The sequence below is a fragment of the Tachypleus tridentatus genome, chromosome 13 (genome assembly GCF_004210375.1).
Source record: "Tachypleus tridentatus isolate NWPU-2018 chromosome 13, ASM421037v1, whole genome shotgun sequence".
NCBI classification, from domain to species: Eukaryota; Metazoa; Arthropoda; class Merostomata; order Xiphosura; family Limulidae; genus Tachypleus; species Tachypleus tridentatus.
In genome coordinates, this window is record NC_134837.1 from 26142199 (window position 1) to 26264094 (window position 121896).

General features: G+C 35.2%; 2 protein-coding genes and 1 pseudogene across 5 annotated transcripts in view; all 3 read right to left on the bottom strand.

The window, feature by feature from the left end:
• The window catches only part of LOC143240714 (uncharacterized), a 13594-nt gene extending 11020 nt beyond the window's left edge, over window positions 1-2574 (bottom strand). For 2 of the 3 annotated variants that reach the window (XM_076483622.1, XM_076483623.1), the window contains exon 1: window positions 2424-2559. Coding sequence is in view for 1 of the 3 variants with exons in the window: in XM_076483621.1 (XP_076339736.1) it covers window positions 2424-2493 (70 nt within the window). In the remaining 2 variants the exon portion in view is untranslated. Of the gene's footprint in view, window positions 1-2423 lie in introns of all 3 variants that reach the window. The other variant, XM_076483621.1, reaches the window with a different exon arrangement.
• Window positions 2575-25015: 22441 nt separating this feature from the next.
• LOC143240716 (aquaporin-9-like) lies at window positions 25016-51797 on the bottom strand. The gene is made up of 7 exons (XM_076483627.1): window positions 51573-51797; window positions 32937-33063; window positions 32413-32550; window positions 31138-31256; window positions 29961-30178; window positions 28244-28413; window positions 25016-26822 (listed from the first exon to the last, which is right to left on the bottom strand). Exons 1-7 carry the CDS (start codon window positions 51669-51671, stop codon window positions 26797-26799), a joined length of 897 nt encoding a protein of 298 aa, XP_076339742.1. The 5' UTR covers window positions 51672-51797; the 3' UTR covers window positions 25016-26796.
• Window positions 51798-60488: 8691 nt separating this feature from the next.
• Window positions 60489-121644, bottom strand: LOC143238080 (solute carrier family 12 member 2-like; annotated as a pseudogene). Its single transcript, XR_013020398.1, has 24 exons — window positions 121128-121644; window positions 110765-110845; window positions 109097-109172; window positions 108080-108175; window positions 107352-107491; window positions 104833-104951; window positions 104412-104523; window positions 103142-103266; window positions 102165-102359; window positions 97838-97945; window positions 95335-95458; window positions 92288-92389; window positions 91563-91718; window positions 82906-83005; window positions 80327-80438; window positions 79752-79886; window positions 77313-77419; window positions 76299-76456; window positions 74838-75083; window positions 68190-68304; window positions 67766-67852; window positions 67529-67634; window positions 64780-64847; window positions 60489-61873 (listed from the first exon to the last, which is right to left on the bottom strand). The product of XR_013020398.1 is annotated as a solute carrier family 12 member 2-like (transcript).
• Window positions 121645-121896: the final 252 nt, after the last annotated feature.

The following is a 121896-nucleotide window of genomic DNA, read 5'->3' on the forward strand; positions in this document are numbered from 1 at the left end:
ACCAACGAATAGTGGGATTGACCGTCACATTATACACCCCACGGCTGGGAGGGCGAGCATGTTTAGCGCGACGCAGGCGCGAACCCGCGACCCTCGGATTACGAGTCGCACGCCTTACGCGCTAGGCCATGCCGGGCCACAATTTTTGTAACACTGACAATAACAATTCATTGAAGGTAAAAATAACAAATTACAAGCAGGTGTGTTGATAATGAATATAATTATTCACCAAATATGGTATGGGGTTCATTGGAAAAAACGCACATTTTCAGTTTTGCGGACGGCCGGGCATGGCTAAGCGTGTTAAGGCGTGCGACTCGTAATCGAAGGGTCGCGGGTTCGCACCCCCGTCGCGCCAAACATACTCGCCCTTCCAGCCGTGGAGGCGTTATAATGTGACAATCAATCCCACTATTCGTTGGTAAAATAGTAGTCCAAGAGTTGGCGGTGGGTGGTGATGACTACTAGCTGCCTTCCTTCTAGTCTTACACTGCTAAATTAGGGACGGCTAGCACAGATAGTTCTCAAGTAGCTTTGTGCGAAAAACAAAAACAAACATTTTGCGGTTCATATGGGCGTTTTTGCGCTTTTTATCACTACCTCACCTCTTGTGGATGGATCTTCACCAAATGTGGTATGGAGATTTATCAATTCTTCAGAGAAGTACATACAAAATTTCAGTTTGCTAGTTTCTATGGGTGTTTTCGCATTTTTTACTATTAAGTTACTCCCTTTGACGGATTTTCAGTAGGTTTGTTGGGTTCATGAAGAGATACATATAAATTTTAAATTTTCGTTGTTTACCTTTCCATGTAAGCAAAGCTACTTTTCATGTCTTAAGGTAACCTTTTATTCATCACGAATTTACATAACTACCGTCCAGGAAACGGCTACTCCAGCTAGCTATTAATAGATTATGTGGTACAGTTAGTATGTCAGCAGCTCGTTGCAGTTTTTAGTGCTAATATACAACGTAACACTATTATTATTAATTGTTTTATTCCTTGTTGTTTTTAAAGTAATAATAATTTAAATATCAAGCAATGTTTTAGAATATTATTTCAACCTTGATCAACATCAATCAAATATGAAATAATCAGTGTTAGAATATTATTTTAATAATTTTTGTGATCAAATACTATGTATTTACTTCTTTGCGCTAAATATCCCGGCATGGCCAGGTTGTTAGGGCCCTCGGCTCGTTATCTGAGGGTCGCTGGATAGAATCCCTTTTAGCCGTCGGGGCTTTATAATGTGATGGTCAATCTCATTATTCGTTGGGTAAAGAGTAGCCCGGTAGTTGGTTGTGGGTGGTAATGACTTCCCTCTAGTCTTACACTGCTGAATTAGGGACGGCTATCGCAGATAGTCCTCGTGTTGTTTTGTCCGAAATTCAAAACAAACAAATCCAGTCTAAATAAAAGTTACTTTGTTTACTTCCTCCGTGCTAAACGACGCATGTTTACTTGATCTGTGCTAAATAAATACTACGCATGTTTATTTGCCTATGCTATATAAACGTTGTTCTGCGGTATATACGTGTTACGTTTGTTTACCTGCCCTATACTAAATAAACTAAACGCAGTGTTAGTGCTTTTGTGCTAAATAAGTGTTACATTATTTATTTGTTCTGTGGTAAATAAGTATTACGTTTGCTTACTTACTCTATGTTAAATAAACGTTGCTTACAAAAACTACATGTACCTTCTAACATTAAATAAATCACAGTAAACTTCCAAATTTCGAAGCATTGCTTACAACCAACCACTTTCTATAGATTTGTATTTTATACGAGAACACTATTTTGTGTGCTCTCACTCTAACCGAAACGATTCGCTAATATAAATCAAACCAAATGAGCGGATATTTAATTGATTTATATTAATTTAAGTTATAAGTCATTAAAGTGAAAATTTCTCTCAAACATTTAAATTACGTGTAGACATACACATAAAATATATTAACCATTTCAGAATAGTATACATTTTTATTAACTTACAGTCCCCTAGCGGCACAATGGAACGTCTGCGAACTCAAACGGCTAGAAACTGGGTTTCGATACCAGTTGTGGGCAGAGCACAGGTAGTCCATGGGATAAATAGCTTTGTGTTTAATTATCAACATAAACTTACAAGGTGTTTAAAGTGAGTGTACCTTGATTAAAAAAAAGTGACTTAAAAAATTGAACTTACCTGATGCTCGTGAAATACACGATGTAAGGAAAACTAGCTTTTGATATTATTGTTTTAATTTCAACTCCAATTCTGTGGGTTTTTTTTTTCCCCTAGTTAGAGAATTTTTATATCGAACTTTAAATTACAATAAAGGTATGCTGGTTCTACAGCGAATTTAAAGCATTAATGGTTTATACTATTTATCACTCCTTCTGTGTAATATAAAATATTTAATCTGATAAAACTCACCAAAATAGATTACAGTTCCGGCTAAAATAAGGAGAACAGCAGAAACTATCATAACTTTACATGATACCATTTCAAACAAGAAAAATACTAATAGTAAAGACAGTACTTTAATGCGGATACGAATGCACTAGGTTTTAGTTGACATACAAAGGCAGATTGCCCAGGTAGGATGAATCACGTGATATCACATTTTGTAATACAGTACAGCTTTTAACCAATGAAAGATATCTTACAGTACTGGTAAATTCTCCTTGGCCAATTAGCGCAGGCTGATTTGTCAGTAAGCTATTCTTTGCTGCCTGTTGCTAGCTGTATATAGACAACTTCATTGTTCAGTATAGAGTAAAATGAGGTTAGTAGATAACTGTTGGTTGAATTATCCAACTATCGTCAATTGTATCTAAAAAGAAATCGACTAGAAAAACTTTTATTTTTATTGTAAAAATTTACATATGTTGTTTACCATGTCTTCAGCTAAACCTTGTCCAAGAAAAGATATAAAATAAATAAAAAGAACAAGTTCATGAAATACTAGGGGGGGTATCGGTATTAGATAGAAAAAAGTTAGATAATAATATACGTAATTAAACCTGATAATCAGAAACAAAAAATAACCAAAAAGGCATTTATGGCAGAATCTAATTTCCCAAGCCAGGATATTTAACATGATAAATTATTCCAGAGTTTCAGCTAGTTTCAAAAGAAGTTATTAGAGGCACATTGCTGAAAAGTGTACACTTCATCTCTGTGACACCACATTTGATTTTATTTGCTGTGTTTACGATATGGATCGAACTCCAGGTTTTAGCATTATCTACCCGGGAAATTACTGTTTGGTAATAAATGTATATATACTTATGTGTGTGTCTGTAAAAGAGTCAGAATATCACTGTGATATTTACATAACGAACCCCATGAGTCATTTGTACTGAACCAGCAAGATTGTGTGTGAATTGTCGAAGACGCAGAAAAGTGAAACATTTAGATAATAAAATATGACAGTTGATAGTGTTTCACCAACCTCCTTTTCGTTCAATTTCTCATGTGTTATTCAAAAATGGCCAAGCGTGTTGAGGAGAGCGATTCGTAATCTGAGGGTCGCGCGTTCGCATCCCCGTCGCGCCAAACATGCTCGCCCTTTCAGCCGTGGGGGCGTTATAAATTGACAGTCAATCCCACTATTCGTTGGTAAAAGAGTAGCCCAAGAGATGGCGGTGGGTGGTGATGACTAGCTGCCTTCCCTCTAGTCTTACACTGCTAAATTAGGGACGGCTAGCACAAATAGCCCTCGAGTAGCTTTGTGCGAAATTCAAAAAACAAACAAACTGTCCCTGATTTAAAAGTGCTAGACAGCAGGCAGTTAACTACACCTACTGCCAACACTTGGGCTGCTCTTTCACTAACGAAAAGTGCGACTGACCACAACATAATAACGCTCTAATGTTGGAAAGGGCATAAACGGAATTTGAACTTGCAGCATGTAGATTGCGAGTAATGCCGTCCGTTTGTTAAACTACAAACTATACTTTTCTCATTAACTGCGCAGATTTGCATCATGTGAGTAGATATGTTTTATTTGATTCAAATTTCTAATATAATAAAACCCTCCAGGGAATGACAAGCTATTTACTTTTCCGGGTTCGAGATTAACTAATAATGTCTTTATTTTCTGAACGTAATGAACAGCTTTCTAACTAAAATGTGCGAGTTTCACCAATAAAAGTATTTATGAAATAAAATATTATTGCAATTTTAAATCAGAATGTTTAAACTCGCATGTTAGAAAACATTTTTTTGAATAAGTGATAATACTTTTGTATTAATCTAAGTCTACTTGTTTGAAAGCAGTCATATCGTGCAATCTGCTGGGTCAATAACGGAGAATCAAACCCTGGGTTTTAGTGATTTAAGCCCCTGAACATATCGCTATCCCACCGGGTGGCCGAGAACTATAAATCTAGTTTGCTTGGTTTTTGAATTTCACGCAAAGCTACACGAAAGCTATCTGCGCTAGTCATCTCTACTTTAGCAGTGTGAGACTAGAGGGAAAGCAGCTAGTCATCACCACCAACCGCCAACTCTTGGGTTACTGTTTCACCAACGAATAGTGGAATTGACAGTCGCATTATAACGCCTACACAGTTGAAAGGGCGAGCATGTTTGATACGACGGGGATTCGAACCCGTGACCAACTGACATAAAAAGGGTTAAACCTTTATTTCACTTGCGATCTTTCGAGGACATGTTAACATTCTTAAAAGACAGATTCTCGACCTCTTGTTAAACATGATTTAAATATTCATTTTTTTTTAAATATGACACATGGACAGATAAAGTTTTGATATGACGTCATTATTATCATTGGTATTTCATTGGATAATTCCATTTCATAAGGAACTTTAAAAGGCCTTTTCTTACTAAACTCACTTCTCCGTCTCAAAAATGTTTCTCGATGTTTCGCTTTCGGATTTCCGCTAAAATCAGGGGTTCGATTCCCCTCTAGGGACTCAGCAGATAGCCTAGTGTGGCTGTGCTATAAGAACACACACACACACACACACATCTCAACACTACACCTCCACGATACCTAAAGCCCCAACTGAACATTTTTCTAGCGAAGTCCCGGATGTGGCAACATGTGTTCTGCATGTATATGCGGGCAATGGTGGAGTAGGTGTGGGATAAAGTAACCGTGATTAAATAAATCGTATTCACTACGTGTAAAAACACGTCATTGTACATTAATTAATACATCGTATGAAAATATATTATTGTAAAACATCCACACAAATGTAATTCTCCCGAACTTCTTTAATTAGTGGTATTATTAGATGTATTTACGCGGGATCTGCGAAAGGGTTCTGCTGCTGTTGGTGTTGTTGGATTAAGCATAAAGCTACACAATGGGCTATCTGTGCTCTGTCCACCACGGGTATCGAAACCCGGTATTTAGCGTTGTAAGTTCTCAGACATACCGCTGAGCCACTGGGGGCCTTAAAGTTTTTGTGTGTTCGTGTGTTGTTTTTTTTATAGCAAAGCCACGTCGGGCTATCTGCTGAGCCCACCGAGGGGAATCGAACCCCTGATTTTAGCGTTATGAATCCGTAGACTTACCGCTGTACTCTGCTTCAAGAATAACATATTTTTACTTCTTGCTTTCGAAGTTCATATGCAATTATTAAGCTGTTAGCTTTCTCATATTTAGAGTTTTGCTTTAACTTCTCTCATAAATTAGTTAGCATAGATAGCTGCAAGAATGAAATGAACAATTTTCTATTTGTTTCATATAGTTTCGAACTCTGGTTTTAACGGAATCCACTCTGCATTTCTGTTCTTTCGTGTTCGATTTGGCTTCGGATATATTCTCCTGTATCATTCATAACATTTTGCTCTCACATTCTCTGGAGTATAATGTTATTTGTTTGTTTTCAAAGAATATTTTTGTTAACATTCAAGCATTTCAAAACACACGTTTAGAACAAGCGTCGTTGTTACACACATTGCATTTCAATTACCAGCTTTTCTTCCTCACCTGTTTTGTTAGTGTTAACTATTTGTATTATTTATTTCTTGCAAAGCTATTAAGACTATATGAACAGAAAAAAAGGCAACCAGTCGATAAGACCTTATCACCCAACATCCACACTGAGGAATCGACTGTCGCTCTTATAATGCATCCAAAGTTTAAAGTGCAGGAAATATTCTACGGTATTGTACAGATTCGAACCCAGCTACAACTTCCAGAACTGTAACACAAATACAACCTGTTCTGTTACGAGATTTATATTTTGGCTAGAGTAATAAATATTTCAGAGGTTCCTAATATTTCTGCAGAAATTATTTACAGTTATCAAAATTCTTATTAAAGTATTCAGTGGTGGATAAGATAAATTAATAATGTGCAGTAGTCGAACATCTAGCTTGGAAAAATTATTTGGTGTTGTTACTTTTTATAGTGAATTATTGAAACAAATCCTAGGTCCGACACAACACCATTAGTTTGTATCAGTAAATACTTAAGTTAAAACAAATAACGTCGAGTGTTGCTCAGCGGGATCTCGGCAAGTCTTTGGATTTACAATCCTAAAAAAAGGGGTTCAATTCTCCTTCGTGGACACAGTAGATGGAAAACCACATTGAAAGTAATAAATGAAGCTTTGGTACGAACTGCACTGTCGATGTGTAAGAGTGAAATGTATCATTGAAGGAGCGACAGATGTAGATACAGTTCCTTCTCTGATTCCATCACTAATTTAGGGGTAAATTAATAAACTAGTATTTTCGGAATTTGCTACGAAATGCTAAATGGAGTAACTTAGACATTTTGTATGATGGAGAGAAAAAAGAACAAACTTCACTGAACGTTTCGTTTCTACACTTTCTGGTTAAATCAATGGTTAAATCAAACAAAAACAACAAATGAAAACAAAAAATATCAAATTAATGTTTCGATTACAGATGGCCCGGCATGGCCAGGTGGTTAAGGCACTCGACTCGTAATGCGAGGTTCGCGGGTTCCAATCCCCGTCATACCAAGCATGCTCGCCCTTTCAGTCGTGGAGGGTTATAATGTTACAATCAATCCCACTATTCATTGGTAAAATAGTAGGCCAAGAGTAAATAGTAAGTGGTGACGACTAGCTGACTTCCCTTTGGTTTTTCACAGCTAAATTGAATGATATAAAATAATCAACCCATTTTAAAATATCTAAGAAATTGTGAAAAATAAATAATATTCACATATTTGATTTCTCTATATTGCACATCACGATTACTGTTCGTCAGTTTTTCATATAGCAAAACCACATCAGGCTACCTGCTGTGTCCACCAGGGGGTATCTAACCCTTAATTTTAGAGTTGTAAATCTGAAGACTTACCGCCGTCCCAGTGGGTTACTCACGATTACAAGTCCCCCAGTGGCTTAGCGGTATGTCTATGTACTTACAACGCTAAAAACAGGGTTTCGATATCCGTGGTGGGCAGAACACGGATAGACCATTGTGTAGATTTGTGCTTAATTCAAAACAACATCACGATTACATTACAAGATTTAAACTTTGTTTCAAATTCAGTGATAGAACAATCCTGTATTCCTTTCATAAGACTGGAAGGTTGTTTTTGAATTTCGCGCAAAGCTATACGAGGGCTATCTGCGCTAGTCGTCCCTAATTTTGCATGCTGGGCCCTAAGACTGGAAGAAAGAAAATTTATCCCCCAAAACATAAAAGATGTATTAAATTTCTGTATTTACAATAATGATATATATTTTTCAATAATCAATTTTTTTACGCAAGTATATGTGTGTTTTCTTATAGCAAATCCACATCTGGCTATCTGCTGAATCTACCGTAGGGAATCGAACTTCAGATTTTAGCGTTGTAAATCCGAAGACTTACTGTTGTAACAGCGGAGGACGTTAAACAGGTAATAGGAGTGACAATGAGTGCTGACTATTCTATTTGTTTTGCACATTTATATCTTTATTTTCATAAGAATAACTTTATTGAAAAACCACATAAATCCATGTATTATTTTTGTTTGTTTGTTTGTTTGTTTGTGGAATTTCGCATAAAGCTACTCGAGGGCTATCTGTGCTAGCCGTCCCTAATTTAGCAGTGTAAGACTAGAGGGAAGGCAGCTAGTCATCACCACCCACCGCCAACTCTTGGGCTACTCTTTTATCAACGAATAGTGGGATTGACCGTCACATTATAACGCCCCCACGGCTGGGAGGGCGAGCATATTTAGCACGACGCGGGCGCGAACCCGCGACCCTCGGATTACGAGTCGCACGCCTTACGCGCTTGGCCATGCCAGACCCCCATGTATTATTGCCTCAAGTAAGATATATACATGATTTAATTAGTAAAAATAAATAATGTTATTAACTTGTTGACTGCCAAGTATTTCAGGTGCTACAGTACAACTATAATGCTTCTTCATTTTGTAACTTTTTTCGTGACGCCATTTCGGATCGAAAGTGAAACAATTTGTAAGTATGTCAAATGCATGTATGGTGCTAACATCTAGCGTTGAAGTTAGGTATTATTGAGAACAAATTAACTCGTCCGTGGCACTGCGTTACCGATCGGCTTGGAGCAGTCCTAGGCAGTGTCTACGGCACTGAAGAGGTTAACACTATTTATCCGATAGAATTAAAAATTGAAAATGTTTCAATATCTAATACCGAAGCATATTATTTAGATTTAGAAATGAGAATAATCCATAAAGATATCAATATAAATATTTTTGATAAAAGAAAATATTTTGTATTTCCAATATATGGTTTATCTTCTTTTAATAGTAATGTACCATATCCTTCTGTTATAAGAATTATAACTTTGCAATTGTTCGGATATTGTAAACTTCGTAATAAATTACAATATTTCATCGGTAATGTTGAAATACTGTTACAAAAATTAATAGTTAATGGATTTAATAAAGAAACTTTAAATAAAATTATTAAACTATTCTGTAACGAATATAAGAAGGTATTAAATAAATATAAAGAAATTAAAATGAAATACATTTTACTAAAATTTTCTAATAACTATTTTTTGTTGTGAATAAGGTAATTTAACAATTTGGCACTACTTTATGTGGATGTACACCTTACTGCATATAAAAAGCTTGAAAAGAGCATGGTAGTTACAGTGGATGTAATGGGTGGTGGTTCGGAGTGATACTACTTTAATTAGTTGGCTCGATTTTTTTCACTGTGTGTAAGTGATATTAATAAGTGATTTTTTTACGTTAACACATTATTGTAGTGTTTTTTGCTTCGTTCCTTTTTCTCTGTTGTTTGCGCTGTAAAGTATAGCGTTATATTTTATTAAACCGTTGACTGAAGGGATGATCGGCATGGCTACAGCCCTCCGAACATATTCCGTCGGACCACGGTCGATCAGATTCGTGATCTCTGCAGACCTGATACCATCATCGATAATAGACGTTATATGTGATCACCCAAGAGTGAACGTCCTCGACTGTCTACAACATTTTGACAAGGTGAAATATATGGCGACGTTGTCGTCGTCGGTGACTTTACGTTTTAAAGGACAAGTGAGCCGGCCGGTCAGAATATTAAATGGGTGACCATTCGATCAAACCCTTTCGAACTGCAGGAATATGGGGCGGTGATCAAAGTGGAACACGAGCGGTATCAGGCACGCCCTAATACATGTACGGGTAACAAAGTTGTGTGTTAATGTGAAGACACCTGTTCCAAACTTCCTGAAAATTAAAGGTTTTCATGTTATGATGAACTACGCTGTCATGCAACGCATGCGTTGTCGTTGTGGCCTTCAGGGCCACCTGTCTGCAAATTGTGACACGACATAAGTGCAATAAGTGCCAAGTATATGGGCACATACGCAACACATACTTAGTGAAATGCCCCTCCCGCGATGGCAACCATCAGAGCAAGAAGATCAGGTCATCACAGCACGGCCAGTCTTCTTTGGAGCAGTCCTAGGCAGTGGTACTAGCAGAAGGGGAAAACTCGGGCCTCCTACACCCTCGGGATGTGGGTGGGGCCTCTGAGGAGGCTCAGGCCCCCTAAACAGTTCATGCCTTTTTGTTTGCTGGAGAGGAGGTTCAGTTTTCTGAGGAGTCTCAGAACTCCTTGCAGATCCAGGGGGAGGCCCAGGTCCCCTCTTTGAGGGAGGGTGGGGACTCTGCACCAGTGTAGGATGAACTGCCTTCGCTATCTTTTTTTTTATGGAGGGCATTTTCTCCTCCTCCCCACAGTATTTGGAGAATTTTCTGAGTTCGTCATCGAAAGAGTCATCTCTTTCCATTATCCAGACTGAAGTCTGGGAGAAAGCAATGTTTTAGAGTGGTTATCCCAATGGGGTAACCACCCTAATGAGAACACGCCTCATTCTTGTCTAAAGAGGGTGCATGATCCTTCACTGTCAGCTGTAACACCTGAGCAACAATGTAAGTAAGTTGCTCCCTCGAAAGGCGTTGATGGGTCTATCCTGCATCACACTGAACATCCTGGGAATATGTAGCCGCAAAAAGCAAATCTACGCATTCTCTCTTTTCAACCGTTTGAAGATTGACTTTATATTTTTTGGAGGAGACTCATTTTGCCTCTAAGATGGATCATATTTCTTTTGTAAATCTTTTCCCTGTTTGGGCTTTCTGGTCTTTTGGTTCAACTTATGCACAAGGGGTGGAAATCCTCTTTAACCCCAATTTCTTAGGAAGTATTCTTGGGTCACATAATGATGCTGAAGTACTGGTTGTATATGCTGATGTCATCACTCAGGGACGTAAGATACGACTTGTTAATGTATATGCTCTGTTCAAGGGAAGGAATTGCAAGCCTTATTTTTCTCCTCGGACAGGTTCTTGATAACACAGGCTGATATTGTCCTTGGCGGGGACTTCAACTTTGCTGGAACCCCACCTTAATAAGATTGGTCATCAGAATACACAGCCTCCGTGTTAGATGTTGTTCGACTTCAATTTCCACGACGTCTTGCGTACACTTTACGAAATTGTCTTTGTCATTACTTAGACCAGTAAAGGCGTCTCTTGTCGCCTGGACCGTTTCTATGTCCCAGCTGGCCTGAAGCAGTGCCTTGTTAGAGCTACAGTCTGTCGGGTAGGTGAAGTTTCGTTTCACGTGTCCGACCATCGAGCCTTTTTTACCGCATTCCAGGATTTTACCCCTGTTTTTGGGGTCGAGAAGTTTAGAGACTCAATGTCTCCCTCCTCGCCGAGGATGAGGTGGAAAATGAATTGATAGCCTTTGTCTGGGGCCTAATCTTCCATTGACACCATTAATGAGACCTGGTGGGTTTTAAGGAAGCATGTATCTCCGTGCTGAGGCAAGCAGGCACGAGAACTTTGTGAACTCGCCCTCTTGTCCTGTGCAGCAAGCAAGACACATTAACAGCCTTGCTTAGGGGCAGACCAATGGACCAGTGGATACTTGCAGACATCAACAGGCTAAAAAGGACATAACTTGAAGTATGCCAAATTATTCCAAGCAGTGAGCATTTTCAATCTAATGGAGTTACTAGATTCCAGAAATATTACTAGGGTTCCATTGTGTGAGGCGTGGGAGATGTCTTAAAAACAAACACATCTCCAGTCTGTTGAGGGAAGACGATCAAGTGTCCTTGGACATTACTGACATCCTCAACATGTGCCTTAACTATTACAGCTGACGATATTTGGCATCGCCAATTGTCGAGCGAATTTGGAAAGACTTTATACAGGCCTTGCCAACCTTTGATTCTTCACATGTTGGCAACCTAGTGAAACCCATTAGTCTGAGTGAATATTGGGTGGCTATTCGGTCCAAGTCTAGGACTCGGTAGTTGGGAAAGTGGGCCTCATCTGCAGCCAACCTGTTTGGTTTGGCATGGACTTCTTCCCTGGTGGAACGTTTTGGGATCCGTCTCCTTGTGGAACCAGAGTCTGCTTTGGAGGAGGTGATGCAACGTGTCAGTTAGACAGTGCACGAATATCACTACACTCCTACTGACGTATTTAGCAGGGCTGAGGAGATAAAGAGGAGGATACTTCCCTTAATATGGTATCTTTGTGCGATTCTTCCTCTGAATAAATGTAGTGTACGTGCTGGCCAGCGGCGTGTCTACACCTTCCTGTTGAGTGGTAAGATTGAGGCAGTGTTTCTCGGTTGTTTTTAATTAGTCCACCCCACAAAGGAGGACTGTGCATTCCACGCGTCCCGACCAAGTGTCATTCTCTCTTCCTGTCAACAACTATCTGTTCTCTGTCCTGGGAGGATCATCCCAGTAACTTGCTCGTTTCTTTATTAGCACAGGAATTTTGGTGTTTCATCGAGCCTGAGTAAACGAACGTATGTTGATTCTCCCAATTGGTATACTGACGCTGTTGCGGGGATTAGACGTTGTCACGCCAAGTCGCGTGACGTTTCGAGGATTCTGGTTCTCTCTACCGTCTGCTTACCTCAGAATGTACTCACAGGATAGAGCAACACTACGCTGCTCCACCGTGGGACGTTATATGGGGCTGGGTAGTGATGCTTCATCTTGATAGTTACCTTCCGGCTTTCAACTGGTTCGTCGTTTATAACATCTTACTGGTGAGAGAACATTTGTACCTCTTTGAGCATTAGTACTACCAAGTAATGTCCATTGTGTCACGCTCGTGTGGATTCTGTACTTCTGTTAGTCCTCTGCCTGACGTAAGATACGATGGGAGAAAAGGTGACTTCCCTTTCCCCCTGTTCCTTCGATTTCGGCCAATGTTATATTGTATCACGTGTCAGTCCCCGTTCGCGGTCACCTGGCCTTTACTTTCCATTATACTACATCTGTGTTTAAATACGTCATCTGGCGTACCCATAATCAATATGTTTATAAGTGAGCACCGGTGACGTACTATAAAATATTGGCAAAGGCTTGGTAGAAACTGCTGCTCCGCCTTGAGGTGGACTGTCAGTTATTGAGAGCGATGGACGTTTACCATCATTCGCGTGCAGACGTGTTACCTATGTATGCGCTTGACAGTGTTTTTAAGTTCTCATTATATTTCAATTTTTAGTAACTTTAATTTCATTTCTGGTTAATAATTCCACTTTTGTAAATAATATTCCTGTACATTTGTTTATATATTCGTTATTCTTGAATTTGTATATATCATTGTAAGTACCTTTTTTTCCTATTCTTTGTATATTTGTGAATCTTTTCTATATTTTCCATATTCCACTATTTTTCAATGTTAATTCCATTGTATATATATAATTATTGTGCCTTTATTTTGTATTTCACATCTTAAATCATTGCTATATGCATTCTTTGTTCTGTTGGTCCTATTTTCGCAGTCACCTCCAAAACTTAGAGTATATTTTATATCCCACATTACAGCTTGTACCCCGAGTTCCTTCGTATATATGTACGTATGTGAATTACGGTTACAATTGAGAGGTTGGGATTTACCTTTTCTAACGCAGCCCTACCTCGCGAGTTTCTTTACTTATGTAATTTCATTTAAATGTGTTAATTTCGTATAAAGTATTTGTACATGAGTGTTTTTGATACGCCTATAATCGCTACAGTTTGAAATTTGTTCTTCATACGCGTAACTCATTCCAAGAGTGTGTGTGTGTGTGTGTGTGTGTGTGTGTGTGTGTGTGTGTGTGTGTGATTTTTACAAGTGAAGCACGTGATGTTCAGTTATCGTTGAATTTATCGTCAACCAGTCGGACGCTTACTGTAAAAGAAACCCAAGCCCAAAAATAATGCAGCATATATTTATACCATTAAGTAGTATAAATGAAGTTTTTTTTTACTCTGAATTGGCCTGGCATGGCCTAGCGCGTTAAGGCGTGCGCTTCGTAATCTGAGGGTCGCGGGTTCGCGCCCGAATCGCCCCAAACATGCTCGCCCTTTCAGCCGTGGGGGCGTTATAATGTGACGGTCAATCCCACTTTCCGTTGGTAAAGAGTAGCCCAAGAGTTGGCGGTGGGTGGTGATGACTAGCTGCCTTCCCTCTAGTCTTACACTGCTAAATTAGGGACGGCTAGCACAGATAGCCCTCGAGTAGCTTTGTGCAAAATTCCAAAACAAACAAACAAACATTTTACTCTTGACAATCGAAGAAAAACTAATTTTAAATTTCTACAGTTGGCGCTCAACCAAAATTATACATTGGTAAAGGGCAATAAAAGTAAAAATGAATGACAACAGAAATAAGTAGTATTTTATACGTACAACTAGTAGGAACTAAAATAGTAGAGAGATTACAATTACGCTATATAATCAAGTCATGTGATTTCTACTCGGGTTTAAATGCATTGAACTATGGGAATTTGTTAAACAACAAGAAAACTAGAGAAAAGAAAGGCAACAGAAGAGACAAAATGAGAAAAAAAGAAAATAAGGAAAAAGAAATTCTGAAAATAGGAGGATGAAATAGAAACATGAAAATACTGAAAGATGAAAAAAGGGAAGCAATACTAAAAGATAGAGAATAGCAAAACTTAACCAACCACAGGAAGGACTTACGAATGACAATGGAGGGAGGGCACGAACTGAGATAGCAAAACTTAACCAACCACAGGAAGGACTTACGAATGACAATGGAGGCAGGGCACGAACTGAGGTAGCAAAATTTACCCAACCACAGGAAGGACTTACATACAGGAAGAATGACAATGGAAGCAGGGCCAGCCGATCTAAGCTGCCCAAATTTGTTTAATATAAGGATGGCACGGATGCCTTCCTGATGGAATATGAAAGATTTGACCAAAGTCAGGACTAAGATAAAGGCGACTGGATAATCCGTCCAAGATTAATTCTCACAGGAAAAGGCCGACAAGTACATGTCAGCGTAACATCAGAAGATACCATGAATTACAAGAAATTTAAATGGCTTTACAGAAAAGATATGAACTTATTGTAGTAAGTAAGGATCAAACCTGATGCTAGAAAATTTGAAATGGTCAAGTCGTGTGTTGAAATAGTGTTGAAGGACCGGCAGAGAACAGTGCATGATCACGTGCTCAACTGAAATGTCACTCTTTTTATAGGAAAGAACACCAAAATATATAAAGATGATCAGTATGACAGAACACTACATGGAAGCCCATGCAAGAAATATAACTGATAAATCCAAGAATGTCCAGTTAAATTTGAAACTAGTAGCTGACCAGAAGCAGGAGTTTACCAAAGATAACAAACGGGAGAAGAGATACTACATTTGTTATGAAATTGGAAAAAAATTACAAAGGAGTGCAAATCCATTACCGACAAACATCAAAAATCTCAACATAAAACAATTAGACCTACCTACAGAGCGAGTTCTCGTAAGAACAAGAGAAGAGTGGCTAGCACTATGGATTGACAGTGACAATTATGATGAGAACATGTAACAAGCATTAAGCGATGCCAATAAATCATGATATGTCAACATGTGAAGGATATGTTAGGAACAAGTGAAGGTCCTAAGAAGCACTAGGTGCAGTAATGCAACAGTGAGAACCACTCTAATATCCGATGATTGGATGACAGGTAAAGTACGTCTGTGTGCGCTAATTGATGGAACAGTTAGAAAGTTTCCAATAGTAAAAATAAAGGTGAATACTCGTATTATGTAAGGAATCTTTAGACTATGTGTAAGAAAGAACCAATACTTGACTTCATGATAGTAAACCTAACAGATACTAGAATTTTGGAGAAACTAGATAGGAAAACGATTGAAGCATATTTTGTTACCACGAGAGTTCTAGAAAAGAAGAGAAGATATAAAGACCATGCAAGTGTCAAAAGTTGGTATCCAGAATTTAGGCTTAAAGGAACTGAAGAAAATATGGAATAGACTCTTCACTACAGAAACTTTGCGGGAATGTCCGAGAAAGTTACTCAAATAATATAGGAATGGAAAAGATATATATACTAAATATATCAAAGCAGTTATACTAGGAAAGTTAAACAAGATACTCAACTTAACTAAACTGATAAAGCTGGTTCATCAGCCAGTTGTGGGAGGCATCTAAGAACAATGAAAATGGCATACAGAATCACCAGCAACTTTTACTGGCCACGAGTCAGATGGGAGTAGGTTCTGCAGGTTATATCACATCTGTCAAAGGACAATACTCGGACGGAAGGTAGCCAACGTGCCATTGTTGCAGATGTTTTTCATAGAAGAGCTATTCAGCAGAGTAACTATGGACTTGACTGGGCCATTAACACCCGTGTCTTATAAGGGCAACTAATATGTACTGACAGTAGTAGACTATGCGACACACTATCCGACAAACAAAGAGAGAGTAACAGAAAACCTCCTTGGGATATTTTGCAGATTAGGCTTTCTGAGAGAATACCCTAGTAACAGAGGGACCCAGTTTATTTCAGAACTGATACAGTAAATTTGTAGATGCATCAGTACTCGGCAGCACTTTACCACCGCGTACAATTCTAAATGTAATAATCTTTGCGAGAAAGTCGATGAACTTCTTAAAAGAGCATGAGTTGGACAGGTACTTGCAGACAGTATTATTCACTTATTGAGAAGTCCCACAAACAAGTACAGGATTTTCACCCTTTGAGTTATTATATAAAATAATAGTATGATGTCCATTGCAAATATTGAAAGAGCTATGAACAGAAGAAAAAAGAATTAGAAAAAACAAACACGTACTAGTATGTGTTAAACCTCAGAAACATTGAAATTCAGACATTGAAATTTGGATAGTACTCTTACAAGAACATGAAGATAAACAGTTTCCAGTAACTTGCACAAGCAAAAAGCTGTCAAATAGAGAGAACTGCTACTCAGATTCAACGTGAGTGTCTGATTATTGTACTTCCCATAGGGAAGTTCCAGAACTATCTGCACAGGAAAGTTTATCATCCATACAGACCGTCAATCGCTTGCATGCATTCAGGAGTGCAAGGCAGAGTGCGAGAATTATGTGATAAGTGTTACACCTTCAGAACTAAAAGTTCCAAATTAAAGTTAAATGGATTGTATAATAATAAAAGAAAAAGTATTGTAACAATTTATGTTGAGGGATTTATGTCATGATATAAAGGATTTTAGATATTTTGTTCATTTTGTGAATTAATGTTGTATTGTTTTTCCTTTATAAGAGTTAATGAAGACAACTGTTGGAAGCTGTTTGTAACTCATTGGTGTCGAGAATAAGATGAACAGAAAATAGCAGACAGACACGAGGAGCGCAAACGATTGGGAAGAGCTAGGCCAAAGTAAAGACAAAAGCCTAACGGTTGATATAGGCCTACTGATTAATACGTTAAGGAAAAACTAAAAAGTAGAAGAAAAAATTATAAAGTGAATTATATTTGAACTGTTCGGCTTGTGAACTTAAATACTAAAATAATTAAATAGGCCTAAATGGACTTAAGAGGAAAAGAAGTCGTAGTGTTTGATAACTTATAATTTCTACAGAGTGAAGAGCATATGTTTAACTAGTTCAGAATCTGCATGTGCATTATTTTTAAAATTAGTAGTTTGTGCTGCTCATTTACCGTTGAATTTAACGTCAACACACCATAGACACCCACCGTAGAAGAATCCCAACTACACAATATATATTTATTCTATGAAGAGGTATACGTAAGAGCCTATCTAGTCTGTCGATTGAAGAAAATAATATAATTTTTAAGTTCCGACAGTGTGCGATTCTCGTAAACTTAGAACAGGTTTAAAATTATTATGAAATTACCCATTCAATCCTCAAAACAAAAGAACTCATGTGCCAGAGTGGTTGAAAGTGGAAAATTATATTCGTTTGAAAACGGGGTACGTTTCCTATGAAACCGTAACTAGAACTGTCGAGCGGAATTTGTATTATGACTAACCCCGTGGAAAGTAGTAATAGCTTTTTTTCCCCATTCTAACAGTTGTTTATAACTTAATCTTCTTCCGATAATTGCTACAGGATTATGTCAATTTTATTCATATTGTACTTTAACGTAACACGGAATACATAGCTGTTTTCATTAGATATTTAAAGATAGTGTTTATACTTGTATTTAAGTCTTATTTATAATGGTTTCTCTTAACGTTATTTAGTAAACGCGTATAGCGTCTGTTTTAGCGTACTTTTCTTTGTATTGTGACCGTTTAACTGTTCTGTCTAACCTTCCGATCGAATACGAAAACCGACTCAATGTTAATTAGTTTTTGTAGTTCGAAAAATATGAACTAATTTCAGAGATATTAAAACTGATTATAGAATTTAAGAAAACTTCGAGACGCCCGAATTAAAAACGTTTCTTGCTATTAATGTGTTAATATAAAAGACTGTCACGTTACGCTTGATTTCTCGACACGGGAGTGATAAAAACCAAAATGTATTTATCCAAATATATTTCTGTTACTCTGACTATTAGATTTTAGTGAAGGGGTGAAAAGGGGCCGTATATTAAGTGTAATGAAGGTTTGTATGATCAGCCTGAAGTATAGGCGTAGTGTGAGATCACTCATCGAATGAAATATATTGATTCAATTTTAAACTTTAAAACATTTCTGAATTAAGCTATTTTCTGTTATATCACCCAAATTAACTTTTGAAACTAATTAATTGAGACTAAGTTAATAAATCAACATATATTTTCCATTTTTTTCTTTAGTTTTCATTTTATGATTTCGGTAAATAGACTAAGAACAATATTAAGTATACTTTTGTTGCTAAGCAACATGACGTAAAAATTGTTGGAACAGCGTTGCCAAAACTATTTTCAATGTATCAGAATTTGGTAAACATCGGTTAGATTTAACTAATTATTTCATAAGTACGCCACAAATTCATCTCGTGAATTCTTAACTTTGATTAGCTCCAAGGTTGAATTGATTATTTGGAATTAGTTGGTTGATTTAGTGTTTTAGAGCACAAAACAGCGAGGCTATCTGCGCCAAGCATCCGGTTAAAAAGTTAATTTAGTAAAATTTTTAAAAGGAAATTAAGGTAAAACAAAACAAAGTTTAACATAGTCTACAACCTTAAGAGAAAAATACAGTAATACAAGTTGTAAAGGACTTTCTGTAGCATAACTATAATTATCATAACTCGCCAGGAAGACTAACAGGTAAGTACAAAAACCACTGTCAATCACCTGACGTTGGCCTTTCCAGTCCTGGTTCTGAGTTATTTGACGTTATGGGCAGTTTCTAATTTCAAATCGAACTAGATAGACTATGACTCTTAAGAGGAAATCACATTAAAAAAAGTGTAATATATAAATTAAAAGCTTAAATGACATTAAAAGATTAATGGCCTTTAAAAACTAAGCATTACCAAGATGGGCAGTGTCACCATCATCAATAACACTGCCTAACGTGATGGACAAACCTTGGGAAAGAACATGTTTAAAATGGTGGCGTCGTTGACATTCGTAAGAACGGCAAGAGAGTAAAATGTGGCTATTCGTGATCTGAGTGTTACACAAACTACACTGGTGCGTCAGTTCCAGATAAAAGAAAATGATGAGTTAAAAAAACTGACAAATGCAAAGTCAAGTTAGAGCAACTTCTTTCCAATCCTTATGGAAGCAAGACTGCCAAAGTCCGATAGAGGGTTTTATTTGGAAAAGCTTGTTTTCAAGTTGCTCACTCCAAGTCGACTGCCAACTGGCACAGAGCTGAGTCTTGAACACAGGACAATAGTCCATGTATGAAACAGGCACAGCAGTGATAGTGCCAGAGAAGATATATTTAGCTGCAGTGTCAACAGGCTTGTTCCCATGAATACCAACATAGCCGAGTATCCAGAAAAACTGGATAGAAGTAGATGATAAAGTGCAATGGGCCAGTTGGTTTTGAATATCGGAGAGAACAGGGTGTGAACTAACATGAAGCAATTCCAGAGCCATTAGAGAACTAAGCGAGTCAGTACAAATAGTGCAATTTGAATACTGCTTAGCTTTTATGTGATCCAGTGAACACAGAAGCTGTAGAAGGGATTCTGCACACAACCACCAAACCACAACAAACCATGGCAGAGCGCACACAGTCACCTGATTTAAAACCATCTGTATAAATAGGAATGGAAGGACGGTTCGAAAGATGTTCAGCAAATAACAGGCAGCATTTCCAATCAGGAATGTCTACTTTTCTCAGGTGACTTGAAGATAGGTCACATTTGGGGACTAAGAAGCCATGGTGGGATGGGCTGGCCAGTAGATACAGCAATGTTATCAAAGGACAGATCCAATTCATCCAACTGCTTCTGGACACGAAGGCCAAAAGGAGCAATGGCAGATCGTCTGTTTTGAAAACGTTTGGCCCACCAAGGAAGGAAAACACAACTCCAGGTGGGATACTTTGGTAAGGAACAAAGTTTCGAAGCATATAGTAAAGACAGTTGCAAACGGCAGAGGTGCAAAGAAGGTTCATGAGACTATGTATAAGCTCTGAACTGAAGAAGTGTAGAAAGCCCCAGTGCAGAGCCAAAGTCCTTGATGATGAATGGAGTCCAGCATCTTTAAGGCCGAGGTCCTGGCAGAGCCATAGACCAGTGATCCATAGCAGAGTTTTGATCGAATAAGAGCACGATATATCTTTAGCATAGAACATCGATCTGCTCCCCAAATGGTGGAAGAGAGGACACGGAGGATGTTCAGTGCTCTTGTACATTTGATCCATAACTGCTTGATGTGTGATATAAAGCTTATAGTCAAAGATAAGCCCCAAGAAGTTTGTCTCTGGGACCACAGGCAGCATAACTTCAATATGGAGTTCCAGATCAGAGTAAATACCCCCTGTTGATGGCAAAAATGCATGCAAACGGTTTTAGAGAGAGAAAGTTAAAGCCATTTGCTGTGATCTACTTCAGTAAACAATTGAGGGCAGTCTTAGCTGCCGCTCAATATACTTCACGTTTGACGACTGACATGAGGTGTGAAAGTCATTGACATATAGCCCGTTTCCAATAGTGAGAGAGTTGTTCAGCGATGGGATTAATTTTTCTATTGAAAAGTGTGACACTCAAAACACAGCTCTGAGGAATTCCAAGTTCCTGTAGAAAAGAACGGGAAAGTGTCGAACCCACACGAACTTGGAATGTCCTGTCCATTAACAAATGAACAAAAATTAGCAAATGGCTACGTAACCCATATATATGGAGGTCTTGCAAAATGCTCTACCTGTATGTTGTGTCATAAGCCTTCACAGTGTTAAAGAATATTGATACAAGATGTTGTCGTTTGAGAAAGGCTCTCTAATTGAGATTATAAGTCGAAGCAGGTGGTCTATGGTGGAGTGCTGTCGTCAGAACCCACACTGGGTGGGCGAGAAGAGGTTGTTTGATTCGAGAAACTAAACAAGACGAGCATTAAGCATCCTCTCTAATGTCTTACAGTGACAGCTCGTCAAAGCAATTGGCCGGTAATTGAAAGGAATCTTGGCATCCTTCCCAGGCTTAGGAAAGGTAGGACAAAGCATGGCGCCAGGCATCAGGAAAAACATTCTCCTGCTAGATCTGGTTAAAAACAATCAGAATAACAAGAGAAGCAGGAGATAGATGGCGAAGCATGTCATAGTGTACATCAGGTCCAACCTATGTACTGCCAGACTGATGAAGGGCCATTTTGAGTTCCACCAGTGTGAAGGGACGATTACAGTCAGAAACAACTCAGCTCGAAAGGAAAGAGGTAATTGCTTTGCCTGAGTCTTGATGGCTAAGAAGGTGGAAGAAGCAGAAGTGCTAGATACCTGGCGAAAGCTTTCACGTAGAGTATCGTTCTGGGTATCACCTACTTCTTGGACATCAGAGAGCAAGATCGAGAGGGGACAATTATATTGCTCACTGACTTTTCGAATCTTGTCCCATATGACTTTGGAACTGGTGGTAGAAGACATGCTGATTGTGAAGTTAATCAAAGATTCCTTCTGGCTTTGACGTTTTACCGATCGAGCACAGGCCTGATGGAAAGTGATGCAGTGTGAGGGTGGAATACCTACAACGTATCCCAGGCCCGTTTTTGAGCCTTCCATGCCACGTGGCAGACAGGATTCCACCACAGACGAGGGTGTTGTGGAAAATGTGTCGAAATTGTAGGAATACATTGAGCAGCTGCTTGTATAATAGTTAGTTACTGCTGCCACACAGTCGTCTATCAGTGGCTTACAGACAATGGCAGGATCAAATTCTGCGAAAGCAGTCAAAGAGAGCAAGTTTGCCTGATCCAGCTTTCACTGGGGCACGCGGGTCAGGTGCTATCGACAACGGCCAGCATCTCTCAAAATTATAGGAAAATGACCACTGCCTCGTGGATTATTGTCAACCCCCATGAAAAATGGAAGAATAATGAAGGGGAGCAAACAGAGATGAGTAGCAGTAAAGGACTGACTAGGTGCATGGAAATAAGTAGAAGAGCCAGTATTGGAAAGAGAAAGGTTGTAATCAGAGCATATGCTCTACAGAGCGACCCTTCCTATCAATATCAACACTTCCTCTGAGGGGATGATATTCATTAAAGTTCCACAGGATGAAAAAGGGAGACAGCAACTGTTCAATGAAAGCATCAAGGTCTGATTGATGCTATGTCTCTCCAGGCGAAAGGTACAGAGAACAAACAGTGATGATATGGGACCCAAGGAAACACGGATGGCTATGGTCTCCAAGGCTGTGTTGAGTGACAAAGACAGGGGGATACATGCTAATCAACCAACAGTACCACCCCTCCCTGCACTCGTCCATCACACAGCCTGTCATTTTTGTACAGAGAAAAGTGCCGAAAGGTGACTCTATCGGAAGGTTTGAGAAATGTTTCCTGTAAGGAAAGACATACAGGATGTTAGGAAGCAATCAGTGTTTTGATGTCATCCAAAATAGAACGTAAACCTCGACAGTTCCATTGCATTAGGGTGGCCATTTTTATTTACGTGTAGGCGAACTGGGTGGAGAACCCTTCTGTGTACGACCACGACTTTTCTCCTCACTGTCCTTATTCAAGAGAGGTCTATTGAAATCTATGAATCCTTGCCCTCGGTCGATTGGGCAGGTCTTTGCTGTTGGAAGGTGGATTCCAGTGACTAAGGACGTTAACGAATGATTGTTTTGCATCTTGGGATGGGAGAAGATGTATTTGAGGAATTGCCTATACCTGGAACCAAAGGATGTGGATTTTGAGGTTTGTTGGAATGTATGTAGGGGACAGAAATGGGTGTTGAAGTTGATTCATAAACTTTTATAACCATGGAAGTCAAAAGACTGTTTGGAAAACGATTCTTTTGGAGGCACAGAGATCTGTCTGCACACCCACTGTTGTTGTGGAACAAATTACAGCAGCATACCTCTGAGATGAAGTGGTGGACAGCAATTTTCGAGCCTCAGGATAGTGAAGTGGTGGACAGCAATTTTCGAGCCTCAGGATAGTGAAGTGGTGGACAGCAATTTTCGAGCCTCAGGATAAGTAATGTTATGAATAGTTTTCAAACGCTGCACCTCTTACTTTAACCATTTAAGGCAAGAACGAAAGTAGGAGGGGTGAGATCCATTGCAATTGATGCAATGAGGGTCCGTTTCACACTCGTACGCATCATGGTCCTTTCCACCTCAATAAGCACACGTCAAGGAACCACGACATGACGTCTTCGAGTGACCAAACCACTGACAGTGGAAACAGAGGGTTTGGAATGTATGGCCGTACTCTGCAATTAAGATAACCTGCCTTGATGGTAGCAGGTGGATGTGGTGATGTAAATGTCAGAATGAGGACATTGGTCGGCATCATAATTCCATCTTTGCGAATGGATATACGCCTCAGTGCAGAAACTCCTTGGCTGGAGAAACCAGCGAGAATCTATGACTGATGTTCTGCAAATCCCTCTCAACAATAACTCCTCGTAATAAATGCAAATTAGCATGAGGTGTATCTTCAGTAGGTATATCCCCAATTGCCTGTGAATGCAAGAGGAGTTCACTATGCTGAGATGTGGATGTTTCCACCAATGTCACCAGATCAAAGCTTCTTTACTTACTTTAGAGAGCCAGCAAGTCCCGCTAGTCCCTTCTGAATGAAAGAGGGAGACATTTTACCGAAAGTTTTGTCTGAAAAGAGAATGTAGTATAAGAAAATGAGGTACAATAGGTGGTACAGATGGTGAGGTGGTTTGCTACTCAGAATCTTTAAGACGTGGTCGTTTACCTATAGATTGTTTTTTTTCATTATTTTAAGATTTTTAATTGGAATATCCACAATTATGGAAGGGATATTTTGGTGCCCACTGACCCCACCCACCATGGAGCCCTACGAGGGGACGCACTACAATGTCAAACAAGGACGCTGCAGCAACATCAGCGTTTCATGAGTACTATACCTAAACACCAGCATCAGATACAATGTCCACAACACCTGTTGAGAACATCCAACACTGGTACTTGATTGACCCTACCCCAAGTAGCCCAGCCGATTGACCTAAGGGGGCCACCCCAAGCCCACCCGTCTACAGGAATTCAAGGGCAAAGTGGTGTTAGGGTTGGACCCCTCAACCACCAGGATCTTCTCCCCTTCACGAGTGGCTACGTACGGCAAACACGTGAGTGGATGTTTAGATCCCAGAGTAGGTAACCGAAAGAGCAGAACCTTCCCTTGGAGGGCCCCTCACCACATACAGGAATCCACACCGAGGGGAATTTGGAATTAAGCACAAAGCTACATAATGGGCTGTCTCTACTTAGTCCATCACAGGTATCGAAACCCTGGTTATAGTGAGAGAATCTGCAAACGTATCGCAATTACACTGGGAGCTGACTCAAAGGAATTTATCAACGTCCAACTGCACTTCTACGAGTCTCTGTTGACCAAGCTCGATTTCGCAAACTTCCATTTAGCTAAAAAAAAAATGCGATATTTCAAATAAAGTTTACTTAACTTTTACTACTTGTGTTTGTTAAGTATCTTGAATGTGACAAGTAAAAAAGCAAATGAACTTTTCTGATACAAGTGAGAAGACCGATGCATGGAAATGACGTTAGCACTAACTTTCTTAAAACTATTTAGATATTTTACATTTAAATGTCATTCAAAAGATACATTTTTAAAGTACAAAAATTAGTTAATTTTGTATTTTTGCTTTTATTCGTATATTGAGTATTTGAAAATGAAACGTGAGAAATATGATAAAATATTTTATTACTAATAAAACTAATTACATCATTGAGAAATTACAGCTAGTTTAATAAATCGAAAATCCAACAGCTTGGTTATTTAATGTGATTCATAAACATGTTTACTAAAATTTAACAAACATCTGGTATAAATTCCCTATAAAAACTATAGAAATGTTATTTAAACAAAAATATTCTAATTATGCGCATTAAAACTATGATATAGCCACCCCATCTTTGTCAGATTATACTTGATGCATAACAATTACATAATAAAGCAAAACTCTCGGTATAATGCTTGGTTAAGTTCTACACAGCTCTAGCAATAAGTTAAAGCAACAATGAAATTGTAGGATATGAAAATTGTCAACAAGAAGTCGCTACAATACTTTATTTGTATATTAAAAACAATACTGAAGTTGATTATAAATCCACTATAGGTTTTTGTAACATCGTAGAGGAAACTGACTATGCTGGAGAAATTTGATAATAAATACCGAAAAGAGCATATACTAATTTCTACGATTGGCGCTTAAGGCGTTACTATAGCAACTGTTCCCTGCTGGTAACTGCACTATCCTCATTTCTGCTGGTTTTGATATGCAAGAGAATTATTGCTGTAATGCAGCAGCAGTTCTTGAACTGAAAGTTTTAACTGGGACCGAGGTTAAAGTGGTTCAAGAAAAAAAAACAAAAAACTTTATACTTGTGTTGTACAATTTCAGGATGAATGCATTAATCAAAATTGCAATAACAAGATTTCACACATTGTAATGGCGCTTTCTGGTAGCATTTCCAGAAAATAGGGGTGTGTGTTTCACGTGGTCTCTTACATGAAAGATGTTTACTATCTGATATTTAATTGTTTACTTTAAAGATTTTTCTTATAATACGTATTAAGTTTACAGCCACCTTTTATAATTAAATTTACTGGGATAATTTTAAGTTGTATTTTTTTTACTATAATTGCTTTTAATGTTATCACTAACACATTTCCCATTTTGCTAGATGTAATTAGTTGAACAAAACAGCCAAATCTCTCATAAAGGGGAATTTCATGTATGAATCAGCTGTGTAAACTTGCGACATTATACTAGTTAGAAATTTGTTGTTGTTTTTATCGTATATGCAGCACAGCTGAATTGATATAACTAGTTTTAATACAATATTTTTGCATTATTATTGGTATTAGTACCAAGAAACTTGAATCAACAATCTAATACGAACTAACGGACAGTACGTACACTTCTTTATAATCTGCTCATGCAGATAAATGGCAGCGGTAGAACTCTTGAAATAAGTTAACTTTTGTAGCGCCCTCTGTTTTACTCTTTAGAACTTGATTTTTTAATAGTTGAAGTTGTAAATATATTAATATGTAATATATTCAAATTAAAGTTATCGTTGAAATCCAGTGTATGGAATGGCAAATGTTACTGTTCTTATACTGTAAAATATCTTTAAATGTTGCACGTAGGTTAAATATTCTTCGTAGACAAGCATTATTTGGTTGGTATAATAATCCTACTTTAGACTTGTTGGTTGGAAATAAAGTATTAACTGGATGCTAAATAAAACATCTACGAGATGCAAGTTGTGTGTTGCAAGCTTTTAAAAACATTTATAATTTTACTACCTGTAAACAAATCTTCCATATCAAAATTATGGTCTATTTACTTGTGTATCAAAAGTTGTACCAACAAGAATACACAATATTTTAGTAATTCAGAACATGCAAAATTCTGCTGTCCCTTTTGTATGCCTTTAAGTCGGTTATGACTATGTCGTTAAACAGCAGTCTTCTCTTTTTTTTCTAGAATAGAAAAATAAACAAAGTCATATCAGAACATGACTAAAAGAAATTAGTTACAAATAGGTCAAGATAAATTACCTTTATTTTAAAGTTCATTTCACAGCTGACAATAACCGTTGTCTCAAATAAACTATTATAATTTACAGTTTTTTGTTTTTTACATTAAAGTTTCAAGTACTGAAAATAAAATGTGGTAACAAATTACGAGGTAAAAATGCAAGTCATCTTGATATAGGTAAAAGATGTTATTCCGGATATGTTTTGGTGCTGTTTCAGTTAAACAAAACAAAGACGTTTGACATTTTTTAGGTGTAGGTCGCTGGACCAGACCAGTAAGCTAATACAGGGAAGGTAAAGTGTAAATGTAAGGTTTGTTTTTAGTTTTTGAATTTCGCGCAAAGCTACACGAGGGCGATGTGTGCTAGTCTTTCTTAATTTAGTAGTGCAAGACTAGAGGGAAGGCAGCCAGTCATCAGCACCTACCGGCAACTCTTGGGGTACTCTTTTACCAACGAATAATGGGATTGACCGTCACTTATAACGCCCCCACGGCTGAAAGGGCAAGCATGTTTGGTGCAAGGGGGATTCGAACTCGCGGCCATCGGATTACGCATCTAATGCCTTAGCCCACCTGGCCATGCCGGGACAGCAAGAATAGGAATAATAACTCTGCCGTTCAATATGGGTACCGAACTGCATCAGATCTCGCTTCTGAAAGAGTTGCTTTTAAAGCATCTTTAGGTCCAGTGGACGTGAACTTTACTTGATTCGTCCAGTTTAACTAGTTTAAATGAGAAGAATGTTGACGAAGCCAAGTTTTCTTTATTTTAGTTATGCAAGGATTTTGAATTTTATTTGTAAAAAACAAATTATTGAGCGAAAATTAAGTTAAGTTTGTGTTAGCATAAAGCTGTACAGCAGACTATTTATGCTGTGTTACCGAGATGATTGAACTTCAAATTCTTCACATCTGCTTCAGAGCCACCAACTTGTAAAGACCGCCTTACCTCTTTTGAAAGGATCAAGTTATATACAGGGTGGCCCGTAAGTCCCTACCCATCCATATATCTTATGTATCCAGTGTATCTTTGTGCTGTCCCTCATTCTCGCTGCATAATACTTGTCAAATACGCTCTTCAAGTGTAAATGGGCTTACATCGGCCATATTTGTCTGAATTTTTTTTTTATAATTTTATAAATTTATAATACATGCGTAATTGAATATAACATAATAACATATGGATGGGTAGGGACTTACGGGCCACCCTGTAGTAATAGATTTGAAAAATGATACAATGCTCTCATTTTTTGCGCTCGTATGAAGAGTGTTAAATACTTGTAAGTTGAGTGTGTAACCATGTATTATTTTGAGCGAACATGTTTCTACATTGTTGTTTAAAACATGATCTAAGAAACACTACCATTCCTCTCGCCGTCGAGCTCTAATAATTCTTTCAGTTCCTTCGCAGTCGCCTCTTCGTCTTCATCTGGCCAATGAAGTTCTACACCCAAGTAGTAAAGCCAGCCACCAATGATAGCCCCTAAGTGGGGTCCTACCACCCCGATCCACCAGTAATTGTAGTTACGAACACTTGAAGAAAAATAAACATTTTAGACATGCAGAAACGAGTTCAAAGACTAACACAATTCACCAAGAAGAATTCAAACATTATAAATGGCCGAAATATTTAAAACAAAAAATTATATATGATCTGGATTCAACAACAGGTAGGTTTTTACTAAAAACTTTACATTTTAAGTCAAAACGAACATTATTTTATTGTTCAAGGGAAAAAGTAAGTGAATGCTGATGAACCTAAGTTTGCAATTTAACGAAAGGAATTTGTGTGGAACGTTTCCAAAGTCTTCTTATAAAATTAGTCTTGTTAAGTAACTGAACAACCCTAAGAGACGTGATTCATCATATATCAAACAAGGTTTACACTAACAAAACTTAAGTTCCAACAACGAGTTATGGAATCAAAATATCTAATTTTATCAAATCTGTAATTTTTCATAACATATTTTTATTAAGACTACAAGAGTAAATTGGTCCTTCTAATGTAAATTTATCAACTCGACTAATGTGAACTGTTATATCACTAAGCCCAAACATTTAGAAAAACTAAAGTCACTGGAAAATTGTTTGATGTTAAAGTTCATTAAGTACATGCAAAACTATTAGTTCTAAATCTTATTTTACTTCAGACTATGATTATAACTGATTTAACTCGGCTTCACATAAAGCTTTATGATGGAATTTCAAATGATTAAAAAAGTATAAATAACAATACATCTCAGGTCCATGATAGTGGCTAGTATTTTAATATGTATGTATTTGTTAATGTAGATACACAAGTTTTCAACGCTGAAATTTGAGTTTAATATAAAACGTTTATAAAGCACTTTACATACGAGAAGATTTAGATTAATAACTCCAAGTAAGAATTATTAATAACAGGATTTATATCTTCCAAAGCAGAACTAGTTAGACGTGTCTTTCTCGAGTGCCATTTTCTTCTTCACGGTCCAAGGTCTCTCATTGTGAATGGAATTTTTACTCCTAATATTTGATAAGTCGGTAATATATTAAAACTAACTTTCGAACAGTAGAAACCAACACATAATGTAATGTGCTTACTAGAAATACAGTTCTAATAGCGCGGTTGATAAAGATGTGGAAGCCAAATAGAATATGAATTCAATGCAAGTGGTTATGAGGCATGGCTATTGGGTTGAGAGCGATTTTATATTACTTTATACAACTTGGACAGTTGTGGAAAACTTTATGAGCAGCTGTATTTTCAATGAATGAGATAAATTAGTTGTAGGTTCATAACTAACTATTAGAAAAACGTTAATTTAAAAAAGCGTCAGATTCCCTGATCGGATAAAATTATGAAACAGAATTTGTTTTAATCTCATACACAAATCTACAATTTACTAAAACTGTTTTATGTATTTAGAGAATTTGAGTAATTAAATTGTTTAAGCCAAGATAGAAGATTCAAAAGCAAGAAAAAAAAAAAACTTTCTTGAAATGCGTTGCTCATATCTAAATACATTAGTCACTGAGTAAGACAGGGGGGGGGTGTTCCATTGATGTATATTATCAGACAAATATAGTAAAAGACTTACCTGAAAGGAGCGGAACCCCAGCCAGCGACGGCAGTAAAGACTCGAGTAGCAAAGTCACGAGCTGGGTTCAAAGCACCCATGCAGTTTGCCCCAAAACACATAGCCAGGGCAGCAATCATAAAACCAATGGCAATTGCAGCACCCCAAAGTGGGAATTTTACGTTTCTTTGGTCAACAATGGCTACCACCGTAAACATCAAGATACCTGTACCTACAATCTGATGATAAATGAAATTGAACTGAATTACGTGAAAAATTTTCAGCATAAGTTGTAAACATATTTTGGTAAAACTAGTGAATAAAATAGATTATTGGTTTCACATTTGTTAGATTGTTGTTGTTTTTTTTTATCGCAAAGCAACACAATGGGCTATCTTCGCTTTGCCCCGTGTGTAATCGTACGCCAAATTTCAGCAAAGTCTACACTCATCGTTAAAGGATACGAGAAGACAAATGTTAAACATAAAATTTCAGAATAATTATGAAGCACTTAACAGTTTACTGAATCAATGTAGTTAAATTTAATACACTGAAATAAGAGTGTGCGTTACATTGAGCTTGATTAGTGTCAAATTTTCCTGGATCTTAGGTAAAAATGTGCTTTGGGTGCTCTTAAATGATGTAAGTACAACGTTTCTTTTTTCCAGCCTCTTTCCCCCCCCACCCTGTTGCAGTTGTTACCTTCTAAGGGTGGATCAGCGAAACATTTACAGCATTACAACGCTAAAATTTAGGATAGCATCGTGCCAAAACAACGAGAATAGGATGCTTGTATGTCTGGAAATTAAGTACTGGCATTATAGGACAAATGAATGTTAAACCTCAATGTTCCTTCACAAAATATAAAAAGAACACGTAATAATGCACCAATGTTTGCATATATATGCTTTATCTTGTGTACAGTTAAACAAGAGGATCGATTTCAAAGGTCTGACTTGACGCGCCAGTAACTAAACAAAATTTAGATCTTTAATTAAAACAGAATCTCTTCTTAATTCATGTATGAAACAATTTACTGTCTAAAAAAGGGACAAACACAAATTTTACTGAACAAAACCATTTTTTTACGCACATTTCTTGTCAAACTTTACAACACTGAAAACGCAGAAGAACAATACTGATTTGGTATAATTATAAATCAAATAATTTAATAAAGTTATAGATAAGCTCAGTTTACCTGGTCTAGAAAACAGTTAGGTATAGAAACATATTCTTTGGGATAAGTAGCCCAGATGTAGCCCGTTCCTGTTGCACCAACAACAGTTCTGTTTCCTCCGTCAAACCAATTTAAAGCATCTATTGGGGTGAAAAAGACAGTAGCATATTATAATAAATACTTTGATAGTAATTTATACGAAGGAAGTCCAATAAAAATAATGAGACGTGTCATTACGATGATAGTTTTTAATATTAAATGATCCACGATTTTTTAACGTAAAGTATGTTTGCTTAAAAAACATCTATATTTAATTCGGATCAAACTCGTATGATGAAGTTTGGATACAACCAACTTCCAAGTTTAAAGTAATATTTGAATAGTCCATGTCAGGAACTTTAAACTCAATAATAAATTGAAGTCCCCTTGTTTGTGTAATATAAGATTTGTGGAAACAAGTTAACATTTCAGTAAAAGAAGCTCGTTTAAAAGCTAGTCAGTCAGTTCAACTAAAAGAATCTTAAATATATTGGTAAAATAGACGTTTACTCGATCTTTTATAGGTTACAACACTAAACCGAAACCTTCTGAATATTGAATTGGATGCACGATATTCTGTGCTCATATTTGACTAATGTTGCACAATTGCTTTACATTAACAAATTTCATTCCATTTGAAGCTTTATCCACTGATGATTCCAATGTAATCAAATAGGTATATAAAGATATGGAAGAACATTAAGGATTCAAGTGGCCATAACGTATGGTTATTGCATTCCGAGTGTTTTTATTTTAGTTTGCACAATTTTATATCAGCTCTGGAACAGTTTAACAGTGCCCGTATTTTCTTTTGTTGACAAATTACTTGTATATTTATTTATCCCTATAGGCACTAACCCGTCATGGATAGGCCGGCTACTTATGAGTGTAGAACAAACATTGCTCACAAAAAGAATTGAAATTTTAAATTAATTAACAAATTAACCACTAGTCATACAATAGCGAAAGAAACAATAAATAAGAATCATTAAAATCTATGCAAATGCTAGCCTGTGTATGAAAGACAACGGACTAAAAAAATAAGATTGACCCACTATAAGAAAGAGGAAGTAGAGATTTTTTGCAGTATTAATCAATAGTGAGCGAAGGGCCTCGTCGGTATAATAGTTTGTTTTCATTCACGAGTTCTTACAATTAAAAGCGAAACAGATTTACATTCAACTCTACAAGAGCTCAAGAATACATCTTTAGAAAGGATTATGCATAGGATTTTCAGTAACACGGCTTAGTACAAACCAATGTATGTGAAGTAAACAACAGCTGAAGCCAAAAACCCTCCAAGGTGCTGAGCTGCTAGATAGTGAGGAACTTTCCTCCATGGGAATTTGCCCAGAGAAGCAAATGCTGTCGTTACGGCAGGGTTGATATGACCGCCTGAGAACAAAAAAACAAACAGTGATGAGAAAGAAAAATGTATCAAACCATTTAAAAGCCATTGTATTTTTTATTGAATAATACAAAAGGACTACATTACAACAGCAGCCTTAATTTATTAACTCTAAACAAACAATTGCTAGACGTGTTTATCTTATCCAAACTCTGAACTAAAATTAGGTACAGCACCTAATAAAGTAAAACGAAAAAGAAAATAAGCATTGTCCGAACGAAACTAGAGACATTAAAAATGAAACGGGCATGGACATAAGTTGAGAAATTTCTTTAACTCCTCTATGAGCAATGTGCAACAGAACATGAATGTAAATTCTGGAGTGTACTGCGAGAAGTGTATTTGTTTCACACTAAACATAGGAGCTTCTTACCTGAAACACCCATGGAAGTAGCCAAACCCATCATCACTCCAACACCCCAAGCAAACACAACAGCAAAGACATCGCTGACTCCACGGCCTTCCAACACTGTCTGAGCAAAAGCGGCATCTCCAAAAAGCTACAAGATGGTAACATGCCCATTACTTTAAAAGTAATTGTATGCTACAGGATTCTGTAATTCTTAGAACAAGTTACTTTTGGGAGATGCAGTAAAAAAAAAAAAATTACAGTATAACATATAAACTGATAAAATGTAAATTATTAAAATAAAATTATGCTACAGCGCGGTCGTATGGGCGGGTCGTGCAAACCTAAATTTCGCCGCCTTATTCAAGTGAATTCTCCCTGGAGAATATTATTTAAAAAAAGAAAACTTGTTAAATGTCAAAGGAGGAATAAAAGCTTCACTGTCCCGTCCACAAGGGAAACGCCTGTAGCCGGACCTGACGTGCTGTAAAACTGTTTTACGTCTCCGATCGCTACATGAATCTAACGCATAGATCGTAATAGATTAGAGGGCGCTAGTTTTTCCCAGATGAGGCGCAAGTGTCATTAATTTTACAGTGATGCAAATGAAACAAAAGTGGCCAGTCTCCCGTTTGACACTCGAAGCTGGATTATGGCATGGTAGGTAGGAACTTTGGTGCCTTCTCTATGAGAATTTGGTAAACGTTATATCACTCAAATTAGAAGTATGTGAACACTGTTTACGTGACTACAACTTTAACTATACCATTATTTTTAAGGTGTAGATGAGTGTTGGGTAGATCGTATTTGGTGGCTTCTTTCTTCTAGATATGGATCTCTAATTTAGCAGTGAAAGACTAGAGAAGACAGCTAATCAAAACACCACCTACCGCCAGCCCTTGGGCTACTTTTGTATTATCAAATAGTGAAATTGAGTGTCGCATTATGAGTGTGTTCAATTAAGGGAATTCGAACCCGCGACCCGCAGATTGCAAAATGACCTCCTCAACCACCACGCCATGCTGGCCTTACCCCATTATTACCAATAGTGTAATACATAAAGAAAACTATCACTTCTATAACCCCAAAACTCAGTTTCGTATAAAATATGCGTGTCTAAAAGGATCAACTTAATAGCAATCACGACAAATTTTCATTACAATTACAAAACAAAAGAAGTCTGTTTCTTTTAAAAAATATATTGGTAAGAGAAAGTGAAGTTTTAGATTAGGACAACATCTCAGATGACATACAAATAAGAAAAAAATACCAATAGCCAAGTGTTCTGATAATAGCAAGAACCTAGCGATCCTAATTTGCTACATGTTCAATACGTTATGTGCTTTGACTTGTATAATTTATAGTTCGAGTCCGAATGAAGTCAAGACAGTTTTATTACCCACTTTGTCGAGTTCGTTTCTTTGTTTTAGATTTCGCGCGAAGCTACACGAGAGCTATATGCGCTAGCCGTTCCTAATTTAGCAGTAAGAGACAGCTAGTCAACACCATCCACCGCCAACTCTTGAGCTACTCTTGCCAACGAATAGTGGGATTAACTGTCACACTGACGCATCTACAGTTAAAAGGGTAAAGCATATTTGGTATAACGGGAATTCAAATCCGCGACCGTCAGTTTACGAGTCGAGCGCCTTACCCACCTGGTCATGCGAGACCTCACTTTGTAGAGATTAAATAATTTGCTGATAGAAAGTAATGTAGTTTTTTATGAAAAAAAAAAAGAGATGAACGTTATATCACACACACACACACAGGTAGGCGGAAAAAAGACGAAAAATAAACGTAAAAATCTTGTATTAAACTAATTGAAACAAAACATTAGAATAAAATTCGGATTTTTGGAACAGCATTTTAATTGTTGTATCTAGACATGTTTCCGTTTCAGAAGTTCTTGAAACGGAAGTGAAACGCTGCAGAAGTTCCTTCGTGCAGCCTCTTGAAACGTGCTATTCTCATGTTAGCGCCATTAAAATTAACCACAAAAAAACGTGAAGTTATGCTAATTTCGTCAATGTAATAAATGTAAACAGTTTTTGTTATTGTTGTGCATCGTGGACAATTCACTTACTCTACCGGAGTCGCGAATATCCTCTTCACAATACTATTTCGTTTTCCATTTTTATTTTTACCATATCCTATTGATATCCGAATACCACACGTACGTTAGAGATGAGTGAAACACGTCAAACACATGGAACGTTTAAACTAGTGAAACAGGCATCAAAGCTATCAAGCCACTTAAAACTTTACACAACAACTGTTGGCAAGGTGCCAAAATCCAACCAACCTGGTAACTGCTTCATAACGGCCTCTATGTCGTCACCTGCGTATAACTTCCGAGTATTTCCGACGACTCACTATATCTTTACACCATATACAAGAACTAATAATTAACGTTTTAGTAAGTTTTCATATTTAGTTACGTTTAGGTAACAAAATGTTATTGTAGTACTATTATAGTATTTTATTATATTTATACACGCTATTATAATTACAATTGGATAAATTCAAAATAAAAACTCCATTTTTAACGATTAAAATGTACATAATAGCTGAACACATTTTTGAAGTGATGTAAGAGTAAAAACAACCGAGCAGATGGTTGCTCATGATGGCTGTCTCATTTCAACAGCACGAGTCATAAAGTTGAAAGGTCCATTTAATACCCTCTCATTTTTCTTTAAATGTACAGTATTGCGATGTAAAAGACGATCCGACTATCAATACATTTAAAAGTATTGGCTGCAATTATATTTTGAGTATGATTTGTTGGATTATGTTTATTTGACCAACAAGATAAAAATTAGTTGTCCTTGTAATTTAGTTGTAAACTTAGATCGTCAGATGTAGAAGTTTCTTACTCTGTTTACTGCACATATCGTGCGAGTACTGAGAAACTGGAGTATACGACCATAGAGAAAACCTTTCCAACTGTCATATAGCTAATCCACGTACAGTCTTCGAAATATGTTGAACCTCGTATGCAGAACTGTTTAAGTTTGTTAGGATTTGGGTCAGACTTATTCTGGTGCAACTTACACTTAATAGTTGCGTTTTGTTATTGAAGCTATCAAAAATTTATATATATTAAGTAGTAGCGATACACAAACAAAACTTTGGATGTACTTTAACAACACTTAATACAATGTTTTCGATTTTTAATTTAGGAAATAACCAACGTATGGGAAATCCTGCCTGTTTTCTTACATGTACTATTGTTTTAGGTGAATGTGGTGGTCCACTCTTGTAAAAGAGGTTAAAAGGTAATTCACTTTGACCTCTGTTTATTTCGCTGTGCTTTAATTTGGAAAAAATAACTAGTGTACCGTTAAATATATAGCAAAATTGTTGTAGATGTTTTCTTTTGTAAAGTTAAAACCTACGTAATGGACTACCTGTACTTTCCTTACAGCAGGTATTGATACCCGATTTGTAGCGTTATCAGCCCTTTATTTTACCGCTGAGCCACCAGGAGACGCATCTTTTTTTATTTACTTGATGATAAATACCAAACTACGCTGTTCTATACTCATCATGGTATCGAAACCAGTTTTTAGCAATATACGGCTTCAGGTTTACCGCTGAGGAGAGAAAGTTTAAAAGTGGACGACAAATACTAATTCATCCAAAGCTTTTCAAAAGATTGATGTTTGCAATTATTTTAGAAAGCAGTCTTAAAAGAAAAACGGCCTTCAACATCTATACATAGCTGTTGCTAAAGAATAAAACAGTAAGTTAACTTTCTCTCGGGATAGCTTTTCGATCGAGATATCTGAAATAGTGCTTTTGGAACTTGTTTTAACAAGTTAGGTCAAGTGTTTCTTGGCACCAGGACGAAATGCTTCAAAATACCTTACCATGTGATTAAAACAAAATTTTGTTTATCTTATCAAGCGAGAGAGAACGGTAATAGTTTAAGGGTTGAAAGTGTTCCAATTTATTTTCAATTTATTTTGTACAGTAAATAATTTTGTTGATGAAATGAAGAAAAGTCAATTTCTGAGGATGCTCATCACGAATCTTCAGATATGCGAGAGTGAAGGTGGTGATATTGTACAAATTCACTGAAGCTAGCTCAGAAATACGCTTGAGGGCTGAGAAAGCACAAATTTGAAGTTCGATTTCTTCGGTGGGCACAGTATAGATAACCATTCGTGCAATTTTATAAAGAAATAGCCAATGAAAGTATAGAAACCTTTACAGTAATCATATGAACCATATAAACCAGTTACATTTCAGCGAAGATGTATTTAAAGTTCGTTATTTTCTACGGTTACACATTAAGTTTTAGATTCACATTGATATGGTCACGCCTACACATAGCCATGAAGACTTGGTTTGATCTCCTCCCTCGGCATTTTTAATTATGTCAAACAAATACTTTCGCTACGACGCTTAAACATTATCCAGTTTAGTCCTTTGAGATGTTCTCTTATACGTTTCTACATTAGAATAGCTTTGAAATTGAATCATTTTCATCACAAAGATAATTTTGTCATTACGTTCATGAAGCGAGAAATTTTTTTTTTTTTTTATTAGAATGTAAGGGTAGAAAATATTTACATGATTCACACGAGTTTCGGTATACACCTATTCTTTCAATAGTAAACTCTGAAAAGAAGGCGTACTGATAAAGAACAAATGAAGTGAAAATCATAATGATATTGGACTTGAAGATTGTAAAACATTGATAATGAACGAGTAGTAGAAAACAAGCCACTGAAAGTAGGGTAAAAACGTTTATAGATAGACTGAAAAGACACCAATACAACAGTGACAATTTAGGACACGTGGAATATAGATTGGTAGTGTTGTTTTAGTCAGGGTAGTTTTATTTAGCAATGAAGTTTTGCAATCAATTATAGGTAGCGTTTCTATTCTCACATAAGCCTTACTGTGCCATTTATGCTGTAATATTTACAATAACAAATGTCGTTCACTCGAAGACAAACTTACTTCTCGTGCCAGCTACGTGGATATTTTTAACATGGAATGTTATAAATACTTTAACTACGTCACCAGAAATCAAATTCTTGAAATAAGGAGTTACGGGAGTGTTTTAGAGAAACAGCACACACAAGTACCGCCGAGTTCAATAAGATAAATTCAGTGCATGTCGAGAGTAAAATGACGTCATAGAGTATGGCGAAATTCCAAACTACACACTATAAAAATAGATGTGTAAACATTTGAGTGGAGTTCAGCTCGAGACATAACTACATACAGAGATCCAAGCCAAACTAAAGCTGGAACTAAGCCACAAACGATCATAAGTGTTACTAAAAACTTATCCGACCGTAACAGTGAGTTACGACTTGCTACTTCCAGCTTCCCGCTTTCTTGCTTTACATGGTTGATATCTTCTCTGTAAATATTTATAGTTTATATAACAGTTTGTTAAGCGTTAGTTAATCTTATGCTCACCAGGTAGCATGGACCTTCAGAAAACCTGGAATTGATATCAACCGATTAGGCTTGATAAACGTATATTTAAATTTCCTTCATATTTTACGATCCAATTTTAACTGTGTATTAAGTTCACAATTAATGTGGCATTTAACTCGATGTTTCGTGGATGTTAACTATACATACTATCCATTAAAGTTAAAAAATAACCCTATGGGTTTTTTGTTGTTTTTGTTTTTTTGTTTACTATAGATGGTTGATTGTGCTATAGTAAGATGGTTTTGAATAAGCAAAGCAGCGTTATAAAATTGCGTTGTAGCAGACTGTATGAAAACTATTTTGACTTTGCCTGGAGTTTCGTGGGTAATGTGACGTCACAAAACACGTTTGGTTGCTTTGAGGAAAGGAATTTACAAGCCCTATCCGACTGAGACTATTCACATTATCATAAAGATCGAAATCTTAACTTCCGAATCTAAATCTAAGACCTTTGTACTTAAGCATTGGAAAAACGAACATGGATCAACTGGAGGAATTATTCTCATCCAAGAAGCGAGCTGCAATAATTATACTTAGCCATGGAAAATAGAATACGGCATCTTGTAACAGATGAGAATTCCTAAACAAAAAAGTTAGTGGCAAAGCTTACTGCACTACCCAGGACGCAGCAGAGTGGAGAATCTATGCTGGAAAAGCGACACAAGTCACGTGCACATAGGATTGATTCAACAACATATACATTCAGATGGAAAAAATAATTATATTCATGCTATTTCATACAAAGATGTACCAGTCAAGTAGGTTGATGTAGTGTTTATGGATTTCTGCGAAATTGAATTTTCAAAACGGGCTCTAGAAAACTATCATACCCACACTAACTTATGGAAAGCATCAAGGATGAAGGGTGTGCTTTCGACATGATAGCTTTAGGGTGGAAGGTTTTGCAACTCGTACTACTTTCAGGGCCCTTGTCAAAATTTATGGTCGTCGGATAGAGCGCAAAGACAGGGACACAAGTTAATTGATATTTCGAAATAGCTTTAATGGATGAATGATTGAGTACGTTCATAAAAATTGTGCGTTGAAACATACAAGTTTGTGAGGCGAAAAATAAAAGCTGAATGCAAAGTCACCATAATGATAGAGTAAGTTTTATAAAACCGTTTAAAGTTAGTTCTATGCATACGTTTAGTGTTTTCACATAGTAAAGAGCCACATTGGGCTATATGCTGAGCCCATCGAGAGGAATCGAACCCCTGATTTTAGCGTTGTAAATCCGTAGACTTACCGCTGTACTAGAGGAGGACCATACGCTTAGAAGTTACTTTTTTGGTGTTTAGTCCGTTGGACGAATTGTGATCTTTACTTCTTGTGTCCAGTTAAAAAAAAAATGGAAATGCAATTCAAATATGTGCGTTCGTGCGCGTGCGTGCATCTTCACTTAACAATGAAAATAGTTATATTTTTATGACAATCTTTTCCAGATAGATTCCGATAAAATATTACACGAAGTACAACATGAAACTTTTCGAATAGCGACTTGTTTTATCTAAAGTTACTATAAATATCGACGTTTTGTTAAACACGGTTTATTCGATAGCAATATATTCTTGTCCCAGTGCTTCGGTATGGTAAACTCAGAAACTTGCATTTTTTAGAACTAGCATCAGATGCGACACGTATCCATAAATATATTTGTCTGTATTGTTAGTTACATAAACTTTTCAAACCGATTCTTCAGTTACTATTCTCGGACGTTGACTAAAGCTGTTTCATTGAGTTTTGTCATTATGATATATTAAACTTAAGTATTTATTAGAATGAACGTCTCATTGTTCACGTTTTTAAGTTTCACAAGTGCACGTGTTAGATGTATGGTTATGAACTGTGTTAACCTTATTGTGGAGCCATTGACACGTCGTCGTAGGTCATTTCTTCGTGTGTTTTTTTTTTGTCAAGGTTAAGTTTCCTGTGACAGGTTGCTAACTACAGTAACGTGAAGGCCTAGAGGTATAAAACAACCTGTCTTAAACTTTTTGTTTACGAAATTCACAAAGAAAATCTTAGAGATTAGACTATTGGAGTAAGTATACAATGAATAACTTTCTAATTTCCGTTTACAATGGTTATTTCTGAACTCATGCTGGAAGTGTTGAGTATTTTGTGTATTACAACTATATTTAAGTTAAATACAATTATGGATGGCCGAATTTCAGTCTTCGAGTCTCTAAAACGTTTAGCTCGTGTATCACCATAGCCAGCAGATACAAGTTGGAGATGGCTGTGTGAGCGTTTGGGTTTTCATCTAGCCCATATATCACCATGAGGCACGTGTTTCCAGGTTTAAACTACCAAACATCGTTCTGTATATATCCAACAACTGGGCGATCTACACCCTTGTGCAAATTAATTGAAACAAATGGTCATTTTATAATATTTCCCGCATGGCGGTTGGTGTAGGCCCGCTCATTTCCTTTAATAGTCTTTTGTCACACAGACGACGTCATTAGCTGTGTTTTGCAGTAGTCGATCTATTTTTGGGATATATGACGAAATTATGAAAAATATTACGTCATTCGAAATTGCGTTAGAAGGGCATGGAGACCAGTCAAAAAAACAACTTCTTACCAACTTGAAGAAAAAACGGTATCAATGGGGTCTGAAATACAAGAACTGGACGCAAGAACAATGGAGGAAGGTGTTATTCAGTGACGACATTCGTTTCTTTGTGCAGGGTCAAAGAAGTCTGCATGTTCACAGATCTCCAGGTGAGAAACTTAGAGAATCTCACATCAATCAGTTCGTAAAACATCTCTTGAAGATGTTTTGGGGCTTTTTCAGCTACTATGGCGTCGGAGGCTTACGTATCGTAGAAGGTATGATGCGAGGACCACAGTGCATCGAAGTTTTGCAGAAAAGAGTCGTTCTAGAATTTAAAAAGATTTCCAGATGGATCTGGCATTTTTCAGCAAGATCTGGTTCCGTGCCACACATCGAAACTTGTGAAAAACTTTATGACTACAATGCGAATAAAGGTGCTGGACTGGCCTGGAAACTCTCCAGACTTAAATTTTATTGAAAATCTTTGGGCGATTTGTAAAGAAAGACTTCGGGGAAAAGACTGTACTACGAAAGATAAGCTAATTGAGGACATAATTGAGGTTTGGTACCGCGATCCAAAAATTAGTAAAGATTGCAGTCAACTCGTGGACTCGATGCCAAAGCGGATTAATGATCTTCTGAAAAATAAATATGGTCATATCATGTATTAATTTGCGAGTAATTTTTGGATTCTCAGAAATAAAACGCAAAGAATTGAAAAAATCGTAATTTTCCGTCTGGTTTTAATTAATTTGCGCAAGGGTGTAATTTTCTTGTTATCTCAAATACATGTTCAAATTCATGCTGATCTGCATATTTCTTTAGCGTATTTTTGGTTATTTTGATATTTTTCATGATAATTATATTGTATTACCTATAAATTTATGGGAAACATTGGAATGAACGTGCTATAATACTCTTATAAAATAGATTTAACTTACTTATAGTAACATGTCTACTGTAATCCTTTATGAGGATAAATACAACTATACAATATAATATTTAATATTATTCTAGCAGTCATTATTATTGGACACTTACTTTTTCGTTATTTCCCATCTCCAACTTCCATGGTTAACGTAATCACCGTTCTCAGAAAGGTCTGCGCAGATAGCCAAGTTGCTTTGCGCCATAAACACCAAACCGAACTGAAAGGTCTAACTTTACAGTAATCTTCGTTCGTCTGAACAAAGGAGCACGAGCAGAAACTATCTTGGCGAAAATTCACTCGTTTAAAACCACACGGAATTATTACGTTCTCACGGTGAAAATTAAGCAAATTCTACGAAACTTGATAAACGTATTGAATAGTTTCTAATTTCTATCTGAAAATAATCATTTAATTTGATGTAGTGTTTATATTATTTTGTTAACTTAACGTTGTCTACTGTTCATATTAGATTATATGCAAAATATGAAAGATTATAGAGCAAGTTGTCAGACGTTAATAAAGTAATGATGCCACTGAATAAAACTTGAAGTGAAACCTAGTTTTTGTCTTTCTTCTATCGACATAAAATGAGAGTTTATATACGTGTGTTTAAATATTAATTCACAAGTACATCGAAACTTCAATGTATACATAAAGACGCTTAGAAAAATATATCTAAATGTGCCAAACGTGGTCCAGTTGTTAGTGTACCGGACTATGGATTCGTGGATCTAACGTTTCTGTCCCGTTATCGTCTATAAAATAAAATATCACGCTCTGCACTTTGGGGATAAGAACACATTATTGAGATGTACCAGTTTGGTTGATTGATTGTTTTGTTTTTTTGGATTGTCACAAAGCTACATGAAGACTACCTGCGCTAGTCATCCCTAACTAAGGCAGCGAAGGCAGCTAATCATCACCACCCACTGCTAACTCTTGGGCTATCTTACCAACGACTAGTGGTATTGATCGTCACGTTATAACGCTCCGACGGCTGAAAGAGCGAGCATGATTGATGTGACTGAGATTCGAACCCGTGACCCTCAGATTACAAGTCGAGCGCCCTAACCACTTGGCCATGCCGGGTCCAGATGTGTCAGATCGAACTATTCGGCAAAACAAGAATATTTTGAAGAGTTGGTGGTAAATGCTGTTAACAAGTTGGTTTTCGTTTAGGTTATCAGCTCAAAAATGTTAACGTATATTGTTCTGGAAGCGCAACTATCAGAAGACAAACACGCCATAATATTAAAATCTGCACTTATATTTAATGGTATTAATTAAATGACTTAATCTAGAAAAATTGATGTGTCACATCCTGTAGTTGACCACACCTTTGTATTAACGTCTTCGAATAATGTTTTGTAAGAAGAAACCATGAATTATACATACAGTGGAGCTTAATATGTCGGATGCCACGTTTGGTAACGATGGTGATGGTGGTAGCGGCTGCTGAACAGAGTTTGTATTACATCACTGAAGAAAAGAAGTGTCACCAACTCAATTACCAGCAATTACCATGAAGAATTGTTCACTTGCACCACTGTTCTTATTTTAATAAATACTTCAACGCATTAATTACGTAAGAATAATTTTTGTACAGAATGAACCTATACAGAAATGGGTCTGTTTTGTTCGAGTGCAAAGCTGCACACAGTCTGCCCAATCTGTTTCCACCACAGAGAATCGAACCATATTTTAAAGTTTCAATTTTGTAAACTTACCATTAACCCAAGAAGAAGGGGTGCAGCACTATACAGGAATAGAATACCAAATTCAAATGGGATTGAAGCGTTTAGGAGATATGCACATTTTTATAGCTGAATGAATACATTATATAATGGACGTCTTCCTTCAAGACAGTACCATCAGAACTTTTCAGTTATATGGAAGGTAAAACTGATCCCAAATTGTACTAAAGTTAACATTTATGTCGATGAGTTATGGTGCACGTGCCTACTAAATTTACACGGTTTTAGGGGTAGATTACAAATTGAGACAAAGATAACCCGCGAAAAAAATCAGTTTACCGACATTGTGTATGTACGAATTTCGAAAGTATCTTAAATGTTTAAAATATAATGTGTTAAGTAATTTTATGACAAACTATCCAAACTTAAGGAATCTTCTAATTTTTCTAAGTTTACCGAGAAAACAATAGGGCCGTATTGGAAGCTCATTTTATGTAGCAGTGTTCTGACATCGAGTAGGTGATTAAATTAATTTATTCAGTTCAGTTATCAGTTACCCCTTGATGCAGAAACCAAAATTCTAAGACTAAGAATTAAGACAACTAAAACATTTACTTTATGATGAAACTGAGTAATAAATTACTTTTAGAATATTTTAAAATATTCAGGACACAGGTCTGTTTGTTTCGGATATTCGCGCATGGTTATGTAAAGGCGAACTATTCCAGTTGGTCCTAATTTTAGGCTTTTAGACAAGATGGAAACCAGCTAGACAATACCATCCACCGCTAGTGGTTGGGATACTGTTATCAAATAGTGGACATTATCTGGCACATGCAACAGATTTACGCCAATGGAACGCGAACCCTGAGTTCGTCTGATAGTAGCACGGCCATATGGTTAGCCTAACTTTTTTATGCAGAAGTTTTATCTACAAAATTTGTGAAATAGCCCCTTCCACCCCATCTATCGGTAGTTAATTTTGTAATTAAAAAAAATCAAAAAATCAATTCTCTCTTACCGATTCCACTATAATTATGAAATTGAACCGAGGCTGTTTCAGGAAGAGAAAACACATCGTCCACAAATGAAAGTATACAGGTTTCACTCATAGCTTTGTGTAGCGAGCATACGTTCTTACTTTAAGCGATATAAAAACTCATACCGATTAGACGATACGAATTAACCAGTTTTATTTATAAATCTGTAATAGCTGTGGAGAGCTGTATTATTCCTGTAAAACAACGAGACAATTAGAATAAACATTACGCCTGTTTATAAAAGAGCTGCATTTGTATAATATCCGATATGAGGACTCGCCTCTTCACAAATCAAACTTTCATGCCTATATACTTGAGTTTCTCTGAAATATGTAGACGTTTATCAATTAATGTTTAAATCTCAAGTAACAATAACAAACATTTGTTCGATTTTTTCTTAATCATTTGCAACCTCCATTTAATAGGATATTTTATAAATTGTCCATGAAAATTGTTTACGAACTGGTCGTAGGAAGAGATTCTAACCTCTTGCCAGTTTTTTCAGATTCGATTAACCTCTCACGATAGAATAACTTGGTTTTCAGTCTTAGATACGAGGTATTTGTTTAAGTGACATTCTAATTACCCCTCTAAGAACTAAAATGAAAAGCATTTTTATAGATGTCTATACAAACCAGATCAAAGAATAATGTTCTTAACCATAAACGATTAGGTTAACATAAATACGTCTAAACAAGATTAACGAGGCTTAAGTTGTACATCCAGTGAACGTTGCGTTATTTCTTTTACTCTGATATTGTAGCAACACTAATACAATTTCTGTTTCCGGTATCAACTAGATTTACATTCTGCTACGCCTTACTAACACTTAAAACTAGAGGGAACCCTCAGTAGCTGCCGCACTTGAAATTCTTTCAGTCAGGATTCATGGGTTCGATTCCCTCCGTGGACTCAGCAGATAGACCAATGTGGCTTTGCTATAAGAAACTTATGCGTAGTCAGGATTATAATAAATTAACCTATGACACATCCCCTCCCCCTTTTTTTTTTATTTACTAAATATTTTGTTTGCCAGCAATACTAAGCACTGCGCATGCGTATCTTATTCATTTTTATTATTCATCAAGATCTCTACCACCTTACACTTATATTGATATTATTGTAGGCAGGATTATGGTAAATTAATGCACGAGACCTTTGGCATTATCAATTCGGCGAAAGGGTTTGACCTCCAACTTCAAAATTGCAATTAGATTTCAAATCGGTCAAGAGATAACGGAACTAAAATTTGTATTTGAAAAAACTGCCATTCTATTAGCCATTATGCCGCGGCTAAAAAGAATAAAAGTAATTTTCAGTTGAAGACAAAAATGAATAAATAAAAACTAAAGCTCTTATTTATATCCATGTTTTTCAAGCACAAAACACACAATACCTTATGAACCACTACAAGTATATAACATGAAGTTACAGGTTATGAAAGATCTCACTTGAAATATGGGAAAATATAGAACCCGTGTATCTGTCACGTTTTTTTGCTGTCATAAGTTTTCTAACATGTTAGATTTTGATCCGAAATTTAAATTCTTTATTATTAAATATCAATACATTTCAGCTCCAAGATTATCAGCTAATACTGCTACTAAAGCAGCGACAAGTAAATTGGTTGTTTTTTAAGCATATCAGCGATAAGTAAGGTTAAAAAAAATGTAAGGCTATAGTTACCACTATACAACACGGGACATTTTTGAAACTACCAGATTAAGCAACGCCATGTGCTATTTTTGTGCATACACAATCATATCATACATGTGACGTAAACTTAACTATTTTCATAGTACTTGTATGCTAGAAATGTTAAACGTTGCTTCAGACGATTCTTCGAATCCCTTATATTGGCGAGGCCGCTTCAGGCTCTGTATTATGAGCGAAAGCTAACGAGGAAACGAAATTATGTTGCTAACATTTTGTCACAGATAAATACCTAACGTTGAAATATAAAAATAAGATTTATAAACTGTACTGTTTTCTAAGATATTTTTATCTCGATCATCCAGAATGTATGTTATTGTACGAATTTTCCAACAAGAATTTAAGTAGACTTTTAAAATTATATTCCGTAAGAAATGACCCCTTACTCCACTTCTTGCCTCTATTGGAGGCCCGGCATGGCCAAGCGTGTTAAGGCGTGCGACTCGTAATCTGAGGGTCGCGAGTTCGCATCCCCATCGCGCCACACATGCTCGCCCTTTCAGCCGTGAGGGCGTTATAATGTACGGTCAATCCCACTATTCGTTGGTAAAAGAGTAGCCCAAGAGTTGGCGGTGGGTGGTGATGACTAGCTGCCTCCCCTCTAGTGTTACACTGCTAAATTAGGGACGGCTAGCACAGATAGCCCTCGAGTAGCTTTGTGCAAAATTCAAAAAGCAATAGCTTCTGTTGATTAGAAAATTTTAATACATACATGGTATAGAATCAAAGTCAAGTTCTTGATTCGTACTCAGATGTCCAAAATTAGATTTTACTGAATCAATTATAGCAAACACCAGGGTAATCAAACAATTATACTTGTGTAGTTTTCTAATATAAAATTTTGTGTGATGTGACCTTCAAAATGTCATTCCTTCTAGAAGTGCTTCACTAATACAATACTTTGAGAACTCAAACACAAAGGTAATGTCCATATTTGTATGTCAACATTAACTTTGGCCAATTCATATATAGGTGTCCTTTTTTAAATGAACCAGCCTTGAATTGATTTGCTTTCCAAGTTTCAAACGATCGAGTTTTTCAAAAGAAGATACTTTGGTCTAGTTAATTATAATTCGGAACATTGGTATACGGACATAATTCACGATCAACTGAAGAACAAAATGAGCTATTACAACTTTGCATCTTTGCTAAAAGTGAAATATTATAACTGGTTTGGTTGAAGCATTTTAATCTCGCAAAAATAATAACAAATCAATTCATAAGATTTATTTTATTGAAAGGAAAATAACAATTGATTGTTCTTATTAAAACTGAACTTTAACTACTGCTAACATCTTCTGACAGAGAAGTCAATCTGCTAGTGAACCTAAAAGTAAAGGCTCTGGAGAGTTTGTTATTTTTTTAAGATAGTATTTGAAATTGAGGATTGCTGCAAGTAAAATCCAATAGTTTTTCTAAATCTGTTTTTATAGTTCCAGTGTATGAAGTAATGTCTCAAACCACTGTTCTGGCAAACGAGGAAAACAGTCAATGATTAATAGGAAATGAGATTCTTTTTATTTCAGTATTAGATATTGAACGTTTGAAAGTCCACAATCGAACTATAAATGCTATGAAAGAGCAAAGTGCACGTTTACATCAGCTTTCCACAAGAGTGTGTGTATTTTCTTATAGCAAAGCCACATCGGGCTATCTGCTGAGCCCACCGAGGAGAATCGAACCCCTGATTTTAGCGTTGTAAATTCGAAGACATACCGCTGTACTAGCGGGGGGCTTTCCACAAGAACATTGAAAAATTAAAACTATTGATTCAATGTAAGTACTTGAATAATTATTAATATTCAGAGAGCCATCTATACATAAGATATTGAAACACGTATCGAACATTGCATTTCAATAAAAAAAAATTTAAATCACGAACTTTAAAGTTACGGTCCTGCTAAATGTCTGAAATAGAAAACGAATTGAACTTGTTTATTGACTGGACCTTAGTTTACTGTAGATATTCTCAAACATGACAAAATAATGATTCCTTGCTACTTTAGGTTTCTCAGCTGCAGTTTACAAACAGTGCTATCGAGTTACGGAAACATGCAACAGACAAATTATGGACTATATGAGATGTAAACCTAAATTATAAATTGGTATATTTGCAAATCCAATTTTATCTTTCCAGTCATGGAAAATGTTAAGGTACTACAATTGTACTTCGTAGCTTAACTTAGAAATCAGAATATGGTTTATTATGGGGGGGTTTACTTCTCCGTCAACTGCAGATATTGTTTTGATAAGAGTGATTGGTTCCGCTAATAACGTCTCTCTTACTCTGGTAAATTTACCAAAGTTGAATTTTTTATCGTAATTTTACAGTATTACGTTCCCGTTTTTTTAAATACCAATATGCTGCAAATGAGGTTTGCTTCTGTCAAATAGTCTTAGAAAATTCAATATGCATTAATTCTCCTGTGATGAGAACCGGACGTGGCTCATTGGTAAAGATGATGAGAACCGGACGTGGTAAAGAATAGCAGCATTGTTTGTAGACTACAAGAGTGTAGGATCATGGTTCGTGTAGGGTTAAAATCCCACCGTTCAGTCAGAAGACAACGAGAGTTGGCGGCGAGTGCTGTTAACTAGATTCCTTCCTTCGAATTTATAATTTCAAAATTACGGAAACTGTTATGAGCAGATAGCTATTTGAATAATTTTTTACAATATTTTTAAATAATGAAACTAACGAGTTAATGACTGGTTCATTACTTTTCACTTTGTAATAGCATAATAGAAACTAAATATCCGACGTTTAAAAACCGTACGTTGTATTTGTGGTTTGTTAATTAACCACTAATTATGGGTAACGTAAAAGTAACGTTCCAGAACATGCAGGTAACAGTGTGACAACATTAAATCCACACTAACCTCTTTTCTTATTGAAGAACGATTTTATTTAACCGATGGCTATCATTATTATTATTATGGTTAGAGATTCAACTACAAGATTTTTAATATCTTTATATGCCAGTTGAAGCAACATACGTCTCAAACGGTTATGGCTTAATGAAATAAAGGCCGCAGTGACGTTCAAAATGCTTTACATGCGAGACTTGTCACAGTTCAAAGGCCGTTTTGCACATCCAGTCACGGTATCTAAAGATACCACAAAATATCATTACAAGCTAGATATTCAATTCACGTGAGCTGTGTTGTAAAAATATTAAATTATTATGGAACTCTTAGGGCCATGATCTCTTAATCACTAGGTCACACCCAGCCCATCTTGGAGGTGAATGCATTTGTTTTAGATAATCTAACAATTAAGACCTGCCCTCCACTAGTGCAGCGGTATGTCTCCGGATTTATAACGCTAAAATCAGGGGTTCGATTCCCCTCGGTGGGCTCAGCAGATAGCTCGATGTGGCTTTGCTATAAGAAATAAAACATACACACAATTAAGACCATGTATGAAAGAGAACCTTGCCTAATAATGGTTTGTAAAGCTGCAAGTTTATTGAAATACTGCCACATAATCAAGTTGTTTCAGTTTTCTACTCGGTGGCTCCAATTTAAACTCCAGCTCTTATATTCAACATATTTTCTATTCGGGGCTCGATTCCGATGGTGGCCACAAGACAGCATTTTGTGAAACTACTTTTAATGAAGAAAGAATCGGCCGTCAGTGATATAACATGGACAAGCGATTAACGCGATAGACTGCGAATCTGAGTCACTTAGGTTCGCGTTGCATTGATACAAAATCGCTTTCCACACTTTAGAACAGTGAATCCATTACAAGTAGCATTTAATCCCTCAGTGTTCTAAAGAATTAGTCAAAGTATTAGAGGTGGGTGCTATTGAGTAGCTTCCTTTTCTCTAATATATTATTTTAATTTGTTACATCAACTGTACGGGCAGAAAATACAAGTCTTTAAAATAAAACGCGGTTTTAAAGAATAAATTAAGTTTCGTTAATTTATGGAATATGTCTCTAGTTTTAGAGAATGTATAATTAAAATATTTTCAGTTCTCTTCAAAATAATACAAATGTTGCTACACATAAATAACTAATACACGTCTGATAAAACAGTAAAACCTGACCAATAAATCGAACAGAAAATACAACTTAAATGGTAAGGGAAGTGAACAATTTTCACTTAGGATTTTTATAATAGTCATTAAAGTATAAAAATTTAAATCTGGTTTATTGAATGCATCTTTTAGCTAATACTAAATATTTTTAAAACGATAATTCATAACTTGTGAAAGGATTTAAATGTAAGGTGAAGATTTTTTTTAATCAGCCTCAACTTTCACAATTTTGAAAAAGCATAAGAAATAGAGTCAGAACTACAAAAATAAAAGGTCATTTAGTGAGATTAACACTTAAGTAGTTTCTTTTATGTTTATTATTTATTATATTTGGGTTTACATGTTCATGGGTAAACAACTTACAATCTTTAAAATTTACTCAACTAAAAAATAAAAACATAGTTATTGGAGCGCAGAATCGGACTTCTTACGCAGATTAAAACGGTCACTTCGTGGAACGTGTATTTTTGTAGCAGCTACATTCGCCGGTGTTCAAACTTTAAGAAAACCCTTACAAATTTTTAAAGCGCTCTACCTCACACCTCAGTGTGAGGTACTCATTTTAAATTATTATCCTGTAAGCTATTACAATGTCATTCACAAGCACGTGCTGCTTTATGCAGTTCCGGCAAACAAAATACAGTTGCAGGGGAGAGCATGATTTGTTGAAACTATAAATTGGGTTTTGATACCAATGATGGATAGAGTGCAAATAGTTCATTGCGTAGTTTTGTGCTAAACAACTAATAAATCTGTCACTTTGCTAATGGAGGATAAAATTGTAGTAAAATTACGAAAATAATATACATTTTTATATTCGAGAACAACAGAAAATACGAAAAGCACAATTAATAAATAAAAATTATTATGAATTTTTATTTATACAACTATTAGATATTGGTTACAAATAATTATAACATCAGCTCAGCGTTATTATACAAAACATGAAAGTACAACTCGCACTCTTCGACTTCATCTCAATTGTGATTATCAATTGGAAAAACTGTTACAACACTTAAAGTCCATACAAATAACGTACAATTATATATTTATATACCTAAGGTCTTACGAATAAACTGTTAACAAAATAGTACGGAAAAAATACATCTACAATTGTTCAAGAATACTAGTATACACAAATCAAATGATCATTCTTATATTAGCATCCGATTGTTAACTTTCAAACAAATATTCATAAAGGAATACTTACGATTAATATAAAAGTTCCTAGAAATTCTGAGAGAAACTCACGAGCGGCTTGATTTTTTAACTTAAGTCGATTTAACCAATTAAATGGAACTTTAGCCATAATAAAAAAAAAATGGACTGCACTAAAGAAACAGTAATCTAAATACTTCTACCAAAACCAGGTTCATGTCCTCGTGCCTACATGACACACTCTTTTATAGTTTTATTGAAACGCCTGGTCAAGCTAATTGTTACTGAAGCGCCATCTTTTAGGCCTATTGAACAACAGATTCGTTTACTTAGATGTTTTGGACTTGAAATATGCATTAGTTTCAGCAGCTTGCAATGCTTACGTTTGTGTGTGTGTGTGTTAAAACAAAGGATGAATATAAATGAAATTCTTTGTTTAAATTATTGTACATTAAAAGTACTTGTTGTACGGTAAATAAATGTCACCAAGGCACACTAAGAACCAAGTTTTTTTTTTCAAGATCAATGTGTGTATGTTGTTTTTTTTCTTATAGTAAAGCTACATGGATACATGGAGCTACTGCTGAGTCCACCGAGAGGAATCGAACTCCTGATTTCAGCATTGTAAATCCGTAGATTTACCGCGGTACCAGCGGTGGGCTCCAAAATCAGTCAAAAATGGTATGGTCTTGGAGCTAACTGCAAAAGATATACTGGGCTGCGGTCTGAAGAACAGTTGAAACAATGAGTGAAGAAAAGCAGGTTTCACGTGACAGATCCATCATTTACACAACAACAAGTTCTGTTATTAGCTATGGGGTTTCTTCTAATAATGTTAACAGTCATAACACGGTCAATCTATGGCAGATTTGGAAACTCTACAAGTGTGGTGGTCATATCTCGTCGAATGATACATCTTATACAAGCTTCACGAACTCGAATAAATCTCAGATTTTTCATGTTCGATCCCTACTAATGAGGTGCTTCTGATTAAGTAAAATATCTTGTGTTAAATTTCTCATCTCGCATTGTTGAAGGAGAGAGGAAAAACAAAACAGTACTAGTTTAAATAAAATATATTTATGTACGAATTATAATATTGTTTTGATCTATCGTGTACCTTGTTCAGAATTTCCTGATTAAATCTTATAATTTTTAATGTGCCTCTGGTGAACCTTATTCCTCTGAGATGAGTGGTTTGTTAGATATGGACATTAAAATATTAAGTTATCATTACATTGATTATCTTTGTGTAGGCCAGGTGTTTAGGGCGCTTGACTCAGAATATGAAGGTCATGGTTTTGAATCCACGTCCCACCTACATGCTCGCCCTTTCATCCGTGAGGGCGTTATAATGTGACGATTAATTCCACTATTCGTTGGTAAAATAGTATCCCCAGAAGTTGGTGATGAATAGGTGCCTTCTCTGTAAGCCTTTCACTGTTAAATTAGGGATGGCTAGCACAGATAGTCCAAGTGTAACTTTGTGCGAAGTTCATCATAAACAAAACCAATCTGTTTATGTATTAATCCGCACAAATAGAGGTCTTCATTCTACTGTTAGGTTTAGGTGATCAACATAAACTCATCCTTTATTCAACTTGGTTTCTTTATCTCACGTTAGTCTCTTGGAAAATATAGTTTTTTTTATAAATAAACAAGTTAAAAATATAAGGATTTTTCAAAGTTACGGTTCACAGAAACAAATGTTTAAAATTTCAACGTTATAAAATATCTTCTAAAGATTTATATATAGTGTTGTTGTTAAAATAAGTAACCCTAAAACTCATAATGCGGAGTTATACTACCCGTGGTGGACACAGCACAGGTCGTCCGCTGTTTAACTTTCTGCTTAAAAGCAAACAAACAAACGTAAATAAAACACAAAAGAATCTGAAATGACATCACAAGGAAATAACAAACAATTTTCAATAGTGTGAAACCGCATACAGGCAATGATCAGAGTAAGAAAATTAGAAAATATTCAATTATATAATTGCAGCTACTTTCTACAGTGATAAAAGTAAACTTACGTAGGTTTTATTTAATGAAATTACAGGAATATTAGTCTAATAATGATGTTTTTGTGAGTTCTCAGTAATTAAATGATGAACACATATAAAAACAAACATTTAAATTAACATAAATATGTTGATACATTAAAACGTTAAGTTTGTTTTAAAGACGTTGTATTTGAATAAAATGTTATACACTAACTCTATAAAGCTTTAACCTTATATTCTCTTTCAATCTAACAATATTCTTAAATCCAACATAAAACTCTTAATTTATGCACCCCCAAACCACACAAACCTGATTTTCTACTAATTACAATCTCGGTAAATATATAGCGTGGGTATTTTCTAAATATGTAATATCAACTGGCTCCTTTTGCAAAGACTCTTTTAACTTTAAATCTGTTCTTAATCAACTGAATCTTAAAACCTTAATGGCTAGTTTTGATGTAATTTCCCTCTTCACAGAAGTCCCAACAACTGAAGCCTGCAAGATAGCTTTAGAGCTTTATATCTAAGACCCCAATCCACTGATACACATTCCCAGCAACCCTTATAGAATTCACTGTCAGCAAAAGTAACTTTATGTTCAATGACCAAAGCTACCTACAAATAAATGGCCTAAGTATGGGGAATTACGTGTCACCAGTTCTAGACAATATTTTTATGACACGGATTGAATCTCAAGCGATCAATTAAGCCTTATACCCACCACTATACTGGTACAAATATGTTGATGATACAGTTGCTGGATTCACATCTATAGAACACACACTTAGTTTTTCAATCACGTTAACTCGATACATCCCAACATTAAGTTCACTTGTGAACAGAGAAAAATACTAACCAAATAGCATTTCTTAATTTCTAAGTCATAAGAACTGATACACAATTCAAAATATAACTCCACAGAAAAATCACCCTTACTGGATTATACATTCCCTGGGACTCAGCACACGAAACAAAACAAAAACTCAACATATTAAGAAACCAAATAAACACAGACACAAAATTATGTTTACCTGATAAAATTAACGATGAAATCAACAAAATAAATCAACACTTCATCAACATCAACAAATTTCTTCAAAAAACAGTGGAAAAAATTATACACACACACCCAGACCAACAACAATAAATCTCAAGTTACAACAAACTAGAAAACCTTACATTGCTGCATGTGTTTCCGGCACTAGCGAAAAAGCAACCAACATTTGGAAAAAACTTATAATAAAACATAACATTCCAGTAAACACCAAATTTATTCAAAAATCAGGTACAAAACTAAAGTCCATACTATGTAAAATTTACACTGACACACACAACACTAACATAATTTATAAAATATAATGCAACAACTACCACAACTTCTATACTGGAGAAACAAGCAGAAAAATGGAAACTGGATTCAAAGAAGAAAAAAAACACACCTTTACACGTTTTTGAACACTGCAAATCAAATAAACACAACATAACCACAGCAAACACCCAAGTATTAGGTAGGGAAACAAATACATACAAACGCAAAATCATAGAAGCCCCACTTTTACAGCAACTAAAACCAATATTAAACCAATATAAAGGAACACCTTTATACCTGTACTAACTAATAACTTAACATCCACCTGCAACGCCCCCTACAATCCCGTACTCGTTTATACTCTCGTCCCAAAGACATATATCCGGCAACGGTCATTTTCTAACTCTCTTTTTCTTAACCTGAAGATGACCTAGGAAGGTCGAAACGTTGTTCTCTTCTTATAAATAAAAGTGTTAAGTGTTAATATCCATACCAGCCGATATCTGAGATACGTTTTTATTTCAGGTGGGTTTCTCGTCATCAATAAATTATGGATAGCCCTCGTGAAGCTTTGTGCGAAATATTTAAAAACCAAAAAAAAAAAACTTCTTTTCAATTACTTCACCTGTAACATAAAGAACAGCTTATTGTAGTTTTTTTATTAGTTTTTTTATATGTACTAGGGATTTCTTTAGCTTCGTATGAAGTGGATTATTTCTATGTCTTACGTTAGAAGTATGTTTAATAAATATTTTCGTGTTTCGTGTTCTTATTTTTTTAGTATCCCAGCAACTCCGTAGTTACTGATATGGTGTAAAAACAATTGTAAATTGGTAGAATCTTTTTTTTTTTACTTCTTTATATTCCAAAAACTTAAGAAGGAACGTAAAGTAGAGTGCACAAAAATACGTCAACAACGCTACATCTGACACATCCCATACCGACGAGGCATTTTGCCCAGCAGAAGGGTCTATTAGACCATCTTGGATACAACAGATAAAGTAGAGGCTGATATGGTATACTATTTATATCAGAACATTGCATGAAAAATTATTATTATGTGAACCCGAGTAGGTTGATGAACTTTTCTTAAATTTTAGATGAGAGATTTAAAAATCAGATTTTGGGTAAAGATTAATTGAAGTGTACTGTCCAAATAGCCAATGTTATGAAATGCATTACTTGTTCATAGGCGATTAAAATCAGCATTACAAAACAATAATGAACTAAATACAAAACTCGAACAAGTTCCAGGCTTAAGAACTATTAAGGTTTTTAGTCTTGTTTAGATTCACTAATGACTAAATAAAAGGGCGGAGGCTGAAAGTTTGTAGAAATAGTAGATGATTCATATGAGCTTCCCGCTGGTAAGTCTTCGAATTTACAAATCAGGGTTTCTATCCCTCTCGGTGGACGAAGCTTTGCCATAAGAAAAATATACTCCACAAACATCTTTTGGTTTTATATCTTATAATATTACAAGCAAAAGTGCAAGCTCCCAGAGACAGGAAGTGTTTAAAATAATATATTAATTTAAACGGCTTCATTGACTTTAAAAAGAATGTCTTGCAATTTTTGTGATACTTAGGGCAAAAGATCTGAGATACTTATACCGTCTTATACTTATAATTATACCGTCTTATACTTATACCGTCTTATACTTATACCGTCACAACGTAAAGTAATTGGTGATCTTTTCAGTCATGCTAAGAACTGTTCAACAATAACATACAGTGAATCTATATCTATGGTTCAACAATAACATACAGTGAATCTATGTCTATGGTTCAACAATAACATACAGTAAATCTATATCTATGGTTCAACAATAACATACAGTGAATCTATGTCTATGGTTCAACAAAAACATACAGTGAAACTATATCTATGGTTCAACAATAACATACAGTGAATCTATGTCTATGGTTCAACAAAAACATACAGTGAAACTATATCTATCGTTCAACAATAACATACAGTAAATCTATGTCTATGGTTCAACAATAACATACAATGAATCTATGTCTATGGTTCAACAATAACATACAGTGAATCAATATCTATGGTTCAACAATAATATACAGTGAATCTATATTTAATTTTTAAGTTACGTCATATTTTGATATCTAAATGATGGTGTGATAAATTCCTAACAGTTCAGTGTATAATATTTTGTGTGATCAATTCCTAACAGTTTAATGTATAATATTCTGTGTGATCAATTCATAACAGTTTAGTGCATAATATTGTGTGTGATCAATTCATAACAGTTTAGTGTATAATATTCTGAGTGATCAATTCATAACAGTTCAGTGTATAATATTCTGTGTGATCAATTCATAACAGTTTAGTGTATAATATTGTGTGTGATCAATTCATAACAGTTCAATGTATAATATTCTGTGTGATCAATTCATAACAGTTTAGTGTATAATATTCTGTGTGATCAATTCATAACAGTTCAGTGTATGATATTCTGTGTGATCAATTCCTAACAGTTTAGTGTATAATATTCTGTGTGATCAATTCATAACAGTTTAGTGTATGATATTTTGTGTGATCAATTCATAACAGTTTAGTGTATAATATTTTGTGTGATCAATTCATAACAGTTTAGTGTATAATATTCTGTGTGATCAATTCATAACAGTTCAGTGTATAATATTCTGTGTGATCAATTCATAACAGTTCAGTGTATAATATTCTGTGTGATCAATTCATAACAGTTCAGTGTATAATATTCTGTGTGATCAATTCCTAACAGTTCAGTGTATAATATTCTGCTTGAGAAATAAAATTTGACATCAACATTATTCGTGTCTGTACTTCCGTCATTTCAAAAGTGAATATTGAGCTTTGCCTGCGTGCACAGCTTTTCAGACGCGATACAGACGAACGCTCGGACAGATATCGTGGTTTGTAATATAAATAACAAATAAAAGTGCAAAAGTTGGTAGTTTTCCATTATAGAATTTTAGGCTGTGTAGTTCTACTTTAAGGTTATATCTAAATATTAAGATTAGGTTCCTTCCCTTCTCACAACTGGCTGCAGACAGTGAAAGGCAGTTGGAGATGAAACATTGGAGTTCAAGCACTCAACTCCGAATCCATCACTAATTTTTCTTAGTGGCTGGCGAGATTTAAATCAGTGTTTAGATCTTATCTATTAGCTGGAATGTCCCTAGCGCGTTTGGTTACTGTGACCACATACATTGTACATTATGTATTATGATTTAAGTATAACAACAAAGAGTGGTAATAGAGGAATAATTTTGAATGTCCTCCAGTAACACAGCGGTATGTCTGCAGACTTACAATGCTAGAATCTGGGTTTCGATACCAGTCCTGGATAGAGCACAGATAACCAATTATGTAGCTTTGTGCTTAACTTCAAACAATAATGCTAAACTCATTATAAAGTTTTTGTATACATATATATATATTGTTAGTAGTAGTAGCATTTTTATATTACGTGACCTGGATTCACTGGTCATTCAGAAGACCTGGCGAACCAACACGTTTGTTTTTCTGTTCAGTTAGTTGTTAGTTATTATTATGACAAAACGATATTTGTTTGTGCTACTGTACTTCCGCCATTATTTGTTGTTAAGCTATGGCATAATATTTGATTATAATACTTTGATTTCATAAATCTGTGAGGTTTTTCCTACGTAACTTTGATTAAAGTTCTTACGTTATGATATCAGTTTTATGTATGTAGGAATACAAACTTCGGTTTTAGTTTCAGAACTACATCCAGGTAGTCTTAAGATCACGTGTTTATGGCTCTGAAGCTAGAGAGATACCAGAGATGGTCCAGAATCATGTTCACGTGAAAAAGTAAAATGGTGCATTTTGGTAACATTTCATATAGTTAACACCAGTGTAACTCCATATAACTCTGTCAGAAAATAAAGATTTCACTTTAGAAACCTGTTGATTATGTTTACCTAGGAAACCAAGACATTTCAGGGTGTTGCAATGATTTTTTAGGAATGTTCGCAATTAATTAAACCATCGTAACAATTTTATGTTTTGCGGTGCGATGATATGCGAAGGGTTTATTAACTTTCAATCCGAGAGTCTTTAGCCATTTCAGGGGGACTTAGAAGCTCTGAGTGTACCTTTAATAGCAAAAGCAGTGATACAGCACACCTACATATTCTTTGTATTTGGAATTCTTTTAATAACCAGTAGACAGAACGTTGAGGTTTATAACAGCTTAGACTATCTTGCTAATACGTCGTACAGCTTACGCTACATGTCTGGTGGAATAGACCGCCACTCCTTTTTCTTTTCTTTTTTTTTAAGCAGCAGCAAATGTAGTGAGATTTTATGAGTCTGTATCTCAAAAGGTTTAACAAAAGATCACAGAACGTTCCAACTAAAATCATGTCATTGAAAGGAACATGACAGTCGATTATTTGTATTAATACTGGGAAAATTATGTAGAAAGGTATGCATAGATGGTCCTTCTTCATTGAACTCATCAATGTAGCATTGGCCAATATTTTGCCAAACAACAAGCCAGACTTTGCTTTCCTTCCTATTAACATCTAAAACAGACTCACACAATAATACTAGTTTCACTGTATTTACATTTGATATACACAGTCCAATACAAAACCTCAATTAAACTTCCATAAAACCTAGCGCCATCTAAACAAATTAAATACTGATAAGTGTGAGTCGTCTTCCACTTGATCAATTTCTATTGTTCTTCAACCCAAGTTCGACATTTTAGACATTAAGAAAACAGACATATTGCAATCATAACTGTGATAAGAGGCTTACGGGTTACATTAAAGTACTGGAAGATGGATTTAGTACTTCAGTGCCAGATATGTGGTTTCTTTAATGAAAGATCAACTTTAGGCTACACAAGGAGTGATATTCTAAACAAACTCGATAACTATTAGTTTCTATAGTAAGTTAAATACGATGGATTTATAAACTTAATAGTCTTGGTTACTCATACCACTAAAGCTGCACCCAATATCCAATCACGAACTTCTTTCCTTCTTGCATCTTCACATCAATTAGTTGACTGTGGCAGTAACTAATCTTAAGTTGCATTGAAGTGTGGGATTCATATGTAAATACAGTTACTAATCTTAAGTTGCAATGAGCTATGGGATTCATATGTAAATTAAGTTACTAATCTTAAGTTGTAATGAACTATGAATTTGCTGTTTTCTTGTTTTCAAAGCTCACTAGAAGCACAATGAAAGATAAAATTATTACTGTGAATATATTTCCAAAACATCACCACAAGAAACGTTTAGTGAAAAAATGAAGAAAAAAAAAGGGGTAGACATTTATCTATGGTGTATCTTACAAAGTTAGGTCTGTAAAAATATGTGTAACCGAACTTATCAGCTACTAATGAATTTTTGTTTAAAAACTGTGAAAAATACATACTTAAAGAAATGTACGTATTCTAGTTGCAATTCGTCTGACTAATAAATATGTTTTACAGAATTACGTTTTGATATATTTCGAATATTAACAGTAAATGTTTGCTTTTGATATCCGTCAAACACGTGATTAAAATTTGTGCTAAGTAAAGAGTGGATGGAATATATGTTTTCCGCACACAAAGTGTGAAATGTGAATTATTTTATCTCAAAACTGAAACTGATAATAAAAAATCATTTATTAAAAAAATGGCGTAACTGTCAAATTATTCATCACTTTACCATCCTTAAGAACCTTAACGAAAACAACTTATTTCTAGCATTTATTCATTTGAAATATAACTAACAAATTTTCTGGTTTAAAACAACGACAAACGAAGTTAACTTGAACATTTGTTTCCTCATTGTTGAACTAGCTGACGACGAACATAGTCGTTCGAAACTCAACACGTAAGAGAATTGTTCATGACCTAACACTTATATACCACACTTCTTGTTTCATGATACAAAATATTATAAAAAAATATAAACGTCTTTCAAACTTCACGAAAATATAAGAATTATTGAGACATAATAAATGCGAGAACAGAATGTGGAAGATGCATATAACACCACTTAATCTAAAATATTGAAATAAAGAGAGTTTGCACTTCTCAGTCTAAGATACTGAAAAAATAATATTATTTACACTATTCTAAGATATCGATACAATCACACTATACCTTTTACTTGTCACGTTATTATGTTGTTTTAAATGAATGATAAATCATAGGCATTGATTGTTACATCACAAACACGTGACATCATCTTTTTAAGGTCAAGAATATTAAACTAGTGAAGGTGCTTCCATTAACATGAATTAAAACTTAGAACGTAGCTGGCAAACAGACGATGTGACTGCCTGTGTGGCACATTCTATGATTCAAATGGCACGAAAATATATAATCTCTAATGTTGCATACTATAATATGTATTACACACCATCAGATTCACTATAACTTTTATTAGGTGGGTGGATGTGAAATATTGTAACAGTTGCTCCAATACATACAGTAATAACATGTACTCACATCGACTTGAACATACCATATTCAATACATTGAAAACTTCAATAACTTTGTTCCTTAATACAAAAACAGAAGGAATGTCGGGTAAATTAGTCAATTACCGATTAACAGATTTCCCGCTCAACTAATTTGACTAGCGCCTAGACAAACTTTAATTAATAAACGTACTCAGTGTTTTGTGGCTTTAAAACTAAGACGCAAGACCATAATACATAGAAGTATATAATATACAAAATAAAGATAAATTCTAAACCTAAATACAATTATAACATTCACTTTAAGTGGATAAAACGGTAACTTTACAGGCGGAAGGAATAGACATTTTATTCAAATTTCTCACACTTTGATTCTGTAACTAAAAAAAAAAGTTTATACAAATAAAGTGATGTAAATATAGTTTGTGTTTCGGAGTAATATATCAAGCATAGTATGTAAGAACGCTTGTCTGGTTACCTCGAATCAGCAACAAGGGAGGCATGTCTCTGGTCAGTAGTTCTAACCATGACATATAGAGGGGAGCTGGACACGAACACCTTCTTGGTATGGGCAATGTTCTAAAGATAAAAAGAGCTTGTTAGTTAAAATGCAATTCCATAAAACAACTGATAACTTTTCTGTAAAACCTTCTAAAAGTCTTTGTTTCTTTTTGAATTTCGCAAAAAGCTACACGCTAGCCGTCCCTAATTTGTAAGTGCGATACTAGAGGGAGTGCAGCTAGTTATCATCACCCACCGCCAGTGCTTGGCCTATTCTTTTACCAACGAATACTGGGATTGACTGTCACATTATAATACCCCCACGGCTGAAAAGGCGAGCATATTCAGTGTCATGGGAATTCGAACCCGCAACCCTCAGATTACAAATCGACCTCTCTAACAACCTGCTCATGCCGTGCCATTTTAAAAATGAAAATAATTTTAATCATAACAGAATACTCAGTATTGTAGCTTTTAAAGAATACGTTACACCAAAAAAATTATTATTTTGTCATGTTTAAAACAGGCCAGAATGTTTTCATTAAAGTTTTGAATCAAGTGGCATAAAGATATTTTTCTCAAAAACTTCGGGCCTGACATGACCTGGTGGTTTGGGTGCTTGAGTCTCAATTTACGGGTCGCGAATTCGAATACCCGAAATTCAACATGTTCGACATTTAAAACTTCAGGGTGTTGTTACGTGACGGTCAATCCTAGTTTTTGTTCGTAAAGTGGTGAGTGGTGTTGATTGATTGGCTACCTTCCTTCTTGCCTATCACCACTAAATTAGGGTCGGCTGATGCACACAACCCTCGTGCAGCTTCATCCAAAGTTCAAACCGAAACTTCACTACTTGACACAATAAATGAAATTATAGAAAATGAAAATTAAATTTACAGTAACCTTTTAGAAAATGTTAAGCTTACATCAGAATCAATAATTTTAATTATTTTGGGGAATAGAAAACCTTGAAACGTATTTTGTTTTGTAAGAAACACCTTTTAGAATTTTGGAAATCTTGATAGATTAATCTAACATAAAGGATCTTATGGTTTACACAGAGCCAAATATACAGAAGCTTGTGATAGGTTAATCTAACATAAAGGATCTTATGGTTTATACAGAGCCAAATATACAGACGCTTGTGATAAGTTAATCTAACATAGGGGATCTTATGGTTTACATAGAGCCAAATATACAGAAGCTTGTGATAGGTTAATCTAATATAGAGAATCTTATGGTTTACACGGAGCCAAACATACAGAAGCTTGTGATAGGTTAATCTAACATAGAGGATCTTATGGTTTACACAAAGCCAGACATAAGGAAGCTTGTGATAGATTAATCTAATAGTAATATAGAGGAGCTTATGGTTTACATAGAGCCAAACCTACAGAAGTTTGTGATAGATTAATTTAATACAGAGGATCTTATGGTTTGCACAGAGCCAAATATACAGACGCTTGTGATAAGTTAATCTAACATAGAGGATCTTATGGTTTACATAGAGCCAAATATACAGAAGCTTGTGATAGGTCAATCTAATATAGAGGATCTTATGGTTTACACAGAGCCAGACATAAGGAAGCTTGTGATAGATTAATCTAATATAGAGGATCTTATGGTTTACACAAAGCCAGACATAAGGAAGCTTGTGATAGATTAATCTAATAGTAATATAGAGGATCTTATGGTTTACATAGAGCTAAACCTGCAGAAGCTTGTGATAGATTAATTTAATACAGAGGATCTTATGGTTTACATAGAGCCAAATATACTAAATTTTGTGAAATTATATTAATTTTTTTTTTATTTTGGCAAAAACGTTCTTACAGGTTTGATTAATTGTTAGGTTTATGTATCGATGTTCCGATATTTCCACAAAGCTACACGAAAGTTATCTGTGCTAGTCGTCCCTAATTAAACAGTGATAGACTAGAGAAAGGCAGCCAGCTAGTTAACACCATCCACTGTAAACTCGTGTGTTATTGTTCTGCATTTGGATAGGTATTATCCATAATATATCGCTATTTTAAACACGTCCTAGTCACCTCGTAGTGAAAAAAGTGTAAGCACTTATCAACACACATGAATGTATCTAATAAATGGCTAAAATCGAGTTATGTCCAGTACGAAACGTGCTTCAAAAAACGTATACCGTATTTACAGTGATATGGATGTATCTCACATTACCAGCAATATGAAATATTTGTGAGAAAATATCATGTGCTTTACCAAAATAATAATGAAAATACTTTATATTGTGTTTGTCTTAACAAGAAGAGGACAGTACTTCATGGGAATAACTAATATAAAACGTATTATTTAATTTGTTTGTTTTAGAGCAAAGATTCGGTAAGCTATCTGCAGTGGTTACCACAGGGAATCGAACTCCAAATTATAAAGCTGAAGTCTAGAAACTTACAGCCGACCCACTGTTATGTATAACCCCATACATAAAATTCCATAGGGATACAATGAAACGTTTATTGTTGTTGTTATTGTAAGTCGTTTGAGTTTAGACGATTGGTTTACCCTAAGTGTTATACTATTTAACTTAAAAGTCTGTAACGGCCCGATATAGCCAGGTGGGTTAAGGCGTTCTACTCGTAATCTGAGGGTCGCGGGTTCGAATACCCGTCGTACCAAACATGCTCGCCCTTTCAGCCGTGGGGGCATTATAATGTGACGGTAAATCCCACTATTCGTTGGTAAAAGAGTGGCCCAAGAGTTGGCGGTGGGTGCTGATGACTAGCTGCCTTCTCTCTAGTCTTACACTGCAAAATTAGGGACGGCTAGCGCAGATAACCCTTGTGTAGCTTTGCGCGAAATTAAAAACAAAACAAACAGATGTGTAACTATATTTTTAAAAACTTCTCTATATTTGGTCTGTATAAGTACTTTTATTTTAGGTTGCTTATCATTCTGGCTGTAGCTTTATCAATAAATTAAAACAACGTTGATAATACTTTCTGGTAACTTACAGGACAACCAATGACGCCTCCTTGGAATGTTTCACCAACAGTTCTCGTAATCTCATCTGTCTGTTGGACTGGAAAAGAATGAAAAGAATGTTGAAGATATCCGCCCACTACTGTTATCAGTTTAACAGCATTCATAAATAAGTTAACTCTCATTCCAAGTATCATGTCACATGTATTCATGTATGACGAAAGTTTTTGTCACACGATTAAGCTTTAGTACAGTATTCGATCATTCCATACAACGTTTATATCCAAAAACCCGAAACATTAACCTATAATGTTTACTGAATATGTGTAATTACACCATTGTTTACACTTACTAGTAGGAATGATAATGTATGTTACACATCTTTGCATAAAAGGCATGAATATTAGAAACAGTTACATAAACAAAGCGATTTAAAGATCGCTGATGTTTGTAGCAACACAACTTTGTGAAAAAAATTTAAAACGATTAGCAGTTTCTCAATGATACTGAGTTTACATACGTTCAAACGAATTAAACTTACAAATAAAAATTATAGCTATCAGTGATGACGAGAAACCCACTTGTTGAGAAATTTATATGCAAAAACGGCTCTCAGCCCAAACGAGCCGTTTTTGCATATAAATTTCTCAACAAGTGGGTTTCTCGTCATCACTGATTAAAAAATTATAGCTGCTCTTAATAAAACGATATTAAGGGCAAGTATAGTGTGGTACACACACATATAAATATATGTGGAAGTGTTTTATTTATAAAAAATTGTGAGACAAAATGTATAAAACACAAATATTGCAGATATGCCATTCCATTATCGAGTAAAAATAGAAACCATCAGTACTCTATATTAACTTCCTACTGTTACACTCTCAACCTTGGCCAGGTCTGTTCAAAATTCCTGTATAGATATTTCTGAGGTTGTATGGGCCTATGTAATATCTGAAAATGTCAAAGTGGCCTTCAAACAACATGACCTCATTGAGAGAGGAGTACTATAAGACATTTGAATAACAAACAGTATAATAGCATAAAAATAAGGTGTGTAATTTTCGGTGTAGAAAAATGCTTACATAAAAAATACTAGTGCATTTTACATTGTATCCACTTTTATTTTATACTTTAGGAACGTTAGAATGGCTTTGTGGTTAGGACGCTCGATTGGTGATTTGAGGGCTACATATTTTAATGTGTTCACTCTTTTAGCCGTGGGAGAGTTATTATGTGGCACTCAACCCCACTATTTGTTGGTAAAAGATAAACCCAAGTGTTGATATTGGGGGTTGTTGACTATCTTACTTCCCTCTTGCCACCCACTAGTAAAACGGTAAGTCTACGGATTTACAACTCTAAAATTAGGGATTCGATTCCCCTCGGTGGGCTTAGTAGATAGCCTGATGTGGCTTTGCTAAAAGAAAAACACACACACACACACTTCTCTCTAGTTCATCACTGCTAAATGAGGAACAATGAGTACAAATAACCCTCAAGTAGCTTTGCACAAAATTCTAAACAAACTGTGTTTTATATTATGTTTTGTACCCTTAATGTATGCACCATAGAGTTCAACTCCACCTGTATATGTAATTTACTATGTGTTCCACAGTTATGTGTACATAAATATATAACGTCTATTAAACAGATTTTATTTTGTCAGGATCATTAGATTAAAGGAAATTGTATTCATATGAGCCAATAAAACGTTTCCGTTTACTAAAAGTTCATTATCATGTAGGTATATTTAACAAGTGTTATAAAAGTAGTTGGCTGTATACTAGAAGTGTAATTTTAAGAATTCCAATTATGAACTAAAAGCAGAACAATCAACTAGCTGATCTTAAACATAATAAAATTTTAACATGAAATTCGGTTAAAGTTTTTCTTCCTTGTGAAATATGCATTACTTGTGAACCTAACTCAAAGGGAAGCCTGTAGGCATAACGTACTATAAAATAAATATCGTTACCCGTGGTGGGTAGGGCACATTTAGCCTATTGAGTAGCTTTGTACTTATACAACCAAACAAAAAGGTTTGAAACTAAACTGTATAATTTTAAAATACATTTCATTGATAATAAGTTAAATATTGAAAACATGAAACGTTAACTCATAATTATTAAATTTATTATAAATATATTTATCCGATACTGTTAAGTGCATAGCGATGAATGTGTGTGTGTATTTTCCTAGGAGAGCCACATCGAGATATTTGCTGTGTCCACCGACGATAATCGAACCCTTAATGCTAGCGCTGTAAATCTAAAGACTTACCGCTGTTCCAGTGGGGTGTATTTGCATATCAACAACATTAGTATGTCCAGGTCTTTTAACACCGTGAAAAACGTGTATCTTTTCGTGAAGTTTTAAGTCAGAATCTTACCGCCAGAATTCTCTACCTTCTATTTTTTGTTTTAAGCATTAACAAAGTCTAATTATCGATCACGTAACAAATTTATCTATTTGATAGCAATCACTATAGTTTTATTCTATATCAAAACGTTTTTGATATTAGCCAACTGTTTGACACATATTTCATTCCTAAAATAGCCTCGAAACACCGATAATTATTTAGGAAGCTAGTAACTCGGTTACTCTGCATGATGCTATTACGAGCTATGCATATTTATCTACACGAAAGCGCATGCTCAAAATAACTCTCATCTGTACATATACTTTTTAGGAATACACTTTTCACATTATAGATCCAAAGAGTTGGTAACATTCTGTAAGTTATGAAACATGTGTAACCAGTAAGAAGTCCTGCATTACCTTCTCCTTGTGCATTGCTAAGACTGTCTCGGTTATCGCCAGAGGGTCTTTAGATTGGTCTTCATCAACTAACCACTTGGACACAAGTCCTTGGAACTGTAGCCGTCTGTGGAGAAAAAGATTATATGTTGAAGTTTTTTTGTTTTTTTGTTGTTGTTGTGAAACTACATTTTATGTAATCTTTAAGCCTAGTATACGTTCAATATGATATGAATCGAAAACATGTTATACACTCACGTTTCTTCTCTCGGAGGTTCATTTATTCCTGGTAACACAGTAACATCCGAAAAGCTGATTCTAAACTTCTTCAACAGAACCGATAAGCTGTAAACAGTTAATAAATAAAATCATTATTGGCTGTCAAGCTTTTGAAACAACCTTCACAAAATGAAAATTACTTATGAAATTCGGGTAATGCAGTTTCTAAAATACGAGATCTAGAATGTCATAATGTATACATTTGCAATATTTTTGCTAAAGCATTTCAACATATCCAACCAATATTTTTTGAAAGGAATCTACAGGAACAAAAACATGGAGATGTCAAATTCATAAACATATTAGATCGCAAATAAAATAACTGTATCCAGTAAAATCTGTTAAACCGGATAAAACTGATGCAAACATTATTAAACTGTACACATAATAATAAATTACAAACTTTGCTTGAGCACGGTCCAGGTCACTTTCTCTGTGAGACAGCGAAAAGACCCTCAATTTACATCCATTCCACTGTGAACGGGTTGTCAAAATGTATGGAATCAACATTGTGAGACCTTTAATGAAGAAGAAATAATCTTAAACAACAAGTACTGTGATGATCATGAGTTTAAATAAGTCATCAGTAGCGTTTTTTGTGTTTATGAATCAAAGTAAAGGGTAGCCCAAAATGTCTGTCTTATTTTAAAATTTAATAGTTAAATATCTAAGGAAATACAGCGATGGGTTTTCCAAATGTTGTACCCCCACTCAAACACTGAAATGTCAGTAAGCTTCTAAGCGTGCGCCATCAGTGACTCTCTATATATTTAACCGATATTTCATTTCAGCCTATGTTTGTTGCAACATGTCTACAGTTGGAGTGCAGTAGCGTCTTTAATACCATGATGTTTTCTATAGGCATCCAATACACGATATCCTTAACGTACCCCCATACTTTTCCCTGTACTGTCGTTTGTAATTACGTTGCATTACGGTCACTGACTTGGTCTCTACAAGCTAAACAATGCATCGAACGTTTTCATGTTAGGTTTCCAATTTATGGAGTAACACCACTCATTGAAGTGAAAACAACGTGACAATAAAAACTGTGTGAGTTTGTGTACAAGATGTTGAAACTGCAGAGTTGTATTTCCTTATAATTTAATTTTAAATTTTTTAAATAAGAAAGATAATTTTGGACCACTCTGTAAAATAATAAACCAAACAACAGCAATTCCATAAACAGACAAAGATGTAAAGATATCCGAGGAGAATAAAACTGAAATATTTGTAACCTATTTAATTTTCTAGGTTTTTCTTTCGTCTATATTGTCTACACACACAGCTATATATATGATATATATTTGTTTCTCTTCATTGAACATTCTCCTCGCTCATAAATACTTTCCTGCCATTATTTATTATCTTACTAAATAATACTAATAAGAGATCTTAGTGCAAAGAACGTAAATAATCACTGATTTAAGAACCTGATAACATTCACAAACCATTATAATTCAAACTCGCAACCATACCAAAATAAAAAGTGCATACTACTAGTAAAAGTTGTTTTTTTTTACAATAAATATCGAATTTGTATGTCGGAATAAGAATATATTATATACACAATATATATATATATGCATATATAGTTTGTTATAAACAAAAAGTGTGTTTGTGTTCTTCTTATAGCAAAGCCACATAGGGCTATCTGCTCAGCTCACCGAGGGGAATCGAACCCCTGATTTTAGCGTTGTAAATCCGGAGACATACCGCTGTACTAGCGGGGGGCATAAACAAAAAGAGGCCGAAACAAAAATTACAAATACTACACCAATTGAAAGGACTCCCAGGGTATGGACGATAACGTGGGATATAAAATGTACCCTATATTTTGAAGTAGGACCCACATTGCGGTGGGGATACACTGTATAAGTCTTAATCTCAGTTTGCCAGTCTCACATAAAGAGTGCAAATTAAGAGAACAAAATGTGGGTTCTAAAACCCACAACGTCCCACATCTATATCACCCTTCACTGCCTGCAGATAGTTGTAGGAAGGTAACTGCTGTCTAAAGTAAAGAAAAATAAATAAAAAATAATTGGAAAAACACATAAAAAATACAAATAAGGAAATATTAGTTAGTTTAAATTGGAACCTTTCATACTAGTATAATTCGTCTACTGGGCTACTAATTAGTGCCTTACCACCCACCATAATGGGGCTGGAATGCTAACTTCAAGAGGTAAGTTTATTTAACTTACTTACTCCCAAGCGGCAGTACCTTTTTTCATTTAATTTTAACTTATTTGCTTCTTCTTTACTTTGTAGAGCAGTCATCTGCCCACAACTGTCTGCAGGCAATGAAGGGCGATACACAACGTTGTGGGCTTAAACACCCACATCCCCCTGTCCTAATTTCCATTTCTATTTATATTCCTTTATTTTATTCCTTTGTGTGAAGCTGGCGAACGGAGGTTAAGTCTGATAGACGATGTATCCTCACCGCAATGTAGGTCTTACTTCGCAGTCACCTCCAAAACCTAGGCTACATTTTATATCCTCCAGTATAGCCTGTATCCTGGAGATCCTTTCAACTGACACAGTTTTTTATTTTGGTTTCGACTTATTTTTGTTCATAACAAACTAGTCAGACGACTGAATTTGCTGTTTCTTACGGAGTCCTACTTTTGGTTTGTTTTATTTCACTTAACCATTCAGTATTTAATATTCTCTATACACAAGGACACATGTATCAAGGACACATGTATCTGTGACTTCTGTGTGTGTATATATATATAACATGAAAAATGACTAATGCGAAATAGATGTTTTAATATTCACAACGTTTCCAGCTGGTACACTCTTTTTCTGGTGATTTTAAAATTTAATAAAACAAAATGCTTGATACCACAAAGCTTATCAAACACAGAACGTTCTAAATTATCATCACACGACAGATCTAATGTAGCATACATGTGAAATGCTGGCAGACCAATGTCTTTACAACAGGATAATATGTGTGCATACACACTTTATTGTAAATGAAAGCAAGAGTCGAAATAGGAATTTTTACCGATCTATCTATATATATACATACACTATAGTACTGTCTGTTGTATGTCCATGTAACTACTTGGTATAAATATTTGTTAGGTCCACGTGGAGTTACGCACAAATCTTTGAGTTTGGGTTTTGGGTTTTGCGATTTTTATAGCCGTTTGTACCACTATATCCTGTTGATGGATCTTCAACAAATTTATCGTGAAGGTTTGTTGGGTCCATTTGGAGATATATGCATAATTTGCGATTTCACGTTTTGCGTTTTACAGTTTTAATAGATGTTATACGTTTTTTTGCAATTACTTAAAAGGAAAGCAGCTTTTCATGTCCTAAGATAATTTATTATTAACCATGTATTTACATAACTTATTTCCAGTGAGGTAAAAGTCCAAATAACGTAGTTGGAAATAAGTTTGAATTATATTTTAACGTATTTGACAAATTGTCAATGTCAAGAAGACCGACAATGTCACGTTTCAGCTCGTATTCTGATGTTTAAAAATAAAAAAAACAAAATATTACTAAGAATCAATAAATAAATATATATAATGATCAAAAATAAAGAAATAATAATAAATATATTAATTAATTCAAAGTATTTGTTTGTTTGTAAGTTCGCGCAAAGTTACACGAGGGCTATCTGCGCTACTGGTCCCTAATTTAGCAGTGAAAGACTAAAGGGGAGGTGGCTGGTCACCACCACCCATCGACAACTCTTGAGCTACTTTTTTGCCAACAAATAGAGGGACTGACTGTTACTTTATAACGCTTCTACGGCTGAAATGAGCGAGTATATTTGATGGACGGGAATTCGATCATGGTCATGCCAGACTGGTTAGGCTAAGGATTCTTCTACAGTAAGTGTCTGTAACATGTTAATGGTAAGTTCGAGAAAATAAACGAACAGTACTTACTTCACTTATTTTCAAAATAGTATATATATTCTGAGTTAAACATATTTACAACAACAAATTATTCACACTATATATGATTACAGACATATGATAAACGCTATACAATTCTTTTCGTCTTGCCAAAATTCCACTTAAGCCTATTCAGTTGCAATAGAATTTTAGTTGACAAGTCAAATTATTTTTTCTCTATTACTGTCACCAAACTATCCGAGCACAGTTCACTTACGTTTGTCACCACATTGTATTCTACACTTTTAAAATCGTCTGCTCCTTTTTGTATTTAGATCTACTTTCAATAATAGTATACTTTTTGTCAAAGTCCACGCAGAAAGGTTCAATAATTTTAGAACTTTCTTTACTCAGCAAACCATTATTCTTATATATGCAAAAAGACAAACTTCATGTTCAACAACCAAAACTATATACAAACAAATGGCCTAAGCATGAGCAACCCAGTATCACCAGTTCTAGCCAATATTTTTATGACACAAGTTGAAACACAAGCAATTAACACAGCATTACGTCCACCACTATACTGGTACAGATATGAAGATGACACGCTTGCGGGATTCAAATCTACAGAACACATACTTAATTTTTTCAATCACATTAACTCTATACATCCCAACATTAATTTCACATGTGAACAGGAAGAAAGCAATCAAATATCATTTCTTAACCTCAAAATTACAAGAACCGACACACAATTCAAAACAGATATCCACCGAAAAATCACCCATACTGGACTATACATTCCTTGGGACTCAGCACATGAAACAAAACAAAAACTCAACATACTAAGAAACCAAATAAACACAGCCATAAAACTATGCTCACCAGATAAAATTAACGATGAATTAGACAAAAGAAAACAATACTTCATCAACATCAATAAGTTTCCTCCACAAACCGTAGAAAACATTATACGCACACACCTAGACAAAAAGCAAAATCAACCAACTAAAGTAAATATATCTCACGAATCAAAAAATCACGAAACCATATACTGCTGTATTCCATATATTCCTGACATCAGCAGACAAATAACCAACATTTGGCAAAAAACTAGTAACAAAATATGACATTCCAGTTAATACCAAATTTATTCAAAAACCAGGCACAAAACTGAAGTCTATACTATGTAAAAACTACACTGACAAACACCACACCAACATTATTTATAAAATACAATGTGATAACTGCCACGACTTCTATATTGGAGAAACAAGTGGAAAAATGGAAACCAGATTCAAAGAACATAAAAAGTCACCTCCACACGTTTTCGAACACTGCAAGTCAAATAACCATAGAAAACACTCAAATACTAAATAAAGAAACAAACATAAACAAACGCAAAATTAAAGAAGCCTTACTTATACAACAACTTAAACCCAAAATAAACCAATATAAGGGAACGCCTTTATACCTATATTAATATACTAAAATAAATAAAATTATATATTGAAACATCTAACACCGCCTTCTACGTTCCGACACTCAGTTGCACAACCCCTTTCAAACATGTGGTCAGCTTCCGGTCAGTTACCTCTTTCTTTGTGAACCTGACGATGACCGAAGAAGGTCGAAACGTTGTTCGCTCTTCTATGTAAAATATTTTCTCAACCCAAACGAGCCGTTTTTTACATATAAATTTCTCTACAAGTGGGTTTTCTCGACATCACTGAAACCATAATTCTTATTTATTTCAATACCATGAGTCTCACTTTAATATATTTCAACCAATAGGCCTATATTAATAATTAGGCCTTCTTTCTAAGTCCGAACATCTCTTTTACGTGAGTTTACTTTGTTTCTCGTCTCCTATGTCTTTGTCTGCGTGTTGTTTACCGCTCATCTTAAATTATTTATATGTTTTTGCTTAATTGGTCTGCTCGCTATATATCCTCGACATCAATAAATTTCACGTGACTTTCTCTAATATTGACATGAATAAGTTATAAACACAGCGTACGACTGTTATCGAGTTACGTAACTAAATTTGTCATAACATTTACTTTAAAATAATTACTTCTAACACTCGGTTTATGAACAAACCTAAACAATCATAAAATATTCATGATGAACTCATGTCTATTTTATACAGACGATATACTGATGAACTCTATAATTTTATCAACTTCGTTAAGAATTATCATTTGGGCCTTCACTAATAAGGCAAGTAAATTGAAATTGTTTGTTTTGGAATTTCGCACAAAGCTACTCGAGGGCTATCTGTGCTAGCCGTCCCTAATTTAGCAGTGTAAGACTAGAGGGAAGGCAGCTAGTCATCACCACCCACCGCTAACTCTTGTGCTACTCTTTTACCAACGAAAAGTGGGATTGACCGTCACATTATAACGCCCTCACGGCTGGGAGGGCGAGCATGTTTGGCGCGACTCGGGCGCGAACCCGCGACCCTCAGATTACGAAGCGCACGCCTTAACACTCCTACGAAAAGACGTTTCTTGTCCTGATTTCTCTAAGCCCGTTCCCCTGGCTGTGGTTTTGCTAGATAATAAATAGGGACAGTGGGAATCTCGTTAATCCATTCATTAATGGATTTAAATGGCAATTTCATTTAAATACAAAATTATTAGCCTAATATTAATAACCTTTCAAATTGCTCTGGGGCCTATTAGGTCCCAGTTTTCGTAGGAGTGTTAACGCGCTAGGCCATGCCAGGCCCTAGTAAATTTAAATGTATAATTACATACGGACTTTTTATTATGTTCAAATACTTTTTTGTGAGGTTTCAGCCCCTTTATTGTACTGGAGAAATGTTTGTTTATAATTTTAACAAAAAGTATCGATATTTTTGTAGTGTATAGAACCAAAATATTTTCCTAGTTTCGTTTTATTCATAAATAACACGGTTCTTTCTATTTATATACATTGTAGTGAAACAGACTGTACGATAATAAAGGCCTTTGTTTTCAGCATATTAGTGTAGTCGTTTAATAATTTTATTTCCTTTTGCAATATGACAAACATAAAATAGTTCAACCTCATATAACTTTTTTTTTTTTTCAGTAGGATACACATTATGAACGTCAACACATTTCAAGCGATGAAGTATAGATGTATCACGAATATCTATTAATGAATAAACGTATTAAAAATCTTCCTCCTACCCCCATCATCATATAACCACCATACATCAATCGTGCCTTTCTTCTGTTTCCTCTGGAACTGATCAACAGCATTCATCACATCAGCTGGGACCTCAGGGAAATGGTAATGAGCTGCTTCCACACTGGTGAGACGGCGGAACTTAGCTAAAGATGGCAACTTTGTCTCTTTCGGGTTTTCTGTTTCATCTGACACAGATTCTGTGTATGATTTCCTTTCAGAACTCAGATCACCGTCTGTGACGCTTTCTAGTTAGAAATACGGTGATTAGAAACCGAGTTTGAATGCATAAGAATAAAAAAAAATCAAACACAAATAACAGTAAACAGGATTTTAAATATCTTCATGAAGTAAAACTTGCACTCTTATAATTTGAAATTTACTAATAATTTTCTATATCTTATACATTATAATTATATATACCTCCAGTGTGAAAGTAAGAGATTAGAAATTGAAAGTTAACATTGTGAGTTTTGTTTGGCCTACATTAACTGGGGTGTAACATAAGCTGTTATGATAATTTACTTTTTAACTCTGTGGGTATTAAATCACAAAGCATTTTAATTTCCATTTGAGACTATACACAAATTTTCAGTTTTGAGGTTTCTGCCACTACTTTGCCCCCTGGTGATGGATCTTCAAATTCTTCATGAAGATTTGTTGGATCCATGCGGAGATATTAAATCACAAGTTAGATTAAATTAATTAAATTAGATTAAATCACAAGCTTAGATTCTTAACTTATTGATTTTATGATTTTCATCTGAATTTTATATAATGTAATTGGTCTTCTGAATGAAATAAAATAATTTTGTATAATGTAATTGGTCTTCTGACTGAAATAAAATAATTTTATATAATGTAATTGGTCTTCTTACTGAAATAAAATAATTTTATGTAATGTAATTGGTCTTCTTACTGAAATAAAATAATTTTATGTAATGTAATTGGTCTTCTTACTGAAATAAAATAATTTTGTATAATGTAATTGGTCTTCTTACTGAAATAAAATAATTTTATATAATGTAATTGGTCTTCTTACTGAAATAAAATAATTTTATGTAATGTAATTGGTCTTCTTACTGAAATAAAATAATTTTATATAATGTAATTGGTCTTCTTACTGAAATAAAATAATTTTGTATAATGTAATTGGTCTTCTTACTGAAATAAAATAATCTTATATAATGTAATTGGTCTTCTTACTGAAATAAAATAATTTTATGTAATGTAATTGGTCTTCTTACTGAAATAAAATAATTTTATGTAATGTAATTGGTCTTCTTACTGAAATAAAATAATTTTATATAATGTAATTGGTCTTCTTACTGAAATAAAATAAAACAACCAAATTTTTATTTATTTTTCTCACTTAAGAAAAATAACTTTTCGTTACATTTTCAGGTTTTTATAAAGAGATTTCGTTTATTCGAATGAAACCTTAAACGTATTCCAATACTTACTCACGTTACATGGGGAATCATAGGGTGCTGTAGGTAGGTTCGGGTCGTTTGGCGTATCATTGTAAGGTAAACCCATTTCTGTTTCGAAAAACTGTGCGTAGTCTAAACCATCCTGGAGCCGGAGGATCCCCAAAGCCAAGTGCATATCAAACACCTGGCTGAAAGAAACAAGAAATAAAGCTACTAAACGGATCCTTCATTATGTACGTATTCATATTTTAACAGTTGCAGTGTAAGATTTGTAAGGGAGCAATGGTTTGAAGACCACTGTTGTAGTGTATTTTGGTTGATGTATCTTTAAATACCTCCTTCGTTTCTATTCCAGGAAAAACTATCTAATAACAATCACACTCATTAGAACGTTCCAAATATCCTCCTTTAACTAGCAAAAATATTCAAAATAAATATGGTGATAAAAGGACCTCCAAAACACATTGTTATACAAGAACGGACTTTTTCTGTATTGGATAATATTACTTCTTAATGACATAAGAGATCTGGTACTGATACAGTGAGGTCATCAATATGTCTGCTAGTACACATTGTTATAGCAGAGCGGACTCTTTCTGTATTGGATAATATTATCTCTTAATGACATTTGACAAATATAATTTATAGTTTAACAAAACGACTGTTGTTTGTATGTTTGAAGTTAAGCTAAAAGCTACATAATGGGCTATTTGTGCTCTGTCCACCACGGATATCAAAACTCGCTTTCTTGCGTTGTAGATCCGCAGACATACTGCTTTGCCACGGGGGTAGAGATAAAAGATTCTTACCTGCCAATAATTTAATGTGAGTCAGTCCAAAGTGCATCCAAACAAACACCTGTTGCTTTCTATTCTAAAAACGAATTTAGTTAAAGTTTGCTATTTAAAGATGGTTGAAATATCCTGTCTCTGTACACTGTATTTCTTTACGTGATATACCTTTAAAACATACTAAATGTTTTGTATGTAGTAGGCAATGTCAGAATCTTTTCGACATGTTTATGAATTATTACCCTAAACTTACTTGATCACGTTGAAGTACTGTTGAAGTTCATTGGAATCACACGTTCTCCAGTGCTTCTTGTAACCCATCAGAACTATATTTGGCCGTAGTTTACCCAATCCACACAACTGCAATTACCAAATACTCTTATTGTAACAAAGTAAATAATTTGTAAGTAAAAGAATCTCAGATAGAACAATGGACGCTGTTGAAGAATCACAGATAGAACAATGGACACTGTTGGAGAATTACAGATAGAACAATGGACACTGTTGGAGAATCACAGATAGAACAATGGACGCTCTTGGAGAATCACAGATATAACAATGGGCACTGTTGGAGAATCACAGATAGAACAATGGACACTGTTGGTGAATCACAGATAGAACAATGGACACTGTTGGATAATCACAGATAGAACAATGGACACTGTTGGTGAATCACAGATAGAACAATGGGCACTGTTGGAGAATTACAGATAATTCCTCTATTTTAGATGAATGAGCTGAATCTACGTAAACTACATGGTGTATCACAAAAATTACAACGTGTAATATATTACCACATGAGTAATTACGTACACGAACTGCAAGTCTAAACATACATACGATATTTGTTTTAGGCCTACAGGACTGATGATGTCACTTAGTATCTCACCACAGGTTTGGTACATTTGAATTCAAGCATAAAAATATCTCACCATAGGTTTGGTACATTTTGAAGTCAAGCATAAAAATTTTTTTTGTTCTAGTTTTGTGATTAATTTTCGGAATTTAACCTTCGAGAAAGCACGTCAAGGAAAGATATATAGAAACAAAAAAACGCAATAGTTAAACAAATAAGAAATATTATTTAAGATACGGGAGAAAAATAAAAAAATGTTCCTAACGTTTATAGCCAGACCCATCAGTATAGTCTGCACTGATTGGACAAAGAGGTTTAAATTCAATAGCAGAAAATATTACATGTACTGGTTATCATTATAATCTACCACTCCTAATTCGAACAATATACGACAGAGCAACTTGCCTTCCTTGTGATCTGCAAGCCTTTAACTACTTAAATGTACAGAAATAAAGATTTATACAACTAAAAACTCTCTATATCACGAGCGTACAGGTAAATATACATAAAAGTATGTCCATATATACAAATACAAAACATGCAAATTATTAATAAAACACTACCGTTAATGTGAGTATGAATATCAAACTTTCACACTCGGTAATTGTAGTCAATGAAATATTACTAATATCTTTAAAAAACAACAACAAGTGGACAGTTAATAAACACAAAAGGTCTGTATTAGATAAACATATAATGTCACTTCAAGATTTGAGTATGTGTGAGTCTGTTATATTTTTCCGCAAAATAAAGAATGAAATTCGTGTACACTCGTAAATCTTTCTACAATATATGTAAATGTTGACCAATCTAATAATTATTTTATGTCGAATTCCAAATTAAGAGCTTCTGATATCTAACACAAACACAGTAAAGTCATCAATATGTCTGTTAGCATCTCGTGCTAGTGCAGTAAAGCCATAAGTGTCTGTTTGATATCTGGTACTGATACAGTGAGGTCATCAATGTGTCTGTTAGATATCTGGTACTGATACGGTAAGATCATCAATGTGTCTGCTAGATATCTGGTACTGATACAGTGAGGTCATCAATGTGTCTGTTAGATATCTGGTACTGATACGGTAAGATCATCAATGTGTCTGTTAACTATCTCTTACTGATACAGTAAGGTCATCAATATGTCTGCTAGATATCTGGTACTGATACAGTAAGGTCATCAATATGTCTGCTAGATATCTGGTACTGATACAGTAAGGTCATCAATATGTCTGCTAGATATCTGGTACTGATACAGTAAGGTTATCGATATGTCTGCTAGATATCTGGTACTCATACAGTGAGGTCATCAACGTGTCTGTTAACTATCTCTTACTGATACGGTAAGATCATCAATGTGTCTGTTAACTATCTCTTACTGATACAGTAAGGACATCAATATGTCTGCTAGATATCTGGTACTGATACAGTGAGATCATCAATGTGTCTATTAGCATCTCGTGCTAGTACAGTAAAGTCATCAACGTGTCTGTTAGATATCTGGTACTGATACGGTAAGATCATCAATGTGTCTGTTAACTATCTCTTACTGATACAGTAAGGACATCAATATGTTTGCTAGATATCTGGTTCTGATACAGTAAGGTCATCGATATGTCTGTTAGGTATCTGGTTCTGATACAGTAAGGCCATCAATATGTTTGCTAGATATCTGGTTCTGATACAGTAATATATTAATGTGTCTGCTAGATATCTAATATAGTAATACATTTATTAACAATCCGACAAGTCAAGGCATCAATATATCATCGTGCTGCCATATCTCTTAACACTGACTTTATTTCCTCAGTTAAGCTTCGTGTATAATGCTATAATTACCTGTAGCAATGACTTTGTTCCCTCAGTTAAATTACTGGATTCAATAACGTTATAAAAACCTTTCGTTTTTCGCTTTTCCAACCATCTGTAATTATGATCAATCATGGCCTTCCTCAAAGGTAGAGTAATGGGTCCCTAGAATAAAATAATAAGATACAAGTTATCACCAACCTAAGTATTTTTCAGAAAACGTAAAATAGTCACAGAAAACAACTACTCTGTATCTGAAAAACATAAAAGAGGTTTACTAAACTCATCGAACAAGCTAAATAGTTAAATAAATAAAAGTACAATTTTAAAATTTTATTTGTACTCAAACTTTATCTTATGCTGTTCATCTAGTTACAAATATACCGTCAATTTTATTCTGTTAATTATAAGTTGCAAATCATTTGTATCCTAACGGTTTACTGCGAACTGGTGGCCGTGTTGTATAACATAACTAAATTTATTTCATTAAAACAGCAAAAAATACGACGTTCATAGAAAATTTCAAGCAATATTTTGGGTGACTTTATATAAAATATATAGTTATTTTAAAAGTGTAACTTTAAATAGTTACTATTGTTTCACACCTTTAGCACGTGACCACAGACTAGGAGTCCCACTTTTCTGGTAATGCTGTAAGCGAAGTCTACAAGAGGAGGTCTACTAGAAGGATTCCCTGTCAACGCTAAGATAGCTGGCCTGGATATAGAATCACACAGCTTTAATAAACAGATTGAATGTTTGAGAACAAAACATGCCTATTAAATAGTAGCTGAAAACTAAAGATGCCTATCAAATAATAGCGGGGAACTAAACATGCCTATAAAATAATAGCTGGGAACTAAACATGCCTATCAAACAGTGGGGGAGAATAAAACATGTCTACCAAATAATAGCTTAGGACTAAACACGCCTATCAAACAGTAACTGAGAACTAAACATGCCTATCAAACAATAGCTGATAACTAAACATACCTATCAAACATTAGGTGAAAACTAAACATGCCTATCAAACAATAGCTAATAACTAAACATGCCTGTCAAACAATAGCTTAGAATTAAACACGCCTATCAAACAGTAAGTGAGAAGAAAACATACTTACCAAAAAGTAGCTAAGAACTATATATGTCTATCAAACAATAGCTGAGAACTAAACATGTCTATCAAATAATAGTTCAAAACTTAACATGTCTATCAAACTATTAATAATTATTCTGTGCTTACCTGACAATATTTTAAACTAAACATGCTTATCAACAGAGGCGTTGCTAAGCAGTGGTATATGAAGCTCGATTCTGATGCTACCTTACAGTGCTCTCAATCCCCAGTTGATGTCTTAAATAATCAGGATAGATAACCATGATTAATATCATTCTGAAACGCCTAAATTTCCCGGGTCTATGACTCAAACTTTCGAGTCTTTTACGCACCTGGAAACGCCTTTGCGTGTGAAATGGTATTTGAAAGCTAAACGTACTTGCCAAACTATAGTTGGGAACTAAACATGCCTATCAAACGATTTCATAACTTGTCAGGTAACAAAACCTCGATCATTAGAATGGCTGATATGGTGTACCTTTCTCAGAACGAAGTCTATCTATACTCACCATGCTAAACTGTTGTTTATCTGTCTGTTTGTAATAAGTACACATGTTTACAATACACAATCTGTGCTGTGCCCACTACGGGTATTGGAACTTGGTTTCTAAAGTTACGAGTTCTTAGACTTACAACTGGACCGCTGGAAGGACAGAGTAAACAGACCAACTGTTTATCCAAGAAAAATATTTATAAGAATATTATCTTTTATTTGATGTCATGATTTTTAAGGTTGGAGAATTAAAACTATTAACAAGCAAATAAAGTTAACTTAAACTGTACTTTCTTAAATCAATCAACACTATTTATTCTGTCGGAAAAGAATAAATAGAAATATTGAGCGTCAAATTTCAACCTGGTGTGACACGTAGTTAAAAGGTCAAATCAGAATCCCTTGTTGTTCAGGTACGTTAGTAGGAATTAATATTTCATCACTGTGGAAACGGCGGGTGCACAATAAATACATACATACATTATATATTTATGCCACATATACACTTCGATTTATCTCGGGGGGCTCAGCAAATAGTCCAATGTGGCTTTTCTAAAGGAAAAAAAAAAATGCACATACGTACATTTGGGAGAGGAATGCGTACCCCACCTTGTTCGAACTCTTGAGTAAAGGAACTTATTAACAACACCCGCCTGCTACAAGGGCTTTGTTCGAGTTTTTGGAATAAATAAAGGGATTGACTGTCACTTTTGTAACGCGTTAAAAGTTTTGGGTACTGAGTATATTCAACACGAACCTTGGACTCGAATTGCAGCCCAATATGTTGGTCACTACACCCTAGAAATGTTATTTTGTGAGTGAATGAGCTCAAAAGATATTTGCTGCACTTTTGTTTTGATAAACAAGAGGGAATCATCAATAGCCGCGACATTTGAAATTCGTTTAGATAGGATTAGAGTAAATTAATCTACGAGACCTTTTATTATTATTATTACCTATAATTTTGTGCATCAGCAATATCAAACATGAGCCACACGTATACCTGATTCTGTTTTACTATTCATCAGAATCTCTACCAGACTAGTCTCAAATTGGAATTATTTTGGATAGAATGAGAGTAAATTAATTTATCGAATCTTGGGCGTTATCAAATACATCAATCGAAAGGGTTTGACCTCCTGAATTCAAAATTGTAATTATATCTCAAGTCGGTCAAGAGATGAGGAAGCTAAGAGATAAAATATTTGTACTTGACAAACTCAAAGACATTCTTTGAGGCGCTATACCGTGGCTAAAAATAGCTTTCACACAAAAAAAAATCAAAAATGTTCATCTCGATTTTTTTCACTATAAATCAGTTTTTCACCTTTCATTAACAGTAGCCAGCCGGTAGGACAGCAGTCAGTTTATATACCTACAATGCTAAAATCTGGTATTCGATTCCTCGCGGTGGACACAGCAGATAGCCCAATTTGGCTTTGCTTTTAAACAAACAAACATTAAAAGAATTTATGAAAATAAAATTAAACTTGGTAAACTGATATTTGCAAGGAAGAATATGCCCGACTAATAAATGCATTTCATATATCACCGTAATTATAAATTTGGTTTACCTGAAGTTCTTTACGTGATCTTGAACTCGGTTAAGCCTACTGACTGCAGTAAGCGCTGACTTATAAATCGCTGCTTCGGTAGAACATCCCCAGTTAATATCTGCAAACAAAAGTACGTATATTTTTTCATTGTACTTGTTTTATTATTCATTCAGTTATATATAATGCATTTATATAAAATTACCATTTAGCGAGATTTGCAATTTATGCGAATAGCTCCGTGTAAAATGGTTTATATACTGATACAGATACAAAAATACTTTAGTTGTAACCTTTACAATTCTGCTACGTCATTCAGTGAATGTCTCTTTCCTAGTGTGCGCTGTTTTTTTTGTTTTGTTTTTTGTAGTTCTTAAATTACAAACCATAACACATACACGTCACTTTAATCTCAATATTCTAGTTCAAATTTTCTACATTATTTATTGGTAACACTACAACGAGACTCTTAAGAATACTCAATTGAATTTTGTGAAATGTATAATGCAGGGGTTTCCAACCGGTGGGTCGCGACCCCAAGGGGGTCGCGAAGCCTTGGCAGGGGAATCGCGTAGCCTTGTTAGAAGTAGCTTGGGATAACATTAATTTTATTTCCTCAATTACATTTTCATGGTCTTACTTTTTTTTTTGTTTCGGTGCAAAGCAAAACGTGTGCTACGTTAGTTCAATGTAATTAGGTGATATTATGGGTGTATATATGCGTGCCTGTGAGTGAATGTGTATGTGTCTGCAACTGTATGTATGTGTGCACTAGTGAGTAGCGAGTATGTGAGTGCACGCGCATGTACATATGCTTGTGTGTCTGTTTAGCTGTGATTAAGTGTGTGTGTGCTCGCTGTCGACACGTGAGTCACATGTCCGTTGCTGATTGGTGGATAACGAATCGCGCGACTGGCCACGCTCCCTTCCCTCCCAATACTTACCCCATCATTACTCTACCTGCACCCCCCACAAGTAGTCAGTGTAAGATCTACAGTTGCCAAAGCGTTCATTATTCAACATTTTTATTTTATTTTAACAAGGAGATAAGTAAGCAGTAGAGGTGAGTTGTGTCCATGGCTAAACGGCGCAGATACTCAGAATGCTACCTCAACATTGGCTTCACCACTGTGCTCGCCAACGACGGCATCGAGAAACCACAGTGTGTTTTGTGCCATGCTGTCCTGAGTGCAGAGTCAATGAAACCATCAAAACTCAAGCGTCATCTCGAGATGAAACATCCAGAACACGCAAAGAAGGGTTTGGATTTCTTCAAACGGCATGAACGGTGTCTTAAAAGCCAAAGAATCGATAGAAGTGGGTCGTTTCAGCAGCAGAGTGCAGCCGTAGTGGAAGCTTCATATGAGATTGCATTCGAAATTGCTAAACAAAAAAAGCCTCAAACGATTGAAGAAACACTTCTTAAACCCTGCATGATGAAAGCAGTAAATCTTATTCTTGGAGAAGCCAGTGCAAAGAAGATGCAGCAAGTATCCCTGTCAAATAATACTATACAGAGGCGCATTTCTAAAATGTCTATGGATGTGAAGGAACAGGTTTTGACTGAAATCAAGGGTTCCTCTTTGTTCTCCTTTCAGCTCGACGAGTCAACAGATGTAAGTTCATGTTCTCAGTTGCTTGTCCTCGTGAGATACATTAATTTAGGTGACATCAAAGACGAATTCTTATTCTGCAGTGCACTTGAAACCACAACAAAGCTGATGATGTCATGGAAAAGTTTCAACTTTTTTCAAGACGAAGATCTTCAATGGGAAAACGTGTGTGGGGTTTGTAAGGATGGGGCACCGGCTATGCTGGGATCGAAATCAGGATTCCAGTCGAGAGTGAAGAAGCTAGCACCTCAAGCAAAGGGCATCCACTGCATGATTCACCGATATGCTCTCGCCAGTAAGACTCTCCCTGCCTCTCTGCAGGAAGTGCTTGAATCTGTAATCAAAATTGTAAATTATGTGAAGACTCAAGCACTCAACACTCGCCTATTCAAAGAACTATGCAAAGACATGAATGCTGACCACGAAGTCCTTCTCTTCTACACAGCAGTACGTTGGTTGTCGAAAGGAAACGTTATTAATCGTGTCTTTGAAATGAAAGATGAAATAAAGCTATTCCAGGAGACGCAAGAAAGGAAAGATCTTATAGCTCACTTCGAAGATGAAGCATGGAATTAAAGGATTGCGTACCTAGCCGACATTTTTGACCAGCTGAACAAGCTCAATTTGAAGCTTCAAGGAAGGGAAACACATGTTCTCCTTTTTCAAGATAGTCTTCGGGCCTTTGTTTCCAAACTGCAGAACTGGCATTGGAAAACCAATCTTGGAAACATCGCTATGTTTGGAAAACTTTGTGGAGTGACGGATGAGTCTCAGATCCAATTGGATCAGTTCCTCAAGGATGAGATTACCGAACATCTTCAGTCTCTAGAAAAGGAAGTCGGGTGTTACTTCCCTGAGCTATCACAGGAACAGGAGGCCCTGGTAAGGAACCCATTTTGTACTGAACTTGATGTATCCAGCATCCCAGATGATATCCAAGATGAATTTCTGGATCTAAGGAAAGACTCTTCAGCTCGTGATCTCTTCAAGGTGAAATCCGTGACTCAGTTCTGGTGCGCTATGTATCAGTCATACTCCAAAGTCAGCATGATAGCTTTACGTGTCCTTGTTCCTTTTGCTTCTACCTACTTGTGTGAGGCAGGATTTTTTCACTCTTGTCAATATAAAAACAAAGAATAGGAACAGATTGGATGTTGGAGATGACATGAGACTGGCTCTAACAAACGCTCGGCCACGAATTTCAAAGCTTGCTGCTGAAATGCAACATCAGGCATCTCACTAGCTGGGTTGGATAGCTGTTCAAACCTATGTTAATATTACTTTAAGAAATATATGTTCTTTTTGTGAATTTAGGTTGGACCAATGTGATTTAATTTGCTAATAAATAATTACAGAATTTTTAAATATTATTTTAGATATTTCTTTCCCTCTCCTTTACAGAAAATAAAATAAAAATTAAGCTGCTGATAGTAAGCCCTAAGTAGGGGGGTCACATGGGTTTCAAACTTTTAGGTAAGGGGTCGCGAGTGCCAAAAGGTTGGAAACCCCTGGTATAATGTGTAGAATTTCGTGAATTAATTACTTTTATTAATTTCTTGCTTACCAGTGAACTGAAATATCGTATGTAATTCACAGAGACTTTCTGTAAAAGTGAACTTACTGGATTAGTCACGTGTGACCGATCTTTGGTTCGATTGGTCAAGTCTTTTGTTTGATTTTCCTTTCCACAAATTAATATGGTTATTATATTACGTAGTTAAAACTGTGGGGAAAATAAGTAAATTGAGCACATATTGAAACACCAAGAAAAAGTAAAGTTGAAACAAACAAACCTTACAACTGTCTATAAATTAAACAGTAGCTGAAAATGTGAAACACTAGCTAATGTTAAATAGTGGCAGATATCAGCTATTTGTACAGAGTTAGTTTCATAAATTTCAATAGGTAATATCTACCACGGCCCAACATCGTTTAGTTTTCCATATTTTCTATTACTGTAACTGTCAGAAAGATCCCGTTTGGTGTCGAAACGTTTTAAGTTTGTGCTCACTTGAACAGTTTAAATTTTGATTTTCATCCTCATTACTGTCTGAAGCTTCAACACATATTCTATTTTGTTTGATTATTGTCGTGATATTCAAATTTCTTCTCGGCAAGAAATTATTTGGTTTTGAATTTCGAGCAAAGCTATACGAAGGCTATTTGTGTTAGTCTTCCCTAATTTACGAGTGTAAGATTAGAGAAAAGGCAGCTAGTCATCACCACCCAGCGGCTACACTTTTACCAACGAATAGTGGGATTGACTTCAAATTATAATGCCCCTATGGCTGAAATGGCAAGTATGTTTGGTGTGACTAGGATTCGAATCCGCGACCCTCAGATTACGAGTCGATCGCTATAACCACCTGATCATGCTAGGCCTAAGAAAGAAATAATTAAATTGTCAGATAAAAAAGACGCTTAGTGTAGATCAGTGAATCTCAACCTGTGTGCCGCGAGAGATTAGCAGGTGTGCCGCGGTGTTTTTGAAACACATTCAACTTTCTTTGGATTTTACAAGCAAGTCGAACACATCAGTTAATAAAAGCTACTATAGAGACACTCTGAAACCTTCTAAAACATTCGATGGTTTTCATTGAACTCGAGCACTGAGAAGTTCATACTTACATTTCATTCTTGACTGCAACGATTTGACTGTTAGTTTAATTGTGGCGCAACAAGCGCTTCGTACTTCATAAATGTTGCATCAAACAATCAAACTGCTTTCTGGAACACGTTATCATTCTGTGGTAAGCTACAGCTACTACGCTGTAGGTAGAAATTTTATATTAACTGCACAACTTCGTGCTTATCGTGTATGAATTAGCTTTATCATTTATCCATGGAAAAATATTTAAGTAAGTCTGGTGCTGCAATGTGTTGAGAATGTGTTGAATCAGAAGCAAGGAATCAAACGAAAGTACAAGAACGAATACATCGAATACGGTTTTATCGCTTTGGAATCGGAACATTCTCAATTACCATTCTGCTTACTCTGCAATGCAGTTTTATCGAACGAGGCGCTTGTTCCTAGCTAACTGAAGAGACACTTGGAAACAAAACATTCAGCTGTGAAGGATAAACCAAAAGAATACTTCGAGAATCTCGCGGCTCAACAACATGAACAGTCAAGGAAGCTTGTGAACAACATGAAGCTGCCCGAAAAAGGATTGATTGCAAGATATAAGGTTGCTCATTTGTTGGAAAAACTCAAGAGAGCGCATACGGAGGTCGAATCAGTCATTGCGCCAGCGTTAGCAATCATTGTTGAAACTATGCTTAAAACGGATGCCGTCAAAAAGGTTAAACAAGTTCCACTGTTCAATGACACAATTTCTTACAGAATTGTAGATTTGTCGTCGAATTTGAAGGATCATGTTTGCGAACACTTCAAAGCGCCTGAATATGAATTGTCTCTGCTATGGTCTCTTCAAGTTGATGAATCTACTGACGTTAGTAAAAAAGCTCAAATTCTGGCTTTTGTTCGATTCATAAAAGATGGAAAAATCGTAAATGAATACTTATTTTGCAAATATTTAAAAAGTACAGCGAAAGGCCAAGACATTTTCGAGTTGGTGAATGAAAACATTTTGTTCTTCAAATTACATTGGTATAATTGTGTCAGCGTTTGCACCGATTCAGTGCAAGGAAAAGAGAAGGGATTCATCACTCTGGTGCACCAACAAAATCCAAACAGAAAGGCGCTCGCCTCCAAATCTTTGCCGAAAGATTTGCAGTCTGTTATGAATCAAGTTATTCAAGTGGTGAATTTCATCAAGTTTCGGCCACTTCAATCTCGACTTTTCTCTCTTCTCTGTGAGGCGATGGATTCAGACTACAAAAAGCTACTGTATCACACTGAAGTTCTATGGCTTTCGAAAGGAAAGGTGTTAAAGCGTCTTGTCCAACTAAAAACTACAGTAATTACTTTCTTGGAGGTTGAAGAAGCATGTTTTTAATTTTCTTTTCATGATGAGATTTGGTGGCTGAAGGTTCAATTTCTCTCCAACTTCTTTGACAAATTAAATTCTCTGAACTTAAGTCTCCAAGGGCCATCTAAAAATATTATTACTGAAACATCCAAACGGAAGGCCTTCGATGAAAAGGTGACGCTGTGGAAGAATAAGCTCTTGAAAGGAGTCCTTGATTGTTTTCTTTCTGTTAATGAATGTCCGTCAAAGAAGAAAATTGTCCCTCAAATTTTGAACACATTAAGCGACCTACAGTCCGCACTAAAACATTACTTCCAGTCACTTGCTGTCGACGAATATGACTGGGTGGCCTATCCATTCGGAATCAACGACACAACAAATCTTACAACTGAGGAGGAAGAACAGCTCATTGATTTACGAAACGACAAATTTTATCAGTCATTGTTTCCCGAAAAGAGCTTAGATGAGTTTTGGATCTCCATTAAAAATTCATATCCTGTAATCAGTTCAAAAGTAGTTGAAGTTCTGCTTTCATTTGCATCTTCGTGATTTTGCGAAATTGGATTTTCAGCATTGACTGAAATTAAAGCCAGAAAGAGAGAGAGGCTTCTTACAGTCGATGATGAAATGCGAGCTTGTTTGTCTATGTTAGAGCCTCGCTTCAATTTGATTTGCTCTCGGAAGCAGGCACAAGCGTCACATATGTAAAAATAAAAAGTTTTGATTTTTCTGCTATACCACAAATTCGTTAAAAATCCTCAGAACGACACTCACGGCCAAAGCAAGCGACAGTATTGTCAATGTGCAGATGACATTATTATCGCTTGCTTTGGCCGTGATTTTCGTTCTAAGACTTGCTTTTAACGCTTGCCGAATAGCGTGTACCTAAATAAATCGTTAAGGCTTTCCAGGTGTGCCGCGCAAATTTTCAGATTGTCGTAGTGTGCCGCAAGTCAGAAAAGGTTGAGAACCACTGGTGTAGATAGTATTAATTACTTTATATTTGAGTTAATATTTCATGACTGTTGTTTTTTATAATAAGAAGTTAAAAGCAGATCATTGTTGGAAGTTGTGTTTGTGAGTTATTGATCTCAAGATTATCTAACGTTGTGTATAATCTAATGATGTTGAGGATAGAGGGATTTCTAGTAGGTCTAAGTGATGGACATGTAAGACGCGGAAAGAAAAGGAAATGGAAGAGAGTGGAAAGCGAAAAGTACAGTCATGTAGAAGAGACGTTCGGTCAGAGAAAGGTTATAAAAGGTAAAGTTAGCTGTCGTCGAAGTAAATAGCCTAACGGGTGTTATGTTAAAATGGAATTAACAATTTTCTGTCATCATTTTAGGGGAATAACATGTCTCGTCAAAGAGTGTTTTGAAGCAATTAAACCTGTCTGTTTGGACTTTGACAAAACAAGCGATTATTTGGAAGTGACCCTATATTCGATAAACAGACGTTTATGGGAAGTAGGCCTAAATACGAAAAAGCATACTAGTCTAGGAAGTTAAGGATACAACTGCGATAAATTATGAGGTGTCATAAGTAAATTATATACTGATAAGTGTTCAAGAGAAAAATAGTATGACTCGTCAGCTGAATTGTAAAGCAATTGACTTGGCCTAAGTGGACTTTTGACAAGAAGAATTGAAGTGCATAGTATTTAAGATACAACTATGATACACATAGTGTAAATAATGTTTGTACATACGATTAACTTGTTTTAAATATATTATTTTAAAACAAACGGGTGCTTGCTGTTCATTTATCGTTAAATTTATCGCCAACAAGTCACAGACACCTACTGCAGAAGAATCCTTAGCACAACCTATATATGCATATATTTACATACTTTTAAAAAAGAAAGTCTCCTGACGTAAGTTATTATTCGTATATTTCAATTCTTATGGTAAAATTGTTCACAACCTATGAAGCAAACTTCGCTTATCCGAATTAATTGATTTAGGATCCACTAGCTGCTTCATCTAATAAACTGATTATAGTTGTTTAATAACTGATGATGTATTCATGCTTTGAAAAAAATTAGTAACTTTACCTACTTCTCAGAATGAGCTATCTTGTATTACTTGTGACTGAACTCACTTCTTAGTTACTGGTGACTAAGCTCAGTTTGTTCTAATTCAACGCTCTACATAAAGAATTTTTGTGTCAAATTTACAACTTGCCAGATGAATCTCACCTTGTAATTTGGTCTTTAGTCATCCTTGCTTTGAATATAAATTATAGACTGTTCTTTATAAGAATAGTATTCAATTTCGGAAAACTCAACGAAATATCAGGTCATAAAAATGACGTCATATTAATTAGAACATTGGAGACTTTCTAACACAATTGTGGTTTTTAACTAATAGATTTAACGAACCTTCCTAAAATATTTGAATGTGAAAACTAACGTTTTTAACGTGTCTGGAAAATACTGAAATTCATTCATTATAAAACTAGGTACGTTGCAATTTTAGAAGTTGTTTAAATTGTTTTGGATTTCGCGCAAAGCTACACGAGGGCTACCTGCGCTAGTCCTCCCTAATTTAGCAGTGTCAGACTAGAGGAAAGGCAGCTAGTCATCACCACCCACCGCCAACTCTTGGACTACTCTTTTACCACGAATAATAGGGATGACCGTCCATTTATAATGCCCCCAAGGCTGAAAGGGCGAGCGTGTTTGGTGCGACTGGGACTAGTAGTTGATACAACTTGATATAACTACAAAAAATTCTGGATTAAATTGCTGAACAAAATAAGACGTCTTAATGTATGCTAAAGTTATGAAAGGGTTAAACTAATATGTTAAAATTTTGGCAACGCTTCTACACAAACTGGCTCTAATGCCCCATAATTACATATTTATTATTGCATACTTAAAAACAAACTATTATACGTAACATAAGTATTTATTGGGTTTATCTTGGTTTACGTATAAGTAAAAAGCTATAATAACGATAACTGTGATCCAGTTCATAAGTAACATGGCACATGTGTAGCACAATCACTTGCTTCGTTTCGTTTCAAATATTTTAGTGTACGTACAAATAAAGAGCCTTGATAACGATGAAAATGACAACAACTGTGAACCAGTTCATGTTAAATATGACACACGTGTAACGCAAGCACTTACCAGGTTTCTTTTGGTCTACGTATATATAGAGAGCTAAAACAACAATAAACGTGATGACAGCTGTGATCCAGTTCATGATGAACATAACACTGACACATAGCAGAGCTCCAACCAAGCTCGCCCATTTGTTGAAGAAGGTGAAACTGGGTCGAAATCCTGTATTTATTAAGTTAATCATTCATTATATTATTGAGTAAAATTACAAAAATAAACACAAAACAAGTAACAAACAATTTACAAAAATTTTTTGAGTATGTTTCACACTCACATTTGGATGTTTAAACAGTTTTAGTGTCATTTTACGTATAAAAACACTTTAACATAATATTCAGAAAATATCTAAACGTTAGAAGAATTTATTTTAAATGAGGTCCTTTTTTCAATTATTTGGGTAAGATCTGTACGTTTAAAAAAATTATTGATTACAAGTTTGATTACAATTATAAGGAATGAGCGGGACCTTCTGAATGTTTGAAATGTGATGTTTAAGATATAATTCAATACTGGAAATAAACTAGAATACCAATAACTAACAAAGTTGGACGCTTATTTAGAACAATGTGGTTAATATACAGTCCTAAAATCAAATGGCTTGGTTTTCATTATTAAATTTACACACATCGCATATTTTCAGTAGTGTAATTATCTTCGTTGCATATTAAACATTTTATTGAGTAAAATAAAAAAAAATTACCAAAAAAACTCTAGGAAAAAGGAAAAGTTACCTGGTGACTTGATAAATGCGAGATGAAAGCAGGAAAAGTTGATTAAACAATAATTAGCCATGAAAAAGTTTGAAATAATTGGTGCAATAATGTTCAACTCCCCTGGAATAAAGAACACCAAACTGATTAAATTTTCCGTGAAAAAAAAAAGATAAAACTTGTCATATTTTACCGTGAAAAAAAAGCGAGTTTTTCTGAAGAAAAATAGAGCATAGTACATTGTTAAACTTCTTACGAAATAAAGCGCATTACATTCATTAAATTTTCCTTCAATACAACACATTACATTGGTCAAACTGACCCGTAAATAAAGCAAGTTACATTGTTAAAATCACCCTGAAATAAAGCACATTACAATTATCAAAATTCCCTTGAATAACGCATATTACACTGAGCATGTTTTAATTTATTTGTACAAATGTGTTAAGTAACATTGTAGACCCGGCATGGCCAGGTGGGTTAATGCGTTCGACTCCTAATTTGAGGGTCGCGGGTTCGAATCCCGGTCGCACCAAACATGCTCGCCCTTTCAGCCGTGGGGGCATTATAATGTGACGGTCAATCCCACTATTCGTTGGTAAAAGAGTAGCCCAAGAGTTGGTGGTGGGCGGTGATGACTAGCTGCCTTCCCTCTAATCTTACACTGCTAAATTAGGAACGGCTAGCACAGATAGCCCTCGATTAGCTTTGTGCGAAATTCAAAAACAAACAAGTAAAATTGTACTACGAAGTAATTTTGTTAACCGTTGCTCAAAACATGAATATGAGTTTTCAAAAATAAATAAAAAATTATATGTTAATTTACATAGAGACGAATGCTAATGAATCAAAACTTTTATAAAATATATATTTATACATTTCTTAACTTTGGGAGCTACCTTTTATTTCAATCCAAAAGGAAAATGATCTACGTTGTTGATTGCTTACGGATTTCGAAGTAATTTTAAAGCATAATATCATATAAATCATTGTAATTAACATAGCATTGGTGTATTTTATTCCAAACTCTCGCTAGACGATAATTGAAAAAATTACTGTTGAATTACAAAAAGTGCTTTTTTTGTCATTGTTTTATTCAATTATCGTAGCAAACTACTCGAGACCTATCTGCACCAGCCGCCATTAAAAATGAAGTAATAGACCAGAAGGAAGACAAAAAGCAACATCATCAAACCAACGTGGAATTGACCATAACTTTATAACGTCCACACGCTGAAAAGGCGAGCAAGTTCGGTGAGGAAATTTAACCTTGTGACCCACAGGTTAGGATTCGAGCATCCTAACTATCAGGACATTCTATGTTCGTTGAAGTATAAAGCTACACAATAGGATATCTGTGCTTTGCCCATGTTGGATATCAAAAACAGATTTTTAGCATCATCAGATCTCAAACTTATTACTGGCCCACCGAGAGGGATTAGACCAGAATAATGTGAACAAAATACTTTATATTGTTTACAAAAAGGATTTACGACGTGCTATCAAATTTTAAAACGTTTAATATTATTCAAATTTTATATTAATGAATATGCCTTATATAAAAGTCTTTACAATTAGCAACAGAAATGTGCATAACAATTTAAATTTCCAAAGAACTGATTTTTTGCGCACTTTCAAGAATAAAACTAGAACAAAAAACGAGTCAGTATCAAAGTAAATAAAACTGTTGAAATAGTCAGAGGAATAGGAGAACGTTTAACATTAAGGGCAACATATAAGCATCTACTACTACGTCTTAAGATGCCCTTTAATACAAGCGCCTCTTGCCACATCATGATAGGACATTTATTACCAACACCTGCTGCAACATCTTGGTTTAGTTTGAATTTAACGTAAAATTACACGAGAACCATCTGCGCCGATTGTCCCTAATTTAGCAATGTAAGACTAAAGGGAAAGCAAACAGTCATTATCTCCCACTGCCAGCTCTTTGGCTACTCTTTTACCAACGAATAATGAGATTGGTCGTCACATTATAACTGCTTTCATGACTGACAGGGCGAGTATGTTTAGTGGGACCGAGATTCGAACCAGCGATCTTCCGATTGTGAGTCAAGTGCCATAACCACGTAACAACGTCGGGCCTACCACATCATAATACGCTCTTTAACACAAACTAGAGTGCGTGGACCTTCTTGGGGCTCCACAAGTCATGTGCAAAATTTCATAAAAATATGATTTATAGAGTAAAAATACTTTTTGGAAAATTGAGGTTATATGAAGCAAAACATTTAATCTTGAAATATAGTTTTTCATGAGATCTTTATTTTTTTGTTTGGGTTGAAATTTATGTGTTTTATGTGTGTTTTTTTCTTTTAGCAAAGCCACAAAGGCTATCTGCTCAGCCCACCGAGGGGAATCGAACCCCCGATTTTAGCAATTTAAGTTGAAATTTATATATAAAAAAAAATTAAAAAGGTCCTAGGATTACTAAAGTTTGAGAACATTAGAATTTATAGCTTTGGAATTAACTCAAGAGCACCAAATGATTGACCTTTTCTTGTTCTCTCTCAAAGCACAATTTTTTTTTTGAAATTTTAAAGGGTTCAATAGATATATTGGGTCCCTAAAATATTATTGGGGTAAGGCCAGGGATCCTATCTTCTTACTTCGTTGATAGTTTATATAAACGAATCAGTGGTTTTAGTCGTTCGTACTTTAACTAGTACTCATCTGACTGATCTAAGGCTTAACTAAATAAATAAAACCAAGTGATAGTAAATATAAAGGAAAGAAGTGAGATTTAAAATATTTTGATAATAATTGGTATACTTACGAGTGAAGGAGTTAATGAATGAGGGAAAGTAAAAGATGTGAAATTTACAAATATTTTAATATTTGAAATCTCGTCTCGTTTTATAACATATCTAGTTAAACTGTTATAAAAACGTTTTGTGCTTAAAAACTATTTTAATGGAAATTATTTCATAGAAAGACTTATAAAGATAAAAGGCGCCACGACATATCATTCAATATTGACATTTGATTATTCTTTATCATTTTTCCGTCAGATGAAAGTAGATTTTTCAGATGTATAGTATATTTACCAATAATTGTACACAGCAAAGCAATGATAAAGGTAAGGACAGCGGCCCGACGTGGATCATTGTCCTTTCCATAACTTTTAGCGAAGAAGTGGATGTAAGGAAAAATGTTGTCCTTGCACACCGCCTGTTGGAAAAACGTCATCAAAATTGTTTAATTTCTTATATATATATATACTTTTTTTTTTACTTATACTTACCAGCCAAAAAATTTTCTTGAAAGGAATGGCTGTCGTGAGATAAAAGACTATTTAATGTAGATGTTTTTAATTTATTTGTTTTGTGAGTGAGTATTTTATGATTGTTTAATTCTGTTCATAAAAAGAGTGTTAGAAGCAAATATTTTAAAGTCAATGTTATAACAAGTTTAGTTACGTAATTCGATAAGATTTATAACTTGAGGTTGTAACTCATTGATGTTGAGAATAAAACAAGCAGGTGATTTAGTAATAAAGCATAAATAACATGAGATGAGCGGGAAACAACAAACAGACAAGAGAATAGCAGAAAGGAGTAAAGTCACGGTAAAGTAAAATTTTGGCGTTAAGTGCAGTAGAAGTGATAGGCCTAATGTTTAATATATTAGAGAAAAACTAACAATTTTGAAAGAGACAAGAAATATAGTTTATTCCGTCAAAGTGAGATCTAAATTAATTAGACAAGCCTAGGTACACTTTGACAAAAAGGAAAATTTGACATCTAAAGTATTAGATCCAGACGATTACCGGTAGAACAGTGTGCATTGATAAGTTGAAGTTTACAGAAAAAAATGAAAAGAGATCCTAGGATTACTAAAGTTTGAAAACCCTAGAATTTATAGTTTTAGAATTAACTAAAAAACACCATGTGATCGGCCTTTTTCTTGTTCTCTCTCCAAAGCACAATACTAGTACAAAAGAAATAGAGAAAGACAATTCAGTTTGTCAACTGAAATTATAAAACAACTTAATAGGCCTAAGTGGAGTTTTAACAATAACAAGAGAGCCATATAGTGTTTACGATATCTCTATTATCACTATAGTGTAAGGAAGTTGTTGTACATACGTTAAACTTGTTTTGAATATATATATTTATGTTTTGAAGACAAGTGGAGCGCGTACTGTTAATTTATCGCCAAGTCACAAACATCTACTGTAGAAGAATTCTAAGCCCAACAACAAAACTTAATATACACTACATGGCCAAAACTATGTAGACACCCTTTTTAATTAGTGGATTCGGCTACTTTTAGCCACACCCATTGCTAACAGATACATGAAATCAAGCATACAGCCATGCAATCTCCATGGACAAACATTAGCAGTAAAATGGGTCGTACTGAAGAGCTCGGTGACTCTCAACGTGGCACTTGTCATAGGATACCACATTTCCAACAAGTCAGTTCGTCAAATTTATGCCCTGCTAGAGCTGCCCCGGACAACTGTAAGTATTGTTATTGTGAAGTGGAAACATCTAGGAGCATCAACAGCTCAGTCACGAAGCGGTAGGCCACACAAGCTTACCGAACGGGACCACTGAGTGATGAAGCGCGTAGTACGTAAAAATCATCTGTCCACATTGCAACACTCACTACCGCGTTTCAAACTGTCTCTTGAAGCAATGTCAACACAAGAACTGTTCATCGGGAGCTTCATGAAATGGGTTTCCATGGCCGAGCAGCCGCACACAAGCCTGAAATCACCATGCGCAATGCGAAGCATCGGCTGGAGTGGTGTAAAGCACACTGCTATTGGACTCTGGAGCAGAGGAAATGTGTTCTTTGGAGTGATGAATCACGCTTCACTATCTGGCAGTCTGAGGAAGAATCTGGGTTTGGCGGATGCTAGGAGAACTACCTACCTGAATGTATAGTGTCATCTGTAAAGTTTTATGGAGGAGGAATAATGGTCTGGGGCTGCTTTTTCATGGTTTGGGCTAGGTTCTTTAATTCCAGTGAAGGAAGATTTTAATGCTCAGCATACAATGACATTCTAAAGAACTGTGTGATTCCAACTTTGTGGCGACAGTTTGGTGAAGGCCCTTTTTTGTTTCAGCATGACATGCCTTCTTGCACAAAGCGAGGTCCATAAAGCCGTGGTTTGCCGAGGCTGGTGTGGAAGAACTTGACTAGCCTGCACAGACCTTGACCTCAACCCCATCATACATCTTTGGGATGAATTGGAACGACGACTGCGGGCCAGGTCTTCTCGCCCGACCACACTAATAATGCTCTTGTGGTTGAATAGGAGCGAATCCCCACAGCCATGTTTCAAAATCTAGTGAAAATTCTTCTCGGAAGAGTGGAGGCTGTTATAGCAGTCAATGGGGACCAACTCCATATTAATACCCATGGTTTTTAAATGAGATGTTTAACAAGCATATATGGGTGTGATGGTCAAGTGCGCACATACTTTTGGCCATGTAGTGTGTATGTGTGTGTATATATACTATAAAAAAGTATAAAAAAACCTTTAATTGGCAACTGGCATAACACAACTTAACATCTGGCAATGACACTATAACTGACCTGAAAGATCCTTGGGGCACTGATTAAGGCAGCCAGTGCTGATGACAAGGTGGCTGCGAATATTCCTACATAGATGAGTGGTCCAAAACCTGAAGACATTTCCATTACCTGAAATGGTAAACATATGAATTAACTTTCACACAAGGAATTTAAGTAAGTAACTTCAACATGTGACTTAATTTAATTACGTAAATGGCCTAGTGATTAGCGTGCCAAGATTGTGAATTCAAAGATTCAATGCTCACGGCTCATTGACGTAGAAAAAAAGTAATTTATTATTTATTGGCCTTATGTGCTTTATATAGGTGACAGAGAAATCCCACTATTCGATCAGGTAAAAGTTGGCTATAGTTACTGTTAACTAGCTGCCTTCTGTTAGTCTAAAATTAGAGACAACTATGTTCAGATAGTCTTTTGTATAGCTTTAAACCAGAGTCTAAAAGAAATGGCCCGGCATGGCCTAGCGCGTAAGGCGTGCGACTCGTAATCCGAGGGTCGTGGGTTCGCGCCCGCGTCGCGCTAAACATGCTCGCCCTCCCAGCCGTGGGGGTGTATAATGTGACGGTCAATCCCACTATTCGTTGGTAAAGAGTAGCCCAGGAGTTGGCGGTGGGTGGTGATGACTAGCTGCCTTCCCTCTAGTCTTACACTGCTAAATTAGGGACGGCTAGCACAGATAGCCCTCGAGTAGCTTTGTGCGAAATTTCCAAACAAACCAAACCAAACTAAAAGAAACAAACAAAAAAATCAGGCTATTATAAACAACTCTTTAATTAAGACTGACGTAACTGTAATCCAACTGAGTTAAGATATTGACTGATATAAATTATGAGTACAGTCTTCGTTTGAATGAAACAAGTTATACTGTAAAGCCCGTAGTAATCGCAGGCTTATGACACGAAAATTCGAATTTCGATACCCGTGGTGGCAAAGCACAGGTAGCGTATTGCATAGCTTTGTGCTTAACAATGACCAAGTAAACTGGTTTTGTTTGTTTGTAGTTAAGCACAAGCCTGTACATAAGCTATCTGTGCCCTACCCACCACCAGTATCGAAACCCGGATTCTAACAACATAGTGCTGTCATTTGTGGTCCTGTTAATTAGTTATCAAAGCGATAAAATACACTGGCTTAACAATTGATATATTTTAAGTAAACAATCATTTCAGTAAGTATACGATTCTGGACTCTGAGAAGCACCCGAAGTGGCAGTAATTATTATGGCGTTTAACAATAAAACTAGGTTTCAATACGCGTAGTGGCGCAAAATGCATAACCCATTGTTTTACTTTGTGCTTAACAATAAACAACTGAAGCTTAGTACAGAAGAGTATTTTTGGCATTTCTGATTATACTAAACATATGATTAAATATAAATTGCAATTAAAGGCATAATTAGTAATCTTACATGCATAAATATATAAATAAGAAATAAGTCTCTACACGTTTCTCTGCATTATCAAGTGACAAAGAAGCAATACCGAAAAATTATCCCTAAATATCTAAGAAGATATTCTATACCTAATACATTATACATTAAAAATACAACTATTAGCGACTGATATTATTGTGGTTGAACGTTCATCTTTTAGTGTTTGTGTATAAAAAGAAAACATAAAGCTGTAAAACTTGTGAAAACCATAACATTCATTCCTACCACAAGTCTATCAACGTTTAAGCTATATTACCTACATCTACAGCGAACTCTAGCTGCAAGTACAAAATTAATAATTTTGGACCACCACGTGAGTCGGTAGGATTAGAATACTCGACTTGAAATCTGCAGATCGTGACTTCGAATCCCATCACAGAACGTAATACCCCTTCAGCCCTTGGATTGTTATAATGAGACGGTCAATCACATTATTTGTTGGTAAAATAAGGCTCAAGAATTAGGGGTAGAAAGTGTTGGTTCGAAGCTTCCCTCTAGTTTATCACTTCAAAATTAGGGACAAGTGATGCAAGTAGCCGTCGAGTTGTTTGGCGCGAAATTTCACAAAAAAACAAACTTTTGCCTCCCAGTTGTTCATCGATAAATTGTATGCTCATAAAACTAAAAAAACCAGGTATCGATATTCATAGTGAGCACAACAGACAAAATGAACGAAAGCTCTTTTTAATCACCAAGCAACATTATATCAAAGAGATTTTTTATAACTATGTAATGGATATAATTAATTACACTTGTCATAATATGCTATATTAAACCAATTATAAGCACAGTGGTAAGCCTCCAGGCTGACGACGCTACAAACCAAGTTTCGAACGTGTGGTGAGCAGAGTACAAATAGTAATCAGAGATGTCGAGAAAACCCACTTGTATAGAAAGATGTATATGTGTGAAAACAGCTCGTTTGGGTTGAGAAAATTACGTAGAGAAGCGAACAACGTTTTGACCTTCTTCGGTCATCGTCAGGTTCACAAAGAAAGAAGTAACCGACCGGAAGCTGACCACATGTTTGAAAGGGGTTGTGTAACTGAGTGTCGGAATGTAGAGGTAGTGCTTTTTTTTTTTAATATATAATTTTATATTATTTGTTTTATTATTATTATTTATTATATTATTTTTAATATAGGTATATAGGTGTTCCTTAGAATTGGTTTATTTTGGGCTTGAGTTGTTGTATAAGTAAGGCTTCTTTAATTTTGCGTTTGTTTATGTTTGTTTCTTTATTTAGTATTTGAGTGTTTTCTATGGTTATGTTGTGTTTATTTGACTTGCAGTGTTCGAAAACGTGTGAAGGTGACTTTTATGTTCTTTGAATCTGGTTTCCATTTTTCTACTTGTTTCTCAATATAGAAGTCGTGGCAGTTATCACATTGTATTTTGTAAATAATGTTGGTGTGGTGTTTGTCAGTGTAGTTTTACATAGTATAGACCTCAGTTTTGTGCCTGGTTTTGAATAAATTTGGTATTAACTGGAATGTCATATTTTGTTACTAGTTTTGCCAAATGTTGGTTATTTTTCTGCTGATGTCGGGAATGTGCGTAAAAATTTTCTCAACCCAAACGAACCGTTTTACATACATAGAGTACAAATAGCTCATTGTGTATCTTTGTGCTTAAGAAACTAGGCCGATTAAAATTTTAAAGACATAATGTTAATATTATAATGTTCTTCTAAAGAATTAGAAGAGTGTATGGTATTAATATTTTAACAACGTTATGTTCGCCATATCCATTACCATAACGGATAACTACATTGGAAGGAAACTACAGAGTACTTAGTGACATTATTATATCATGTTATATCAGATTGGTATACACAAGGATCGTAAATCAACTCAAGTATATTTAAAGTTCGTTTTTCACAGATATTCAAGACAACTTCTTCCTCGAAATCAGATTTCCAGATTTCTTTCATTTTTTTTAATTCTTGGTGCTATAATAAATTGGTAAAAATACCAGAAGAAGACAAACCAATGTTGTGTCGAAATATGTATACTGTCCCCTCAAAACAAATCATTTCATTATGCTTATAAATCATTTTTACCAACTTATTATTATATTATCATAATGTGTTTCCTTACTCAAGTTTTTTTTGTTAGTGTACACTAACTAATCCTTCATAAAAATAAGCACCCAAAACAAATCAGCATCAACTTTTGGAAAAGACGAATGTCTATTAACCTGAAACGAAACTCTTTTAATGTTTAACTGTAAATTTGAATTTTCCATAAAGACAGAGGTGATATGTTATGGATATTCAAAAGTAAACATGTTTTTTATTTAGAGGAAAGCTCAAAACTATAAAAAACAGGATTGTTTAAATACTGTTTACAGAATATTGCCACTCTTTTAGAAAGTTAGCGTGGAGTTATACTTGGGCTAGCTAATGTATAATTATCTCTCATTTTGAGCTGATAGATTAGAGAGGAGACATATAGCCTACAAGCACCTCCGCCAACGGTTGAGATACTCTTGTCTGAAGAAACAGTAAAATTTGACAAAAGCTCATACAGAACATCTCCGCCCCCACAGTTCAAAGCGCATTTTTGCAACATACGAGAATGAACCATTAATTCACTGATTCATCGTCCAAACACACTGATTACAAGACCACGCCTAGATATCAATGATAGTAGCCGGTTAATACAATGTGTATTAAAATGTGACAAATAAGCTTGGCTCACTATTTTGGTAGTAACTTGAGCCACAGTTACCAGTTTTATTAAACTATCTTTTCATTCAGCAATCAGTAAAAACTGTCATATTATAACTGATATTTACATCTAGCTGGTAAAGCCACTACTGCCGCTAGTAAACAGAAACATTGGTTATGCTATTAACTAATATATTAGACATACTAGACTGAATTGTGCTCACCTGAATATAATTACTCATTCCATAAGCACACGTACGGCCAGCACAATTTGTAAAGTTCCCATTTAAGACGTCTTCAACGTTTCCCGTAGCGTCGCGGACTAACGTAAATCCAAGCCAGATGATGATAAGGATGTAACTTATAGAAGTTGTTATGATGGCAATAAAGGTTCCTTTTGGAATCGCAACAGATGCATCCTGCAATAAACATGATTATTTTGTCTTTACAACTTCTTTCGTTCCAAGCTCACGCAGCAGTTATAAACCGAAAACTTTATATGAAGATTCACTAATGCAAATACAGCTAGATGTACAGTGAAACACGTTACAGCTGATAATCCTGTTTTTCACTTTTAGAAATAGAATTAATCAAACTTGAAAATAGTTCATTCGAACGCAAGTAATTTATAATCTGATCAAGGAGAAAAACTCAATAATGCATGTTTTTTTTTGTCAAGAAACGTAACTTGTTTGAACTCTTATCAGAAATGTTTTTTTTTTTTTATATAAACCACCCTATGACCACCTAACTCCTAAAGTAGTAAAAGACGGTTATATTTTATAATTAATTTCGTTGTTTAACAGATTAATAGCATGTAAAAAATGTTGTATTTTTGCACTAGGAAATATATATATAAGGATATATATACACCTAAGTTTTGGTGGAATTACTTTTAGTCAAAAGTAATTTTACCATACAATAAGGTATATAATACTACCGATTGGTATATTTTGTTCTTGTTGTTATTTTTTTAAAACAACATATATATTCCATTATATATACCACACGCTGACTTGTTTCCTACTCTGTTTAGAACTTAAAAGTTTTAGTTTTTTTTTCTAACTCTCAGACATATTATTGCCAGGTCTTATGAATTTTTAACATGCAAAAGATAAATGCATCTACAAAATAAGTTACTATGTCATTATATTCTGCTTATTAGCCTAAATAATTAATACAGAGAAACAGGAAAACCTACTCTCAGATCTCCAGATATGTTTGCTCCAGCCAAAATTCCAGTAACGGATGGGAAAAAGACAGAAAATACACTGAAGAAGCTCTCACCTCGAAAGTCTGGTCCAAAATTCTTCGTGGCAACCTGCACTGTTGTGCAATCACAAACTCATTAGACGTCCAATAACCGAAAACACGTTGTCATATTTATAATAATATTAAAGATGATAAAACAAGTGGCATTCACAACTGCGTAAAATTTCGTCTTTATTATCATTGTATTTACTATATATCATTTAGTGTGATCACTATACAGTATGTACACTGTATATCATTCAGTGTTCACTATACATGTCATTAAGTGTATTTATTATATATCATTTAGTGTGATCACTATATATCATACAGTATGTACACTGTATATCATTCAGTGTTCACTATACATGTCATTAAGTGTATTTGCTATATATCATTTAGCGTGATCACTATATATCATACAGTATGTACACTGTATATTATTCAGTGTTCACTATACACATCATTAAGTGTATTTGCTATATATCATTTAGTGTGTTTATCAGTTATTGTTGTTTTAGCCCACACCTACACAATGGGTTATCCATAGTGTGCCAATCACGGATATATAAACCTGATTTTAGAATTATACTGCTGAGCCATAGTATGTTTCTAAAATGGCACAAAATACGTATTAAATTAATAACATTTCATGTATTACCTTTGAATTCCATGATAGATGTTGAATTAAAATTAATGTTATTAAATAGATTCTAGCTACAGCTAGGCTGTAGTGATTTTAATACTTATGGAATTTTAGAAAGAAATATATCATAAAGCAGGGAGACAAGTATAGTTTGAATGTTATTACGTACTCTTCGTAGTGGGAACCTGTATTGGGTCAATAAAGGATGGTATGGTTTAAATTATCATTAGTTTAATTATGATGTAAACCACATTCATGTTACTTCTAAACCTCGTTATGTGTAGTGCTTTAGGATCTACAAAGCATATTTTGTAGATTAAATCGTTCATTATATTTTATTAATTAGATCATTCTGAATATAATTATTAATTATACTTGTTCTCAATAAATGCCAAAACTCTCTAACACGTCTGTCTTTTTTATCAGTATACTTGTTTCATGTGTGTGTAAGATTTTATAAAGGTAATTAAAACGTACAAGGATTTATAAGTGTAATATTCTATAAAAGTTACAACGAAATTTGATTTTTGTTGTTGTGTTACAAGCAGATCAAGAAACTTGAGGCCTTCCTTACAGTTCCAGCCAACGAATCCTTTGGCACGTTGTTCTAATGTAGGATTCAAACAAGCGCCAACAAAATAGTCCATCAGTGACATCAAAAGTAGGATCAACAAAAATATCTGAGCCTGTGGAAAGTTAAAAAAAAAAGTGTTTGTGTATATATTTATTAATATCATGATAAGCTCGAACACCCTTTTAATATTTTATCATATAGCTTTTTCTATACGAAGCCTTATGTTGGAAGCATTACAATTTTAAAAAGGTTTCAAGTATTTATTTCGCATTTACGTCGTTCTGAAGACACACCCTAAGCTACCACTAGTTTACATAAAAAATGATCAAACCTTTTCTTGACTTACCCAAAACCTAAACCCAATTTTTTAACAACACGACGTTGATAGCAAACATATAAAACCAGAAAACGTAGAAGTTACCTTGTTTTCAAACGCCATTCCACAAAAGTTACACCAGTCATCAGGATAAGTAACAGAATCCCAGCAACACGAACGTCATTAGTACTGCTAGGGTACTCCACAAAACCAGCATCAAATGTCTGAAAACAAGATTATTGTTTTAAATATAAAATCAGTCACAGTATATTTTGTACTTCTAGGAAAACTTGCTACAAGAGTTAAACAGTGCTCTAAAAGACTAAGTTAAACAAAATTAAATCAGCTCCTGATTTCTCAAACGAAGTAAGTATGTGAAATATTTTTCCTGTCATCAGGCTTCTTATACTTCTACTATTATAAATACATGTTTATTTAAATAAAATTTGTGTTTAATTAAAAATATTTTAAAGAATGAAAATATATTCCCGTTTTTTCCTGTTTAAAATCAGTTCTCCAAACTTCACTTTTTACATTTAAAATCAGCAGCAAATTGAAAGTACTTGGAGCATGGCTGAGAAACGTAACAAGTGACATTATGGAACCAGTCGTAACGTGATTTCTCGTATCTCTGGCCAGCTGGTGAGGATTTGTTTGTTTGTTTTTTGAATTTCGCACAAAGCTACTCGAGGGCTATCTGTCCTATCCGTCCCTAATTTTGTAGTGTAAGATTAGAGGGAAGGTAGCTAGTCATCACCACCCACTGCCAACTCTTGGGCTACTCTTTTACCAACGAATAGTGGGATTGACCGTCACATTATAACGCCCCCACGGCTGAAAGGGCAAGCATGTTTGGCGCGACGGGGATGCGAACCCGCGACCCTCGGAGTACGAGTCACACGCCTTAACGCGCTTGGCCATGCCGGGCCAGGCTGGTGAGGGAGCTCAATTCGTAATTTGAAGGTCGCGGATTCGAATTCTTATTGCATCAAACATGATCGCCCTTTCAGCCGTGGGAGCGTTATAATGTGACGGTCAATCCCACTATTCGTTGGTAAAGGGTTGACGGTGAGTGGTGAGGACCAGCCGCCTTCCCTCTAGTCTTACACTGCTAAACCTGAGACGGCTAACACAAATAGCCATCGTGTAGCTGTGCGCGAAATTCAAAAACAAACAAACAATCATATTTCTGTTGGTTCGTTCGGTATCATAGACATGAAAGTGGTAACCTCTTCAATGAAATATTGAAGAATATTTCTGAATTTTCACATTGAATTTGTTACAATGTCATTAGATACTTTGTATTGTCTTAACATATTGTAGTTATTTTAATTACAAAGGTATATATGTAATGCTAAAAGTACTTTCTTTGTTTCTTAACATGTTGGCTGTCTCTTCTTTTTAACGGGCCACTTACTGGCTATGATACATCAACTACATATACACTTTTCCCAAAAAAGTAATTGTAAAATAACTCGTAGAACCCTCGAAAGTATCAGCAAAATAGGCTTGGTAACCAATGCATTACACAAAATAATAAAATATAATTACTTTCATTTCTCCAAATTTTAATTTATATTTCTGAAATCAGTATTAAAAACTTTATTCAATTTATTTTTCTATTTGCATGAAACAGAAAAGACCCTAAGATAGTATGACTTATTAAAGCACGATTTAAGTAATATTATACGAATTATTTTAGTATGAACGCCAATATGAATTGTATTCCATTCAGCGTTTAAACATGCCCGGCATGGCCAGGTGGGTTAAGGCGTTCGACTCGTAATCTGAAGGTCGCGAGTTCGAATTCCGGTCGTACCAAACATGATCGCCCTTTCAGCCGTAGGGGCGTTATAATGTGACGGTAAATCCATTATTCGTTGGTAAAAGAGTAGCCCAAAAGCTGGCGGTGGGTGGTGATGACTAGCTGCCTTCCCTCCAGTATTACACTGCTAAATTAGGGACGGCTAGCGCAAATAGCCCTCGAGTAGCTTTGCACGAAATTCAAAAACAAACAAACAAGCGTTTAAACATTTTGGTATTAGGAAAAAAAAGATATAATTGGCAATGGATATAGTGAATTTTTCTTCTTGAAGAAACGTAAAAGACCGTAGTCTTTAACGAAAATAAAATACTTTTAATATGACAAGTATAATGGAATACGATACAAAAGTGTACATGCAAAAACTGCTGGTATGGGTAGAGAAAGCACTACGTAGAGGAGCGAACAACATTTCGACTTTTTTCGGTCATCGTCAGGTTCACAAAGGAAGAAAGAGGTAATGCCCTATGGTTAACTTGATCTTTGACCCTTCTCTAGGTGACTGTATACTTAGTTGTTTTTTCTCTCTAATTAGTAGATATCCCCAAAGGCTCAGCGGTAATTCTGAAGGCTTAAGATGCTAAAAACCAAGTTGAGATACTTGTAATGTCCAGAACACACATAACTTATTATATAGCTTTGCGCTTAACAATAAAGTTGGTAAACAATTTCTCTTTCCGCCAACTTGACCAAATTTTCTAAAAGATCTCATCATATATTATATCCATTGTAGGAAACCAGAAATATAGTTTCAAAATAGATGTTATAGATATATTAAAAACAGACATAGTTCTCTATCCACCTGTAATAAATCACGAACTGTTTCGGCAGCACCAACAATGTACATGGCGACTGCTACACAATTGGCAAATGAAAATACAATCCCTATGGAACCTCCAAAAGCTGGCCCTAACGTTCTTGAAATCATGAAGTAGGCACCACCTGTGAAAAAGAATAAAAACTATAACATTTGGAGATTGGATTAAAAATAACACTTATATTGTAATTCACTTTATGATATTATTCCTTTTTTTCTAAATAACATAAGATCCAAAGATGGCAATGTTAATTTATAAAAACAACAATACAATTCTTCGGAAGTTTAATTACGGTACATTTCAATTCTATATTCTTTATGTAAATAGATTTAATAATAAATAATCATTATTAAAATACACTAAAACAATGTATCTCGAACACAAGCAAAATAATTGTTTTAAAATATTTTCGAATGTCCTATTAACAATGACTCTGGTTTATTTTAAATATTTTATGTAGAGTGTTTAATTTAATGGGTTTGTTTGATTAGAACAAGGCCACACTGGGTTATGTGTTCTGTCTTCTGCGGGAATTCGAGCCTCGGACTTTAGAGTTGTTTATCCCTAAACGTTTCACTATCCAGCCGAGTTATTGATTTAATAGCATCTCAAATGTAACACCGTTTTATAATTTTAGTGGTATAATGACTCGTCATAGAGCTAACTAACTTTAACCTCTAGTTAACCTTTAACCTTTGAACACATGCCTCACCTCCTTTTACTTCCCCGTTTGTACAAATAGCAGCCATAGACATTGTAGTAAGAATGGTAACGACTGTAGCTAACAACACTATTACGATGGCCAAACCTGTATACATGAATGATAAAAAGAATGTTAATCCACAAAAATTAAAGCAGTTAGGTCAAAATTTCTAAATATCACCAATTCCAGTGAGAAATATCTTATACAAAACTATCAAAATATAGTATTGTGTTTATCAGTATTTATACTGCATTAAATATAATTATAAAAATTATACTCTGCTTTTCACAAGCACATTGATTTTCCAGCTCCCTCTCTGTTTGTAACTTTTACTACACAGTAATAAGTCATCTACATTATAAGTTCAACTGATTTCTTCTTTCGTCAAAATTCGTTGTAGTAACTACAAAGTGGGTGAAGAAATGTTAAAATGGATATCACTCCTCTTGCATTTTATTATTTTTTAAATACATAATAAAATATCTTCAGCTAATATATTTACTATGATACTTAACGATAATCTATTTGAATACTTGGAAGCACTCAACTGAAACTAGCAGCAACTACACTATCAGTAACCAAAATAAATACGTATTCGAACAAGAAGTAGCAATATCAACATCATATATGTACGAACCAGTTGAATACCTTACAATAGTAACAGTTGAACAATAATAAGGCTTACATTTGTTGGGAACACTTTGCTATTGTTTATAAAATATTGTTTTCATACTCCAGACATGCAAAGTGTTTGATCGGATCAGTCAACAAGACAAGTAAAATTAATTAATTACCTTTCATTTCAATAACATTAAATATTCCGCTTTTTAAAATGAGTTCATATATTGTCAAGCTAACTTAAGGGGTAATGTCCCCAACCCCCATTAACATAAGTTGTACACAGCTTTAACAATTGTCTGACGAGAACACATATTGATACGGCTAACTATTTCTATTTATATTCCTTATTTGGTGAAGCATATAAAACACTTCTACGTGAAGATATATTATTACAAATGCAGATACCGATTCCTGCCTCGGCTGTCATCCATCCCATTCTGAGAAATAACATTACGCCCCAGATGTTGAGAAGGCATCGTAACTGTTAGTTAAGAAAACAAATTTATATATATATATATAAGCACATCAAAATAACACAATATAATTACACTAAATTATTTCTTCTATGACTTTCAACATTCGTTTCGTATATCAGTATTTCTCACAGAGAGTAAATATATATTTCTTTGATGTATTTCATATATTATTTCTTTCGTGCTGAATATTTTGTTTCGTAATGAAACGTACATTTTGTTGTTTTAAAATAATCTCATAATCATGAACAAAAATGTTCAACATTTCTCACAAATGATGTTTTAATGGCTGAAGGAATAAAAATATAAAACTTAACAAAGCACATAGAACAAATTAATTTTATTGAATTATAATGTAATATTAAAGTGCAGAAATACAGTACTACATTGAAACAATTTCTTATAAATAGCCAACCTGCATGAGTTAAATAGCGAGGTCAGAGTATTCTAAGATTCAAATATAAATGTCCATTAATCCGAGCTAGAGTCAAGAGAAAAGATTCAGTAGGAATCGACGCCAGCTTAGTTCGGCTAAATGAGACGTGTAACGGGAGTGACTTTCATTTTAATAACACACCTACACCTAAAAAAGTTTGCTTGTTTTGAATTTCGCGCAAAGCTTCTCGAGGGCTATCTGCACTTGCTGTCACTAATTAAGCAGTGTAACACTAGAGGGAAGACAGCTAGTCATCACCACCCACCGCCAACTTTTGGGCTCCTCTTTTACCAGCGAATAATGAGATTGACCGTAACATTATAACGTTCCCACAGCGGAAAGGAGGAGCATGTTTGGTGTGACGGGATTTAAACCCGTGACCCTCAGATTACGAATCGAGTGCCTTAACCACCTAGTCATGCAGGGCCGAACTGAAAGAGAGGAGCATACCGTTTCTTATCAAGTCTAGAGTCCTGAATCATTCGACTTGCAGCCGGACACGTTGTCTACTTCAGGCTACACCCAGGTTTACGTGATCGTATGTTTTCTAAAAGTAACGTTTTTCGGCAAGGCCTTTCCGATTTTAAAATATATATCCAGTGTTAAAGACTAAAATACTGAAATTTTCATGAGACATCTTTTATGGAGACAATGTGGCCTCGAACCTGAGTCTCATTCTAGTTATTGTCTCAGATAGTTAGCAGTTTTAAAAGTAAAGATCTCAACTATAAATGATTACGTCCAAACAAACAATTTTTCTAGTTTGTGTAACGTTTCAAGCAGACGTCCTTCATCGGGCAATGAAGACCTTGTTACAATGCAATACGGTCTCCATTGCCAAATAAAGGGTGACTGTTTGAAACGTCGTAAAAAATATGCTGGAAAAAAGTTTTCATTTATCTGTGTTAGTTTATTCTTTATTATCATTTATCCAAATTTCGTTATCACTGCTTGCGGGACAACATTCATTCTATAAATTCGTAATTGCACTTTGTAAATACTGAGTTGCGTTTTAATGAAATCAGTCACTAATGGTTAATATTTCCCTTATAAATAACAGAACAAACATAAAAATAATCCCTTCATGAAATACTTGAAAATATCATTACATGTACAATATCTCAAGATAGGAAATGTTTAGTGATGGACAACGTTAATACTTACAAATACACCTCTTATCCATCCAAACTTTACTGCTTCGCTTCCTCCCTCTGCTTGATTATCGCAATCGTACTTCGAAGAAAACTATATGAGAAATACCATACAAAACAATAAGTATCCCATTTTATTTATATAACACTTTAATTGGCTTAGAGCAAAATAAAAATATGCTTAAATTATATGTATATATATTCAAGACTTTTGCTGTGTACGGAATTGCACCAGTTGTGATAAAGAACTGTAAGAGATGTTACCATAGTATATGTATTCTTTTTGGTAGGTTTCCCCAGTGGCTCAGTGGTATGTCTGCGGACTAACAACGCTAAAAACCGAGTTTCGATACCCGTGGTGGGCAGAGCACAGATAGCCCATTGTGTAGCTTTGTGCTTAATTCAAAAACAACAAAACAAAATCTTTTTGGTAGTTAATGATTTTTCTTTTAATGAAGTACCTCTTCGATTTTGGAAGTAATCTGACATTTTTATGAGATTACCTTATTGTTAAAAATTCGATCAGCAAGAACTTAAGATATGTTAAAATGCGAGCAAATAAAAACAAGTGAAAGTTACAATAGCTAATTTGTTTGCAATTAAGCATAAAACTAAACGATGGGCTATCTGTACCAAGGGTTTCAAAATCCGGTCCCCAGCAGTGTAAGTCCGCAGACATACCGCTGTGTGGGACTGCTGGAAAGTATACTCTTCAAAACAAGAAACGCAAAAGGGATATTTTTGTTATTTTAAAGATAAATATATGTAATAACGTTACAAGCTCAGAGTATGTGATGTTACACGTGTTAAGGCACTGACTGTCAGACCAAAATGACAATAAAAGTTGTGCACTTTGAAAACGGAGGAAAACATCGGATTTTTCGCCAAAACGTATGCGTGTCCAATAAATTTGTTTGAGAGATCTGCATGTTCTGCAAGTGCAACATGTGCAAAATCCCTATACAAGTGACGGGTTCTCGGTTTCCATAGCTCAGTGTTAAGCCACCGACACGCAATACAGTTACGTCAAGACTGACTGAAGCGCAACGCAACAACGCCATTGGTCGCTTGGAAGCAGGCGAATCTCGATCAGATGTTGCCAGAGCTGTGAATGTCCACCCAAGCACCATCACAAGGCTATGAAATCGTCACCAACAACATGGATCCACTCGTGACCGTCCACGATCTGGCAGACCTCGTGTGACCACGCCCGCACAAGATCGCTACATCCGGTTACGTCACCTTCGGGATAGGACCACCACTGCCTCAACCATACCAGGGCTGCGTAGGATTTCCGGTCAGACCGTACGCAACCGTCAACGAGATTCTTAGGCCCCATGTGCAACCCATCATGGTGAACGTCAACGACGTTTTTCAACATGACAACGCCCGTCCTCACACAGACCGACTCACCACTGTCTTCTTGAGACACCATAACATCAACGTTCTTCCCTGGCCCTACAGATCACCAGATTTAAACCCCATCGATCATCTTTGGGACGAGTTGGACCGACGTCTGAGACGGCGACAACCTCAACTGCAGACTCTGCCTCAGCTTGCAGCAGCTTTGCAGGCTGAGTGGACAGCCATTCTACAGGATGTGATTTGTCATCTCATTGCTTCCATGGGCAGGAGATGCCAAGCAGTTATTGATGCTCACGGGGGGCATACTCGTTATTGATGTTGAGTGACGTTAAACTTCAACTAATGAACGTGGACTTCGCCTTTGCAGACTTTGGATGTTCAGCAGTGAATGTGTAAAGTTTCACACATGTCGTACAGAACTACCCGGAATAAACTTGTTAATAATATGTCTCAAATTTTGCCTTTTGCGTTTCTTATTTTGAAGAGTATACATAGTATTGTGTAGTGATGGTGCTATAGAACACTTGTAACAATGGCTAGGACTGCATAAACCCAAATACGAACGTTCTTCAGGAAAAAAGAAACTGAATAAAAAATCAGAAGGCACAAAGAACTTGGTGAAATTGTACAACCTATTCGCTCCTTCTTATTTTTTTCAACCTGCGGGTTTTAGTTCCAATCCCATCATTGAACGTTTTCGCTCTTACAAAGCTTTATAATGTGCCGTCAATTCCACTATTTGTTGCTAAAGGGTATCTCAAGAACTGGCGATGGATGGTATTCAATAGCCGCCTTCCTTCTAGTCTACCACGTATCTATTATAGAATAAGGACAGCTAGAGCAGATAACCCTCGTGTAGCTTTGCGCGAAATTTAAAAAAAAAACAACAAAAAACAATAGAAATATGGAGTTTTACTTACTAATCGTATATCAATAAAAAATACAAAGCATAATTAAAAAACTTATTTAGAGGTCTTGAAGAGTGTTACAGATGTAGGTGTATTGAGTGTATGTAAGAAGCTATATTCAGTTGTTAAGTATAAAATATTAGTTTCAGCTTATAAAACTGGAAAGTAACATCCATAAAGTGTAGTAGAACATGATTAAATCCTCATATGGAAAAGTAAAACGAGATAGTAAAATAAAGCATTGTCTTTTCCCATACAGATTTGTCATGCATAAGAAACATAAGACTGGAAATAAAGATCTTTTTTCATTTAAGCACGACTTAAAGATATTTATATCCAAGGTTAATATATAGATATATAGGTAAACACGCAAATCATATATCAGTCTTAGAGCCAAAAGGTTTGTTTTGAAATGAGTGTAAAGCTACGCAAGGGCTATCTATGCTAGTCGTCCCTAATTTAGTTGTGTAAGTCTAGAGGGAAGGCAGCTAGTAATCACCACCCACCGCTAAATCTTGAGCTACTCTTTTACCAACGAGTAGATTGACGGATTGACCGTCACATTGTAATGCACTCACGGCTGAAAGGGCAAGCATGTTTGGTACCACGAGCATTCGAATCCGCGACCCTCAGATTACGAATCGAACACCTTAATCCACCTGGCCATGCCGGGGCCTTTTTAAAGTTTTATAAATTGTTTGGCAAATAATAATTTTATTATGTTTTTTTCACACTTGAGAAATTAACGGTTCACAGTAACTATTTAAATTTAAATCGTCTTGTTTCTAATGCTACTTCCTGCAAAACTCTCAATATTCGTTACTTTAGTGTCGGTATTTTAGTTTATAATGAATTTCATTAATTTCCAGATGTAAGACTCCTTCGTCAAAACAAAACTAAAAAAAACCAATGTTCATGTAGCCTAGAGCAGTAGCCTTGCAGAAATGACGCGAGGTTCATAAGAACCAGACGAAACAGGTTACAACCAGAACTGTCTGTTTAATTTATTTATTTAGACATTTTCTCCTTGTTGTCTATTTCGTATTTTTGCTAAAAGCTAAACAATTGCTATCTCCGCAACGCCGTTCCTAATTTCGAACTAATAGACTGAAGGATAGATAGCTAGTTGAAAGTACCAGCCGCAACGCTTGGGCTACTCTTCTCTGATGAAAAAGAGAAATTATAGACTGTCACTCTTCTAAATTACCCGCATCTCCTGAGTGTAAGGTTACATTTTACCGCAGTGGGGGGTCGTGTTCAATGAACTTTTGGATTCACATTTGGCACGTTAATTAGTTGGTTACGCTCGACCATTTATCCTGGGTAGAAATTCGATATACTGTAGTTGGTCTCCATCTACAAAAGGAAAAAATACTTCTCTTCTTGTACACTATGTTGGAGGAAATTTTCAAATATTTGTTCAACGAATAAAAACAAGTCTTTATACTATTAAGAAGGCTGTACCTCTGTATATGAAAGAATGGAAACATTGTTTCTGTAACCTCATTTCACGGCATTATCAATCAGGCGATAATCAAACATGATTTCAGTTCAATAAAAATAACAAAAACTCGAGAAATATCGTTCCGTTCGAGAATTTTTACTTCATATTTATTTGTTTGTTATTGAGCGCAAAGCTACACAATGAACTATGTGGGCTGTGCCCACCACAGGTTTGTAGACTTACCACATAGCTACTAGGGAGGACTTTCCTTTAGAAATAGACTTTTGAACTATTCATTACATCATTTAAAATACGGTTGAATGAAAACTGGGTACAATGCTCTACAAAAAGCAAAGGGCTTATATAAAAATACTGATACATCATAAAACTTATTCATGTGCATTTGCTGTTGTAATATCTTTACCATTAATAAATAACTTCTCAATCGACGAATGTCCTGGTGGTTATGTCGCTTTACTCGAAATTTTCGGGTTGCGAGTTTGAAACCCATCAACGAACACGGTCACCCTTACAGTTGTAGGCATTATAATGTAATTCAATACCACTTTTCGTTGGTAAAAGAGTAGCCCAAGAGATGGCGTTGGGTGATGTTAACTTGCTGTTTTCCTTCTAGTATATTACTTCCAAGTTAGGACCAGCTAACGCAGATACAAGTTCTGGATCGATACAAGTTTATTACTGTTTCCCTTTTCAAGAGTCGCTAATCATAATTAATTCCTTTGTCCAATAAGATCATAGAATGTATTAATTCAAAATAAAGTATTTTAAAGTGGAAACTATTTTTAATTTGAACAGAACCTGATAAAGTTATCACCAGCTTTCAAAACTGTACACATGTTTCAGCACGAAAACCTGCGCATTTCTGTCTTGGTCTTTCTACATTAAACATATGGCTCAAACAAAAATTTGCACTCGATATAAACCGATCCAAGACACGAATAACAAGCTAAGACGTTGGGGCTACCTCATTTGGAAGATATGACAGTCTAGTTTCAAAACTGTTCTATCATAGGTCATTAGAAGGTTAATATCTAAACAGAATGTCATTGTCAAACACTTTCTGTCTCACAAAAACCGTAAAATGAAGTATGACATAGTTTTAAACTGAATATCACAGTGATGTCGAGAAAACCCACTTGTATAGAAAGATACATATATGTACAAACAGCTCGTTTGGGTTGAGAAAAATTTTTACGTAGAGGAGCGAACAACGTTTCGACCTTCTTCGGTCTTCGTCAGGTTCACAAAGAAAGAAACAGGTAACTGATCGGTAGCTGACTACATGTTTGAAAGGGGTTGTGTAACTGAGTGTTGGAATGTAGAGGGCGTACTTAAATGTTTGAATATATTTATTAATATAGCAAAATAAAGGTGTTCCTTTGTATTGGTTTATTAACCAATAACCAAATAAACCAATACAAAGGAACACATTTATACTTATATTAAAAATAATATAATAAATAATAATAATGAAATAAATAATATAAAAACAGAAGCCGCTTTTACTTATATATGAATATCACAGTGTTATGGTAACCACGAAATTGAAACTTCTTAGCTAAACATCACGGTGCTGTGGTATTCACGAAATACGAAACTTTGTTGAATCGTAATATTGGGATACCCAGTACGCTATATTGTCAGTTTCTAGTTTTACAAAACTTTTAACCTTAAACGAGTAGTTTGTTTGTTTCTAAGCACAAAGTTGTACAATAGTCTACCTCGTCCAAGGCGCAGGTAGCCTAGTTGCTTTGCAACATAAAACGCGAAACCCACACGACAAAAAACAAAATTAAACAAAATTATGGATAATATAATATTGTAACCAGTTAACACAGCTTCAACTGTTGCGTAATGCAATCAACCATAGCATTTTCACGAAAATCCGTTTCAAATATTTAGTAGCATAATGCTACAACCATATATTAGTTATCCTGTGTTGGTGGAGAGATCTGATAAAAAGATAAAGTATTTCTATTTAACATTTTTGTTCTGTTAATTGAGTTCATTAATTAAAAATATTCGTTTCATTATCTGTACAGATTATTACCCTCTCTTTACGAGGTTCCCTGCTGGGACAGTGGAAGGTCAACGGATTTACAATACTAACATCAGGGGTTCGATTCCCATCACCAGACACAGCAGATAACCTATTGTGGTTTTATAATTGTATAAGATTCACGTCGTAAACTTTAATTCGTATGGACAGTATATTAAAGTTATAACTAATGTATATGGCACTACCAACTTTAAAGTTATAACTAATAGTAAGTATGGCACTACCAACTTTAAAGTTATAAATAATAGTAAGTATGGCACTACCAACTTTAAAGTTATAAATAATAGTAAGTATGGCACTTTAAAGTTATAAATAATAGTAAGTATGGCCACCAACTTTAAAGTTATAAATAATAGTAAGTATGACACTACCAACTTTAAAGTTATAAATAATAGTAAGTATGACACTTTTAAGTTATAAATAATAGGTAATTTTAAGAAAAAGGTTGTGTATAGTGTAATTATTTTTACTTCTCCAAAACTAACTCCTCTCAAAAAAAATCAAAATTGTTTTAATGTTTAAAATCATTTTAAACATTGTTTTCATCATATTGGCTTTAGGGTTATGAATACTAACCTGATGAAGGCATTGATGATCGCTTGAGTTTTCAACCGATAATTTAAGGAATCAATACCGACAATACAAGGAATCAATACGCTTCTATTTTTAACACTAAGTATTTGTCGTCAATTTATTTACGCTTTATTTACTTATAAATATATATGTGTTTGTTTATAACCTATATAATTTACCCTTATTTTTGTTTAGAAGTTACTAATAACACTAAACGCACATTGTAAAAGTCTATTACTTAAAATTTTTATACTTTAGATATTTCTCACAATGCCAGAGATAAATATTTACACTCCTATATGGAACTGAAGACGTAATGAAGCTTTATTTTTGTAATAGACATTTGTAATAAATATCTTCAAATAATATCTAACAGTCAAAATCCCAATGTAAACTACCTTGTAAAACGTACTTTCAATTTTAAGGTCGATTATCTTTCAAATTTCGACACATTTGACCCTCGCTCGTGTTACATAGAGCGCCCTCTGATATTAATCAAAATAGCTATTACTCTGTTCTAGAGTCGTTCAGAACTTCTTTATCCAATAGAATTTCAGAAACAATACTATCGAAACAGATTTTAAACATGCAAACATACTTTAATTTCGGAAGCTATTAATAAAGCTATTATCAACTTTTCAGAGCTTATATATCCCGGAGTTTATGACTTCAATACGAAATGTACATCTTTATAAAGCTTCTTGTTGAAATCACAGCCTAAGTAAAGCTATTCAACAATTTATGTTCTCTAACAACTCTCTTTTCTTTAGCAGGTATTGTATTGCTTGGAAGATCTATCTTCACCAAGTCACACTTTATGATCCAACACATTTAAATTCGAGACAGTCTAGACTGATTGTTTGATGTTAAAGACAAAGCTACACAATGGCAGTAGCGTATTTAGGTAGAGGCTAGAGGAGGCTTAGCCCCAGGACCCATGGTCTTAATGAAGGCACATTCATAATTTTATTCTAGGTAAAATTACATGGGTCTCAGAGCCCATAAAATTTTATTGGCCCCTGGGCCCCACACAATCTTAAATCCACTACTGTGAGTGACAATGAGCTAACTGTGCTCTGGCAATCACAGGTATCGAAACCCGGTCTCTAGCTAGGTAAGTCCGAAGACATATCGCTGTGCCACTGGGGGAGAAAGACAGTCTACTTTTGCAATAGCTATATCATAGATAATTAGAAGCTTAATCGTTCAACGTTTTTTTAAGTTAAATCTATGGTTTTGGTTTCATATAAAATAATTGATATTTATTATTTAATATTTTATATTTAATATTTCTGGTTATGATAATTGCGAAAATGCAACTTTAAAGCGTGTTTTTTCACAGCATACATTTAAATTATTACCCTTCCAACATCTTTAGGTTTAAGTTGATGATGTGGGTGTATTACATCGTGATTAAAAACGTATACAAAACAAGAGATATGTTCCTCTTTCTCTCAAATACCTGTAAGGAGTAAATCAATTTTTCGCTCGTTTTCCTTATGATGTTTTTGGCTCGTTGAGAAAATTCCGACGAATTTACGCATTGAAAATCCATCAACCTGGGCTTCAGACCTCTCTTTTATGAAAACGTAAATTCAAGATTTAACAAATCAATGGTATTTTTCTCACCGTTGTAACTCGTTTTTGTAAGCTGGACTCACTTTCAAAATTATAATATACTACAATTACTGGTCCGGCATGGCCAGGTAGTTAAAGCACTCAACTCGTAATCTGAAGGTTATGGGTTCGAGTCCCCGTCACACCAAACATGCTCGCCCTTTCAGTCGTGGAAGCGTTATAATATCACGATCAATCCCACTATTCGTTGATAAAGAGTAGTCCAAGAGTTGGCGGTGGGTGATGATGACTAACTGCCTTCCTTCTGCTCTTACACTGCTAAATTAGGGACGGATAGTACAGATAGCCCACGTGTAGCTTCGCGCGAAATTTAAAACAAACCAAAACTACTAATATTAGATACTCCAAACATTACAGAATACATTAATTACATCAGGTTACAGAGTACCTAAAACCACTTCCTCAAAGTTCATGCACAATTGCTCAAATACAAAAACAATACCAGATAGATTTCTACATAGTACAATAAAATATTTTGACAAAAATTGGTGAAAAAATGAGTTGTTATACGAACTAGACAGATATTGCATACATGATGAAGAGAGAGCTAAACACCTCTCCCCGTTAAATTTGTACATCAGATCATTAAGATAAAATCATTTAAAATTATAATAATAATAGTAATAATAAAATAGAGCTAAAATAAAACAGGCCATCTACGTTCTAGACTAATTTAAAAAAAAATGATGAACAATATAAATGGACATTGCTCTGAAAAGGACCGGTTTAAAGTTGATATTATTACTAATTAATCAGTCCATTTCAACAATGTATTGGAAGGAGGAAGAGGTCTGATGCACCTGACTATCCTGAGTATACAAAATATATATACCCAAACACCAGAGACAGTCAGTCAGTCGTACGATGATTAGATAACCGTTTACAATGTATCATCCTATCGCACTGTCATGAAGTTTTTAGCGCATTTCTTTTTAAAATATACAGCCTCCAATGGCTCAACAATGCAAAAAAAAAAATCTGTTTGTGATACCCGTGGTGAGCACGCGCATATAGCCCACGTATAGCTTTGTGTTTAACAATAAATATCAGATACAAATAATAATAAATTGAACATTCAGCGTGACATATCCTTTTGTTATTAGTGGTTACCATTTTTAGTCTTGTAATTAGTACTTACTGTCACCTGAAAACTGTGGGTTGGGTTGGATAGCCTGAAATAAAAATTATTCTATAAAGAGGTAAAAATTAAAATTGTATTACATATTTGAAGTGAGTAACTAAACAGCTTTCAGTACATTCTATCTTTACCTGGTTCATCACAGTCAACTTAAACATCAATCATAGGTTTCCAAAATTAAATGAATGTTTAAAAGGCTGAAATCTTCCTTAGGTAACCATTTAGGAATCGCTATTTTTTTTCTTTTTTTTTTTTTTAAGTTTAAGATACCATAAGATTATCCCCCATCTTCGCTAGTAAATTAGCGTTAACCTGAAGGCATATAAAACTAAAAATCAGGTTTTCATTCGAATGGTGGACACAGCAAAAATAGCCCATAGTGCAGTTTTGTTCTTAACAACAAACAACAAGCCCTCGATTTAAAAACAAATATGAACAAACTTTGTACACATGTGTCATTTACTGATATTTTGAGCCTACTAACAAACTAACTTTCAGCTCTCAGAATTCTCGAGTACCATTTTGAACTACATTTTCCTCATTCCCTGAGCTTAGCATTTTGTATAGATATTTTACGAATGAAATTTCGCGTAATTTTTAGTCTATGTAAGTAAAACCTGTCAACGGAGGTTTAAAAAATGCAGATTTTTAATAATGTAACTGAATAGCTCACGAAAATAGCTGTCGAATATGTTATTACCGATTAGATATAGTTGGCGATTTAGAGTATAGGCTTAGCTCTATATTGCTATGTTTTAAGTTACGTATCTGGAGAGTAATTTCATCTGTAATGTTAATGAAGTTTTCATTACTTTAGTTGTTTTTAATATAGGTAAATACTCACAACGAGACATGAGCCAGGTATCCTTGGATTCACAAGAGTACCTTAATCACTAAGCTAAGTTTGTAAAAGAAAACAAAAATATTTGTTTACCATTTTGACCAAATGACAGTTTTCAGGGCCAGACCTTGATGAAATCCATTCGACCAATACCGTGATCACAAAGTTTTATAAATAACCGATGAAGCTTTAGCTAAACGTATGAGGTAATTGTTCCTCGGGTCTCAAGAATATTGATTTTTTTCTACTTATATATGAGATATTCCAACCCATTCGTTTTAAAATAAAATTAAGTTCCGTATTTTTAATCATTTTCACCAAAATTATCCTGTCTTTTGGAGTCATTGAACAATACAGCATGTTCTTAATCAAAGGAAAAATCTACTTACATAACTATTCGCTGGCACAGTACGGAGTTCATCTAATGTAGGCCTACTAATTGCTCTATCGACAGAATTAAGGTAATGTTCGACTCTGGGGATAGCATCGTGGGTCGCATAATGATTAGTTAGTATATCATGTTCTAAAATAGGGATAGTGTCCCCACTCATGATCTTGTTGGCAGGTTGAGCATCAGGGTCACGACTCCGTCGTCGAACTCCCACGAAAATCTCTCTTATGGACTTAGTATCCAAGGATTCGGTGTCATCAGGACTTCTACTTTGCACTAATGGATTTTCATATGCATAGGCAAGATTCGCAACGTTAAACCTCGATTTTTCATCAGACAAAGATGTCTGCATCGTGAAAAATGGTTTGTTTCGAAGATATTAATATCAGTTTTGTTTCCACTGTCGTGTTATTCAACTTTTTTCAAAGTGAAAAGAACGTGTATGTCTTTATATACCAAACCTCTCTGTTTGAATGTAACTTAACGCCATCAAGAAAAGCTGTATTATTATCGAATGCATCATACTTCAATTATTTGATTATATATATATATAATATATTGATTAACCACGCCTTCCAAGAACTTGTCCAATGAAAAGAACCAATAGACAACTAACAAAATGACATGATTAACGTCTAGGAAGGTGCTTGTACACATCGCTAAAAATGCTTACTAAAGCATCAATTTCTATGACATACGCTGCTTTAATATCACATGATTTGCACTTTTAATATCTGAAGCTGACATATTCGTGAACATTTAATGTT

Excerpts from the sequence above, each read along its gene's own strand:
- LOC143240716 (XM_076483627.1), bottom strand. The coding sequence starts at position 51,671 with ATGGCTAAAGTTCCATTTAATTGGTTAAATCGACTTAAGTTAAAAAAT. Across the intron at positions 31,257-32,412 it reads TGTTTACTTCACATACATTG|ATGCTTTAAATTGGTTTGAC; the intron begins GTTTGTACTAAG and ends TCACCCCAATAG. Across the intron at positions 28,414-29,960 it reads TGGGGTTCCGCTCCTTTCAG|TGTTCGTAACTACAATTACT; the intron begins GTAAGTCTTTTA and ends TTTTTCTTCAAG.